The sequence below is a fragment of the Balaenoptera acutorostrata genome, chromosome 12 (genome assembly GCF_949987535.1).
Source record: "Balaenoptera acutorostrata chromosome 12, mBalAcu1.1, whole genome shotgun sequence".
In the NCBI taxonomy this organism is placed as follows: Eukaryota; Metazoa; Chordata; class Mammalia; order Artiodactyla; family Balaenopteridae; genus Balaenoptera; species Balaenoptera acutorostrata.
In genome coordinates this window covers 36577352-36721530 of record NC_080075.1, presented here as the reverse complement: position 1 = coordinate 36721530, position 144179 = coordinate 36577352, and positions in this window count along the sequence as shown.

The window sequence follows — 144179 nt, the reverse complement described above, 5'->3', positions numbered from 1 at the left end:
CTGCCCTCCCACCCAAAATATATGTGTATATATGAAGAGTTTTGGTATTTTTTATTATAAAGGGAACCACTAATGAGCAGTAAGAGCAATTTACCTTTTTATCACAAATATCAGACTTAATTTTTATCTCATTAAACCCAAAGATGCTGTCAAAAGGTTACCTTTCCTTCAAGAATCAACACACAGAAATCTCATGATGCGACTAAAATTGCAGAAGCAATAAATAAAGGACGACCTTATATAGTCTTGTACTTTATCTTCTTAAGCTTTGAGAAATCTACTAAAAATTTTCCTTGTCAGGGTAAGTCATCCATCAAGAATCATCGCAAGGTGAATGAGAACTTTTGGTACTTCTTGGTATTTGATCACCAAACAGTGCCAGCAGCCATACCTTGTGGCTTGGTGTCATGGGACTTTGCCCAATGACTGTCAAGGCCTGAACTTGCCTGTCACAGTTAATCAATTTCAGGATAAGGCAGAATCTGTTAATTCTATGCAAAGCAGTTAAAATATTCAAATACAAAGAACTTTTTCTGTTTTGCCTTAATTTTTGTTTACTTGTTTCTTTGTTTTGCCATTAGCTGATGTGGGAAACCCCATTGATCCAAGGAATTTAAAGGCAGAACTTAAGAACTAAAAACTCAAATACCAGATAGATAGAACTTTGAGAGTTCTAATATGATCTGCCTCGTGCCACTTTTTTGAGGAGTCCTTCTTTTTTATTTTAAGCACAGGTTAGCCAGGAAGGAGATGTATGACTCTAGCATGCCCCAAAACCAATGCTGATGGAAGTTAAGAATGTCTACAGTTTACCCTGCTCAGCAGCAAGGTATAAAAAGACAAAATATCTTTTCGTAAATTCTTGTGATATTCATATACATAATTATATAAATGACTTTAAAGTAATCTATTTGATTACTTGCTTGAAAATTATGGATTAAGACATTGAAAACTCACCTTTATCTCTCTACTACCAAATTGTAAACTAAAGAGGAAGGCAACAGACTCTTGTTTGTTAGCTCTTATAAATGAAGTACCATGCCTGGCATTTTTCATGTTTGATCATGGGAAGACCACAGAAGTGAAGGAGAGACGTATTTCTCCCCCTCCTCTTGGACTTGTTTCCTTACTCATGTAATTATTGGCCTAACAGGTGCTCAATAAATAGTTTGGGAAATGTCTCTTTTCTGCCTTAAAATCCAGTATTTTATTTTATTTTAACATCTTTATTGGAGTATAATTGCTTTACAATGCTGTGTTAGTTTCTGCTTTATAACAAAGTGAATCAGATATACATACACATATATCAACATATCTCCTCCCTCTTGCGTCTCCCTCCCACCCTCCCTATCCCACCCCTCTAGGTGGTCACAAAACACCAAGCTGATCTTCCTGTGCTATGCGGCTGCTTCCCCCTAGCTATCTGTTTTACATTTGGTAGTGTATATAAGTCCATGCCACTCTCTCACTTCATCCCAGCTTACCCTTCCCCTTCCCTGTCCATTCTCTACGTCTGCGTCTTTATTCCTGTCCTGCCTCTGGGTTCTTCAGAACCAATTTTTTTTCTTTTCTTCTTTTTTTTTTAGATTCCATATATATGTGTTAGCAAATGGTATTTGTTTTTCTCTTTCTGACTTACTTCACTCTGTATGACAGACTCTAGGTCGATCCACCTCACTACAAATAACTCAATTTCATTTCTTTTTATGGCTGAGTAATATTCCATTGTATATATTTGTCACACCTTCTTTATCCATTCATCTGTTGATGGACACTTAGGTTGCTTCTATGTCCTGGCTATTGTAAATAGAGCTGTAATGAATATTGTGGTACATGACTCTTTTTGAATTATGGTTTTCTCAGGGTATATGCCCAGTAGTGAGATTGCAGGGTCATATGGTAGTTCTATTTTTAGTTTTTTAAGGAACCTCCATACTGTTCTCCATAGTGGCTGTATCAATATGCATTCCCACCAACAGTGCAAAAGGGTTCCCTTTTCTCCACACCCTCTCCAGCATTTATTTTTTGTAGATTTTTTGATGATGGCAATTCTGACCAGTGTGAGGTGATACTCATTATAGTTTTGATTTGCATTTCTCTAATGATTAATGATGTTGAGCATCTTTTCATGTGTTGGTTGGCAATCTGTATATCTTCTTTGGAGAAATGTCTATTTAGGTCTTCTGCCCATTTTTGTATTGGGTTGTCTGTTTTTTTGATATTGAGTTGCATGAGCTGCTTGTAAATTTTGGAGGTTAATCCTTTGTCAGTTGCTTCATTTGCAAATATTTTCTCCCACTCTGAGGGTTGTCTTTTTGTCTTGTTTATGGGTTCCTTTACTGTGCAAAAGCTTTTAAGTTTCATTGGGTCCCATTTGTTTATTTTTGTTTTTATTTCCATTTCTCTAGGAGTTGGGTCAAAAAGGATCTTGCTGTGATTTATGTCATAGAGTGTTCTGCCTATGTTTTCCTGTAAGAGTTTGATAGTGTCTGGCTTTACATTTAGGTCTTTAATCCATTTTGGGTTTATTTTTGTTTATGGTGTTAAGGAGTGTTCTAATTTCATCCTTTTACATGTAGCCATCCAGTTTTCCCAGCACCAGTTATCGAAGAGGCAGTCTTTTCTCCATTGTATATTCTTGCCTCCTTTATCAAAAATAAGATGACCATATGTGCGTGGGTTTATCTCTGGGCTTTCTATCCTGTTCCATTGATCTATATTTCTGTTTTTGTGCCAGTACCATACTGTCTTGATTACTGTAGCTTTGTAGTATAGTCTGAAGTCTGGGAGCCTGATTCCTCCACCTCCGTTTTTCTTTCTCAAGAGTGCTTTGGCTATTCGGGGTCTTTTGTGTTTCCATACAAACTGTGAAATTTTTTGTTGTAGTTCTGTGAAAATTGCCATTGGTAGTTTGATAGGGATTACACTGAATCTGTAGATTGCTTTGGGTAATATAATCATTTTCACAGTGTTGATTCTTCCAATCCAATAACATGCTATATCTCTCCATTTGTTTTTATCACCTTTAATTTCTTTCATCAGTGTCTTATAGTTTTCTGCATACAGGTTTTTTTTGTCTCCGTAGGTAGGTTTATTCCTAGGTATTTTACTCTTTTTGTTGCAATGGTAAATGGGAGTGTTTCCTTAATTTCTCTTTCAGGTATTTCATCATTAGTGTATAGGAATGCAAGAGATTTCTGTGCATTAATTTTGTATCCTGCTACTTTACCAAATTCGTTGATTAGTTCTAGTAGTTTTCTTGTAGCATCTTCAGGATTCTCTATGTATAGTATCATGTCATTTGTAAACAGTGACAGCCTTACTTCTTTTCCAATTTGGATTCCTTTTATTTCCTTTTCTTCTCTGATTGCTGTGGCTAAGACTTCCAAAACTATGTTAAATAATAGTGGTGAGAGTGGACAACCTGGTCTTCTTCCTGATCTTAGAGTAAATGGTTTCAGTTTTTCACCATTGAGAATGGTGTTGGCTGTGGGTTTGTCATATATGGCCTTTATTATGTTGAGGTAAGTTCCCTCTATGCCTACTTTCTGGAGGGTTTTTATCATAAATGGGTGTTGAATTTTGTTGAAAGCTTTTCCTGCATCTATTGAGATGACCATATGGATTTTCTCCTTCTATTTGTTAATATGGTTTATCACATTGATGGATTTGAATATATTAAAGAATCCTTGCATTCCTGGGATAAACCCCACTTGATCATGGTGTATGATCCTTTTAATGTGTTGTTGGATTCTGTTTGCTAGTATTTTGTTGAGGATTTTTGCATCTTTGTTCATCAGTGATATTGGCCGTAGTTTTCTTTCTTTGTGAAAACTTTGTCTGGTTTTGGTATCAGGGTGATGGTGGCCTCATAGAATGAGTTTGGGAGGCTGCCTTGCCCTGCTATATTTTGGAGGAGTTTGAGGAGGATAGGTGTTAGCTCTTCTCTAAATGTTTCATAGAATTCGCCTGTGAAGCCATTTGGTCCTGGGCTTTTGTTTTATGGAAGATTTTTAATCACAACCTCAATTTCAGTGCTTGTGATTGGTCTGTTTATATTTTCTATTTCTTCCTGGTTCAGTCTTGGAAGGTTGTGCTTTTCTAAGAATTTGTCCATTTCTTCCAGGTTGTTCATTTTATGGGCATATAGTTGCTTGTAGTAATCTCTCATGATCCTTTGTATTTCTGCAGTGCCAGTTGTTACTTCTCCTTTTTCATTTCTAAAATTGTGGATTTGAATCTTCTCCCTTTTTTTCTTGATGAGTCTTGCTAGTGGTATATCAATTTTGTTTACCTTCTCAAAGAACCAGCTTTTAGTTTTATTGATCTTTACTATTGTTTCCTTAATTTCTTTTTCATTTATTTCTGATCTGATCTTTATGATTTCTTTCCTTCTGCTAACATTGGGATTTTTTTGTTCTTCTTTCTCTAATTGCTTTAAGTGTAAGGTTAGGCTGTTTATTTGAGATGTTTCTTGTTTCTTGAGGTATGATTGTATTGCTATAAACTTCCCTCTTTGAACTGCTTTTTCTGCATCCCATAGGTTTTGGGTCGTCGTGTTTTCATTGTCATTTGTTTCTAGGTATTTTTTGATTTCCTCTTTGATGTCTTCAGTGATCTCTTCGTTATTTAGTAGTGTATTGTTTAGCCTCCATGTGTTTGTACTTTTTACAGATTTTTTTTCCTGTAATTGATGTCTAGTCTCATAGCATTGTGGTAGGAAAAGATACTTGATATGATTTCAATTTTCTGAAACCTACAAAGGCTTGATTTGTGACCCAAGATATGATCTATCCTGGAGAATGTTCCATGAGCACGTGAGAAGAAAGCGTATTCTGTTGTTTTTGGATGGAATGACCTATAAATATGAATTAATTCCATCTTGTTTAATGTATCATTTAAAGCTTATGTTTCCTTACTTATTTTCAGTTTGGATGATCTTTCCATTGTTGAAAGTGGGGTGTTACAGTCCTGTACTATGATTGTGTTTCTGTCGATTTCCCCTTTTATGGCTGTTAACATTTGCCTTATGTATTGAGGTGCTCCTATGTTGGGTGCATAAATATTTACAATTGTCATATCTTCTTCTTGGATTGATCCCTTGATCATTATTTAGTGTCCTTCTTTGTCTCTTGTAATAGTCTTTATTTTAAAGTCTATTTTGTCTGATATGAGAATTGCTACTCCAGCTTTCTTTTGATTTCCATTTGCATGGAATATCTGTTTCCATTCCCTCACTTTCAGTCTGTATGTGTCCCTAGGTCTGCAGTGGGTCTCTTGTAGGCAACATATATACAGGTCTTGTTTTTGTATCCATTCAGCCAGTCTATGTCTTTTGGTTGGAGCATTTAATCCATTTACATTTAAGGTAATTATCGATATGTATGTTCCTATTACCATTTGTTTAATTGTTTTGGGTTTGTTATTGTAGGTCTTTTCCTTTTCTTGTGTTTCCTTCCTAGAGAAGTTCCTTTAGCATTTGTTGTAAAGCTGGTTTGGTGGTGGTGAATTCTTTTATGTTTGTTTGTCTGTAAAGTTTTTAATTTCTCCATTGAATCTGAATGAGATCCTTGCTGGGTGGAGTAATCTTAGTTGTAGTATTTCCCCTTTCATCTCTTTAAATATGTCCTGTGAATCTCTTGTGGCTTGCAGAGTTTCTGCTGAAAGATCAGCTGTTAACCTTATGGGGATTCCCTTGTATGTTATTTGTTGTTTTTCACTTGCTGCTTTTAATATTTTTTCTTTGTATTTAATTCTTGATAGTTTGATTAATATGTGTCTTGGCATGTTTCTCCTTGGATTTATCCTGTATGTGTCTCTCTGCACTTCCTGGACTTGGTTGAGTATTTCCTTTCCCATATTAGGGAAGTTTTCAACTATAATCTCTTCAAATATTTTCTCTATCCCTTTCTTTTTCTCTTCTTCTTCTGGGACCCCTATAATTTGAATGTTGGTGCATTTAATATTTTCCCAGAGGTCTCTAAGACTGTCCTCAGTTCTTTTCATTTTTTTTTCTTTATGTCACTCTGTGGTAGTTATTTCCACTATTTTATCCTCCAGGTCACTTATCCATTCTTCTGCCTCAGTTTTTCTGCTATTGATTCCTTCTAGAGAATTTTTAATTTCATTTATTGTGTTGTTCATCATTGTTTGTTTGATATTTAGTTCTTCTAGGTCCTTGTTAAACGTTTCTTGTTTTTTCTCCATTCTATTTCCAAGATTTTGGATCATCTTTACTCTCATTATTCTCAATTCTTTTTCAGGTAGACTGCCTATTTCCTCTTCATTTGTTTGGTCTGGTAGGTATTTACCTTGCTCCGTCACCTGCTGTGTGTATCTCTGTTTTCTCATTTCCTCATCAGCTCCCTCCCAGAGGTGCAGGTACCACTTCTATTATTTTGTCTCTGTTTTTTCTTTTTTCTTTTGCCCTACCCAGGTACATGGGGAGTTTCTTGCCTTTTGGGAAGTCTGAGGTCTTCTGCCAGCGTTCAGTAGGTGTTCTGTAGGAGTTGTTCCACATGTAGATGTATTTCTGATGTATTTGTGGGGAGGAAGGTTATCTCCACATCTTACTCCTCCACCATCTTGAAGTCTCCCCAAATCCAGTATTTCAGATACACAAAAATGAATGTTACTTTTTTGGGATTAAGGTCTTCCATCTTAGAAAATCTATTTCCTGTCATATTTTCTATAGCACATACTTACAAGCTTCAGGTGAAAAACAAGTAGTTAGCTTTTGGAAATCCTATAGGTAATATGCAACCTTCCTGACATATAAATTGTTTTTAAATGGGTTTGGTCAGACATGAATATACTCCTCCATATTCAAACCGAAAGTTAAAATTTTCTTTCCTGTTTCCTATTTTCCAGGGATTTCCAAGAATAGCCATTTCACAGTTCAGTTATGAAATAAAATCCTTTTATCACCATCCAGGGATGTGAAACCATAACTAAGGGGAGCTAGAAAATGCATTATTTGTTTTTGGCTTCCAGTATAATTTCATGAGATTTCTCTCTCTCTCTTTCTCTCTTTCTCTTTCTTTCTTTCTTCCTTTCTTTCTTCCTTCCTTTCTTTCTTTCTTTCTTTCTTTCATTCATTCTTCCTTCCTTCCTTTCTTTCTTTCTTTCTTTCTTTCTTTCTTTCTTTCTTTCTTTTTTTCTTCCTTCCTTCCTTCCTTCCTTCCTTTCTTTCCTTTTTTCTTTCTTTCTTTTCTAATATATTCACTTACTAATAAGCATTCTGGCAACATGATTAGAACATCAAAGATTCTGAAAATACAAATCAAAGACGAATGCTGGTTTTCAATAGGAATGTCTTCCCAGTCTCTTTTCTTCAATCTTCTAGTTTCATAAAAGAGGTGATGTCATAATTTATGATGTTAAGCTGACTGGTGAAATGTCATTACACAAGTGATGTTTTGATCGATGATGTTAGGCTGGTTAGCAGGAAAGTGTCAAATGTCACTTTTGTGACATAAACTGGCAGTTATGATTATATAATATCAATTATTCTTCAGAAAACTGCATTAGATCAGTTAGAGCTGAACCAATTTAGTTTGAGCAGGATCTTTTTTTTTTTTTTTCCCTAGCTGTTCATCCAGTTCTAATTATTAGGAGTAAAATACACTTTGGATGTAGTTTAGATTTTCATAATGTCCTCACTGGAAGTGTAATGTGTGTCATACATGCCCTTTCTGTTGCACAAAGAGGTGCAAGAAAAATCTGTACTGACCTTCCAGAAAGGAGAGTGTACCTTGAATCCTCTTGCTCCTTAATTGAAACGCTTGGAATTATTTTAATTGTTAGTTGAGGTTTAATTGTGAGGGAATATATTTTAAAGAGTCTTAGCTTATTTGATTTTCTATGAATGTCAGCTGCTAAGTTAGTTTAAATTTAACCCAAAACTTCTAAGAATACTTACCTCTCTTCTTTTCTTTATAAATTAAAATAAAGTTAGAATAAGAAACAAAAGAAGTGAAGAAACATTTTCTTATTGTCCTTTGCTATAGACACCATTTTGAAAATGTGATGGGTTCACTGGAAGGAAAATGGGGACTCAAACTCAAAAACCTAATGATAAAAACTTTAATAATAAATACCATGATAGCAATAGCTATCATTTATTGTAATTACCATGTGCAGGCACTAAGCTAATCCATTGCACACATTGTCTTACCTATTCCTCATAACAAATTTGTGAGCTAGATATGATTAGTATCATTTCACATACTAGAAAAGTGAGGTTTACAAAGACTGACATGCAGCAGAAAATAAACAGTTGGTAAATGTTAAATATTTCCAGAAATATTGGAGTAATTTGGTGTAAGGCATACGTGGGGGAAATGCATCAATGGAGTGAGTCACCCTTTGAAGCCTCTGCCATCATTACAACAAAGGAGAGACTCAGAAGCTGAGCCCCAGGGTGAGAGCTAAATGCTAACAGAATGAAGAGCAGGGGGCAGTTGTTGAAGTTGGGGCACAGTGAGTGTAGCTATTTGTGTGCACAAGCACGTGTGTGCACATATGTTCCTATGGCTCCTAGAAACAAGGATGGGAAGGAAGTGTAGAATGGCACAGTCAGGAGCAGTATTAGCCATCTTTAACACAGATAGAGGGCAGCCTGAGCAACTGGTGCAAGTTCAAAAGCAGATCTTTCCACTAAGGCATAGTCCAGGAGGTGCTATGCTGAGCCAGGCATTAACCACCCAATTGTTGGATTGTGGGGCTGTTCAACAGAGTGGACTTTTGGGAGAGTGGCCAGTGTGTCCAGGGCAGGAGGTGGACCCTCAGGTGGTAGCATGTTCTTACCAAGCAGAACAGCTATATTTCAATAATTGAGCAGCTGATATAATCCTACCATTCAAAGCTGAGCATCTCTGAGGACATGGACTCATGAGATTGCTGGCTGGCCCACATCTCCTATTCCCAATTCTATTCCCACTTACTCCAAAATGAACTACCTTCTTCCTACTGCTGTTCAAGAGATTCCCTCCAAGACATTGCGCTGATAGCTCTCTTCAAGCCCTTCAGTTCTACAGGCCTGCTTTCTGGAAAGAGATTGGGTTTACCGGAGCTGAGTGAATCCATGGGAACCAAAGAGGAATGTGAAGCCCTAAGCCAATACTGGACATTCTAGAACTTGGGTGGAAAGGTTCTCATGTTCTCTTTCAGGCTCCATCAAACCACATCAAAAAGAAATCAATCAATAAATGTGTCACGTGAGAAAGTATCACATTCTTGTTCTTGGCAACATTTTAAGTCTTCATGTTAAGTCTTCATGGCAAGTTATATTTGCTTCCATCCGAGTTTCTTTCCCTTTGTTCTCACCTCCATTTCTACGTTGGTTTCACCTTGACTTCTAACTTGCATTTCACCAAATGAAAAACCAAACTATTTCATTTGGAAGATAGGGAAAAGAGAGAAATGGTTTCTGGGACTTTGGAATTTTTCCTATGGCTCTAACTCAAAGGAGAGGATGGCACCTTGTAGGTAAGTACCCAAGGAGGCAGGACAAATAGCAACAAATATTTGCTCAGTGCTTTGCGAATTTGCAAATGCTTTTGTGTACAAACAATCGTTCTCCTAACTTTGCAAGATCATGATTTTACTCTTCCCTTTAACAGAAAGAAAACAAGACAAAACAAAACAGGAAAGCTCAAAGGAGTTTAGCCAAAGAGCTAGTAGGTTTTCTGAGTACTCATCCCACCATCTTTCCAGTGTAATGTGGGGATTTGTAACCTCTTCTCATTCTGGTTGTTAGGAAAAGTCCTGATTACTCATGCCACCACTCGAAAATCAATCAGGCTTGATCCTTCCTTGATTTAAATACTGGCCACCACTCTCTTCCTCTCTCCCTCTTCATCCTATTGTATTCATTCAACAAATGCTGATTGAGCATCTCTTATGTGCCAAACACTATCCCGTGGCTCGTGATAGGATTGTTGGCCAAATTGTGCCTTCCTGGAGCTTACATTCTCATAGGGTCAGGTCTAAAGAAATTTGTAAATAAAATAATTTTTACACTCAGTGTTCTATGACTTTTGTTTTGCATTAGAAGCAAATCACTAGGTCCAGCCCATAAACAAGGAGAGAAGATTACACAAGGGCATGAATACCACGAGGTGGGGGTTTGGGGAAGCTATTCTAAAGGTACCTTACCACAGAAACTGAGGTATATCAGGGGCCAAAATATTTCTCCACTCCAATGAGACCATATTATGACACCTAGTGAAACCTACAAGCTGAACTCTCCATTCGAAGATGGAAATTGTGTCTCATAGCTTCAGTACTATCTCTGAATTTCCACTAGGAAACTAGCTATTATGCACTTGAGGTGTTAGCCCTCTGAGGGTTGTTGGTGTCTCCACAGGAGTTTTCCATCTGAAAGTCTTTTTAATAGATAACGCTTAAGCACCATTTCTGATTTTCTAAGCCACCCCCCAAATCCTCGGTCAGCCACTATTGCAAACAATAGTTCTGTTTAGGCTCCAGCCAGTTTCCAGTAGGTACAGCCTTGCTTCAGGCCAGTGCTATACACCTCTTGCCTCTGGCAGACATGAAGCTTCTTTATTGGTACTACTGCATGGGATGCTTTAGGAACTCACTTTATGCCCAAGACCGTGCAACCTAGAAGTAGGAAGAATTAAATCCAGGATGGGAGAAAGGTTCACCAATGAGGAATGGAAGTCAATGAGAAAACGCTTCTTCCTTTGTCCCCTTTTCTACCCCAGGAACATTTGGAGGTGCATTTCATTCTGCTTCTCAGATGATCCCTCAGGAGTGAGCAACCCATCGCCATGGTGATGTCCTAGCTCAGCCTTTCTCTCCTCCCGTTTCAATCTGGTTCCCTGAGATCATGTTCCCAAATAAACTCCTCACGCATGACCATTTTCTTAGATTTTGCTTCTTGTGGAATCTGGGTTAAGACAACCTTCAAGCTTTAATGACTCAAAAAAGAACTAAATCAATAAATGACCGATGATAAAATTTCAGTGTTATACACAAAACACACAGACTTCAATAAGCCTGGTTAAGATTGCATTTCATGAAATATGTGACTTACCAGATGTTGTCGATTCTGAGCACTGAAACATTCATTCTCATAGTTAGTTTCCACACTGGAGACATGGAATTCTCTATTATGATTCTTAGCTGTTTCCAGACTCACTCTATAACAAAAATAATATGATATTTTCTAAAGGTATTGATACACATACACTTACTTGGGGCAAAGTTCTCAGGGGGACACTAGCAACATCGCTTGGTGCAGATGGACCTTAGGGGCAGAAGGGTCAGCAGACGTGGATGTCTTCAGTTCTCTGCTCATCCTGCAGGACAGTGTGCTTGGGCAGTACACCACGGGGTGTACTATGAGGCTGTTCCTCCCTTGAAGGAACCTCGGCCCTGCTAGTATTCATTTTTATAAGGCAATTGTGAGAGCAGACTTGAGGGGAAATAAGCACATTGGGCTTGCTTTGTTCAAAGAAGTCTTGGCTTAGAACCAAAATTGTTAAGGGTGTTCTGAAGAAATACAGATGCCCAGCATCTGGAAATCTTAGAATTTCTCTTCACTTGGGAAGTGATTCTGAGTAGTACCTCATGAACCCATGGGAAGTTGCAGCTTCATACCTTTCCCTAAAGAAGGAAGCCGTCAGTCCCAGTTAAGGCATTGTCAAACAAGCCAGAGAAAGCTCAAAGGTCATCCATCAGAAAATCCTACCTATCTCTTCACAAAATATAACAAACACACAGTGGTTGTTGGTGACAATCTTCCAGTTCCTCACCATTGAAGATTAGTGATAACTTTTTATCAGCGTGGCCAAAGGAATGTTCCTGATCTGCTCTATATTCTCCTTTATTCCCTAAACATGGCTGCTATCACACATCATTTGTGTTTCTTGCTTGGGCAAGGTCTGCTTCTGGTTTTAGTGGCTTTATTGTTAAATGTTATTCTTGCTTAGGCCCTTGACAAGAGTAGAGTCATCAGCTCAGAGTGTTCATCGAGTGATCTTCATCAAAGGTTTGCTTCCATCCACTATGTTCTGTGCAACACTGGTTGTGGCTGGCTCCAGGGTGCTGCAGCTCCCTAGCTCTCTCAGCTGTGCTGCTATGTCTGCCATCTCCATTGCTGGATTGAGCGTCTCCTCTGGACTTTTGGAAGAGGCTTTGTGTGTATTGGAGACATGAAGGAAAAGCACATTAACACCTATTTTTTCCAGAAAGAATATTTTTTTGCTTATATTTGGAGTTGAAAATAAGTTCATTTTTTGCACTATGCCATGCACGTCCTGTGAATAACATCACTAAATTTCCTGCCAGTCACCATGATGTAGGAGGAGATCCAAAGTGCTTCCATTTCATTTTGTTGGCTTGTAGGTTTCACTAGGTGCCATGATAAGTATGTCATAATAATAAGGGAAGGATATTCTGGATACCTGAGAAACCTCAGTTCTTTTGGTAGGAAGACTTGTAATATAGCTTCCAGTGATCCCTGCCTCCTGGTATTCACACACTTGTATGTTCCTGACCCCTTGCCTGTGGGCTGAGCCTAGTGACTCACTTCTAATGCAAATGATAGGATCCTTCCCCTGTTGAGCCTTGAGATGACCACAGTCTTGGCTGACCCCTTGATTGCAGCCTGTGAGAGACGCTAACGTCGAGGAACCCACTGAGCCAGCCCAGATTCCCAGCACACAGATAAACAGTTTCAAGATAAAGAAATAGTTTGGGAGTAATTCATAACACAGTAACAGATAACAAATACAGCCCCCTTCCAATTACAGGCAGTAGGAGGCTGTCTTTCTTTTTGGGAGCCATTGTAACAGCATCCTTTTGTTGCAATACCCAGGAAACGTCTGTAATCTATGATCTCCTTTGGATGCAGGCCGCCAGTTTCCACTCCTGGATCACTAAGCAACATTCAACCTGTCAGAAACTAGGGCATACAAATTCTATTATAGCCACTATATTTAACACAGGAGCCTGGCTAATAAGGTCAGAAATGTATTTTACAGCCTTAGCCTGGCATCACATCTTTTCTGGACTAAGGGCCCTTTCTATAAGTTCTGATTGAAAACAGCAGTTATTTTTTTCTTTCCCCTCATCAGTTATCTTTCCTGAAAATGTACAGTGCTGTTGCTCCTGACAAGGAGGACATGTATTAGACACCACGGGCTTGCACTTGAATACCCAAGTGATGCATTACATGAATATAATTTACATAATGAGCCAGAGAAAAAGTGCATCTTAAGAGTGTGCATGCTTGTCAACATTTAAAAATGTTGAAATCTTGACAGAGAGCTGCCTCTTAGGGTGAAGAAAAGAATGAGACTTACAGCCCCTCCCTCTTCAAGCTCTGAACTGGTGCTGTGCCCCAAATACTACTTATGAAGGGAGTTCACACCAAGAAATAAACGTGTTGTATGTTCGAATGTTAATAAAACTAGCACACTGGACTCACCTGGCTGCTTTGGAGCAGATTCCTTTTAGTTTTGCAATGAATATGAAAAGATTAAATTCAAGCAGCTAGTGGGTTCTATGGTTAAGTCTCTATTTATCAGTGGGCATTAATTAACATCAGATAAAAAATGTGATTCCCAAGGAATTACATATTTCCTTGTCATTAGTGGCAGGATTATAATTATAAACCCTGCTGGATTGAATAATTAAGAAATTGTAATGAATGGCTATACTATAGGAAAGCCCTTGCATAATGAAAACAGCGGTCTTTGACAGAAATTGTAGTAATTAACTCCTAGACCTGGGTCAAATGCATTCCCCATGGCGGCTTTCATAACCTCACAAAGACTGATGAATTAGTCTCTAACAGTTATACTTGAATTTAAGAATTATTTTAACTTTTTATTAGACTTGAGCTTCCTGAGCTCAGGTAAAATGAGCTCTAGAAATCCAGGCAGAATTTTTAGATTGTAACTAGTTTTGGATAAACTTGCTTATGGACCTGAATTGAACACATTGCCTATATCAACCATGAAGTTAAAGATTTTCTAGTTTGCTTTTGTCCATATTTTGAGATTTAAGACTGTACTTATATGATACCAAAATGTGTCTTCTTGGTAGAAGGAAAAAACCTACCAAAATAGCTCTTTGGCTCCTGAGAAACACCACCCAACCACATCCCCCCAAATTCACCTTGTTTTATTAATTCCACCTTTTAAAAAGATAATACATTTAATTATGCTTATTTGAAAATAGACAGGAGGGAGAAAATTTTAGAGGTTATGGTTAAGTTTATGGAGGTGTAGACGGTGACAGTTTCATGGGTGGATAATTATCTTCAAACTCATCATTCATTAAATATGTACAGCCTTTTTTGTATGTCAAAAATCAATAAAAGAAGGACAAGAACAAAAAAGTCAATAGAGTTTATAAAATAAATACAGCTTGTTTTGTACTTTTTTTCATTTCTGAGTAAATTAAGTGTTTGGAGGAAATTTTTGATGTTTTAAATAGCTGCTATTACCTTGATCCAGTTTCTAAGTATTACTAAGTGCCTATATGTGCAGCACTGGGCTAGGGGTTACACCATCCACTTCCCAGCCTGGCTCTAGTACCTGAAACAAGAAGGCCAGAGGAATGCAAAAAGAATAAGAAATTCTGACATATCATGGCATTTATTTGCCCTATAACCTACTGATCTTGGCAAATTTCCTGGGATGGGAAAGCATAAGTCACACACTGACCTGAATGGAATCTATCAATCCTGCTCAAATGTTAGCCAGCTAGTAATTGCCTGAAACACTAACGATTGAAATGCCAAAAGAATCAAAGGTCCTTTCCTTTTGGAATGAAAAGTGGTCACCTCACATTTCTAGAAGATGTGGCCATTACCGATCTCTGGTGCTAGAGTGCAGTTGGACAACAATGTCCTTGATAAATGGGGCTTGCTCCAGCCCAGCTGGATTCTCCATTTATTCAATACCTTCACTTCCAGCCTCTTCCTACCTCAGGTCCTTGCATTGGGAGTTTCCTTTGCTTAGAATGGTCTATCCCCAGATCTTCACATGGATGGCCTCCTTCATTTAAGGACTTGACCCACTGCCACCCTCTGTGATGGTTCATTCAAACTTTTCAATTACTTTTGGTTTTTGGGTGGATGTATTTCTTTGGTTTCAAATCACAGATCTACTACTTACTAGTGTATTTACTAATGTATTTAGCTGTGTATACTTGGGCAACTAACTTATTGAACCTCTCTGTATGTTTACAAGTATGGATAGATGGATTTGCGTTTACCCTTCATTATTCCAAAAAGGATTTAAGGCAACCAAGTCTATTTATATTATTCAGGTGTTTTCCATTTGTAATACCTTGATATTTCCCTTTTTGTCTACTCAGTTGTCCTAATTTAATTCTAGGGACAATCTAACTTCTACTTTTTTTTCTTTTTTCCCCAAACGTTTTATTATTAGGCCACAACCATTTTTCTCTCCTCTTGGTAAGATGATAGTGAGAATTTATACATTAGTCAGCAAAGGTTATCTCAATAGGCTAAATGAATTGAGACACTGAAACCAAAATTTAGACAATCTAGGCAAATAACTGTAACTAAAAGTAAAGGGAGGTGGGATATGAAAACATGGCCCGCATTTCCAAGACTAGATGGTCTGTGTTGCTGTATTATTTAAAGAATTGCTCAGCATTTCATTTTATCTCAGCAGTATGGTTATTTGGGAATTTATAAGAATTAGGAATATTTGATCAACTTCATTTGAAAATCCTATGTGTAACTGGAAATGAGTGACTTCTAAATTGTTTTTCAATGGAAAAAGATATGTTGATCATTGGTTGGTGACATTATTTGGTGTCATTGGTTGGTGATGTTGAGAACATTATATTTTTAGCTGTGACCTGATATGTGAACCAGACAAATTTGAAAAACTATGTTTTTCTCTATGAGTTGTTGCAACCCAACCATGCTGCTGAAAACTGTTACCATTGCCTCATGATATGACTGGTAAAACCAGTTGATATTGTTTATTTTGTCTTGTTTTCGCTGATTTTTGATGCAATTATGTAGCACTTTTTGGAACAAGTAGGGAAAGACGAGTTGTACTATGCCCCATCTTTATGTAGTTTGGTTGACTCCTAAGAGAAGAACTAACTAATAATTAAATATCTGCTATGTGAAAAAATAATTAGCTGATTAAATTTGTAATATAATACAGGGGGGTTGTGATAATGAATCACTTAATTGAAGACTCTTGAGATGTGTGATTTGGAAGAAAAAGTTTAGTGAGACATGAGATATAATGGTCTTAAGACAGGAAAAGGGTACTCACAAGTAGGGAGGAAGAGACTTGAAACACAGCCTCCACAGATCAGGTAACAAAGGATGCTCTTCCACCTGACTTGTTTGGGTAATTTAATTCTGCTTGGCCCATCAGCATGTTTTGCTTAGCAAGTGCAATTAAAGAGTAGTAGAATCAGCAGAGACATAGTTCCAAGAAATGGAGTCGGAAACGAGCACCTTTTTCTCTCTCTCTCTCTCTCTCATCTGTCTTCCTGTGGCCAAAAGTTATCGATTCCCAGACAGCTTGTGTCAATCATTGAAGTCTGCGGCTGATTTTTCTGTGAAGTAAGTGCTGGACCAATGGACATAAAGGTATTGCCTTTTTACATTGTTCAAATACTTCAGAACATCATCATCAACAAGTACTTTATCTTTTAAAGAATCCTACTAAAGTATCTTCACTAATTTGGGGAAGAGAGGAAGATAAAGACAAATCCTTTCAAATAGTGAAGTGTATGTCTGTGGTGGGGGGTTTGGGGGTGGTAGAGGAAACATAATGAAAATACTGAATGCTCAGTGGTTATAGTTAGTTTTTCTCTCCTGTTATTTAATCAGGGTGTTTATGGACAAATTTTATTCATGTGCCATTTTCATGAATTTTGCCATCCGTACTAGATATATCTTTCCTAAGTTGTTTTAAATAAAGTCAAATTTTCCTTAGTCCCACTCTCAGAAATGTTTTCCACTGAAGCACAGGTTTGAAGCGCTACTTATATTTCTTCAACTGAACATTCGAATAAAAACAAAAAAGCTAAAGATTTTAAGAATCTTTCATGTACCGCTAATTGCATATGTAAAATTTGGAAATACTGATAGAGTCATAGCCTCCATTCTCTCTTTGAACTCTGAAAATATTCATTTGCCTCAGATACTACACCCTTTTTTCAATGAAGCAGCCCAACAAATACACAAAATTCCAGGACAAAAAACAAACACAAACAATCAAACAGAGTCAAGATGTTTCTGAGTATTGAAAGAAATGTACAACTTATTTTAGGATTTGGCTTTTTTTTTTTTTTCCCAGAAGTGCCTTTTGGTTATAATGTTCAAACTCCTTGACTTGCAGAAGATGAGGTAGGTTATATTATTTAACATGTTTTTTTTAGGCAAAGAAAATAGTAGCAACAACTTAAGGCCTTTTATTATTTAGGTTTTAAAATCACGTGAAATGATGCGGTTTTACTTGATAGTTACTGCTGCCTACCTGGCCAGCTGCAATCATTTCTCTGTTCTCTGGGAGTAGATACGTTTTCCCCTTCACCTTTGTTCCATCCAAGAAATCCCCATCCATGAGAATGGTTCTATGATACCGTGACCTACTGAACCCAGGTATCCCACTGCAGGCCATCAACCTTTTTCCAGGACTGTCTTCATGTGGACTGCACATTAAAATCACCAGCAGGGAGCTTTTAAAAGATGCCCATACCTGATTCCTAAACACAGAAATCTTAATTTCATCGTTCCTTGGTGGAACCCAGCCTATGGAATTTTTTTTTTTTAATTAATTAATTAATTAATTAATTTATTTGTGGCTGTGTTGGGTCTTTGTTTCTGTGCGAGGGCTTTCTCTGGTTGTGGCAAGCGGGGGCCACTCTTCATCACGGTGCGCGGGCCTCTCACCATCGCGGCCTCTCTTGTTGCGGAGCACAGGCTCCAGACGCGCAGGCTCAGTAATTGTGGCTCACGGGCCCAGCTGCTCCGCGGCATGTGGGATCTTCCCAGACCAGGGCTCGAACCCGTGTCCCCTGCATTGGCAGGCAGACTCTCAACCACTGCGCCACCAGGGAAGCCCTAGCCTATGGAATTTTTAAGCACCTCACCAAGGGTTTCTTTCGTGGAGCCAGGTGGTTTGTTTGATTGATTGATTGACTTTTTTTTTTTTCTCTCTTTCCATCGTGGCAATTGTTGAGCACCTTTAAAGGACCGGGTAGCCACATCCACGTTCAAGTTCAGGTATAGGGCTTATGCAACAGGGAGACCACCTACAACCCCAAGTTCTTCCAGTGACGACCTCTCACTTGTCATGGACAGGAGAGCTGGAGACTGAAGAGTGTTTCCTTTTAACAGACTTGGCTTATCTGTGTTGGCAGGGTGCCCTGGGAGAACTGGCTTTCCGGCATGCACGCAACGGAATGCAATATGGACCTTGACATTAATCAGACTGGGTCTTCTCCTTGTCTCTGCAAAAGAACAGCCTTGCCATAAAGTGAAGAGACAGGGCTGTTTTATCCTGGCTAGATTCCTTTCCCTCTGTTGTTGGGGAACATGGGGCCCTGAACTTGGAACATTTATAATAATGTTTAGCAGCAAGTAAAGAACCCTGGTCAGATTTCTGGAGGGAAAAGCAGTAGGGGGTTGGAAGTCACCATTTTATTCTCATTTAGGAAATGAAGCTTTTTTCTTTTATTTTTTTCCCCCTAGCTCTGTTGTCTCTCCTGAGTTTTATGTCAGGAAATGTGAAGCTGCTGATAGCCTGTTGCTGAAATCAAGTTCAGGCTTTTTCCCCTCTCTTCTTCTTTCTGGTTTCCCTTCCTGAAACTTGGGTTCGTGACAGCTTGTTGTTGGACAGGGCATTAGCCTTTTGTAATTTATTGCTTTTAGATTAAATCTGGGGAAACTCAATATTGCAGTTGAATGATTAGAGCAATACCCCTTGGAGTAATAAATTTTCTTTGGTGCTATGCATCTCCAGATCATGTTTCCCTTCTAATTACATTTACATAAATGATATTCTGTAAAATTAAATTAATATTCAAACGGTTAGACTGGCAGAGAGAGACAAAAATTAGTCACCGAGTTGCATCTCCTAAAAAAAAAAAAAAATCTAGTTCTTTTCATAATATGAATCACAACCCTCTCTCAAGTGTCTGAGCAATCAACAAAACCTCAGTTCCAGAACTGCACAAGGATGTTTGTCACCAGCTAATGGAGATGTTTTGTTTCTTTCTTGGAGATTTAGACCGTAAAGCCTCATTAGACAGTGACTATGGTGACTTCTCAAACTTGCCACTAATGAATTGCTAATCTTACTTCAAGCTTCTCGCCTTGAAATTCTGCAGTGATCATGGGGAATGTCCAAACTGAATATGCACACAGGACATTGTTCCGGTCTCTGCCTTCCTCATCACCTGCCCCCACTCTTCTGTGAGCCTTGGTTTTCCAGTCTAGGAGTTAACAGAAGGCCAGCCACAGGTGACATCCAGAATCTCCCTACCTTTCTATGATCTCTTACATCACTTCGGTGGGTTTCCATTTTTAAGAGTTTGGGTCTCTTTAGAAGTTGCATTATTTGAAGGGCTTGAATCTGAATCATTAGAAAATCTACCACTTCCTTGTCTTAATTAAGAATGTTACCTCAGCTATCGTTACACCTATGACGTCATGACAACGTCATGGTCAACAACCATTGGTCAACAACCATTTCCCTTGTGAGCATGACGAGTGGATGTAAAATGTGATTTAATTTATGTAATAAAAAATGCATATATCCCTAGGGAGGAAGTTTAACCAAGATATTACCAGTAGTATCCCTGAGCAGTGTGATTTTTTCCTATGTATTATGGTCTCTATTGTTTGAATTTCATAGAGTCAACATTTATCATTTTTATATAAAGTAGCAAGCTTCTGCTAAAGAAGTGTCTTTTCTGGTTCTTGGGGCTCAGGTGAAGAAAGAGTTAAATGAATGTTAGCAGCTTATGCCTTGACTGCTTTTATTCTCCCTGTTAAGTACCAGGACCCATGACTCCTCACCACCTGAGTTTAGCGACACCCTGGACACAATCAGACCCATGGATCATAATTACATGTATTGAAATGTCTGATAAAACATCTCTGTCAGGAGTCCATTCTCAAAATAACCTCTCACGGTGAGGTGTCCTCCAGAACACTTTGTGTAAGACGCCCTGTCCAAAAAACCATTGTTGTCTCTGTTGCTGTCTCCAGGCTCTTTCTTCAGTCTTGAGGCTGGGCAACTACAAGGCTTGCAGGCCTGCAGGGTGCAGCCCACCAAGGAGGGAGCCTGGCATGTTTGATACCAAGGAGGGCCCACTGTGGTTGAATTATAAGAGGCTTGGGAGAAAGATAGGGGTAATGAGATTAGAGAGGCAGGTTAAATTAGATAAAGCAAGACCCTTGACATAAGCTACTTATTTTGGTTTTCTTCTCAGAGCAATGGGAAACAATGGAAATATCATCACCAGGGGGGTGACATAGTCATATTTCATTTTGCAAAGATGACTCTGAGAGCATGGTGAGAAATAGATTATAGAGTAGTCAGAATGGCTGTGGGGGACCAGCTAGGAGGCAACTACAGTAGTTCAGCCTTCCTAGACCAGAGGGGTGGCCACAGAGGTGTAAAAAATGGATGCAATCAAAATAATTCAGAGGTAAATTTACATCATTTGGTAATAGTTTGGCCATGGGGAAGGAGGAGAAGGCAGTGGCCAGAATGCCTCTTGGGTTTCTCACTATATAACTAGGTAAGTAGTGGATGATGGAACAATTAAAGAACACAAGAGAGCAGGTTTAGATGGATGGAGGGTGACACTGGTCTTGGGAATATTGAAATAGATATCCAGGGGGGAGGGTTGAGCAGGCATATATATAAACCTAGGTCTCAGAGGAAGTCAGGGTAGGCTATATAAAGATGGTAACTGAAGTCATGAGCATGTATGGGGTGATGCGAGTAAGCCCTAGAATGAACTTGACTGACCGTGTCCTAGGTTCTCTGAACCTCAGCACTGATGGTCCTCCCAAATGGTGGTCTGGTTCTTCAGTGTTCCTCCCATCTTCCTGCGTGACATTATAGAAAAATTCCACATACTCCTTTGACCCTGCCTGTGGTAATGACTCACTGGATTTTGACCTTGAAGTCTCAGCTCCCTCTTCCAGTGTCAGCTGCCACAATCTTGTTGTCTTGGATCTTGAGGAGAGCTATGAAGCCATTAAAGATGATGCTGAACTTGAAGCCTGGGTCTTAGTTCTGCCATCTCAGCTTCATCTGAAAAACAATCTTCCTCCTCCTAGTTGATCCATTCGTTATTTCTGTGTGAATCGAGAGCAGATTTATGGTATATCCAAATGCATGTACTAATGAACCATGTCATAATGGAGTTCTATTACACTGTGCAAATGTCTATAATTCATTTTACACCTCTTATGCAACACTTACATTATGCCATAAATTATGGTTATTTTCATACCTGTCTTGTCTTCCTTACAAGAATTCAAACTCCTTGAAGACAGGGTTATTGCTTTATGGAGTTTTAGACCTTGTACGGCATCCAAAAGAGTGCCTCTCACTTAAGGACACATCAACACGTGCTTACAACTCAGTGTTGAATGACCAGGGGCTCTGATCTAATGTAGAAAAGTAGTTGCAGTTCTACAGGTGTGAGGTAACCAGAAATTGGAATAGGAAACAAGGGAAGGGCAGTATCTGGTATAAAATAATGCCCAATACATATTTGTTGACTGATTGAATTTTAGGAAGAAATGATGGATGAAGAGGAAAAATATCAAAGTGGAGGATGGGAGGAAACACACAGTTAATCAAACATGTCATGTTCTTTCATGCCCACCTCCTATTTATGTTGTTCCTTCACCTGTAACGTTATTTCGTGCCCCTTCTCCAACCTGCAAGATTCAGCCTAACAGCCACTCCCTTGTGATGCCTTTTCCCCATTGGTCAGTCAGAGCTGGAGGCATCTTCCTTCATGGCCTCACTGATGGCCCAGACTATTCTAGCATGTAACACGTTTATTTATTTATTTATTATTTTATTTTATTTTTTCATGGTTTACATTAGAGTTTACTTTTGGTGTTGTACATTCTATTGGTTTTGACAGTGAACCCACTATTATAGTCTTGTATCCTACAGGGTTGTTTCACTTGCCTAAACATTCTCTGTGCTCCGCCTGTTCATCCCTTCCTTCCCTCTAATCCCTGGAAACCACGATTTTTTTTTTTTTTTTTACTGTCTCCGTAGTTTTGCCTTTTCCAGAATGTCATATACAATAGTTGGAAACATAGAGTATGTAGCTTTTTCACATTGGCTTCTTTCACTTAGTATTTGCATTTAAGTTTCCTCCATGTGTTTTTCATGGCTTGATAGCTCATTTCTATTTAGGTCTGAATAATATTCCATTGTTTGGATTTCTTTTTTTGTTTTTTGACTCTATAATGTTTATTTATCCATAAATATGTATCAGTCAATACTTTAATGCTTTATATATGTTAACTCATTTTATCCTTACTTTTTATAAATAAGGACACTGAAGAACAGAGAGGTGAGGTAATTTGCCCATATCTCACAGATAGTAAATGACAGAACTGGATTCAAACTCAGATAATCTAGCTGTAGATTCTGTACTCTTTTTTTTTTTCACACACACACACTGTATTTTATTTTTACAAGAGATAAACAAACTGACACCAAGCATTGTAAATGGATGACCACAACAAAAGCAACAATGATTGCAATTACCAAACACGAAACACACTCATACTATGTCATAATATTGACATTCAGTCCAGTAATCCTTCACTGTAACAGCTCCTTTACTTTGCAGTGATAATTGATTTGTATATTTTTTGCCTCTGAGTCCTTGTGGGATTTTTTTTTTTATTCAAACAGAAAGTCACAAAAATTATAATCATCCTCATCAGTTCACTCAGTCCCATGTAATTATTTTTTTTTTCATCTTGATCTTTTGTTAGCAGTTTTATGAATTCATCAGTTTTCCATTAGAGTTCTGAAAATGCTTATTCATTCAGTTCAGCAGTACAGTCAGTTACCAGAAACCTGTACTTGTCAAGAGTCTTTTCCATGAATTCCTTGAAGATGAAACCCTTTTATAGGAACATTGTTGCAAAAGCATCAGAGTTACACCCAGAACTGTCTGTAAATGACAAAAGACTTAAACATGACCACGGTTAAAGATTTGATGAAAGTTCATAATAATGCAATTGACAAGGAAATATAGTTATTTCTGGGATATACATTTTAAAGTAATAACTAGAATTATGACTTATTATACCAGAACATATAACATTTTTAGAAATTTCATGTAATGTGTGACACGTTTATTATGTTTATGTGTACACTTCCAGCTCTCTATCATTAACCAAGCTCCTTGTGGGATGGCACAAGTTCAGCTTCTAGAACAGAGAGGCACTTAATAGTATGGCTGAGTGTCAGGATAGAGGGTTAGATAAGGCTCTACACTCACCATTGAGCAACATTTCCAGAGCACTTCTAATACTACCCCAGTACCATCAATGTGACTGCTTACCTACCTGAATTCCTCTGTAAAGAAAAAGCAGCTGTCTTATTCTAGAATCAAAGTTCAGGTTAACTCTAGCTAAAACTGGACTATAAGTCAGGAAACATGAATTTTATCCTTCTTTTATATTTCAAATCTCTACGGCTTTTGACAAATCATTGAAACAACAGTTTCAGTGTTATTTTCTGTATAATAGGCAAATTAGGCAATGCACATGAAAGCAGGTTATCCACTGTGACTGTACAAACACAATGGGGTGTAACATCAGTGTTAGTTGCTGCTACTGATGTGAGAAAGGTCAGTGGTGGTGGCCTTCCATCTGTCATTTAGTCCATACTTGATTACGAGCACATAGAATGTGCTCAGGTTTGTGATTTAGAAGGGAGGGGAAGTTTTAGGACGCGTGGTTTGTGTTCTCAGATTGTTTGCAATATGGATCGGGAGACATGACTGAAGCAAATCAACTACAAGCAAGATGTGTGCAAATGCAGGGTCATAGGTGATCAGACCGTTTGTGTCATTGCAGACCATTTGTGTCAGAAGGAAAAGGGTTAATGAGTGTACACTGTGATGTTTATGTCGGGAGGGACCTCTCTTCCTTTGACCTTTATAGACACCTCTGGGTGTTCCGTGATCTAATCAGTTGGCACTTGCATCAGGATCTACTAATAAGTAGCTCCATTTTCTGCCATTCATCCCCTTTCTTCAGGGCAACTCAGCTCGGAGTTCCCCATGCAGCTGAAGCCCTTGGCTCAGTCCCTACAGTGGCTGCCAGCGGGCTGCAAAAGACCACAAGCTCCCCAGTCCTGGCTTTCTCAGGTGGAATGTTGGGTGCGGCTCTCAGAGCCTGATCAAGCCTGCCTGCCTCTTGCTGCCTCCATCTGGGTCTGCTGTCAGTGGATGGATGCCCACGGCACTAGCTCACCCACCTGAGGTGAACAAATGGGACCAGAGCTCCCAAGCTCCTCAGGGAAAGCTAAGAAGGCCGGTCACTGGAACCCATCATTGCCTGTGATTTGTCCACCAGGGAAAGGTTAGAGAAATTTATGAGTGGGCACCATATGCCAGCCCAACATCTGCTTCCTCGTAAGGGGCATGAATATAGGACAGTGTTAAGTGCATTAAAAGAGAGATTCAGGCATGAGAAAAGTACAATTTAACTGCTTAGGGGGTGAAGACTTCAAAGGACTGTTAGGAGTTTGCAACATTCATTTTTTTATTCACAGATTTTTTTTTTTCAGAGCAGTTTTAGGTTCACAGCAAAATTGAGGGGAAAATACAGGTATTTCTTGTATATATCCTACCCCTACACACACATAACCTTCTCCATTATCAACATCCCCAACAAGAGTGTTTCAGTTGATGAATCTACATTGTTACCTACAATGGTACATCATTATCACCCAAAGTCCATGGTTTAATTAGAGTTCACTCTGGGTGCTGTGTATTCCATGTGGTTGGACAGATAAGTAATGACATATATCCACCATCACGGTATCATACAGAGTAGTTTCACCGCCCTAAAATAATCTGTGCTCTGCCTAGTCATCCCTCCTTCCTCCCATATTCATTTTTCAAAGGAAACTTCTTTAGAGGTGCTGGGAGACCTAGAGTCCTTCCCTTAGTCCCCTCCCAGTGGTCGTTGAGCTACAGCCATCAGTGCTGGGGACCTAAAAGAAACAGTTTCAGAACGACTGTCCTAGTTGAATGAAAGAAGGGGAATTGATTTTCTTTTTCAGTATTTTCTGCACTTAACACCAGGGAAAGGCTTATCCCATTCTGACAAAAGAAGATGTTTGGACAAGTGTTCCTTACAGATCAGGATGTTATTGATCAGTGTCCTTAGTGAAGCTGATTATGAAATTTACTTGAAATAAACAATGCATTAGCCTTCTTTTAATATGCCGAATGCTTCTAGAAAGTAAGGGAGTACAGTCTAGGTAACTTGATGCTGTTCTTTAATCTTTCTGGATCTACTAGGCATCAAAGATCATGCTTATACTATGCTATTGCTCAGAGCCAGGCTGTGATATCCAAGTCTTGATTGATAGTGTCACATAGGCAGATGTGACAGTGGGAGGAGACATGGTGGAATTTCAGTGGTAGTGCCACCCTCAGATTTTGCAACTTCTGTTTCAAAAGTGGTGATTATGGATGACATCCTAGAGCCTTGAGTCATTTCCTCAGTACTGTACACACCAAGATTCTTCAGATACGTGTCTTCCTCACTGCTTGCAGTTCCAGGCAATGTTGTAGCCAGACACAGTGAATGACCACCATCAGCAGGGTCATCATTAGGTATGAAAGTGACAGTGGCACTTTAAAATATTTAAAAATTCTTGGTATTTTGAGGAAGATACATAAAACATATATAAGTGCTTTAGACAATCCTGCTCAAAAACAGAAGCTAAATCTATTGGATAATCATAATAAAATAAAATGAAGTATTGATAAATTCCATTTAACTCATTAAAGATGTGATCTGGAAGGAAAAATATGCCCCAAATTGATGTCTAATGGGAAAACCAAAAAGATACCCCCCAGAAGCAGTATGTATAGTAGATAGAGTATGGACTATTGAGTTGAAGGAAACACTCAAAGTTCAAATTCCCCCTAACTCTACTACTCATTGGATGTACAGTGAAGTTGAACAGGTACTTAATCTCTCTGGGCCTCAGTATCCTCAACAGTAAAAGAAAACTTTTAATTCCTTTTCATAGGTCTTGAGATATCCATGAATGGAAGGTCCTTTTTCACTCACTCGTCTTTGTCTTACCCAAAGCCACACATGCTAGTTATATGGAAGGTCAGTTTTATGGAAGGCAGCCTGATAACATGGAAGGGTGCTGGTTTCAGAGTCTGGAGACAGGCAAGTCTCTCAATCTCCATGAGTTCTCATTTCTCCAACATAAGGTGAATGGTTTGGCGTAATCATTAAAGCCTTAATCAATACTCAGATTTTTTGGTCTCCCTTTGAGTGGCTTTGGGGGAAAACAAGAGCAACCATTACACACGCCCAACAACTTCAGAAATAGCCACCTACTGGAGCTACCAAGTTTTGTTAGGTGCTCTACAGTGCTGCTCTGCTGCTACGGACAGCTTCTAGTGTTCTGACCTCCACTGTCCTCCCCTCCCTGGGATACAGATGTCTTTCATTGTGTTAAAACTCCAGTCAGTCCTGAGTGTAGAGGGCCATGAGAGTCTTTGTTGCCTTGTTTTCTCTGCTCAGCATACTTCTCTCTCCACTTTCTTCTCCCTCTGGGTTCCCAGGGACCAAGAGAAAGTTAACATCCTCTTGTGAAATATTTCCACACTTCTTAAATTCAAATTAAGGAATACTTGAATAGTTGATAAGAGAACCTTCAGCCCTCACCTTACCTCAGATATTTATATCAAGCTTTGAGGTTAATAGGGGAAAACTAAGGATAGAATTTTTGGCACTGATCCATGAGTAGAAGATTTTTTTTTTTTGGATATAAGATAATCCCAAATCCTTGACAGGAGTAGTTCAGAGGCAATACTCTTCCCACAAGAGAAAACCCTGCTTCCATTTTTTGCTTCAGAGGGACCCGGGATGGTGGTCTGTCTGAATATCTCTGGTGATACCAATATTTTACCTGTGCCTGCTTCAGCACCAGCATAGCTTCTCCTGTACAATGAGGAAGAGGTAAAGGGAGAAGGCTTTCAGGTCTTACTGTCACCTGATGGTATCATCTTGCTCTGGACTCCTAGTTCAATGGAAGAGGGCCAGAGCAGCGCACATGGCATTCCACCACAGTCTGGGCTTGCTCTGGCCTAGCTCAGCTTGGTCGCACTTGTTGTGATCATGTCCTTCTCAGCCTTTGCCAGCAAAGGAAGCCTCCCTCTGAACACAGCCTGCCTGAATTCTCCACTCTGAGTCCCCAGCTCCTGGCAGAGTTGCGGGCACGAAAAAGTCCCTATGAAATCCTTGCTGAATAAGTGGAGAATGAGATTATTCTGTCAGAAAGGAATAAAAGTAACTTGGCAGTATCTTAGCCAATGAAAATAGCTATTCTGACACCTTGTTTTTATTTAATTTTGACTTGGGTATAATTTGGAAATCTTCTTTTCTTTTTCTCAGAATGAAGCGATGAGGTAAGTAGTAAATATCCAGGCTCTGTCACTGGTCATGTGATATTTGCCAAGTTACTTAAGCTCCCCATGCCTAAATTTCTTCATCTCTACAAGAGGGAATAATACTATAACCTAATTTGACAGATGTGTTAATTAACTCGATGATGGGAATCCTTTCACAATGTATATCTATATCAAATCATCATGTACACTTTAAATATCTTATAATTCTATTTGTCAATTACACCTCAGTAAAGCTGATAAATAAACAAATAAATAATCGCTGCCATGGAAAAAGTAAAATAATAGAACCTAACTAATAGAGCTGTTGGGATAATGAAACTGAAACTTGTGAAGCACTTGGAAAAGTGCCTGGCACAGAAAAAATTTGTAGTTAGGCAATTTTTTTTTATCAAGTCACTATTTAGGCAGCATGACACAGTGAATTAAAATAAGAATCAGGCATGTGAGTTCTAATCCTAGTTCTACCACTAGGTGTGTCCATGAACTGCTTGGGAATTTGGTCCCGCGATCTGTAGAAAGGGGGTATTGGACCAGATGACTTTGAAGGTGATTCTAGTTCTAACAAATTTAAGGAGTTCTGAACTATTTGGGTAATGGACCCCTGAGAGGTTTGGCTTTGGAAATGATTGATAGTTGGCAGCCCTCTGACCTATGACGGTGTGTCAATTTCCTCTTTTTTTGACATCTTACTTCCTTTGTGTATTCCTGTTGCCTGTGCATTCCACCACGCTTGAAGGAAGATTAAAAACTAATTTGAGGGGCTTCCCTGGTGGTGCAGTGGTTGAGAATCTGCCTGCCAGTGCAGGGGACACGGGTTCGAGCCCTGTTCTGGGAAGATCCCACATGCCGCCGAGCAACTAGGCCCGTGAGCCACAACTACTGAGCCTGCGCGTCTGGAGCCTGTGCTCCGCAACAAGAGAGGCCGCGACAGTGAGAGGCCCGCACACTGCGATGAAGAGTGGCCCCCGCTTGCCGCAACTGGAGAAAGCCCTTGCACAGGAACTAAGACCCAACACAGCCAAAAATAAATAAATAATAAATAAATTTAAAAAAAAAAACTAATTTGATTTATACTTGAAAAATACTGAATTAAAAAAATGTTTTGCTTTTTTTTTGCTTTTCTGTTTCATAAAAAAATCAGTGACTTAAAGAGAGGAACAAACTAGAGAGAAATAGAGAAAATCTGTCATTTTCCAAGTTCTTCCTAAATTAAGATTTCTCAATATTATTTTATTGTTTCGTTTGAGGAAAATTTCTAGAATTTGAGACATCCTCATAATATAAGTGCTAGCTTTAAAATAGCCCCAAACAAAATATAACATGTTTAGTCAATTTGATAGTTTAGATTTCTTATGTGTTTCTCTTCCATTGATTTGGAAATTCCAAAAATGAATTTTGAGGCTCAACCGTTGGTGTGATGTTCCCATCTATTTAAAGCAATTAATATATTGGCTCCAATATTAGAACATCTATTTATATATTTAAAAAGTTCCATTCCACTTTCATTACTCTGCATATGCTTTATAAAAAACATGACATATTGTGTCCAGTTGTACATATAGTGTTGCATGCTCAAACATGTATGAGTTAGGAATCCAATCAAAAAAGTTTGGTGACCACTTCTTTGGACAAATATAGCATGTAACTTTGGGCTGAAAGTTTGGTCAAATATTTTGACATTCATAAATTTATTAATTGAGTATTGAGCACCTACTGTATGCTAGGTTCCATGTTAAGCACTAGCTGTTCATATGCTTTTGTTTATAAATTGTGTTTTTCACCCTGGAAATGGTAAATCCACATGACACATCGTTGGGAAAAACCAAACATATGGCCATATGTTAGAGTTATCTATGTCAGATCAGCCTCTCTTTACTTGAGTATCTTTGATCTTCTTACCTCTACTATTCATTGCAAACACATGTATATTTGGCAAACTGATAAATGTGAGATAATCAAATACAGAGTTATGTCTGAAAACAAATGACAAAGGACTCTCTCACAGGACCAATAGGAGAAATTTCATGCCTGGGAGAAGGAAGATTAGAGGAGACCAGTAAAGAAATGGCTAGAATCAGAAATAATGGACTAAATTTTGGAGGGAAGATCAGGGAGGCTCAGGGTTCCAGATATTTAGCTGCTCTCCAAAGATGGTGTAATTTGTTTTTGCTAAGGCTTAGAGGTCATCAGTGAAGGAGGTTAAGTTTAGGGTATCATAGGACCCCAAGTTAGTTGTATAATGCTTATATAAGGCAGAATGTGTGTGCCTTTACCCAAGACATCATCCGGGTTCTTGCACTTATGTACATAAATCTTTGATATACATCCATCTTTGGGAAGATTGTATCCCATTGGAAACATGGTGCTCAAAGACTGCTGATGAATATTAACAAGTGCAGTCTTGAATCTGGAATTTCAACCATCTTAAACATTCACAACAAGGTTGATGGAATTTGTAGGAAAGGTTAGGTAGAGGGAAAGAGGGAGGCTAATGAGAAGTAGCTTATTTGATGCCGAGATCAAGAATGAAAGTCATCACAGATATAATGACTAAGTTACCAATGTGATTTAGACCAGTATCAAATAAGAGATTTTAAAAAGTTCTTTTCAGGTAGTTCTTGGAAATAGCAGAGACAATTGGGTCTGGTTTATGGCACTGTTCAGAGTAAGATGCAAGGCCAATACTAGGCTTTAGTTTGGGGGTCTCAGTACTGGCACTTCTGTAGGGTGAATCATTCAAGTGCAGGAAAAAAGAGAAAGCAACTCTGGCAGAAGTTGTTTACTGCCTCCCTCTTTAATCAGTCAATAAAGTCAGATCCAGGCATCCCAGTCTGTCAGGGGACTTTGAAGTCTCAACCGTCAGTGAGCTATGAACCTGTGACTCTTGAACTTGCCACTTTGCAAGGTTGCCTGTTGAACCTGACTTTCTGTTGATTTTCAATAATTACAGAGATGAAAAGGGCCCACTAAGAACAAGCGATGGAACGACACAGATTGTCCACTAGGAAACCTGTAGGGTTTTGCCCCACAAAAATATGAGCTTTGGAAATGCAAAACAGAGCACTTCTGGCAGAGTAGAAACTGACTTAGATATATACATCCAAAAAAGGTGAGGGAGAGTCAGTACTGAACTTGAGATTGGAACTGGCCAGGAGGACATAGGACAGCAAGCCCAGTGGTCTGGCTGATGTACCACACCCCAACCCCCCCGAGTGTCCCTGAAGGGTCATGGAGAAATGCTTTGAATCCATGAGGCCTGGGCAGAAGGACATGTGAAGACAAGCAGCCTGGTCTTCAACCAGGGTGGTTCTGTGCAATGCAGTGGGGTTTCTCCCAATTTTCACCTTGTTGGTGCCTCTATAATCTCCAGGGAGTAGTAATTGCAGGTATTTTCCAACTCATCTGGTCGCCAAAGCTATCGAGACATAACTATCTGGCTAAGCTCACATTATTCCTAGGCAGGGTAAAGCCAGCCTATGTGTAGCTGGGTGATCAGAGAGAACACCTATCCCAGAGCTCAGGCCAGAACAGGATTTCATTCACTACATCCATTTAACAAATATTTACTGAGCATCTACAGAGTGTGGGGCACTGTCCTCAGGAGTTGGGATGTGTCAGTAAACAAAAAGATCAATGGATAGATCAATCAATCAATCCTTGCCCTTTTGGAGCTTACATTTAGTGAGGAGTCAAAGAAGCTGACAACATATTCACAGCATTTCAGGAGTCAGAATAAACATGAATCAGGCGAATTCCCTGGCAGTCCAGTGGCTGGGACTCTGTGCTTCCACTGCAGGGGGCCTGGGTTCAATCCCTGGTTGGGGAACTAAGATCCTGCAAGCTCATGGCGTGACCAAAAAAATTAAAAAAAAAAAAAAAAAGGGCTTCCCTGGTGGCACAGTTGTTAAGAATCCACCTGCCAATGTAGCGGACACAGGTTCAAGCCCTGGTCTGGGAAGATCTCACATACCGCAGAGCAACTCGGCCCATGAGCCACAACTACTGAGCCTGTGCGTCTGGAGCCTGTGCTCCACAGCAAGAGAGGCCACGTTAGTGAGAGGCCCACGCACCGCGATGAAGAGTGGCCCCCGCTCGCCGCAACTAGAGAAAACCCTCGCACAGAAACGAAGACCCAACACAGCCAAAAATAAAATAAATTAAAAAAAAAAAAAAAAGAGTAAGGGTCACTGACTTTTAAAAAAATAAATAAATAAATAAAATAAATTTTAAAAAGGCATTAAAAAAAACAAAAAAAACAAACCATGAATCATAGATGAGAGTCAGCAACAGAATCTGGGCCACTCCATCTACTCCTCATGGTATATCCGTGATGTGGCCATAACAATTTTATTCTGGACCACCTCTGATGAGAGGTAGAGCAGGTGTAGATGGAGAAATGGAATCAGGCAAATTGGATTTAAACTCTAGCTCTACCGGCTATTAGCTGTGTAACCTCTGTCAAAAGTTTAAACTCTCTTTGCTTTAGATTCTTTATCTGTAGAATGTGGATGAGAATACCCATCTCACCTGTTTGTGGTGCAGATTAAGTAAGAAAATATATACAAATTCCTCTACAAGGGCCTGACTTATAACAGAAATTCAATAATTTATATTTTTCTTCTTTTATTTTTGACGAAGTTGTGTATGGCAATTTTGTAACCTTTTCTCATACTTTTTGGGCAGACAGTATAGGCCATTATCTTTTTATATTTGAGGTAAACTGAGGTAGAGAGTTGGGTGAATTCTTCTATCATAGTTAATTCTGATCCTTGCTCATTAGCAGCCTTCTGGAATAACCTTGATTAATCTGGACTCTTCTTTCCATTTTGCTCACCCATTTGAGGTTTCTGCCATTGGCAAACTTTCTATACTTTTCTATTCATTTTGATGAAGGTGCTTCTCAGTGCAATGGTTGAAATAAAACAATGACAAAAGAAGTTTATACCCAGTTGTAAAATAGATAGCTAGTGGGAAGCGGCCACAGAGCACAGGGAGATCAGCTCAGTGCTTTGTGACCACCTAGAGGGGTGGGATAGGGAGGGTGGGAGGGAGCCGCAAGAGGGAGGAGATATGGAGATATATGTATATGTATAGCTGATTCACTTTGTTATAAAGCAGAAACTAACACACCATTGTAAAGCAATTATACTCCAATAAAGATGTTAAAAAAAAAAAAAAAGAAGTGTATGTTTGTAAGGCAGAAAAAGGCAGTGGATGTCTGAGGTTCTTAAATATGTCCTTGCATCTCTGTGGGCCAGGAGGGAGCTCTGGGGCAGGAGAACCTCTCTGGGTTAAAAGTTGAAGCTCAAGGTGAGTAAACAAGCAACTTCATGGAGCTGCCAGGACAATACAGGGAAGTAATATCTCCAGAGCCCTGAGCATTTTGCTTGGCACATAGCAGGTACTTGATTTTCCTTCCTCTATTCCTGGCAATACCATAAAACAAAGAGACAACTTTGAATATGCATTATTCTATATCAGGGTGGGCAAATCATGTCAGTTCAGAAGAAAACAAGGAATTTGGGGGACAGAAGAGCTAGTTCTGGAGTAACACTTGTATCCTTGCGGCCAGAAAGACATATTTTTCTAAAGTGGCTGGAGCTTGTCGCTTGGCTAGATACATCCTATTTATGGTGACTTTCTCTAAAGCCATGATTAATGTGGGCTTTTAAAAATTGTTTTTCTTTGTGTTATGTAAATAGGGTTTCTCTCCAGTATGGGGGAATGCTGGTTTTAATTAAATTTAGGAAGGAAGGGGAGGGGGTTTGGGTAGCCTGACCAAGTTGAAGAGCATCAGTGAAAAATCACTTTTATGTTTGGAACGTGGCATTTGGAAACAGAATAAATAATATGAAAGAGAGGACTTCTCCAAATAGGAAAATAATGAGTATGCTTAAACTCTCTTATATTGTTCTCATTTTGGCTTAAGACAGGATTCTTGCTTTGGAAAGGAGATTTTTCCTTTTTTAATTACTAACTCTTCATATTGTATACATCCCATGCCTTGAACCACCTTTCTTTTTGTTTTATTTTCCTCCAGAAAAAAGTCACTATTTTATGAAAATGAATTTTGCTGTTCAACGAATCATATGTTTATTTGTGTTATTTTGGCCATAACGTAACTGAAATTTTGATCAAGGCTAATCTGTACTGGACCAAAGTTAATTATGATGCAGAGAGGAAACTACATTACTTTTGGCTAAAATTTACCTTTATTCAGCATACTCTTTTCTTACAAGAAATATTTACAAATTAGTGGTACGAACATGTTACTTAGAAAAAAATTATCTTCGAGCACTTGAATAATCTACATTTATTTATAATAGTTATGCTAATTAGAAACTAGTCTTGTTTATTCCTGAGAGCAACCTTAAGAGCCTCTTAGTCAGCAGAAGGGTGAATGGATAAACTCGGAGACAACTTAAATTACGGTGGGTGGGAGTTGTAAAACAATATTTCTTCAAAAATATTTCCTTATCTAGATTTTTTTCATGGTTTTGGCCTGACCTTCCCCTCTGTTAGTTCAAATTAGTAAAAGTGGTCTGCATTCCTAAATCATTCTTGAAAGCTCTACCTCCTGACTTCCAATCAATGGTGTACCCCTGGCAGTTTATGTACTTGTAGGCGGTTCCTCACCTGGGGCAGTGAGCAAGCTCGCTAAGAGTCTGATCGACTCTATCTCTGAAATATGATTAGGGTGAAACACGTGCATTGTTTAATGGAAAGGGAAACTCTAAATTTAAGGCAGTCATGCTTCTTGTGGGGAGGTCAAAGAGTGAGTAAGTTATGGGTTGTGGGGGAGAAAGGAGGGAGGAGAAATGTTTATGTGTTCCGTGGTATTTGGAACCAACTTACAACTGGCCCCTAGAATTCAGAGATTTACATGTTGTGTCATAGGAGAAAATGGATTGGAAATTGTAGAGTAACCCTTAAAAGTGCCTCGCAGGAGCTTCCCTGGTCAATATACCCCCTGATTAATTTTAAAAAGAAGAGGAAAAAATTAATATTGAAAAAAAGTCTCTGCTTGAAAGAAAGAACCATTTGGACGGCAGCCATTGGGTAGTGCTTAAAGGCAGTAATTCAATGACTTACAAAGCTTTGTGAATTTGGGCAAGTTCCTTAACTTCTCTAAGCCTCATCATTACAAAGAGGGTATCATAGGAAGGAAGTATTTCGTACATACTCAATGGACAAGAATGCAGCATAATGCATTTGTTTGAAAAGTAAGGGCAGAGGAGGAAAATCATTTGAATCGCAAGAATGATCCCATCTGCTATTCTACTCAATGAATTTCCCCAGGTAAATGTGAAATGGAAGGAATGAACTTGTTCTTCCTTCATTTGGTCTTAATTCCTGAGGTCCGCATATGAAATGAGCATCTCAACAAACCTAGCGTTTACACTGTTTAAAGAAACAGTATGTTCTTTTGTACAATAATATCCTAATGTATACGTTGCCACTTCCTCTGGGACTCAGCTGAACATTGAAGGAGGTAAGACTGGCTGGGTCACACTTATTGAGAGATGGTATTCCCGTCACTACTACAATGCCTTTCTGCCTCAGGTATTTCCAGTGAGAATGCAGACTATGTTTTTTTGCCTTATGCGTTAACTTTAGAATTTCACCCTGCGGTAAGATGTAACTCCACTCTTATGGCTACTCTTAAAAGGTGGTTGGGTCCTAGAGACAGAAAGTAGAAGAGTGGTGACTAGGGGTTGGAGGGAAGGAGAAATGGGAGTTATTGTTTAATAGGTACAGAATTTCTGTTTGGGATGATGAAAAGTTTTGGAAATGAATTGTGGTGATGGTTGCACAACATTATAAATGTGCTTAATGCCACTACTTACAAATGATTAAAATGGTAAGTTTTATGTTATGCGTATTTTACTATAATGACAACAAAAAAGGTAGTTTGTCAGGTTCCATGAGAAAATATGCATGTCGAGCAGTTAGCACAAAGTCATGAATGGCTAATACAAGTAACTATAATGATTAGAGGGATTTTTTGGCTACTGTCCATATATCAGCCTACCTATCTGATTTGATGACTTTTGACTCAGTCTAATTAATGCACTGGCTGCGAGGGGATGTGATGGTTCTCCTGACCCATGGGTACATTTCAGGGCATAAATCACAGAGCTCCCCTCTGGATCCCATTAAATCCTTGTACCTTTCCTTCCTACTGCCTACGTCTCGTTTGTTCCTGTGTGTCCAGTCCAACCCAGGCATGGTTTTGGGGTGTTTGCTTCCATGTCTGTCTCTGTGATCACCATCTAGACTTGTCTGCATTTTCTGAGTTTCCTCCTTTATTCTCTTTTAAATCATTTTGTGTTCTTCTTCCTGTTCCCTATATGATGAGCCTCGGTCCACAGCTCCTGTTGGAAACCTACCCTCAGGCTCTATCTTCCTCTTTCAAGGGGATCAGACATAACCTGCATAACAGGGAACCAGGGGGCTCAGGATTTACCTCCTAAAGCCATTCAAAGCTGATGTTCTGATTGGGGCACTGCTCCTGTGTGTGGTTGGGAAAAGTAAAAGAACAGAAGTTGAGGGTTTGGTGTGGGCTGCCACCTGGAGAAGAAGACCAGGAGTTGGAGAAAATGGGAAAAGAGCCAAGGTCAGAAACAGAGAGTGGAATAAGTGTGGCAGAAGATATTGAGAACACAGAGAAATCAGGACCAGGGAAAGAAACAATATTCAGAATAGACAACTCTGATCTGAGACCCAGAGGCTAATTATTTCACTGGATGTAACCACCTGCTTAACGCTCCAGATCAGTTTTCTCCTCTGCTGGTCTTCCTCCCACTTGAAATGCCTGCAGCTGAGTCTGGAAGAGGACTTGACATTACAGTGTGACATGATCTTAGAGATAATGCAACTCATTTGTCTTATTTTCAGGTGAGGCATGGCACAAAGAAGGAAGATGCAGTACTCCAGCTCACCCGGCTATTCAGTGGTGAGGTCTGGACTTGAACTCACATTTCACCATTTTCAACAATCCCATTGTACTTTTTGACCTCCCATGGGTGACGACCATGATGGTGGAGTTTGTAGAACCATACTGAATATAGCACCATATGCATTGCAGCAGGTAATAAATGCTTCTTGATTGTAGTGGCGATGAAGATGATGATGATTATGGCCATAGAGAAAACTCCATTTAGATGAAATTAAATGATACCGCATGGGTGAGAGAGGAAAATGCCACGCTATTTAATGGCTGACATATAAGATGAATTTGGTAATGAAGCTCGGGGACTTATCAGGCCAGAAAACTGCATTCTCTCATTAGACAGCCCTTAATGACCGACTTATTACTAATATAAAGGAAAAGATATACATATAAACATGTTACTGAATGTTTGGCTGCAAGAAAAGATACCAGTACACCAGCTTGAGGGATTAGCAACAGACGCTGTTTCTGTTCGAATGATCAAATTTGCTGTTTTCCAGCTGGAAAGTGACAACTGAAGTTAAAGGGTAAAGGATGATTTGACTATACTTATAAAAAAGACAGGGCAGAGTAATGTAAAGGAAGCAGGTGGAGATTGCTAGCTCTAAGGATCCCTGCAGGGGACTAGAGGAGGGGATAGATTTATCTGGAAGTCTGACTTATGCCTTCTTTTGGGATGTGTATCACTAAAAGTATTCAACTCCTCACTCATTTGGCATTCATTTCTCTGGTAAACTCAATTATCTAAGATACAATTGACAGTCATCAGGGAAGCCAACATGGAGGTTGTATATATTCACAAAATCTTATGCAGTTCACCTGTAAGAGTTCTTCTTAAGTCCCCGCTCAGAATTTATTGGACACCCAGTCTTAGAGAGTTACCTGGTTGCTTAGCTTGTAGCAAATTATAAGCAGCACAACTCAAGGTGTGAAAGGGGTGTTTAATGAAAGGCACTTTTTTTATAACCAGGGAAAGTGATGCCTGACAACTTGAAAGTAAGGAAAAAGAAAGAAAACCATGAAACAAACAAACAAAAAAAGACACTTAGTATGAAATAGACCACAGTGATGTGTTATCATTTGGTGTAGGGAAGCTTCTACATATCACTATAGCCCTCGGCGTAATTGTTGATGTATATTATAACCAAAGGAGCTTTGTGTCAGTCATGTGATTTGAAAATTTAGACAGTCTAGATAATTTCCAAGGCTTCTCCACCAAAAAAGGAGGGAAAAAAGGAAAATTTTGTTGCTATCTTCATAGCAGAGACCATATTCAGAAGTGGTAGGAAAAAGTGGAGTTTTCTCCCCAAAATAAATTTGGCACTTGAAGCATTTATCTCAGTTATCTGGAAAACTATATTCCTGGGAACACCGTATTGCATGCTGCTGCCCCAGGGATATCTTAGTTGGGTGTCGCCAGGGTTGCCGTCCTGCCTCAACCATGTATTAGTCAATGGTTTTGGCCAAGGTACTGCCCATTGCTAACCACAGTTTCTTTATTTGTAAACTGGGGATTATAGTATCTACCACATAGGGATGTTCTAAGTACTAATGGATTGATTTGACGTGTGTCTAATGCTTAGCTCTATGCCTAGAATATAGAAAATTGCTGTCAATGATGTAAAAAAAATTTTTTTCCCTCCTGTTTTTGATTATGTATACAGACGTAAGGGATGAAGTTGTAGGTCAGGGGAAGCTATGACACTTGAAGGGGCCACTCAGTGGAAATAAAGGTGAAACAAAGAGTGAGTCTCATCCTCACGCCAAGACATTGCAGCACTGCTTACAATAGCCAAGACATGGAAGCAACCTATATGTCCATCGGCAGATGAACGGATAAAGAAGAAGTGGTGCATATATACAATGGAATATTACTCAGCCATTAAAAAGAATGAAATAATGTCATTTTCAGCAACATGGATGGACCTGGAGATTATCATACTAGGTGAAGTAAGTCTGACAGAGGAATACAAATATCATATGATATTGCTTATAAGCAGAATCTTAAAAATATGATCCAAAGGAACTTATTTACAAAACAGAAACAGACTCACAGACTTAGAGAACAAACTTATGGTTACCAGGAGGGAGAACAAACTTATGGTTACCAGGGGGGAAGGGTGGGGGGAAGGGATAGATTGGGAGTTTGGGATTGACATGTACACACAGTTATTTTAAAATAGATGACCAGCAAGGACCTACTGTATAGCACAGGGAAATCTGCTCGATATTCTGTAATAACCTAAATGGGAAAAGAATTTGAGTAAGAGTAGATACATTTATATGTATAACAAAAAAATTTTAACTGTGCTAAAATACACATAACATAAATTTTACCATCTTAACCGTTAAAAAAAAAAGACATTGCCACTAACATAGCTAGATTGTGTCCCCATCCCAATTCCTTACTGTCCTTCCCCCTCAAAGTGGTATATGTACTGGTTTATCCCTCTGCAATTTATATAATTTTGCAAATAGTACAGTATCTCATTTGGCCTTTACAATAAGCTTGTGAGAGTAGTGCTTATCTGCCCCAATTCACAGATGAGGAATGAGTTCCTTAGGATTCAATAACTTGCCCACATTTAACCAGATCTTAAAGAGAAATAAACTTGAACTTGAGTCTTATGCTCCAAGTCCAGTGGTTTCTCTCCTTGTTTATACGGCCCCCATAGACCTGATTCATGACTTACGATAGATTAATGATTTGGGAAAGGACTGGTTTGGGAATATGTGAGCTTGTTGTGCTTTTGAAAATACAGGAAATAGCATACAATTATATGGAATTGGATGCAAAATTTACAATAAGTCAGATAAAAACTGGATCAAAGCTTTATTCTGTCCAAAAAACTATTTATAAATCTTTATGGTACAAATAAAATATGAGAGAATGTTTTAAATCACTAAAGAGAAAAATCTGTATTCAAGCAGTCTTAAACCTGTTTGGAACATCATTTTTATATAAAAATCCAACTATCAATTACAAGTCAGCTTCATCTGGGTTTAAAGAAGTCTACAGAGATCTATCCTGGGAAAGGGTTTCAATGTGTAGAATACATTGACTTGACTGATATGGAGTTTGATGTAACAAAATGACATCTAAAATTTTTTTTATACAATTTTTAAAGGTTACTTTCCATTTACAGTTATTATTATAAAATATTGGCTATATTCCCTGTGTTGCACAATACATTCTTGAGCTTATCTTTCTAAAATGACATCTTTATTAAAAAGAATACATCTTTTTCTTTTTATATGTTTTCCAGTAAATCAAGTAACCCCTTCTCTCAATTAAAAAGGCAGGAAAGAGGAAAGGAAGAGGAGAAAATAATATTTATTGAGCATCTATACAGAAACGTTGACTTTACTAGGCACTTTTACACGTGATCTCATTTAATCCTAAAAATAGCTCTTTGCATTAGGTACACATTACAGTATTCTCATTCAGAAGAGTGAGTTTCCAGGAATTTCTACAATAGATGTTCTCGAAAGTATTTGTGATAGTATGTGAAGGGTTAGAATAAGGTCACAAACTTCCCAAAGATATGTTTTGCTTGGCCTGCAATATTGTTTTTAAAAAATTTGAGCCAATGTCCAGCTTAAAGAAAATCAGAAGCTCTGGCAACACTGGGCCTACACTTGGAATGGAAATAAGTGGCTAGCGGGAAAAGCTAGCCACAGACTTTTGACAGTCTGTGACATCAGTTTGCCATAGTCACTCTCTGGCCTGCTTTGCTTGGTAATATTGCCTCCTAGGTTCCTACTGGCATTTGAGCAGGGACTCCTAAAATGATGAGTATGGACCATTAGCTATGAGCTCGAGTATATTTATTTGTTGAGAAGGATACAGATATCACTTTTCAGATGAAAGCAGAATTGAATGGGGAGCAGTTATTTGGAGTAACTTGTATTGCCTAATGGAAATCAAGGAACCTCCTTGTTTCTGCTCTGCCCCCAGTGACACTGGAGTTGACACTGGTGGCCCTTCCGCACTCCTCCATTCCCCTCTGCCTGCTTGCAGCAAATAGTCATAAAGCAGTTGGTGTGTACTCAGCAGTGTGAGATACAGAGATGAATGATTAGTGCCTGCCCTCAAGAAACATATAACCTAGAGGAGCATAAAACATAGATGGATATAACTTCAGTATGAGAGAATGAAATAAGATTTCTGATGGAAGAACAAACATGTGTCTGGGTACACAGGAAGGACTGATTAATTCTGACTTCTGGGGTCTAGGTGGATTTTTATAGCCAAAGTATTATTCAAGTAAGCCAAAAGTTTCATAGATTTTTTCTATTGCAGTAAAATATACACAACATGAAAGTTAGCAAAGTAATCATCTTTAAGCATACAATTCAGTGGCATTAAGTACATTCACAATATTGTGCAATCATCACTCTTATCCACTAGGCATTTCTATGATATATGTGCTTTTACTTTCCCTGCTTTACAAAGTGAGGCACATATAACTAAGTAACTCTAATAAATAAAATGATTTTTTTGGCTCATCCTTACTTTTATGTTTCACTTAGACAACATCTTCCTAACAGAGGGCATGGTAGTAAGATGGAGGTGATGGTCTCTAGTCTTCCTTCCTCTGGAATGAGTTGTACTAAAACACAATACCCTGTGTCATTACATGGCATGACCTGTAAAACTAAAGAACTGTATGGGGTTAAAGGTGCTGGCTAGAAAACGAAATCTGAGGGCCAAAACAAAGGCCTTAGGTAACGGGTAGGAGGGATTAGATATTGGGAATGGGGTGGAGGGAGGGATCAAACTGACTCACTCATAAGCTTATTTGAAACCAGTCACCAAGACAGTGATAATAACAATATTCTAGAGCGAGAGTTGGCAAACTTTTTCTGTAAAGGGATAGATAAAAAATATGTTAGGTTTTATGGGCCACGTGGTCTCTTTCTGTGACAGCTACTCTGCTGCAGCATGGAAGCAGCCATGAACAGTCCATAGACGAATGCATGTAATCATGTTCCATAAAACCGTGGAGAACAAGTTGATACAGTCAAGGTTGTACTCACCTTCTTTTCTACCATTTCCTACAAGCCTCCATATTCCCTTTGGCTTCTTAAACCAGACTTACTGGGGTTTATAGTCCTCCAAGCCTTTTCAAATGTATATTGTACAATTCTCACATTACTCCAGTGAGTGGCTTTTTCCCAGGTTTTATTGATGAAGAAACTGGTACCCAAGAGCTTTAAGGGTCTTTCATAAGATCACTGAGTTTCCAAGGGGAAAACATCAGCATGAAGTCACATGTTCTGACTTCATAGCCGCTGCTTCTGTGATGCGGTTGTTTCCATCTGCATGGATATTGTAATGAGAAAAATTGTTAGTATTGTTTTGGATGACCTTTCTCACTGTGTCTATTTACTACCCACACACTGAATGTGCCGTTTACTCATTCATTCATTCATTTATTCATTCCTTTACCCATTATTTACTGAAATCTCTTTTATGCCAGAAATAGTGTTAGATCTTAGTGATATAAAGGATAACCAAAAACTTATACGAGCGCTTCCCTCAGAGAATTAATTCAAGGAGGCTAAAATCACTCAGATAAGAAAACAAATATTACATTATTATGATTGTAGTAAGGACTAGGAAGGAGAGGTATATCAAATATTCAAAATCTATGATAGGAATATTTGATCCCATCTGTGGAAGTCAGAGAAGACTTCCCCTAAATAAAGGAAAATTAATCAAAAAGTGGAAGGATAGGAGGCAAAAAGAATTGAAGGTGGAGTTAGCTTTCCAAGCTGAGTAGTCGGCTTGTGCAAAGGCCCTGTGGCAGGAGGGAACATCTCATCTAAGGAACTGAAAAAAAAAAGTGAGAGTAGTAAGACCATACAGCACAGGTTGGGGTGGAGAACCCAGACCAGAATGATGATAAAGTTGTGATCATCATTTTGGATGAACTCTTTCCGAGTGCTTATTTACTACTAAAACCAAAATGAAGCCATATAATACTTAAATAGAGGAGCAATACAATCTGATTTTCATTTTTAAAATATTGTCTTATTTCAGCAAGGAGGGTGGAGTGGATATAAATAAGAATGGATATGAGACATCAAATAGGAGCTATAGCAGTCATCACGGTGGAAAAGGAGATAAGCGAATACATGCAAGAGGTTGTTAGGAGGTGAAATCATAGTATCGGTGGTGGGCTGGGTAAAGGAGTTGAGCTGGTGGAAATAGGCAGGATGCCCCTGGTTTTCTAGAGATGGAGGCTGGCGGCTCACTCACTGAACTGGGATCTTCTGAGATCTTTTGGACAGAAGGATGCACCATGTGATTAGTCTTTTACATTTTGAGATTGACAAGCTTTTGCGCTCTCAAGGGAAGCAATCAAACAGCATTTACAAATCTTGCCTGTCGAAAGGAATACTCTACAATGAAAATTTGTGAAGATTGCCTGGTAGCTGGAATCAGGCAAATTGTATCTACCTTCTCATGATATATGTTCAGGTTTGTTATTAGTTAAGTGGAGATAAAATATTCCCTATAACTAAAAAAAAAAATAGTCAATAATTGATTAAGCCAAATCAATGGGGGAGGAAATCGAGGCTTTTTGTCATAGGAGACTTTGTAATGAATAAAGTGTAAAAACATATTTTTTGGTTTGGGAACAAAACTGTTTTCTTGGTTAAGTGACCCTAAATTTATCCTCATACACACTTGATATTCAGGAAGAAGCATTAACATTCACCCAACGTATGCTGCAAGTCCTTTCAGCTGTTGAGGCTGAGAGCTGGAGTGAAAGTTTTGAAAACTGCACTTTGTGGAAGGGGCTTGTTGCTTGTTTGTTTATTGTGCATCTTTCTCACTTTATGCCTCCTCTTTGCCTGAAGCTACCATCAGGAATAAGACGCTGCAGTTGCTATTTTCTGGTGAAGTATGTAAAAATAAATGTGAGCTAAATGCACATTTATGGGATGTTTAGAAGAGAGTCACTGCAACTCTGCATCTGATTTTACTTTATTTCTTCACTGCTTTCTCTCCCTGTGTTTTTGTCTACAGCCTCTGCTGCCACCATAGTTAACTCTGCTCTATATAATTGTAAAAGCTTGTGTTCACCAAGAGTCAATTAGATAACACACACACACACACACACACACACACACACACACACTGCTACCACTCGGAGGCACAGATAGTATTTTCAATTCTTCCACAAACTGTGATGTCTGAAAAAGTGGCTTGATCATTTAGTTTCATCATAAATTGCAAAAGGAAGTTGGTTTAGAAACAACATCTCAGGATGAGACATTTAGATCAATCACCCCATCAATGTCAATGTACTTGGCAGTGTAAGGTGCTGGGATGGGGTGACCCACACTCTTAGAAAAACTCATGACAGACAGCAGGTCCTCAGGAAATCTTGAATGAATGGATGAATGAGTATGGTCTCCTTTGAACCTCTCGTGGGTCAGGCAACTCATTTCCTTTTCCTTTTCTTTTGTCATTTCATTTTAAGTCTCCACTCTTATAATTTCTTCCCTTTATTAAGGCTTACTCATAGTACATGCCAATAAATGTTTGCTGAATTGCTTTTTAGAATAGATCTGAAATCTTCCAGAATTTCTACCAGTTAGTCTTATTCCATTCCTGGGACTGTCTAGAACAAGTTTGGTCTCCTCTTCTCGTCTCTGTCCTTTAAATATCGGAAGATGACTATCCCATATCTAGAGTGTCATCCTTTTCCTTCCTTTTGCTCAGCTAAACATTTCTAATGACTAAGGTAGCTATAAACTCTAAGGGCACACTCTGCCAAGGTATCCTAAAGATGAAATGTTCTTGGAGGAATTTTGAGTTTTAAAAAAGTGTGTAGAATCCTAAACAATAGGAGCAACCCAATTCTCACCATAGAACGTTTTGTCTTCTCTTTCTCCTGGATAACTTCTTATTACAGTCACGCCCCACTGTATCCCATGGTCTATAATTGGGAGCATCCATACAGAAAGTTGTTCCTCTTCACAAATATAAACACTCCCTTTAGCCAAGAAACTTGCTAAATTCTGCCCTGGGGAATCAGTGGCCCTTACTGGGGATTAGGAATACACGAATTAATTTAATAGCTGTTCTTGGTCCAGCAGGGGGATCAGATCCCCAAATAGTCACAGAGTGATGAAGGACACTAAGCTAGCGATGCTTACCAAATGCTATAGCTGCTAAGAGTAGAGAGGGACTGATTGCCTAGGGTTATGGGGAAGACATCTCAAAGGAGGTACACTTGAGCAGAGTAGGACGAAAGGAGATGCAGAAGCGCACCATAAGTAGAGGGGTGAAAATGACATGTCAGAGCATGTGTATTCTAGTAAAAGAGAAGCCCGGTGTTGTTGGGGTCTGGGCCTACCACTCGATGCCCAGGGTGGCATTTACAAACAGGCAGCGCCCATGTCTTCATGCTGAGCTCTCAATTTCCAATTTCCCACTCTGATGCCACCATCTGAACCTAGCTCTCCTGGCAAGACGCTTTAGGCCATCCTTCACCTTGGGCATTACAAGTGTTGTCACTTGTGTCTGTGCACGAGGGAAGGCTGAACTATACCCTTGTGCATGAGAAAAATAGGAATCATGTCTACCTGACCTTTGGATAAATGATATTCCTTGAGGGAAAAGCCTTTTTATTCATGGGTTTGGGGATTCTCAAGAAGTGGTAAACAGTTACAGATCAATAGAGAATTCTAAATGCCATTAGACTTTTGTCATGTTGATGCTTGTAGAAATTTATATCATTGAACTCATTTGAAATTAAATAGGAAAGAAGTTTCTTTTGAATTCTCCTTGTATGAATTGATTAGATTTGGGGGCAGAGAGGATATTGTCTTTTTTCATTAGTGGAGTTATATCTTGAAATGTAAAGGTAACGTTCCAAATTTGGTGACACTCATCTTTCTAATTGTATGCACCACTTTTTTTTTTTCAAACTGCTAGTCTTTAATTTTTATTGAACATTATGCAAAGCACTATGGCCATTCCACTTTCCCAGACCTTCTACTTTATGTTTTTTCTTTCCAGAAGAAAATACCAACTCTTTAGCACCTTGGCACCTCAGTGACACACCCAAACTTTCTGCTTAAACTTCAAAACGCTACAGAAGAACATAATTATCATGAGGATAGTTTTAATGCTGGACAAATGAGAGGATATAAGCTCACAAGCGTCTCATGCATACACTCTCTGTCTTGGTTCCCTTAGGTCCATAGACTTTACATGTCCCTCAATTTATGGATCTGGATTTAAACCAGCTTGGTCTTAAGCCAATTCTTCAGCTTTCTATAGGGAAGACTCCAACTTGGGTTGAATTGAGCTTTTTATCTTCCACGAGACTTGACCACTGTTCTGAGTCTCTAAGCCCATAGGAAAGGCTGAAGAGTTGGTGTTTTTCCCTCTGTACTCAATTTGATGACTTATTTATCACTTCCCCAACTGATGGACATTTAGATTTGTTTCTAGTTTTTCAGGGCTATAAATAAACATAATAAAGTCTATGTTCATCTGGAAATATGTGTTTATTTAATATGCACACCTAGAAGTGGAAATAATGGGGCAAATGTTTTATATAATTTAGGGATTTTAATATATACTGTAAAGTTAATCTCAATAAAACATTATACAAATTTATACACTCAGCAGAAGAGTATGAGATTTCTATTTCCTCATATATACATTTACACTGGTTTTATTTATGTAAATCTTGCAATCAATAGCATAAAGAAATAGGAACCTATTGTCTTTGTTTACATTTCATTGGTAAATATATTTCCTATTGACTTGAGTTAAAACCATGGGCTCTGGAGACAAGCAGTCTTGGTTTAAATACTGGCTTTACCAGTTACTACTTATGTAACATTGGACAAGTTACTTAATCTCTCTGTGCCTTAATTTACACATCTTAAATCAGAGATGATAATGATACCTAAGCCATAGGGTTCTCTGTGAGATGTAATTATACATAATTACCTGTCTATATATAATTGTTATATATTATACATATTACTATTATATAATTATATAATATATTACTTAGGAAATATATGGCAAATAGTCTGTACTATAAAACTATTTTCTGTTATTAATACTATTATCATTATTTAGTAAATTGCTTCTTGATATCCTTTGTCATTTTTCTGTTGGTATGGATATCTTTCCCTTAATAGTTTATAAAATATCACTTTTTAATTGTTTGTGTCTTATCACATGTTAATTATATATAATCTGGAAAATACCAAAAATTATAAATGAAATAGAACATTGGAATTATCTATTACTTGAAAGTTTGGAAGAATTCATTTATAAAACCAAATGGGTTACTTTTATTTCTTTTTCTTCTCTGATAGCTGTGGCTAAAACTCCAAAACTATGTTGAATAATAGTGGTGAGAGTGGGCAACCTTGTCTTGTTCCTGATCTTAGAGGAAATGGTTTCAGTTTTCCAACATTGACAACAATGTTGGCTGTGGGTTTGTCATATATGGCCTTTATTATGTTGAGATAAGTTCCCTCTATGCCTACTTTCTGGAGGGTTTTTATCATAAATGGGTGTTGAATTTTGTGAAAAGCTTTTTCAACGTCTATTGAGATGATCATATGGTTTTTCTCCTTTAATTTGTTACTATGGTTTATGACATTGATTGCTTTGCGTATATTGAAGAATCCTTGCATTCCTGGGATAAACCCCACTTGATCATGGTGTATGATCCTTTTAATGTGCAGTTGGATTCTGTTTGCTAGTATTTTGTTGAGGAACTTTTGCATCTTTGTTCATCAGTGATATTGGCCTCAAGTTTTCTTTCTTTGTGACATCTTTGTCTGGTTTAGTATCAGGGTGATGGTGGCCTCATAGAATGAGTTTGGGAGTGTTCCTCCCTCTGCTATATTTTGGAAGAGTTTGAGAAGGATAGGTGTTAGCTCTTCTCTAAATGTTTGATAGAATTCGCCTGTGATGCCATCTGGTTCTGGGCTTTTGTTTGTTGGAAGATTTTTAATCACAGTCTCAATTTCAGTGCTTGTGATTGGTCTGTTTATATTTTCTATTTCTTCCTGGTTCAGTGTCAGAAGGTTGTGCTTTTCTAAGAATTTGTCCATTTCTTCCAGGTTGTCTATTTTATTGGCATATACTTGCTTGTAGTAACCTCTCATGATCCTTTGTATTTCTGCAGTGTCAGTTGTTACTTCTCCTTTTTCATTTCTAATTCTATTGATCTGAGTCTTCTCCCTTTTTTTCTTGATGAGTCTGGCTAGTGGTTTATCAATTTTGTTTAACTTCTCAAAGAACCAGCTTTTAGTTTTATTGATCTTAGATATTGTTTCCTTCATTTCTTTTTCATTTATTTCTGATCTGATCTTTATGATTTCTTTGCTTCTACTAACTTTGGGCGATTTTTGTTCTTCTTTCTCTAATTGCTTTAGATGTAAGGTTAGGTTGTTTGTCTGAGATGTTTCTTGTTTCTTGAGGTAGGACTGTATTGCTATAAACTTCCCTCTTAGAACTGCTTTTGTTGCATCCCATAGGTTTTGGGTCATCACTTTTTCATTGTCATTTGTTTCTAGGTATTTTTGATTTCCTCTTTGATTTCTTCAGTGATCTCTTGGTTATTTAGTAGTGTATAGTTTAGCCTCTACGTGTTTTTATTTTTTACAGATTTTTTCCCGTAATTGATGTCTAGTCTCATAGTGTTGTGGTTGGAAAAGATACTTGATAAGATTTCAAATCTCTTAAATTTACCAAGGCTTGATTTGTGACCCAAGATATGATCTATCCTGGAGGATGCTCCATGAGCACTTGAGAAGAAAGTGTATTCTGTTGTTTTTGGATGGAATGTTCTATAAATATCAATTAAGTGCATCTTGTTTAATGTATCATTTAAAGCTTGTGTTTCCTTATTTATTTTCATTTTGGATGATCTTTCCAGTGATGAAAGTGGGGTGTTACATTCCCGTACTATGTGTTTCTGTTGATTTCCCCTCTTATGGCTGTTAGCATTTGCCTTATGTATTGAGATGCTCCTATGTTGGGTGCATAAATATTTACAATTGTCATATCTTCTTCTTGGATTGATCCCTTGATCATTATTTAGTGTCCTTCTTTGTCTCTTGTAATAGTCTTTATTTTAAAGTCTATTTTGTCTGATATGAGAATTGCTACTCCAGCTTTCTTTTGATTTCCACTTGTATGGAATATCTTTTTCCATCCCCTCACTTTCAGTCTGTATGTGTACCTAGGTCTGAAGTGGGTCTCTTGTAGACAGCATATATATGGGTCTTGTTTTTGTATCCATTCAGCCAGTCTGTGTCTTTTGGTTGGAGCATTTAATCCATTTACATTTAAGGTAGTTATCGATATGTGTGTTCCTATTACCATTTTCCTAACTGTTTTGGGTTTCTTATTGTAGGTGTTTTCCTTCTCTTGTGTTTCCTGCCTAAAGAAGTACCTTTAGCGTTTGTTGTAAAGATGGTTTGGTGGTGCTGAATTCTCTTAGCTTTTGTTTGTCTGTAAAGGTTTTAATTTCTCCATTAAATCTGAATGAGATCCTTGCTGGGTAGAGTAATCTTGGTTGTAGGTTTTTCCCTTTCATCACTTTAAATATGTCCTGCCACTCTCTTGTGGCTTGCAGAGTTTCTGCTGAAAGATCAGCTGTTAACCTTATGGGGATTCCCTTTTATGTTATTTGTTGCTTTTAATATTTTTTCTTTGTGTTTAATTTTTGATAGTTTGATTAATATGTGTCTTGACGTGTTTCTCCTTGGATTTATCCTGTATGGGACTCTCTGTGCTTCCTGGACTTGACTGATGATTTCCTTACCCATATTAGGGAAGTTTTCAACTATAATCTCTTCAAATATTATCTCAGTCCCGTTCTTTTTCTCTTCTTCTTCTGGGACCCCTATAATTCGAATGTTGGTGCATTTAATGTTGTCACAGACGTCTCTGAGATTGTCCTCAATTCTTTTCATTCTTTTATCTTTATTCTGCTCTGTGGTAGTTATTTCCACTATTTTATCTTCCAGGCTGCTTATCCGTTCTTCTGCCTCAGTTATTCTGCTACTGATTCCTTCTAGAGAATTTTTAATTTCATTTATTGTGGTGTTCATCACTGTTTGTTTGCTCTTTAGTTCTAGGTCCTTGTTAAACGTTTCTTGTATTTTCTCCATTCTATTTCCAAGATATTGGATCATCTTTACTATCATTACTCTGAATTCTTTTTTAGGTAGACTGCCTATTTCCTCTTCATTTGTTTGGTCTGGTGGGTGTTTACTTTGCTCCTTCATCTGCTGTGTATTTCTCTGTCTTCTCATTTTGCTTAACTTACTGTGTTTGGGGTCTCCGTTTTACAGGCTGCAGTTTTGTAGTTCCCATTGTTTTTGGTGTCTGCCCCCAGTGGGTAAGGTTGGTTCAGTGTGCTGTGTAGGCTTCCTGGTGGAGGGGACTGGTGCCTGTGTTCTGGTGGATGAGGCTGGATCTTTTCTTTCTGGTGGGCAGGACCGTGTCCGGTGGCGTGTTTTAGGGTGTCTGTGAAATTATTATGATTTTAGGCAGCCTCTCTGCTAATGTGTTCCTGTCTTGCTAGTTTTTTAGGGTGTCCAGCACTGTAGCTTGCTGGTCATTGAGTGGAACTGGGTCTTCCCATCGAGGTGGAGATTTCTGAGAGAGCTTTCACTGTTTGATGTTATGTGGGGCTGGGAGGTCTCTGGTGGACCAACGTCCTGAACTCGGCTCTCGCACCTCAGAGGCTCAGGCCTGACACCCGGCCAGAGCACCAAGACCCTGTCAGCCATGCAGCTCAGAAGAAAAGGGAGAAAAAAGAAAGAAAGAAAGAAAGAAAGAAAGAAAGAAAGAAAGAAAGAAAGGAAGAAAGAAAGATAAAATAAAATAAAATAAAATAAAGTTATTAAAATAAAAATAAATTATTTAAAATAAAAAAATTTAAAAAGTAATAAAAAGAAAGAAAGAAAGAAGAGAGCAACCAAACCCAAAAACAAATCCACCAATGATAACAAGCACTAAAAACTATATTAAAAAAAAAAAATCCACCAGCAGACAGACCTCTAGGACAAATGGTAAAAACAAAGCTGTACAGACAAAATCACACAAACAAACACATACACACTCACAAAAGGAGAAAAAGGGGAAAAAAAATATATATATATATAAACAAGAGCAACCAAATCAATAAACAAATCTACCAATGATAATAAACTCTAAATACTAAACTAATATAAACATAAAACCAGAAACAAATTCAATGCAGAAAGCAAACCCCAAGTCTACAGTTGCTGCCAAAGTCCACTGCCTCAATTTTGGGATGATTCGTTGTCTGTTCAGGTATTCCACAGATGCAGGGTACATCAATTTGATTGTGGAAATTTAATCCGCTGCTTCTGAGGCTGCTGGGAGAAATTTCCCTTTCTCTTCTTTGTTCGCACAGCTCCTGGGGTTCATCTTTGGATTTGGCCCCGCCTCTGCATGTAAGTTGACTGAGGGCGTCTGTTTTCTGCACAGACAGGATGGGGTTAAAGGAGTGGCTGATTAGGGGGCTCTGGCTCACTCAGGCCGGGTGGAGGGAGGGGTACGGAATGCGGGGCGAGCCTGTGGTGGCAGAGGCCTGCGTGACGTTGCAGCTGCCTGAGGCGCGCCGTGTGTTCTCCCAGGGAAGTTATCCCTGGATCACGGGACCCTGGCAGTGGTGGGCTGCACAGGCTCCCGGGAGGGGCGGTGTGGATAGTGACCTGTGCTCGCACACAGGCTTCTTGGTGGCGGCAGCAGCAGACTTAGCGTCTCATGCCTGTCTCTGGTGTCCACGCTTATAGCCACGGCTCATGCCTGTCTCTGGAGCTTGTTCACGCAGTGCTCTGAATCCCCTCTCCTCACGCACCCCGAAACAATCATTTCTTGCCTCTTAGGCAGTCCCAGACTTTGTCCCAGACTCCCTCCTGGCTAGCTGTGGCACACCAGCCCCCTTCAGGCTGTCTTCACACAGCCAACCCCAGTCCTCTCCCTGGGATCTGACCTCCGAAGCCCGAGCCTCAGCTCCCAGCCCCTGCCCGCCCCGGCGGCTGAGGAGACAAGCCTCTCGGGCTGGTGAGTGCCGGTCGGCACTGATCCTCTGTGCGGGAATCTCTCCGCTTTGCCCTCCGCACCCCTGTTGCTGTGCTCTTCTTCGTGGCTCTGAAGCTCACCCCCTCCGCCACCCACAGTCTCCACCCATGAAGGGGCTTCCTAGTGTGTGAAACTTTTCCTCCTTCACAGCTCCTTCCCAGTGGTGCAGGTCCCGTCCCTATTCTTTTGTCTCTGTTTTTTCTTTTTTCTTCTGCCCTACCCTGGTACGTGGGGAGTTTCTTGCCTTTTGGGAAGTCTGAGGTCTTCTGCCAGCATTCAGTAGGTGTTCTGTAGGAGCTCTTCCTCATGTAGATGTATTTTTGATGTATTTGTGGGGAGGAAGGTGATCTCCAAGTCTTATTCCTCCGCCATCTTGAAGCTATCTCTAGATGTTCATTTCTTCATTGTTTTTGACTGGTATATAGTGAGCCTTTTTTATCTGAACACTGGCCCTTTTCCAGTGTAGAAAAGTGTCCTATTACAGCTTGATTACTGCTCTCATGTATTTGCCTAGTTCCTTCCTAAGGAATAGCAACTGCCCCTTTTGCTCTGAATTTTGGGAGTGCATCCCTATTTACCATCCATACCATTGATCAGCTTTTCTGTGGCATGGATGTTGCTGATTGAGGAACCTCTTTTTCATGGAATTAATCACAGGGAATGAGAGTCTCCCAATGTCCAGGAAAGATTTCTGTCCTAGGAGGAAATGCATTGCCTTTCTGTGGCCACTAAGGGACACCAGACCTTTCTGAGCCTTGGTGGTCTCATTGCAAAATAGGGAGGATGATTGCCACTCCTACCTCACAAGATCAAGAGAAATAAGACATGTGAGTGTGCTGTAGAAATTGAAAAGTACCGTTTGAAAAATCAAGATTTTTAAAATTTATTTTTATTGCACGAACCAGGACGATGATCAACACATATAAGACATCATTGCTGAAAACAAACTAGGCTAAAACAAATAGTCTAGGATTGTCATTTTACAAAAGAGAAAACTAAGGTCCAAAGAACTTAAGTGACTTGCTTATAGTGTCCTCAGTTAGTAGTAGGTGTGAAGCTAAACCATGCAAGTCTCCAGCAAAGAGATTTGCATTATTTTTATTTGTGCTTTGGACACATTTTTCAGCCATTAACAGTGTGGTAAAGGCTCTTCAATACTTCGCAGCAACATTTTTCTTACACAGATATGTCAGGGAGTTAACCTGGGGTGGAGGCAGTGAACCAGCATGGCCAAATGCTACAGGGCTTTTCCTTGGTTACTGTTTGGTGATTTTAAAAATGGTTCTCCCACTAAGTAATAAGAACAGTTTCTCCAGGGAAAATGCAGTTTGCATAGCTAAACGGCTCTCCTAACTTTTTCCTGGGATACTGCCTTGTAAGCCAAACTTGAAAGAAACTCAAACAGCAAAAACCTACTTTATTAAAGAAATAATCAAGCAACAAAATTTCAGTAATATTCTAAGATGTCTCAAATATTAAACTAACACTATGTGAAGAGATTCATATCCAACATAAGTAAAGTAAACTTCTATAGTAAACTAGAGCAAACTCCCCATTTAAAAAAAAAAAACAACACCCTTTCTTCTTGTCAAAACCCCCAGATGTGCACCCAGTGATCGGTGTTTCCATTAAAAGTTCAAAAGATGGAATCCAGATGTTTCTCTCAGCTCTGTGCCCTTCGACCCCTGGTGCATTTACTTGCTCTTGGAGTTTTTGGTCACATGACTCTCTGAACTTTATGCTCTACCTAAATAGCTCTGAAATTTACTCTATGATAATGGAGCATAGAGTTGTTTGGGTTGGGGATCAATTTCATGTCTACGACGTGTTGCTGAAACTTTAAAGTTTTCTTTTTTCTTGTAGTTCTTTTTGAAAGAATGTCTGTGTTTAAGACATGTTATCACTATTCTATCTGGAATTTTAAGTGCTAAACATTTTAAGTGCCAAATGTTTGACCTACATTGGTAATAGAGGGCTGAAACGGATAAAGGTACTAATAGAATATAAATTATCTTGCTAAGTATGGCAAATAGAGCATTAATAGCCATCGCTGTGATGAGGTGGACAAAATGTTCTAAGAAACAAATTGCTTTAAAACATATTTCTTGGCTTTCACTAACCAATCAGAAAACCATCTACACTCACACAACGCTGCAACAAAAGTTTCTCTGAGAAAGATAAACAGCCCTCTATGCTGGACACAAATGTATTAGCTCTTAACCATAGGGTGGCAAGAAGATCTTTTGGGAATTTAAAACAAAAACGTGTGGAAAGATACACGTTTACAGTGGCAAGGCTTCAATGTGGAAAGTCGGTTGTAACATGTAATGATATCTAAAGAATGTTCATGTGAACTTTTTTTTCTCTAGCTCTGTGGGCAGTTCCCAAATTGATTAGGAGTAGTGTTTATAAATTTAAATTCCTGCTGTGGGAAATAATAGCAAAGCCACATTCATTTTTTAACATTTTCAAAGGTCTTTAAAAATGTCCTTTTTCACACCATAAATCTGAGGTAGTTGAATGCTGGGTTGCTTTCTCAAAGGAATGTTGAAAGTGGGGCTGCAGTCTGCTGTGATCAAGCTTGGTGGGAAGAAAGTGTTGTTGATGGTGACCCAAAAGGATTCTTACAGTTTTGGGCCAATGTTGTTTTTGACAAAACCATAATGGTACAACCGAGAAAGATCAAGAGAGAAAAACAATTCTCTGAGGCTAAAGTGATTTTTCAGGAATTATACTTGGCAGGTTTTCATTCTTCACTTTAATATTTTTGTTTCTGGAAAGGTCTATTCTGAAAAAGGAGATTCTGGTTTATCTATACAAAGGAGATCCCACCAGAGAAAGCAAAAGAGAGTATAAACACCAGTCCTCCTCTGAGAACACAAAATTACCCATTAGATCTTCTAATAACAATTATCTTGGATGGGCGGCAACTGGTTGCTTGGTTCCCATGCCCACTGGGAGGCTGGTTAGTCCAGAGAATGGGAAAACTGACTTCTTGTTTCCAGAGCTAGGAAGATGACTTTGTCACTTGTAAATGTGAATTGTTTCTCTGTGTTTCCTATCATTCCAGTGTTAGGTGAACAGAAATTAACAAAATTAAAAGTGTTTAGCCATAATTTTTACAGCCAAGTCACATTTTTCCTTTCTGTGTAATAATTAGCTAAGATATTCCTAGCAGATTTATTCAGACTTTATTTCATATGGCTCTGTGGCTTAAGTTTATTTCAGTAGGATTTACTAATAAAGATGGGGAGTAATATAACAAAATTGACAATTGGAAAATAAATCGATTTCAGAAAACATTTATATAGCTAGTGTTCTACTAACTAGGTAATAAAATGAGACAGTTATTTGGGTAGTTTGGGTAAAAGTAAGATTCTACTTGTTGGAGAATGGGAATCAAAATGGTATGCATAATTGACTGCCTATTATATTCATTTTTTAATTTAACAAATATTTATTAAATATCAAAGGATAAAGCCTGATTCTTCATCTTACAAAGCATATGAGGGAGTTAGGGTGACTAGGTACATATGTAAGATATCACCGCTAGGTGCTCATTATTACCTGAATCAGGCAGATTGACTACTGGGTCATCCCTAACTGGTACTGGTAGAACCACTAAACTGCTGTCATTCAGTTTATTTCGATTTTGGCAACACTTGAATGGAATTATATCATTGCCACTTCAGAAAGATGGAAATTATTTGAAAATGACTCAAATATTTAAGATAGACTTATCCATAAATTTACTAATAATTAGACATTTATAACTTCACATACGTTTCTTAGTATAGGAATCCTTTTGAAACCAAGTTTGCTCCCTGAAGGACTTGCACATTTTCTCAGAGCCATTTGTGGCTTGATCAGTGCTTTGGTTCTTCTTCTTATGTCTTCTTTCCCCTCCTCTGTCATACCCTAACTTAGCTTCTTAGACACTAACATCCTTATTGGGAACTACATCTTTGTTAATGGCACGGCTGTTGGTAGAATAACTGGCTTATTGAAGTGAAATGGCAGTTTCCATTCAATTTTATTTCACTTTCTCTGCCCTGGATAAAAATTCTGACCTTTAACGATTCTGGTTGCTCTCTGATAACAAAGACTTCTTGGGTCACTTCAAGTCATTAAGTCACAGAGTCAAGTCATAAGGTAATTCCAAGACACCATTCCATCCAAACACCAGAGCTTGATTCAGCTTAAAATTGCTTCTCAACTCTACCTTGTACCTGCTTAAGGCTGAAAGCCTGCAGTGGGAAAGGGGACATGGGGACAGTTTGTCCCTCTGCCTTCTGCTTTGTCACAGCCTACCTCCTTCCCTGTACTCTCCAGCTATAGTCTTTTTCTCCATCTCCAAGAGCTGAAGGTGGGGGGTGACAGAGAATGAGGAGAGGTAAGGGGAAAGGACAGATGTCATTTAGCTGAGAAGTATCATGCCCTCTGGACCTGGAAAATGGTTAAACTGATTCTTTCCCTTTGGGGGAATTTCTTGTCATGATGCTGGTCCTCTCCCCACCTCCACCTCCATGTCCCTTATGTCAGCAGTCCCCAGCCTTTTTGGCACCAGGGACCGGTTTTGTGGAAGACAATTTTTCCATGGACAGTGGTGAGGGGGATGGTTTCACGATGATTCAAGCACATTACATTTATTGTGCACTTTATTTCTACTATTATTACATTGTAATATATAATGAAATAATTATACAACTCACCATGCAGAATCAGTGGAAGTCCTGAGCTTGTTTTCCTGCAACTAAATGGTCCCATCTGGAGGTGATGGGAGACAGTGACACCCGAAGTGTGTTGCTTATGTCCAGTCTACTCCATGAGCTGCAGCTTAATTGTCACTTGCCACTCACTGATAGGGTTTTGATATGAGTCTGCCAGCAATTGATTTATTATGGTCTCTGTGCAGTCCACCCTCTCTGCTAATGATAATCTGTATTTGCAGCCACTCCCCAGTGCTAGTATCACTGCCTCAGCTCCACTTCAGATCATCAGGCATTGGATTCTCATAAGGAGAGCGCAACCTAGATTCTTCGCTTGTGCAGTTCAGAGTAAGGTTCACGTTCCTATGAGAATCCAAAGCCTCCGTTGATCTGACAGGAGGTGGAGCTCAGGTGGGAATGGGAGTGATGGGGAGCGGCTGTAAATACAGATGAAGCATCACTCTCCTGCTGCTCACCTCCTGCTGTGTGGCCCGGTTCCTAACAGGCCACAGACTGGCCCTGGTCTGTGGCCCAGGGGTTGGGGACCCCTGCCTTATGTGATCCATGGGAAACACTCTCACGTCTCGTTCTGCCAACTCAAGGAGTGCTGGCCACTGTCTTCTCTTTCACCACCAAAGCAGGCAGCCAGACTTCCCTGGTCCTCCGGATTCCTGGGGCTGGAGTCAGTTCACTGCCACAAGAATCAGGCACTGGTCAGGGGACACAGGCCAAGCTTTAAGGAGTTTCCTAACCTCCCCTCCCCACATTTGGTTTGTGTGAGGAGCACCCCATTCCCCCCTGCATGGAGAAGGAAGAAGAAATGACAACACAGGAAACTCTACCTCAAAAAAAAAAAAAGAAAAAGAATTCTCCCCAGCTTTTCCCCCCAAATTCTCTTTCATAGAATCCCTTTTATCTCTTGGATCTGACCAAGGCGTCAGAGTCCTGGAACAGTTCCTGCACAGGACATAGGGTCTATCTCCCACTTTTCTATCTAATATTATGTATTGAGCTCATCTAATACGTGTCTCAGTGAAGACTGAGGCAGGGAGAGTCCCAGTTTAGCTTCATTTTCAGTAGCATTGGGTGATGGGAAATTAGTGATTTAACTTAGCTGATATACAGGAGAGATTGTTCTTCTTGAATAAAGTCTATCTGCTATTAATGTTGTTCTGTTTTTTTAAAAAAAATCTTTATTGGAGTATAGTGGGCTTAAAATGTTATGTTAGTTGCAGGTGTATAAAAATGGAATCATTTATACATATATATATTCATTCTTTTTCATATTCTTTTCCCATATAGGTTATTACAGAATATTGAGTAGAGTTCCCTGTGCCATACAGTATGTCCTTGGATTGGTTATCTATTTTTTTTTTTTTTTTTTTTGGTTATCTATTTTATATATAGTAATGTGTATATGTTAATCCCAATCTACTAATTTATCACTTCCCCCATGTTAATGAACCCTCGATCAGTTTTAAGCTCTAACAACTTTGCAAGGTGATGTTAATTGTATCACTCTCTAAAATGTATTGATACGTCTCCGGTCAATAACGTTCAGGTAACAAAAGACATATTAATACATCTCTGGTCAATAAGTTGTTAATAATAGACACTGTAACAGGTGTGAGGTGATATCGCATTGTGCTTTTGCTGTATAATTCCGTGATGTTGAGCACCATTTCATGTACCTGTTGGCCATTTGTACGTCTTCTTTGGAAAAATGTCTCTTCTTAATGTTGTCCTTTATACATAGTGACCTTTGAAAGTCGTATTTCACCAAACATTTAATTCATCTATCTCAGGTAGGAAGAGACAATTTATTGAACTTTCGGAACAATGGAGCTTGAGGGGTATAACTTCTAAGCATGGTCCTTAAGCTCACTTCTGCCTTAGGAAATCCAAAGTGTCTCTCTCCAATACATTCTATGGCCTACCTCAGAAAGCCCCTTAGATTTGGCATATTAATTGCCAATGAATTGGAACACCCTTGGAAGAGAGAAAAAAATGAAGTCTGGGCTGAAGTGGTCATGGAAGGTTTTGCTCAGATGGGGCCATATTTTTTTTTTTATAAATTTATTTATATATTTTTTGGCTGCATTGGGTCTTCGTTGCTGCGTGCAGGCTTTCTCTAGTTCTACTCTTCATTGTGTTGCATGGGCTTCTCATTGAGGTGGCTTCTCTTGCTGTGAAGCATGGGCTCTAGGAGCATGGGCTTCAGTAGTTGTGGCATGCGGGCTCAGTAGTTGTGGCTCACCGGCTCTAGAGCACAGGCTCTGTAGTTGTGGCACACGGTCTTAGTTGCTCTGTGGTATGTGGGATTTTCCTGGACCAGGGACTGAACCCGTGTCCCTTGCATTGGCAGGAGGATTCTTAACCACTGTACCACCAGGGAAGCCCTGGGGGCATATTTTTTGAATCCTGCTTATAGCTCTAGGGAATGAGTCTCAACCAACTAACGAGTCTCCTAGAAGGTCTAAGCTAGTGCTTGACCATGAAACCAAGACATTAATGACTGACTCTAGAATCAATGAGAGTTTAAGGGCCCAAATAACCCCAATGCTTAAATTCTTATGTGGGAAAAAATTATGGTTTGGATATCAAATTTTATACTGTCCTTGGTGCCTAAAACACAGGGCCAAAAAGATTGATGAAGGCAATTCACAGATGTTTGTTCAGTGAGTTTGGGTGATTACAAAAGATCAAATCACTCGTTGATTTCATAAATTTATAAACTATTTTAACATCTCACAATTACTTTGGTTAAGATTAGCAGTGGACATACCAGGACTTGCTGCCTTTCCTACATGAAGCAGTGTAAATTAATTGGTCCCATCTTGCACTGCTGTTGTCGAATCTGGATACGTCTGTGAAACGCAAACTAATGGATCAAAACCTCTGGAGAATGACCTCTGTTTTCCCCCCAGTATGTGTGACTTTTTTCTGGAAATCCATATCTCCTGCCTCTTTAAATGTCTGTGGGTCATTGTGAGAAGACACTTCCCATCATTTTACCTAGGCCCATCTTATTCTTAATTTGCAGTCCTATAAACCATCTGAGTATTCCATACCCATGAAGTGATGTATTTAGTAGGCCATCCAAGGTTCTGCCCAGTTCTGTGTGCTCTGACTCTGGTTTTTCTATCTCTGCTTCCAGGTTCATTTGAAGTAGGGCAAGATTTGTGCTGTGTAGTAGGCTTACCATTCCTTACCATGGTTGGTCCATGCAAACACTACATCTTAGGAGGAGAAGCTAAGACAGGAAGCACAGCTCAGCCATATGTAATTTGACTTAATATTAATTATTAATATTAGATTAATTTTTATTGTGGTAAATATACAAAACATACTGTTTATTATTTTACCCATTCATAAGTGTACAATTCAGTGGCATTCAATACATTCATGGTGATGTAGAACCAGCACCACCGTCAAGACCCCAAATGTTTTCATCATCCCCAACAATAACTCTGTTCCATTAAACAATAACGTCTCCTTCCCTCAAATAAGATTAATATTAATAACAGTGAAAGATACCCAGATGGTGGAGGAAATGATTGAGTCACAGTCTTGCTTGGGAATTTCCATGATAGACAATTGGATGGGGAAGAAACAACAGACTAAAAGTCCAAAATGTTTTCTCCTTCAATAACTAGAGGGCCGGAGGGGTGCTTGTGCCTTTAGCTGATGGAAGCAATTTTCAATTTTGTTATGTTTCACTTAGTTTGTTTTTTGTTTTTTTCCTTTGTGTTTAGGCAAATTCAGTCTGAGTAAGGCTGGAGGGAACCGCACTATGACCCTGACACGGAGGGGGAGGTGGCTTTTCTCCACTAAGTAACTTAGGTCTTGTTTTCAAGAAAACCTGAGTAGTATTCCATTGTATATCTGTACCCCATCTTCTTTATCCATTCCTCTGTCGATGGACATTTAGGTTGCTTCCACGTCTTGGCTGTTGTGAATAGTGCTGCAAATAATGCCATTTGCAGCAAGATGGATGGACCTAGAGATTATCGTATTAAGTCAAGTAAGCCAGACAGAGAAAGATAAATATCACTATAATAAGTGATATCACTTATATGTGGAATCTAAAATAAATGATACAAATGAACTTATACACAAAACAGAAATAGACCCACAGACATAGAAAACGAACTTATGGTTACCAAAGGGGAAAGGTGAAGGGGAGGGATAAATTAGGAGTTTGGGATTAACATATACATACTACTATATATAAAATAGATAACCAACAGGGATCTACTGTATAGCACAGGGAACTATACTCAATATCTTGTAATAACCTATAAGGGAAAAGAGTCTGAAAAAGAATATATATATATATATGGATAACAGAATCACTTTGCCGTACAGCTGAAACTAACACAAGATTGTAAATCAACTATACTTCAATACAAAAAAAAAAAAAAGAAGAGCTACAAAATATGATACTTGGACAGATAGGCTATGCCAAAGATCCTGGCTCAGAACAGTGAGTCAGAGGCAGGATGACAAGTCAGTAGAGTCCAGAGCCGACCTCCGCCCCTCTCTCTGTCTCTCAGGAAAGACCCTCCCACTAGCACTGCTGTGCAAAAGGACAATTCATTTTGACAGACTGAGGAGCTCCAGGGGGACAGCAAAAGGAAATCAGCTCCATGTCCCACAGTAAATCGTCTCTAGCTGAATGATGTCTGGTTCCTTTCTGGAAAGAATGTTCTTCGCTGAGTTGCAGTTTGCCAGGGGTCAAATATGACAGAAATGAAGTGTTGCTAATAGTGATTGAAAGGATTCCTACTGTTTGTGGCCAGTGCTGGGGAGTAGAAAGGCCAAATTTGTGAGCCAGAGAACAGCAGGAGCCAGTAAACTTTCCCCAAGACTTACTAAACTTTGAGTCACCTCTGCTCCCCCAGCCATTCTGTCAGCCCTGTTTGGGGGAAACTGATATTATAATTACTAATCTCAGCAAGGGCCTAACGTGCAAGCTGAAGCTTTTTGGGCCTTTGGTGCAATTAGGGCGGGAGGGCAAGGCCGGCAGACACTGGCGCGCTCCATCCCCTGCTCCCAAATCGCCCTGCTTGGGTTTCATCCACACCCTCGCATCCTCTGTAGACAGGTAACTGAGCAGTGCCCGGCTCCGGGCCTCCAGTGAGGGGAAATTATTCCTGCCCAAACTGGCTGGGAGCTATTAAAGGTTTAAATGTCACCTCAAAAGAACTCTTGACTAACCTTTAAGTGGTGGCGTCTTGAGGGCTGTTTCAGGCAGGATTTGCCCCCCTTCCCGGGGAGTCTGGAGAGCTGAGAACATTTGTATGAGTTTCTCCACCCCTCCCTTTCTTTTGCTCCTTTCAGGGAATTATCATCACTGTACTTTCAAAGGGGGAATTTGTGGGACAACCTGGCACCTGCCGGACTGAGCTTCCCAGGGAAGGCTGTCTTGGCTGAGTGTATAATTTCATTTAATCCTTAATAGCCCCCTTTACCTATTTTCGACAAATTCCCTTTAATCCTAACCACCACTTAGGAGAATATTTACTATCAAAAGGAGACAAATCGCTGTTTAAATGTGGATTTACTCAAGTCTGAAACTATGATAACAGTGACATACGGTAAAATGATAATATGTAAATAAAAACTGTAGACAGATTTATCCCCCAAGAAAGCTGGGCAGAGAGTGGATTAAAGTCATATGTGATCTCATTTGAATGGCCTCAGTTCAGACCCAGAGTTCAGTTAGGACCAGCCACTGCTTACCTCAGTTCATTTGCCTCTAGTTCTCAATGACCCTGTTAACCAGCCATACTCCTCTGATAAGTAGGCCTCGATGTTTACGGCACTTTGGAGCAGAATAAATGCAAACCGCACATTACTTACGGGCGTGCGCTCTTAGCTGAAGGGGCATTTGTCAGGAGTGTGAATACAGGTAGAATAAGTAGATGTGCGTTAGTTCAGACAGCCTGGCTTCCAGAAGCTAACTAGAAAAAAAGAGCTAAATAAAATACCACCCCAAAGACAACAGCTTTCAATTATTTGCCCATGAGCCTGAATTCCTCCCAATGAGTTGAAAGGAAATCTATACCAGATGGCATTTTTTTGAATCAGTCAAGTACACCAGTCATCCCAGACTCTTAGTGGTGGGCAGCAATGCCAAAGGAGAGCTGGCTGTCCATTTCCTCCCTCAGCTCACTGGTCATCGGAAGCAACATTGCTTTCCAGGGGTGGGTTTCTTAATTGCATTGAAATGTAATTACAATAGTTTGAAATGGAGGTCCTTTTTTGTTTTTTTCCAAGGAAGCAGAATCAAGCAGATTGTGCCTTGTGTTCTTTGGCAACAGTGGTCTAATGGGCTTAAGCCAGAACTGGAAAAATGATGAACACACAGCATATCACCTATACGTATGGTGATAATCTTTTCAGTTGAGACTATCTCAGAACATAGTCTGAGAACATAGTCATGGAACTCCCAAATATATGGGATACAGGGCATTAAAATCATTGTATTGAAATGCAGCATTTGGATAGATTGTTTTGAGCCCACTAATATATTACAATGAAGAGCTGGCCCATGTTAATCATATTTTCCCTTAAATGATCTCATCCCAAGACACCAAGTCTGAGAATGAAGACAAATACATTCTTTTTAAAAAGCTAAGGATAGATTTGACATGTCTACCTTGGAAAGTACAATACCTGATGCATTTTTTTTTTTTTTTTGAGTAAATGGTTGGCTGTACAAAACCCAGGTTTGAATCCAGCATACTCTTTATTTATAACTGATTACTATGAGGTTAAGAGAAAGGCATTGTGCATAATACTTCTTTCTGCACAGGAAAATATATTCAGGAAGAAGAGCCAAATAGCCAGTGAATTTGTTCAACTAATTGCTCTTGGATATTTTCTTACCATATAGTGTAACTTTATTAAAGGATAAAGTATTTTACTATGATGGTGACTTTTTTGGTTAAGTTGATCCTATTTTAAGTTTATAAAGATCTGGGGACTCTTTTTGGTAATAAAGGGCAGAAAATTGTTTCCCAAAGATCAATCATTGATTTGGAGAAGAGGCAGGAAAAGAGGGATGAGGGGGAAGAGGGCAATAATAAAATGTGATTGATTATGAACGATAGATTACTTTTGCTAGAAAACTCCTCCTCAACATGTCATTTTAAGACAACATGTCCCAAATCACTTTGGTTAGAACAAATCTTTAGGTGATTCAAATGCACAGCTGTTTGTTTGTCTTACAAAAATAGAACAAAATACCAATTCAATCCAAGAAGAAACTTGACGGACAGACAAGGCCAAATGTCCATAGGTCATTAAAGATACTTGTGTTTAACAAAATATAGGTATCCAGAGGTTGGTGGCTGAGGTAGCCAGAGGCCTCCAGATGGTTACAATAAGACAATTTATCAACCCCAACTCAGGGCCTGAGTGTCTTAAAATAGAGCTTTGGAGTCCTAATCTTATGTGGTAACCTCTACAAGGCATAAACATCTTACTTTATTACTGGATGGCCTTTTTTCAATTGTGGTTTCAGTTGCTTTGTGATCATTTAATTCACTGTGAGCTTGAGAATGTATGCATCAGATAACCAAGGAGAGAGTCTTAGAAGGGTTTGTATGTATTTGCCGCTAATATCTGCATAACCAACCATACATGCCTCAACAACCTTCAAACTGGTTGGTACTTGAATAAAATGAATCTTGCATTAAAACTGATTAAGAAAAAGTTTTAAACCCCACACCGTCTGTGTTAGTGACGGAGTAGGACCCATCTTCATTTTAGGCTGAGTGTATTATCAATTTCAGTCAGGATATTTTGCATGCATTTTATGGACTCTGGGATCAGGGAACAGAATGGTATTAATGGCACCTTTAAGGTAAAATGAGCATATTGAAGTTCAAGCTTCACCCCTAATAAAGTAGCTGAGAGGATTCCTTCCCTTGGTTGCCACTGAGAATCAACAGCAAGTGATGGTCTTAAGTTAACAAGCTAATATTTCATCCATGGATACCAGAGCATTAATGGCTAAATATGCCAGTTGTGGGAAGAAGCACATGTGCAGTTATTTGCCCGACACAACTTCTGCTGTCATGGCCTATTAAAACCAGTTTACATGTGCATGTCGAATTTGATGAATATGTATGTGACCCTTTTCAGAGCCATCAGTCATTGGGCTACGGCCCCTATGGCAGGAAAAACAGCACCTCTCATTAAACACAGCATGAGTTACAGGCATGTTATGTTAATATTTCTTCAGAACTTTAGGGGGTTTTCTTCTTGTTCTAATAAATCCTGTGAAGAAAATAATTTAAAAGTATAATTGATTTAAAAAAAAAAAAAAGAAAAAGAAAACCTTTTTCTCATTTTCCCCTTAACTATTTTATTTGGTGTGGGAGTTTTGGAAGGCTTTTTCCTCAGGAAGTTGTAGGACAAGCTTATGAATCGTGCTTTGTATCACTCACTTGGGACTCCGGAGGCAAGCCCCCTCCTCAGCTGGAAGTTCAGCAAGGCTAAATGAGAGACCTCCCTGCGTGGAACTCGAAAACTCCTGAAGGACAGGGCTGTCTCTGAACTTTTGGAATATAATGAATCATCTGTTAACTCACAGTTCTTACCAATGGGTCTGACACATTGTCAGTGTTCAACCAATGATTGTTATTATTATTACTATTATATTTAAGTCATGGAGTTTAAACAATCTTTGTACTAGGGAGTATACGAGCCTTTTAAAACAATTTTACTGAAGTATAGTTGATTCACAATGTTGTGCTAATTTCCACTATACAGCAAAGTGATTCAGCTATACATATATATATACATTCTTTTTCATATTCTTTTCCATTACTGTTTATCACAGGATATTGAATATAGCTCCTTCTGCTATACAATAGGAGCCTATTGTTTGTCCATCCTATATATAATAGCTTGCATCTGCTAATAAGAGCCTCTCTGATGATTCTTTTCAAAATATGTAGAGTGAAAAATCATGAGAGTTCATATTAAGTAAATGCATATAAGCTATTAAAGCAGTAATTCCATAGGCTATGTTGAAATACCTAGAAAGCTAAACATAGATCCAATCTGCTTACACAGCCTCCCGACTCCCACTTGTGATAAGGCCTCCAATACTGCCCTTTCCCACCCTACCTCGTTCTCCTGGCCCTTCCATGGTGTCTGGCCAGCTAGGTTATAAGGTGTCTGAAAGCAGGGATTATGGTCAGTACTCTTCGGCAGCATCTAGCTTAGTGTCTCACATACAGACTTTAATAGGCTTCCTAAATTTATACCCTAATAACTGACCCAGTACTGTCCAGACGGTACTGATAGCAGAGTGCCCTGAAGGCACGTACAGGGGATTTCGATGAGGGAAAGAACATCAATTCACAGAGAAGCCAGCCCACTGTAAGGTGGTACAAGGTTCCACAAGGACTACTTTGTGAGCCACTAGATCACAGGAGCACTGAATTAGGAGTCTGGAGTTTGGGTTCCAATCTTGACTCTTCTTTTGCCTGTCTGGGACACTATGGGACGCAGTCATTTTGGACCTAAGTTTTCTCATTGGCAATTAATTGCCAAGGTCCTTAAGATCTAGAGTTTTTTCCACAGAGAATTTCACTCCACTTTCAAAGACTCGGTCTGGGTCTCAGCTACTGTTGAATACCTGAGGATCAGAAAAGATGATTACTTCCTTAACCTTCGATGATAGGTCAGCTCTATCTGTGAAGCTCTATCTGTGATAGCTCTATCTGTGCAATTCCTCAAAAAAGATTACAGAGCTACTCACATTTCTTTCCCCCTCTTCAGACCTGCCATCAAAGACCTTAGCATCTAGAGCTGAGTTCCTCAGTGTGCTGTCTCGTAGTCATGTCAAACCTTCAGACACTCCTCAGGATCCCTTTTGAAAATTTTCGTCGTGATCACAGGTCTTCAGGTTGACACGTACAGGCTGGAAAACAAACTGTACAGGAAGTGGGAAAGTGCATTTGCCAAAATAATAGTAGCCAACTTTCATTGAGGAGTTACCATTGGCCAGGCCCTGTTCTAAGTGCTTTACATTTTTGTATTTTATTAACTTATTCAATCTGCCCGACTATGTTATGAGGTCAGTGCTGTTATTATGCTTCCTTGACAAAGAGAGAGAACTGAGGTGCAAAGAGGATTTTAAAAAATTTCCCTCAGTCCTACAGAGCTGGTAAAGGAAGAAGGCTGGATTCAAATTCAGTCAGGCAGTCTGGCTCCCGAACTTGGTTTTTTTGCCATTATGTCTCAGCCTGTGTCAAACTTTCCCTCCCAGGTGGACACCCCCTCAGGATAATAGATTTGGAGGCAGATGGAACAACGTCCTCTAAAATAGAAAGCCACAGACTCAAATGAAAACATATAAAACAGACCTCGTTTCTCATCCAGCTCCAGCTCTGCTGTGGATGCCAGGTTTTATTAGCATGGTGGGCCACGGAGATGAGTGGCTAAAAATGTTAGGAATTCTCTGCCTCTGTACAAGAGGCCAGTCTCATTGGGACTTGCCGCTCCAGCCTGAGGTAGGATCCTGAAGATGCCATTGGGAGCACTTAGGTGGATGGCTCTGTCCCAGGATCTACGCCATCACTCTTCCACCACTTGAGAGGCCCCCAGCTGGCTAAACAGCAGGCTCTATAGCTGGAGCCATCTCCACTTCTCTGTATAAATCTAGGACTAGGGCTGCCAGCAGACAGTGTTGGATAAAGTCTATTCTGTTCCCTGCCAACCAAATGGCCCCACAGCATAAGGTTCCAGGTTTTCTCAATCTCATAAAACATGGCTGAATGAGGCAGTGGCGCCATGAAATCTGCATCTATCTTGTGCACCTGACACTTCCCGTCAGGATGATGGAGTGCTTCCCTCACGTCGGGAGCACTCTGGGCTCTTGGGGAGAATAGGGAAGCAGGGTGAAGGTTGGTGGTGGGGCAAGCTAATCAAAGCCAGGAAGAAGAGTAAATCTGTAGGCTTGAAGGATGGGAAACATGGTATGGGAGGAATGGAGAACTGGGGGCTGGGGGAGAACAGTGAATTAAGATAAAAGAGCATTCCAGGGCCCCTTGTGCATTCAGGCCATCAGTCATCTCTGCTTTTCTGGGGCAGCATTTCTGTTGACCTCCAGGCCCTGGCATGCAGCGTCCTTCTAACTGCCCCAGGGAAGCTGATCCCTTCCCTCATAGCCCACCATTGTGTGCATGCTTCGAGCAAGCCTGCAAGAAAATTAACCTATAGGGTCTACAGGTTGGAATGAAATAGTTTCATTGTATTTTGTGTGAAGGCTCTTTGAAAGAGGCAGGAGGTGGGGAAGATGTTAGAGTTTCTGCTGGAGGTGAGAAAAAAAGAAGACAAGGAGTTGCACTCAAGGAAAAGTTCCCTTATCTGCCTCTTTGTTCATCTTGCTTAAAAGTCCTCAACTTCATTCCAGAAAAAAATTTATAAAAGCTTAGTAACTAAAGAGTTTGGATTCTAGAGCAGAGGGTTGAGGTTCAAATCCCAGATCAACCATTTACTGGTGTCCAAGGTTCTGTCTTTCTTTGCCTCTGTTTCTTCATTTATAAAACAGGGATAATTAGAGGAAGTATTTCATATTGTTGTTTGCAGTTAAATGAGATGATATATAGTACATATTTGGTTCAGTGCCAAGTGGACAGTAAGCGCTCCACAGATGTTGGTTAATAACCTGACCTCAAGGCTTTGGAGGGATACTGACTGTTTTCAGAAGACAGACAGAAACCATGAATCTCAAGGCTCTCAGGCATTCAGTTGTAACTGTGCCATGAAAATCAGTGCCTGTAGTATCTACTTTTCAATGTCTAAGTAAGATTCTTTCTTTCTCTGAATAACTATGGGTTGGTAGAATGCCATCTTTTGAATTTTATATACTTTTTCTATAGCTCTCTTGTTGATTCATATCTGTTAGTCACAGTTTTCCCAATTAGATCTGAACCTTTGAGGATCAAATTCCATGACTGTCCTCATCTTTTGACTCTTTCTCAGAGATTAAATGTGAAGTGGGTATTTATGATATTCCTCTTGACTAAAAGTTCTGGCCTATATTCTCCTCATATGGCTTTATGGATGGTGGGCTTAAAGTTTACTATGTACTTGGTAATCTTGGGCCAGGCCATATTCCTGCAGTCAGTGAAAGTCTTATAACTATTCTTTGACTATCACCACCCTGATCCAATCCACCATTCCAAATGCTCCTGCATTGGGTTGTCTCTTCTACCTCTGGAATTTGAGAACTTCTCCTTGGATATTTTAGAATACATCACATCAAAGAGAGCATGACCAAATGGGAGTATTATCCATCACAGCTGACAAGCAGAAGTGGGGAGAGGGTAACATGCAGAAACCCTAAAGGCATTACTGGCAAAGCTCTTGTCTTCCCAGATTTTATTAGCAGAAGTAGAGAAAAGTACCTCCTTTTGGTGAGAAAGCCAAATTAAAATATTGAAAATGGGTTTTGAAAGTGAATCATTTTACTGAAGCCTTAATTCATTTACTCACTTTTCTGCCAAACATTTGTTGCCTTCCTATTTGTGTTACACATGGTTCTGTTTAATTTCTAAGCTTCTTATATCTTCCAGGAATATATATATACATATGTGTGTGTGTATATATATATATATATATATATATATATGTATAAAGTTATATTTTACAGCCTTTGAGCTGGTTCGGTGAATACCAATAAATAAACAAACAAGTAAGTAAATAAATAAATTAAATAAAGCTATCTTTGTTGGATAGCCATGCTCAGCTCCTAAGTTCCAAATTTTGTGTGTGATATAAAGCCAGAAGTGGCAGGCAAATCTGTTCTGAAGTATAAGTGCTAACAACTACTTTGCCTATTTCCTCATTGTTTAGAAAAGTCTTCTCTTTTCTTTGGGAAGAATACAAAGTGAATCTGACATTACTCAGAAAAAGAATAAACCAAATTTGTCATGAAGACTGCAGGGTTGAAAGACACAAATCAGCCATTTCTTTGAAAGTCAGGAAGTATCTAGTTTATACCATTAGCTGATGCAGAAATAAAAGACAATTGGTGATGAAATATACAGCCGAGGAAAGTCCTCATGTTTCAGTCTTCAAAGTTATTTCCAAAGCAGTCCCTGATCCATAAATATAATTTTGAAGTTATATTATATATCTATCAGCAAAAACTAAAGGAACATTAATTCAAAGATATTTTCATTCTAGAAATATATGTGTAGGTTTTGTATGTGTAGAAGCATACATGTATATATGTATACACATATGTATATTCATATGTACATAAATTAGATATAAACATTAATGCTAAAGTTAAATAATATTGAAATAGCATAGAACATTATTGTTTCAATGTCATCCATTTATAATTTTTAAACCTTTCTGATTTCAAATCCAGAGCATAAATTATAATTATATTAGAGGATAAATTTTATACCAGCATTAACAAACTATAATTTAAGATAGGGCTTTGTGGGCAAAGCTGGAAGAGTTAGAAGTTATTCAATCCTTTCTTGAGAATATACATTTATTGCCATTCTCATGAATTAGACTGATTTCAAACAGAAACCTGTTAGAAGATATAATGAAAGAAAATGTCCCATTTATAAGAGTAATGAATATGGTAAAATACCAAGGAATAAACATAACAATAAATGAGACAGTCCTATGTGAAGACACATTTTAAGTCTTATTAACAGCTTAAATAGAAGACTTGAACAAACAAAAAGGCACAGCATATTCTTGAGTAGAAAGGTTTGACGTCATAAAGATATAAATTTTCTCTAAGTTAATTTCTAAATTTAATTTGATCCCAGTAACAAAGAAAGAAAGTTTTCTTTTAACCTAACAAGCTGACTCTAAAGTTCATGTGAAAAAAAGAACAAGAATAACAATGAAAACTGTGAAAAAGAAGAGCCATGAGGGCAGACTAGTCCTATCAATAAATGTTAAAACAGATTCAAAAAAGTAAACAGACTCAAAAACCAAAATAGTGTGATGGTGGGGTATGATTAGATAGACAAAACAATGAGCCAAATAGAAAGTTCAGTAACAATTCCAAACATATATAGAACTTAATATATGATTCAAGATGGCATCTTAAATAGTGAGGAAAAGAAAGACTGTACAATAAATGATGTTAGAGCAATCGAAGAGTCAAATGAGAAAAGTAACTTGGACCTATACCTCACATTTTACATCAGGATGAATTCAAAATTGATTGAAGATTTAAATGATAATAATGAAGCCATAAAAGTTCTAGGAAGAAACATAATGAAATTTCTTTATAATCTTAAATTATGGGAGGCATTTCTAGCTATGACTCACAATCTAAAACCATAAAAGATATTGATAGTTTTGGTTACGTAATATACAAAAAATGTATTTAGGGCAAAAAAAAAGAAAAGAATAGACTACCTAGAAACAAATTTAACCAAGGAAGTGAAAAACTTGTACACTAAAAACAAGAATCATTGATGAAAAAATGAAAGAAGACCTAAACAAATGGGAAGACATCTTGTATTTATGGATTGAAAAACTTAATATTTTTGAGATGGCAATATTCCTCAAAATAGTCTACTGATTCAGTACAATCCCTACCAAAATTCTAATGGTTTTTTTTGCAGAAATGGAAAAGATGATCCTTAAATTGATATGGAATTACAATAGGCCCTGAATAGCCAAAACAATATTGAAAAAGAAGATCAAAGTTGGAGGACTCATACTTCTGAATTTCAAAACTTCCTGCAAAGCTACAGTAATCAGAACAGTGTGGTACTGGCATAAGGATACAGATATAGACCACTGAACGAGAATTGAGAGTCCAGAAATTAATCCAAGCTTCTGTGGCCAATAGATTTTTGACAAGAGTTGATCTTTCAGCAGGGAAAGAGTAGTCTCTTCAGCAAGTGGTGCTGGTTCAACTGGATATCTATATACAAATGAATGAAGTTGGATCTCTACCATGTCATATGTGAAATGGATTGATGACCAAAATATAAGAACTAAAACTATTAAACTCCTGGAAGAAAACATAGGGGAAAATCTTTGGTGCTTCAAGTTCTGGTCTTCTAAGGATACCATTAAGAAAGTGAAAAGACAACCTATAGAATGGGAGAAAATATTTGTAAATCATATATAATAAGGGTTTAGTGTCCAGAACACATTAAAAAAAAAATCCCACAACTCAACAACACAAATAAAAGAATCCCAAGTAAAAAGTGGGCAAAGACTTTAGTAGGCAATTTTCCAATTAAAAATATACTAATAATGGGAGTTCCCTGGCGGTCCAGTGGTTAGGACTCAACGCTTTCACTGCCATGGTCGGGGTTCAATCCTTAGTTGGGGAACTAAGATCCTGCAAGCCAAGCAGCACAGCCAATACATACTCATATATATATATATATATATATATATATATATATATATATATATATATATACACACTAATAATCAACAATCACATGAAAATGTGCTCAACATTATTGGTCATTAGGGAGATGCAAATCAAAACCACAATGAGATATCACTCCATACCCACTAAAATGGCTATAAAAATCAAAAAAACAAAACAAAACAAAACCAAAACAAACAAAAGAATAAAATAACAAGTGTTGGTGAGGATGTGGAGAAATTGAAACCCTCATACATTTCTGGTGAGAATGTAAAGTGGTGCAGCCACAGTGGGAAATAGCTTGGCAGTTTCTCAAAAATTTAAACATACAATTAGCATATGATCCAACCCAAATGTCAACAAGGAATACTGGATAACAAAATGTGGTTTATGCATATGATAGAATATTACTCAGCTGTTAAAAGGAATGAAATACAGATACATGCTACAGCATGGATGAATCCCCAAAATATTATGATAATTGAAAGAATCCAGACACCAAAGTCCCATTTTGTAGGATTCCATTTATATGAAATACCCAGAATAGGTAAATCCATAGAGGCGGAAAGCAGATTGCTGGTTGCCAGAGGCTGGGAGGACAGGGGAATGGTCAATGACTGCATAATGAGGATGAGATTGTGGCAGGTGTTTGATAAAAATGTACTGGAACTAAATAGAGGTGCACAACACGGTGAATTTATTAAATGATACTAAATTGTACACTTTAAAATGGTTAACTTTATGGTTATATGAATTTCACCTCAACAAAAAAACTTTGACAAAGGAAATTAGCATAAATTATGGACCCCAGTTAACAATATTGTATCAATATAGGTTGGTTAATTGTGACAAATGTGGCATAAGATGTTAGTAATCAGGGAAACTGGGTGTGAGGTGTATGGGAATTCTATCTTTGCGATTTTCTGTAAATCTAAAACGATTCTAAATTAAAAGGTTAATTTTTTAGCTGAAAAGAGAAAAAAAGTTAAAAGACAAGTGACAAACTCAGAAAAGATATATGCAACTCATTTGATCAACAAAGGATTATTTTTTCTACTTTTAAGGGCTCCTAAAAATTAAGAGAATGTTCACGTATCCACTAGGAAGAGGGGAAAAAGAAAGTTGACCAAAAGTTAAACACAATTGTCTCTTAAATATATAAAGAAATGTTAGCTTCTCTCATGAAAAGAAAATGCACATTAAAAACTACCCTGTAGTAACAACATTTTTAATCACTAGAATGAAAAAAATATAAAAGTTTGACAATGTACTCTTTGGTAAGGCTGTGTGGAAACAGGCACTTATGATGCTATGTATATAAACTGGTATAACTATGCAGGATAATTTATTGATATATCAAAATTACAAATGAATATCCCCACTGACCCAGAAATTTCACAATGGTAATCTATGTTACAAATATACTTATACATGTAAGAAATGACATATGCCAAGTTTACCCATTTCAGTGATATTTTTTAAATAGCAAATGACTTTAAAAAAACCCCAAACGGGGCCTCCCTGGTGGCGCAGTGGTTGAGAGTCTGCCTGCCAATGCAGGGGACACGGGTTTGAGCCCTGGTCTGGGAAGATCCCACATGCCGCGGAGCGACTGGGCCCGTGAGCCACAATTACTGAGCCTGCGCGTCTGGAGCCTGTGCTCCGCAACAAGAGAGGCCGCGATAGTGAGAGGCCCGCGCACCGCGATGAAGAGTGGCCCCCACTTGCCGCAACTGGAGAAAGCCCTCACACAGAAACGAAGACCCAACACAGCCATAAATAAATAAATAAATAAATAAAATATAAAAAAAGAAAAAAACCCAAACGTCCATAAATAGGTTCTGAGCAAATATTATTTATGGTACATCCATATAATGACATATTATGCACCTTTAAGAAAGAATAAAGCAATTCTCTATGTATGACATAGAAAGATTTCAAGAATTATTGATAAGTGAAAACAGTCGAACAGTATGTATCATTGCTAATTTTTCTTTACAAAAGGAAGGAGGCAGAAAACTACAAATATATTTGTATTTATTTGTATATGTGACAAGCAACTCTAAAAGATATACAATAACAGTGGAGGAGGGGCAGTGTTCTTTGGATGAATAGGAAAACAATGAGTCGATTGGGTGGAAGGAAAGCATTTGATTGAACACTTTCATATATATATATATATATATATATATATATATATATATATTTATATATATAATCATGTGAAAGTATTACCTACTTAAAATTTAAAAATATTTAAGTGATGAAGCCAAAAAGAACTTATAATGTACATATTGATGGAGACTTTCTTAGCTAAAGGAAAACATGCAACAAAGTCATTTCATCAAAGACCTCTAGTTTGACAAACTCCCCCCAGAATTTGTGTTTTATTTGGCCTTGGAAACCAAGACCATGGGTTTTTCAGGGAGTGTTGCTGGGCTAGTCCTGTCATTCAGATGTTGTGCCCTCCTCGGGCTCTGCCCTCTCTGTTATGTTCCCTGCTCCATCTCCAGTACCCAGAACTCAGTCTGACACCAACTAAGTGCTAATGAGCATTTACTGGATAATTGAATTCAGGAAATTTTACTACTGTGCACATGATTTTAATTGTAAGTACAGAGTCCAGGGAGAATGAGAAAGAATTTTTTTCAAAAAAACAAAATGTTCACTTTAACTTGACAACAGTTTTTAACCTAAAAACAGGCAGAAAATCTTTTTCATCCACTAGAAATCAAATGTCACTCCTTGGGTTGGTGATAGAAAACACTGTCTGACTATCCAGGACCTGCCAAAATCCCAAATTCTGATTTCTACTTGCAGGACAGAGGAGCTACTTGTATTTTTGGGGGGGGGGGGTTCCTTTAAATGTGTCTTGTGTCTGGGGCAGGAAAAAACTACAGTTGGAGGAAGATGTTGACTGTATCTTGGGGGAGGGGCAGGTGAAGAAGGATTGATTCTACTGGGTGGTTTTTTCTTTCCCTGCATGGAGGTATTTTGCTTTCTTAAAGAAACTAATATTTGAACAAGTTTGAATGTATTCTTCAAGCCCTTAGGAATTTGATCTGAGCATATCATAATATGAAATTAGAACTAAAACAGAAACAAAACAGCCGTAGGATTTCCAACATGAGAATAAAAAAAATAGAAAGAGGAGAAATGTATTTGCACTTGGTCTACAATTCCATTTCTAATAAAAGTCTATGACTGTAACTCATAAATCTCTCTCCCTGTCAAATGCCAAGAAAGTACCTTTGGATTTGACTTTTAAGTTGTCTTATGATTCACCACTGAGTCAAGAGATGACCATAAAAAATTTTTAAAAGAATTGGCTTTTATCAATTATTTTCTATAATTTCTTGGTGTTTTGTGGCTAAATGGTTTACAAAATATTCTACTTTGGGATGAAGAAATGTCTTAAGCTGCATAGCCAGCAATGGAAACAGACTTCTTTTCCTCTCACCATAGATTTCCTTGGTATGGTGAAGGAGTTTGTGTAGGGTTATCTGTATATGCAGGTATCACCCACATCTGTGAGGCAAAAATGTAATGAATTTAATTCTCTAGGGCAATTCAGCTCATTTCATGAGCACTGAACTCATTTGGGGAGTGGGGACAGGGAGAAATGACTATCAAATATATCTACGCCTGGTATCCAGTTGCATAGAAAAGTATGTCAGTTAAAATATGTTAAACCAATTTTTCAGGGAATGTTAAAAAAAAACAGCAACATTGACAAGTGGATAGAAATCACTCATTTGACAAGTGATTATGTAGATTAGGAAAGATGCATGAAGTGTTCTGTACTGCTGAGGAATGGGGAATGGGAATAAATTCACTATTGATATAAAGAATAACATGACAGGTGTGTTCTGTTCTTGGTCAACTCTTCAAAACTAGAGTTTAGGCCACACCTTGGTCCTATGCAAAAATGTGGGGGAAAGGTCATGAGAAATGCTCTGAGGGCCCAGGTATTTGGCTCCTCAGAGAAATTCCAAAATACATAAGATTTTCAGGCCTCTTGAAACCAATAGGATATGCTCTTGCATTTTTCTCTTAGGCCTTTTGTAACTCAGATCTCAGTAGGACCTTTATAATAATTTTTTAAACATCTTTATTGGAGTATAATTGCTTTACAATGGTGTGTTAGTTTCTGCTTTATAACAAAGTGAATCAGTTACACATATACATATGTTCCCATATCTCTTCCCTCTTGCGTCTCCCTCTCTCCCACCCTCCCTATCCCACTCCTCTAGGTGATCACAAAGCACAGAGCTGATCTCCCTGTGCTATGCAGTTGCTTCCCACTAGCTATCTATTTTACGTTTGGTAGTGTATATATGTCATGCCACTCTCTCACTTTGTCACATCTTACCCTTCCCTCTCCCCATATCCTCAAGTCCATTCTCTAGTAGGTCTGTGTCTTTACTCCCATCTTGCCACTAGGTTCTTCATGACATTTTTTTTTCTTTATAATAATTTAATTCTTGCCCCTAGTCACACTCTTATGTCTACATTGAAAGAAAGTTGGGGAATATAAAACATTTCTTTGCCACCTTGACTCTGAAGTTGATCAACTACTCCCACCTTCAACATGTCTTTTCTCTGCATTCTCTGTAGCTTTTATGGTCATGTGCTTTAATACTGCCACGTGGTATTTTCTGAGCATGGTCATTGTTTCTTTTCAAGGGTGTTGCCTCTGCCTGGCACTTCCAGGGTCCACTCAAGCTCTGACCCAGGACTGTGTAGACCATGAGCCCTCCAGGACTCCCATTATTTTGGATGATGGCTTACCATTAGCATCATCTTACTGGGGTCTGCCTTTAGGAGGGTATGATGAACAAGTTTTCAGTAGTAGGGCCAAATATCTCCTGTGAACCAGAAACTTCACATCTCACACTTGTCTTTTTAATGGGCTGTGTATTTGTGTTTAGAAATGTATGCTGTTTGTTGTCTCCTATCAAAGGAATAGATTTTGTATAATTTCTTACGCTGAACAATTTAAAAATGAATGTGAAGCAAAATAAACTATGAGTGAAATCATGATTTAATATTCTGCATACTTTTTTTTTTAATAGTGGAGAAAGGAAAAACTAGGAAAGCCATCTACCATCAACTTCTCCAGGAATGCGCCTAGCTCCAGATCCTGGCGGCCAACAGTATGGTTCATAAAATGCTGCTCATCGGGAGCCATTGTTCTTACTTTGAGCTCCATAAATGACCTTCAGGGGATCCCTGCACATCCTGGAAATGTTTGCAAAACTTTGTGTTTATATACACTTTACTAAGGAAGGGCAGGCACTTTTATATCATGTTCTCAAAGAGGTCAATGACCCTAAAATATTAAGAGCATCAATTTAGAATCTCACAAGCTACTTGCAAATAATTTTAGATGAATCTCATCGCTTAATTTTAGAAGAATGAAAATAAATATTACAAGTTATTTATTCATTCATTTAGTATATACTCATGGAGTATTTTCAAATGCCAAGTACAGTCCAAGGTGTTAGCGAGGCAAAGATGGGTACGCTCATAGGAAGGAAATGGTGGAAGCATTTCCTGAATAAAGAAAACCAAACAGAATTATGTTGAGGGTGACTCTCCTTTAAGTTTTCTGACACTAATTTGACACTAGGTTCTTTTGAAGGTTGGTTATCACTGCTAGTAGATGCTTTTAATTGAGTTACCATAATAACTATAACTCACTTCAATTAACATTAACTTCTATTGTGGCAGATATAATTAAGAATACATATGTGACTATTTCTGCCTTTTATAATGAGCTTTCATAGTAATCACTATTGGAACTACAGTATTAAACATAATTAGTAAGTATTCTACTAGAACATAGAATTACTTTATAATTATATGATATTTTCCTAAGCATAAAGCATGTAGTTACTTTGGAAGTAAAGCACAAGAGTGACATTCAGCAATCCATTACATAATTGATGAAATCCTGCTAATAAATGTGAGTTAACATCCATAAACTCTGCGCATTTTAAATTCCAAAATAAAGCCAGTCATCAGCCTCTTTTTGAAAAGGAAAACACCTTATTTAAAGACCCTAATTCCAAGGGGGGAAAAATGTCTGAACACACAAATCATTTTGTTCTGGAGTCCAGAAACAAAGTAGATGACATTAATTGTATCCATTGAAAAACAAGTGTATGTTTAATACACTAGAATGGGGTTTTGAAAAACAGTTGTATCTTAGTCCACAGCTAACATTTTGGTGGATAGAAGCTTTCTAATAGAAGCTTTGGGATGTGTTTTCCAATATATATTTTCTGCTATAAAAATGTGTTTTCCAGAAAATGCAAAACTTACATTAAAGAAGAAAGAAAGAAGAATTCTTGGGGGTAATAGAGTTTCCTCAAGGTCTGGGACTTAATACTTAACAGATAATTCCAAAATACTGTAGCAATCTATAAGGCAGGAAAAAATAAAGCAGCAGATAGCAATGGCCCATGTTCAGTGGCATAGAGAATTAGATAACCAAAATTATTTAATAAGGTATATTAATTTCCTAGGGCTGCCATAACAAATTCCACAAACTTGGTAGCTTTAAACAACAGAAATATATTCTTTCATAATTCTGGAGGCCAGAACTCAAAAATGAAGGTGTTGGCAAGGTTGGTTCCTTTTTGGAGGCTCTGAGGGAGAATCTGTCCCATGCCTCTGGCTTCTGGTGGCTGTGGGCAATCCTTAATGTTTATTGGCTTAATGATACCTCCCTCCAATCTCTGCTTCTGTCTACACATGGCCTTCTTCCCTGGGTCTGTCTGTGTCTCCTCCTTTTCTTACTCTTATCCAGACACCGTCATTGGATTTAGAGTTCACTCTGATCTAGGGTGATCTCATCTTGAGATCTTTAGTTTAATTACATCTTTAAAGACTCCTATTCCCAATAAGATCACATCTTCCACATATCTTTTGGGTTACACAGTCAACCCACGACATAATATATTAATGTAAATATAACATTTCAAAGGAATCAGAGAGGTGAGATGTCAAAATAAGGCTAAGGCCTTAGCAATGCAGATCTTAGACCTGAAAATGATCTCCCGAGGCAATGCAGGAATCCTCCAGCCATTCAACTTGTAGGAAATTATCAACACTTAACAGGAAAAAAACAACGAAAGTCAGGGAAGCAAAATAATTTGACAAGTATGATCACCCAGGAAGTGATAAAAAGAGCCAGAATGGAAGTACTTTTTTCACACCACCTTATTCAGTAGAGAAAGGGGAACTTAAAGGTGACCTTAGGGGTAGGTCAAAGAGGAAAGAGGGGAAGAAACCTGAGAATATGGTAGGAGAAGGAAAATGGGCTTGATTTGATAGCATTCCTTGCCTGGCCACTTTTTTTTTTTTTTTTTTTTAAAACTCCTCCTGACAGGAGTTTTTGTTTGTTTGTTTAATTTTATTTATTTATTTATTTATGGCTGTGTTGAGTCTTCGTTTCTGTGCGAGGGCTTTCTCTAGTTGCAGCAAGCGGGGGCCACTCTTCATCGCGGTGCGCGGGCCTCTCACTGTCGCGGCCTCTCTTGTTGCGGAGCACAGGCTCCAGACGCGCAGGCTCAGTAATTGTGGCTCACGGGCCCAGTTGCTCCGCGGCATGTGGGATCTTCCCAGACCAGGGCTCGAACCCGTGTTCCCCGCATTGGCAGGCAGATTCCCAACCACTGCGCCACCAGGGAAGCCCCTGGCCACTTTAATATCTCCATGATGTTATAACCACGACTTTATTTTATTCCTCCAATTACCGTTTTTGTCTGCGCTCATCTTATCACTGCCCATTTAACCCTAAGAATAGTGTTAAATAAATATTTTTGAGTCATCATGAACTAAATTGATTCAATTATAGGTGGGTGCCTTGGGACCCTGCCTAGGTTAGGTTGATGTATGGGTAATTCATGTGTCACGGGATTTGTTTTGAAAGTGTGTATCGCAGTTTCAGAGTTCAGCAACATTGATTAATTAATTAAACATTTAGAAACACACTTGCACACTTTCAAAAACAGATCAAGGACACGCACATAGGATCCAGTATAGTATTTCTAACAGTCTGTTGAATTTAACCATTACTTTTGGGCAGGGATAATATTGGAGACTTGGGCATCACATGATCTCTATGGCAACTACTGAACATTACTCTTGTAACCAGAAAGGAGCCATAGACAATATGTAAACCAATGGATGCAGCTGTGTTCTAATAAAACTTTATTTACAAAAATAAGTGGTGGGCCTAACCTGGTCCCTTAATTGTAGCTCAATGACTCCTGCATCTGAGCCAACATTTTAAAAACTGTACTTTACTGTGCCTCCCTAAATGGTATCTTCCAGGACAATTTTTAAATTTCAGTTAATGGTACCTTGAGTCCCATAGTCAGCAGTGCTTAAACCATTGGCATGATCTTTCCCTCCTTACTGTCCATAGCTAGACAATCTTTGTCTGTGATTGAGCACATTATTCCCACTCCTCTCACCTTGGTTCAGAGAAGTCCCTATTGCTAAGCTATTTCTCCAGACTCTTACTTGCTCTTTTGTTTTTAGTTCTTTCCTTCTTTGTTATCTTTTACAAACCATAGATGGAGTCATCCTTCTACAATATATCTCAGAAATATTCAAGAAGCGAGTATTCTGTGGAGTAATCTATGTTAAAGCTGTGAAGTGTTAGAGAAATAGGAGTAGTAGGATTCAGAATAGCAGAAAAAAACAGAGAATAGCATTTAGGCCATTTATCCTGTTATTCAAGACTTTCAAAAGTCTGGCCACATTTAAATCCAAATCAACTGAGCAAACATGCCTTGGCCAGGATAGTAAAGTATTTAAGAGGCTGTGTTGTTGAAGCAGACCATTTGCTTTCAAGTCTACGTTCCATAAATACTAGCTCTGTGACTTGTATGAGTTACTTAACTTTTCCTCATCTGAAAATGGGGATAGTTCTTACCTCAGAAGATTGCTATGAAGATTAAATTAACTTTTTCAGACATGTTCTGGCACTTAGTAAGTGCATCATACACTAGTTACAAGCCAGTCACATTGCTAGTGTTAAACATTTATTGAATTCCTTTTAGAAGTAGGCGCTGTTCTAGGTGCTGGGGATGTAACAGTGGAAAGGCAGTAAGCCTTTGTCATTATTACGCCTTATTAGTCACTGGTTTATTCAACAAATATTCACCCAACACCTTTGATGTGTCAGGCACTTCTAGGCATTGTGACAGCTGCTTATTAAGACTGACAAGTCTCTGTTCTCATAAACTTATATTTAGTCATTTAGGTGTGGTCTCTTCATCTCAACTATGTGTCCCTTGGGCTCAGTAACTGTATCTTAATCAGCCCAATATCTTAAGAGCCTACAAAGGGATTAACTCAGAGATTATTTCATAAATATGAAATTAGTGAATGGATAAATGAATGAGAGAATGAAACAAACACCTATATTCACTAGGCACAAATAGGTTAGCACCAGCTAATCTTGAGTGAAGTTGAAATCAACCACCCTTGTTAGAAACACACCACACACCATCCCATGAGATTCATGCTGGAGACCCTAACACCACCCTGTTTTCAAATCTGGAGGATCAGGGTTCATAGGCAATGTGCAAGGCAGAGAGGAAGGGTGGAAGGTCCCAAGAAATAAGATTCCAAAGGGGCGTATTAAATAAAACATGGAAACTGCAGGATTTGCAAAAAATAGAGGTCCTGGCTATATTACTTGTCAGTTTTGCTTTCTATTTTGGGTAAGAAGGAAACCATAAAAAGCACAAAAGATTTGGAATTATAAACAACCTATAGGCCATATCTAAAAATCCTTTTGAAGTCTTGGGTCAATTAATTAAGTTTCTCATTCTTCTTCGAGTAAGAATGACATTGAAAGAAACATTAAAAAAAATGGAATTAAAAAAAGATGATATGCAATTACACTTTGTGCGTATACAAGATCAAGAAGGACAAAAATTTTATAACAACTTTGTACAGTGTGGAATCTATAAAAAATATGGAATCACTATGTTGTACACCTGAAACTAATATAATATTGTAAGACAACTGTACATCAATTAAAAACAAAAAAGAGAAGAAGGACAATAAACATCTTTTGGGAGGGTTCCCATTATAGTTATGTGCAAGATCACAGAGTGTGTGCAGGATGAAGGCCATGTTCAGATATCAGGGAGAACAGGAGAAAGGGGAGACATTTGGAGTTTTTCTCGTGAATGGCTTGAGTAAAATGAGCCCTTTAGGTGCTTTATGAAAGCCTGGAGTGTATTGCTCAATCAGGAAGAGGTTTCCTGAAACAGTTTCAGAAATCCAGTGTGACCCATTTTCTTTAGCTATGCTTGTGGGAAGCCTTATCAGCAAAGGAATGGTTTTAGAGGGAAATGATTCTGAGACCTTTTGGCTGACCCCACATGCAAATCATCAGACAGTATGCAAATGGAGAGCAGTAATACACTCAGCAATTGCAGCATGAAACATTTCCATTCCTCCTCTTGAACAGAAAAGAAGGAGCTAAGTGTCCCAAATCCTAGAAACCTCACCAGTAAAGCAAGAATTATGTAGTCTTTGCTAAGACTCAGGGAAGCAGTTAACCACATTAGCCTCTATTGATAGAGTGCTTGGGGTAAAATTTGCCTTCTACAGTATTGGCCTAAATTTCTGAAGAGGAAAAAAACCCCTGGTTGTTATTTTTCCTTAGGTACTTGAGTTATGATCATGCAGGTAAGTGGAAAATGGGAAGCTTTAGCAATAGCCTGATTACATCTTTTGTTTGTGGTTTGGAAGATGCTTTAAGATTCAGCTCTACTCAATGTTTTGTAATAACCTATAAGAGAAAAGAATCTGAAAAAGAATATATATATATATATGTGTGTGTGTGTGTGTGTATAACTGAATCACTTTGCTGTACATATGAAGCTAGCGCAACATTGTAAATCACCTATACGTCAATAAAAAATTAATTAAGTAATTTTTAAAAAGGGGGGAAAAACTTAGATTATGTGTGCTCTAGCAAATTCTTTACATGGAGTCAGGATGGAAAGGTGAGAGATGTATTTCGGGAAGACAATATAGCTGATGTGTTCCCACGATAAGATGGCTCACAAGGAGCAAAGTTGTGAGTTTACTGGGCTCCATTTTAAACAGGGGACCACGCACATATTGTGCTTGCTGGTTGGTCAGAGAAAAAAAGAAATAAAAGAAATTGTCTAGAAGGAAATCTACCTCTTCCAAAGATAAAATTTGCATGAAATATGGTTATAACAAGATTATTTACATTCTGTAGTCATTAGGGATAAAGAGAATACTTGCCTATCTATCTTCCTAAACAACAAATTGAAAATCCTTTGTGATAAAATCTCTCCATGCTGTGATTTTCAGTTCTGTCAGATACTCTAGAATAATGGTGCCAAGTTACCATAGCTATCCACTCCGTGACTGATGCTTATTCTTTGGAATTTAGATACTGATGCTTTCTTTCAACTCCATGTAGCTGTTATATTTCCTACTCATTGTATTATGTGAATTTGTGTTTTGGAGAGACCAGAGTAAAGTCCAGAAAACCAGCTTGTTTGACGATAAGATTTTTAAAGTGATTTCTATAAAAAGGTTATTGCTATCATGGAATGAATTTGGTATTTGTTCCTGGTAGTTTCACACACACGCATACACACACACACACACACACACACACACACACACACGGCAGGAAAAGAATTGGTTTGATGATCACTGTTTAAAATGATCCACAGATTTAATTGACTCCCAACTGTCTTCTTTTCAAGCCACAGTGCCACTGATGTTCAGATATTTTAACTTTTTAAATGTGCAATATGGTTCATATAGAAAGATAAATGAAGGATAATGGTCTAGGAAGATTTATATAATTAAGAGATCATGTTGTGTGTGAGAAAAACCTAATGGTCCAGCTTCTTCAGCATGGAGGGAAGATGTTTCCTTTCCCTTTCTTAGCACAATAGGAAAGAAGACATTGTGATCATTGGTGGGTGCTCATTGCAAACTCTCCTTGTGAGAGAGATTCATGACATGTGGGAAAAATTCCAGTTAGACTTTGCTTCTACTGAAGAAAAAAACTCACACTTGATGTGTGAAACGGAAGTGGTTGTGTTATCTAAAAATTATGGACTAGGAAGTCAGTGACTTTGGAAGAAAGCTCAGATTTAGGAAAGGATAGGCATTAGCAAAGGCTGCCTGAACCATCACAACATTTAACAGTCAGGGCAGGGCCACTGCTGCCGACAGTGTGGCAGGTTTCCTACAACGATCTTTGGACAGAGTACAATGGTCAGAAAAGGATAATAAAGAGGCTAGAACATGCACCATCTGGTTTAACAGAAGGGAAGATGGAAAACATCAACAGAGAGTTGGGATTGTTATGGAAAGCCAGACGGTGAAGCACTGATTAAGATTATTTTGTTGATTAGGTGATATCCTATGATTTATGCTTAGGACAAAGAAAATCAAATACTTTTTTGGAGTGTGTGAAACCAGAGTATGCTATAGAGCTACAATTGTATCTGACCCTGGATTTGGAAAAATCTCCCTGTCAAGCAGAAGAAGAGGCCAGGTGAAGAAAGAGGACTTCCTGAGGATATGAAAACCCTATGCATTCTGTGGAAGAAGAGGCATGGTGATCCAACTGGTTCTCAAGTGTTGGCAGGGGACTAGGTACCAGTGGGAGCAGGATATCACATATTGGCATCTTTTTTTTTTTTTTTTAATTGCTGACTTGAGTGGCACTCTGAAAGACACACAAAGGGACTCTAGGTCAATCAGGCTAAGAAGATAGATCTGATGGAACCCACAAGACTAGAAGCCATTTGGTGTATTGCTTACTCTCCTTTATCCTCTGTCTCTGATTTTCAGTTCTTCTCAACAGAAGTCTTTTCTTCCCAATGGGTCAGGGTGATAATGATCACTTCAATCCCCAGAATGAAACAACACATCTCAGTGATTGGCAATCATCACAACCCCATCCCTGTAGAATGTTTTCTTGTTTGCTACTTCTCTCCCATCAGAGCTAGCCTTTGTTATATGCTTACCATGTGCCAGGGATTGGGCAAAGCATTTTATATACATTAATCTTTATTAGTTCATCTCAAAACAGCTCTATGAAGAAGGAACTATTATATTATTATGCCCATTTAAAAATATGTTTAGGAAACCAAAGGTTTCCTGAAGGTCACCTGCTAATATATGACAGAGTCCCAATTTAAACTCAGTCTAATTCCCAAGTCTTTCCTCTTGCCCACTGCTTGATGCTGTCTCAATGATTTGCCTGATACGTATTATCTCAATTTTGATGAAAAGAAAACTGAAGTTCAGAGAGAGTGGTGCTTTCCATAAGCCATGGAATTGAACTTGATCTCAGAACTTTGGGCTCCAAATCCAGTTCCCTTTCCCCTGTATCATCCCACTGCTGTATATTTGCCTGACAAAGAATAATATCCTTTGAGAGAGAATACCATGAATGCATCCCATCTCTCCCTTCAATATCTCATTTTTATGAGACGGAAGTTTCATGATCATCCAAACCTGTCACTTCTCTTTTTACAAAAGATTGTCACATGGAAATATTTATAAGGTGTTAACTAATCATTAGAAGGTACTGGAAACACCCATTTTCCTTCTTGATAACAGCAAATGTCAACTGCTTCTTAGACAATGTATGACATATTGTAAATTGAGAGCTGGAGTTTGAGTATGGGCAACCCTACCATTGCTTTGACTGGATGTTCAATCTGAACAAGAATAATAAAGGATACTCTTATCACAGGTGAAGCATATATTTCACCAGTGAGACGGCACATACAGGTACATCTGTTTGCTTCCCCATTCTACACCAAACAGTTGCAAGGGGATCGCATAGAGCATCAAAAGTATTACCTTCTGCAATACATAAAGTTGCACTGAATAGAATTATCACCTTGAAATTACAGGGTAAAACTCCCTATACAAAAACAGATTAAAGACAAATTAGACTGTGGGCCAGGTCACTCTGATTGTTAGTTAGTGATAATGGAAATACAATTAGCATAATGAGTTCCAATTACTGTATATGGAGAAATATGAACATACTGCTTTCATAAATCTTGTTTCCAGGAAAAATAAAATGCATCTGGTTTAACAAAGCATGCCCTTCTCTTCTGCAGAAAGCTTCCTGGTAAATATCTTTTTGTGAAGCTAAATCCTTCCTCTGATGGGCTGTGATTTGGAAAAAAAAAAAAGGGCTACAGAATGGATTTGCCCCGTCTGATAGCTGAGGAGTTTTGTATTAGCTCAACTTCTGTTTTAAGCTTCCTAGAAAATCTAACCATCTGTTTCTCCAATCGTGGGTTAAAAACACTGGGGAGAATCATAGACCATTGCATCAAATGTGCTTATTGTCTTTGAAATGTCAGCAAGCCCTCCCTTTCTGCCTATGATAAGCTGTGAAATTGGAAAGCCAATTATAGTCACATATTTACACAAATCCGAACAGCTTTTTTGAAAACTCCGTGTAAGAACGCATGCATGAGAAACAACAGCTTTACACAGAGAGAGAGTAGGATGCCTGTGAGTGTGTTAATGAAGTTATATTTAAAAGAGTTGCATTAAGGGTCTGGATATTTATTTTCACCTTGGTCTTACACTGTCTCAGCTTTTCATTGCAGGAACCAATCTCTCAAGTTTCTCAGAAGGTCCATCAGCTGATAGCACAATATGCCAATTTTGCTGTCTTTTCTCTTAGAATCTTCCTGGCTACTTTTCTTTCTATGAATGCTCAACTGTTAATGGATTACATTCCACGTCTGGTTAAAACCCAAGTCATTTGGCCAATGAATGGTAATGAGTGTGGACTGCTCAGCCCACACAGGTGACATCACACCTTGCATCGGGGGAATGTGCCAACTTCCTTGTTGTACCCTGTAAATCTGAGAGATGCCATTAAACTTTTCAGCAAATCCCCCTGGATCGCTACCATGGTGAATATCAGTAGTAATTGCAAAGGCAAAAATGCCCCAGCATGCCTATATTCCCTGTAAGGATCTGTGAAGCAGGCAAGTGGGCTACTCCAGTGCCTTTTCCCAACTGCTCTCTTGATTTACTTTCTGCTGTGAGTCTGCACCCAGGCCACAGTGCTTCGGAATCTTCCAAACACACACGAGTAGCAGATCTTACAGAGCACTTAGAGCAATTCAAGCCTCTCCTTTTTGCCTGGATGGGATTTAGCTATAAAGGAGAACGGTGATATATGAAGACCAGAGGATCTACTAAAACAGCTGAGTTCACTGGGGAGAAACCTTCTCGTCCCCACCTTTATCATTCATTGCACCCTTTCCATCAGGACTTTGATTGTGGTTGTCATACTTTTAACCTAGTCAAGTCCCCTCAGTCTGTCTGGAAGCATTTGTAAATTGGATTGTTCGATGAAAAAAATGCTTGTCAGGCATCATTCTCTTTCAGCAGTTTGAGATGCTTTCTCTAAAAATGGCTTTCACACTATGACTATCTCCTCTTGCTGCACGCACACACACACATACACAGGCACACACACAAGAATGGAATCACAATGATCATTGACTCTCTGTCAGCCTATATTTATGATGGGAGGTATGGTAGAACTTAAAAAGACAAGCGTCTCTCCCTAGTATTTTTGTTATTAAAGTATATATTAGATCTATACTTCTTTATAGATTTACGCAAGGAAAGGCAATGTGTCGAGAGGCACATAAGTGTCCTGGAAAGAAGACCGACCTCCTGGATACTGGAAAGTGTCTCATTGAAAACATAACTATGTGTACTTGATAAATGCTGATAATAATGGATACCTGATAAGTTACTCCTGGCAGGGTCTTGGGTAAATCACTGAAACTCTCTGGGCCTTGTCTGACTTATAATATGAGGGATTTTGCCTAGATGTTCTCGAAGATTTCTTTTAGCTCTAAAATTTATGATTCTAAAGGGCCAAACTCTCAAACCAGGAGACATGACATAAAGAAATGTTAAAGTCTTGTAAATCTACCTAAATAGATGCCTGTTTTTACCCATCTGTATCACTTAGAATTACATTAAGCTGTAGCTAACAGGAAAGCCCCACACAGAATAGAGATCTGTATCTGTGTCCAGGATTGGTAGTCCTCAGAGGGCTTCCAGCCTCAAAGGACATTGTTCAAGATGGCAGTTTGTCCTCCAGCCATCACATCTATGTTCTGCACAGAAAGAGAAATGGGGGTTGGAGATAAAATTGTGAACCACCTACAAAGTAAGTATTTTAAGGAGCTTTCCAGAAATCCCCACACAATGAATTCTGTTTCTATCTCACTGACATCAGTAGTTGCAAGAGAGACTGGGAAATAGAGTATTTTAGCTGCATGCATTGTGGCCAAGAATAAACCCAGGTTCTGTTAGTAAGAAAGAGAAGAAGAATGGATTTTGAATAGACAGCTGGTAGTATCTGCCATGTAATTATCTCTCTTTTATTTAAAATATTTTTGTGCCATGCCCCTTGGTTCTAGAAGAGAGCTCCTCCAACATACAGAAATAATTCATTTTCATTTTGTAATAATGGCTTTGATTGACAGCTGGCCAAGTCCTATCCAATTTGATACCTACTAATCTATCACAAAGCAAATTTAAAAGTTCATTTAAATTTTTAAAAATAATTCCCATTTTTAGATGATATTAAAAGTGAAAAGAAAAGCACTTCTGCTGTTTTTCTGAATACAATGTTAACAAGAGACTATATTTAATGGAAAATCACTAAGTTCAAAAAGTCTAGTCATTCTTTTAAAATCATCTGTATATTTGTAAAAACTGATCAGATGGATTTTTGTAAAATGAATTTCATTGAATTAAAATAACAGAGGGATCATTTTACTATCTGCCAATGTTCATTCGGATGAAAGCAGTTTGCTGATGAGCTTTTATTTTTTACATGTAAGGATTTCTATTGTCTATGCATGCAATAAAAAATGGAAAGTCATCTGTGGACTTCTATCACACCATGATGAGTCTTCTATTTTGTTCCCCCCAAATATAGCCAATGTCATATTCTCCTCAGGAGTCTTACTTTAAAATATGAGCAGGTCACTCAGATAACTGCTGGCCAGTCTATCTATTCCAAAGTAATTTTACTTCTTGGCAGTTGACTTTTTAAGAGTGCTTATTGATTTTCTCCATTTGTCATTTTTGGGTGTAGAGCAAAATGCAGAGAACAGTATATATAAATGGCCTTTCCCAGTGGAATTATTTTATGGAGGACAGACTTTTGGGAACTCAAGCTCCTGAGGTTTATATAATTTTAATAAAATGCGATAACATGGGAATAAATTTGAATGTGATCTTTTGTATTGGCCTACGGTGTCTCATAAATCCATTTTTTCTGGGCTTTAGAAAAAAAAGCACAAAAAGTTTGTTGCCGTGCAATGAAAAACTACATTTAGATTCCTCAAGTATTTTGGATGCTCCAGTACAGAACATCATTTCGGGATTTTGGTTGCAAACAACAGAATCCAAACCCAGATAATGTAACCAAAAGTGAATTTACTGGAAGACTATCAGGTAGTTGATAGAGCTTAAAGCAGGAATGGAGAACCAGACCCTAAACAGACGAATCTAAGGGAAGTGAAAAGATGATGGCAGCAGGAACCAGACAACAGTTTCATCTGCCACCGTCATTGAAGGCATGAGCTTCGGTGGTTTCTTGATGTTTGCTTCCCTCCATTCAAGGACAGAGAATCTGATTGGTCTTGCTAAGGAATGTGCCCACTTCTTGGCCTAACGAGGGCTAGGGTGTGCAGTTTGATTAACAGCAACCTCAGGACTATACAAATGGAGGTGAGGTGATTTCCCCAAAGTGTGCTGCTTTTGCCTCAAATAAGATGATTAGATGTATATTTTTTCTTTAAAAAGCAGACAGCCACTATTACAATGCTTCTTAGGCTTTAATGTGTACATGATTCTTCTGGGCTTCCTACTAACTTGCACATTCTGGCTCAGTAGATCTGGGCTGGGGCCTGACGTTCTGCACTCCTGCATCACCCACGTGTTGCTGCCGCCCCGTGGATCACCCTTTGAGTGGTAAGGCTTTATAACAGTGACTACCAGGAAGATAATCAGCCTCAGAGTTCTTAATCCACATATACTTTCTTTTTGTTTTAACTGCAGTATAATTACATATATTAAAATGAGTAGAAATTAGTCTAAAGTTTGTGTATACGCACCCGTGTAACTAACAGCCAACACCAAGCAACACTCTCTCCTTAGAGATTTTTCCACATGTCTTTCTTTTCTCCCTTTTCAAGGTGGAGTCACTATTCTGATTTCTTTTCCCGTTGACTAGTTTTGCTTGATCTTGCATTTCGTATAAATAGAATCATACAATACACACTCTTTCGTGTCCAGCTTATTTTGTTTAACATAACGTTAATAAGATTCATTCATGCACTTGTAAGAACCTCTGATTCATTCCTTTGTATTGGTGAGTAGTATTCCATTCTATGAATTTGACATAATATTTACCACTCCTCCTTTTGATGGAAATTTGGGTTGTTTCCAAAATCTTGCCATTATGAATAAAGCTTCTAAGAACATTCTTGTAAAAATCTTTCTATGAGCATATATTTTTAGTTTCTTCAAGGTAAACACCTAGAAATGAAATAGCTGGGTCATAAGGTATGTTTGTGTTTAACTAAGAAACTGACAAATAGTTTTCTGCAGTTGTTGTACCATTTTATATTCCCACTAGCAGGGTATAAGAGAATTCCAGTGGTCCTGCGTTCGGTGTGTCAGTCTTTTGCATTTTAGCCATTCTAGTGCAGAGATGAATCTTTGAGGTTTTAAGTTGCATTTCTTTAATGACAATCCATGTGGAGAATCTTTGCACAAACATATTTTCTTTTACTTTTTGCCTGATCTCATTTCCATCTTTAAAATATTGTCTCCCTTTGGATCTAGAAAACATTTTGTTTACAATCTTCACCACATGATAGAATTTCAGCCTGACTCGTATTTGCTCTTTTAGATTGTGCTTACCTTTCCACAGTCATTCCTAACTGAGAATTTTGGTTTCGAGTATCTTAGTACGGGCTGCTGGTTATGGTAACAATATTTTCTCATTAAAAATAATGCTCAGTTCTTTCTCTGGTGGTATTTAAATTTGCCATCCCAGGCTCTTGTGGTCAAATATATTGATAATGTCCCATGTGTGTTCTCTGACACTTGGGTGTAATTGTGGTGAACTTTGAATTTCCATCTTAAGGTCAGTTATTAACTATTGATGGATTCTCCTTTTCCCCACTTAATGCTAAAGTATTCATACTAACCAAGACGAATGAGAGCAGCTAAGGAGTTTTTCAATGCCATTGCTGTGTAAGCTGTCTTTTACTTCCCTCATGTGAGAAACCCAAAGCACTTTTGTAGAGAAGATCACTTATTCAAGGTAAAGAAAAAAAAAAAGAAAGACAGAAAGCTCCTATATCCATTCTCTAAACCCCAGTCTTCAAAGTTCCCTATACTTTTTCTGGAACGGAGGTTTCGTCATTAAAGATGAGAAAATGGCATCTTTGACAACAACCTTCGCTGACCCACTTTGGAACCAAATGGGATCTGGATGTAAGAAGGATGGCCAAGACCTCAACATCCTGGACAAGTCACCCTGACAAACAAGGGCACGGTTTTTTGGATTTCCCAGGGGGAGGAAGAGTGCCCTCTGAGATTTATAATCACATCCATAATAAATGCGAGGCAAAAGTTTAAACTGTCATGGAATCTCCTCTGCTGTGCTGCCGCCGAGGTCTCATGTGATTTAGAGAGGTGACATTTACTGTGTGCAGACCTATTATTCAGAGTGACTGTTTGTGTATAGACAATATTTTAAAATGGCTTGCTGTAGATGAAAAATTCTTATTAAGTCAGAAAAACAGTTTAAGTAGGTAACACTCTCTCAGTTTAGTCTGCTATAAGTCTTACTGTCTTGCCACATGGAAAGTGCTTGGGTTGGGAGGTAGTGACACCTCGCAGGTACTGGCTAAAATACTATCTTTGGAGCAAACAGGATCCTGGGCTTCAGCTGGGATCACAAAACTAATTGTATGCCTGCAGTTAAACTAGTAGGCATTTCTGCAGGTTTCATTCCTTCAATGCAGAGTTTTCCTTTAGTGCTGGTGCAGTACTATGGCCCGACCGATAGAGTATGGTAGGGAATGCCCCGGCAGTCCGGAAACTTGGGAAGGAGTTTCTTCCGCTAACTAGCAATGTCATCTCATAAATGTCCCTTAACCTCCCTGAGTTTGAGATTCCCTACTCTGCAGAATTTAGGAATTGGATGATGTGACTTCTAAAACTCCTGTAAGGCATGTCTATTTTGTGTTGCTTATTGTTAGGGAAGAGCGTCTATTAGCCCCCAGTGGTGTATAGCATTTTCTGGTTACTAAGAACGTTTCTATATCTCCACTTATTCTTCTTTAAATCCCATGATAGTCCTTAGTAGGAGGCAGAGCAGTAACTGTTGTGCCATTTCTTCAAATGAAAAAACTGAGGCTCAGAGAGGTTGGGTACCATGTCCCAAGATCCCGTGGCCAGAAGGAACATAAACATCACATTTTGCCCTTAGTCTAAGACTCTGTCTCATCACATTTCTTATATCTCTGCCTGCTCTAAGAGCTCTGAAAATGCTTACAGTTCACCAGAAGATAATTGCTGCAATATAGATATGAACAGAGGGTAGTAAGAAGTCAGACATAGTAGACTCTGTTCCAGAAGATAATTGCTGCAATATAGATATGAACAGAGGGTAGTAAGAAGTCAGACATAGTAGACTCTGTCCTCAGGAGGCCCAGAGTCTTCTAGAGGAGATAACACATCTCTGCCTAATCAAATGTTACCAATTTTTAAAGTCCAAATTTAAAAGTTTCTCCTTCTCCAGGAAGCCTGCCTTGCCTACCAGTATTGAACACCATTTTCAAGATGGGTGCAATAAACATGCTCTTTCCTCCTCCTTTTACTTTAGTATATGTGTATCTTATTTCTTCCAATTTGTTAGTAAGCTCGGTGTGAGCAAGACTTGTGAATTCTATTAGTAGTTATATATACTCATCCACAGGGAGAAATCAATTAGTAACGTGATTTGTCAATCAACTAAAACACCTACACCACCTTGGATAAGGGTAATACCGAGATAGACACTACATGGCTCTGCTTGCACCTGTAAACTAACAGGGGGTTTAACATCACAGACTTTTTCACCTAGTAGAGCTACAATCTTCTTGCCTTTGTCACTATCTCTTCACCTCCATTATTTTTCATCATAGTATTTAGTACAATAAGAACTTGAACATTTATTTGTTTTTCTGTCTCTCAATTAGAATGTAAACTCCATGAGGGCAGAGTTTTGTCTGACTTGTTTGTTGCTGTATCTTCATATCAAGAACAATGCACATTGGAGGTGCTCAATGAATATCCATAGAATGAATGAATGAATATATGCATTTCAGGCTTTGTGACATGTGACCTGCAATTTGTATCTCTCCTCATTCCATGTATTTTTCATATCAGTCAAGCACTTCTTATTCTGGAAATTTAAACACCAATAAGCTATGGCACTTGCCTCTTAGAGTTGTTTTTGTGTTAAATGACAAAAGAAAGAGTAATCCTTGGGGTGCCAATATGCATATCCATGATCATTGTTTTGGTGAAAAATAAAAATGATATATTTGGTTTTAGATAAATCCTTTGTTTCTCCCTTCACAATCTGCTCATGAAGTATTTCCTGAAGAGTTATTTCCTTCAAAGGAATGGGATTTTCTCTGCTAGTCATAGAATTGAACTCTGTAATGTCAAAATTAACATGTAAGCCTAACATTACCTGATTAATAATAAAAGCATACCATAGAATATGGGTGATAAAGCCCATGAATCTTTGCCAAGCATAAATCTTTGCTTCTGCTAAGTAGTTCTGTAACTTGGGGCAAGAGATTTTCTCTCTCCAAGCCTCAGTTTCTTCATATACAAAATATTATACGACAATAATAGTATCTATATTATGGGGCTATTGTGAAGATTAACTGAGAAAATCCTCTTATCTACTGACACAGACAAAAACTCGCTTAAGTGTTAGACTTTACTATTACTACACGGTGCTAGGAAAGTATAGTACACAATTTAAATGCAAATAGTAATTATACTATAGTGCTCTGCATTTTTATTTTATTCTTTTAGAATGCCTGATTGCTGGTGCTAATTTAACAGTAACGATGCTAAAAACATATGTTTGTTCTTCTAAGAATTAACAATAGATAGACAAGATTATTTGTTGACTTCGGTCTGTTTGGATCATTGTAATAAGCTGCCTCATATGTAGAAAGTACTATGAATTTCTATAGCAGATTAAAAATATAATTTTTGGAAGAGTCATGGTAAATCTCTTTTCCACAGACACCTTTTAATAAAAAACATAAATTATAAACCTACTGTTATGCAAACAATATTGGCCCAACAAGAAAATGATTAAGACGCAGACAGGGTAGGTCAAAAAGACTATAAAAGAATGAAGGCACATTGTTTGATGTATATTAAAACAACTGGTCAAAATTTAAGTAGCATTTTAATTTGTGGTGTCCACATACTTATGACCCATTCAAATCATATGAAAAGCAAACAGAATTTTGCTTTTCTGAAAGTAGGAGTTCAATAGAAACCACGAGAGCATGTTAAATCAGTCTACTGCTACTATTTTATAAGAAGTGTTTCAAAATAGAGAAGAGCAGATCTGCTTTTAATTTATGGACTAAAGTGACAGCTATTTTCTTCCATGTTTAGTTTGATGTTTCTCAGATGCAGAACACCTTTAGTGATACTTTGATTTCTCTCTCTGGCTACCCTATGCTACTTCTCATTTTTTGAGTCACTATGATCCTGTGAACAGAAATTTTCATTGCAAGGTTGAAAAATCATTAAAAGAGAATTTCACTGGCTCAAACTTCCTGAAAGCCTGTTTGGGTGTTTGGAACTGGCTATAAACTCAAGTGGAACACCCCGTATGGCAGCAACATGTTGAGGTCTTGTCTCCACTTGTTGGTGTGAAACAATACCCATATACCTTGTGTTTCCTGATGCCTCACTCAGCCATGAGAACAAATGGAATCATCTTAAATAGAGTCATGTAAAACAATAATAAACCACATTTCATCCCAGGTCTTGCCACCATTTGTATGAAAGCACATCTTCTGCAGTGTTCTCTGTCTCAAAATTTGGGGAAACCTTAGAGGGTGTCTCATATATGCTCCCACATAAACATGGTGAGTTATTACAGGTCATTACCTTCCCCTGTGTTCCACTCAATCTGTCACCAGGCACTGCTATGGCTTCTACCTTCTTTCTCAGTGACTCAAACATGAGTCTGTAGGACTAAATGGTGAGCATGTTTAAATACCATACTCTATTTTAGAATTGATCTTGGCCTCTGAGGATTAAAACTTAATGGGAGGGAGGGGGCCACCTTGCCTAAATTGACTTCCAGAAGCCTCCTCATTTCCTTTTTGCTCTTAAATTTTAGACTTGTCAATTTTCCCAAAATGTATAATCACTGTTGACTTCCCTTGCAAGCTAATGATGAGATCATTGCTATACTTGGAATTGTGCACTTTGTATCAAGTTCCATTAATACCTCAAGCCTAACTGTTACTATAATATAATTTAACATCTAGTAAGTGTACTGTATTGGTCAGCTAATTCCATACTGATTCTGTGCAACAAACCATCCCCAAACTCAGTAGATTAAAACAACAATCATTTATTCCCATTCATGCAGCTGCTGTTGGTCTGGCAAGAGGGTGGAGGTGGTTTGTTGACTGATCTAGCTTGCGCTCAGCTGGACCTGGCTCCAAATCATAGGTTGGGTTCAAATCTTCTCCATGTGTTTTGCATCTTTCTTGGACTAGTAAACTAGCCAAGACATTATTTTCTCATGGTGGTGACAGAAGCTCAAGAGAGAAAACTGAAATATGCAAGAACATGTCAAGCCTCAGCTCTTATGCTGTAGATGATTGTAAATGATGTTTGCTAATATCCCATAGGAAAGACATATGGTCAAATGGGTAGAGACGTGCACTCTGTCTCTAGAAGAGGAACTGTGCATTCATACGGCAGGCAGTGCAGATGTGGGAGTGGTGGAGAACTGGGAACCATAATTCAGTCTACTGTATGTGTTAATGACCTAAGCTATAACATTCATTTAATGATGCATTCTTTATTCTTAGAACTTCTATGGCACAGAGGTACCAAGTGCACTAGAGAAATAGTTTCATTTATTTTAATTCAGTAACCATTAATGGAGTACCTCCTCCATATAAGACACTGATCAAAAGGTATACATTGTGTATAGAGTACCTGGTGCCTGAAAGGATAATCATGGGAACTGGGTGAGACCCACTGTCATTGCTGAGTGAGTCAAGATTTGGTGTGATTGCCCACTATGCCCATGAGACCTGCACTAGCCAGGGGTCTTCTCATTTTCCTTTAACCTTTGTTGTTTCTTTTAAAACTTACAAAAGCAATGCCTACTCATTTTAGAAAATCAGAAAGTATATCTTACGCACACAAAAGAAAATAAAATACTTCGATCATCTATAAGTAACCATTATTTGCTCTAACAAAATAGATAAAAAGATAGGTAGATATCATGTCAATAACTAGATAGATACTAGACTGAATAAATGAACACAGAGAAGTGTTTTGCAATCTTTTATTTAATATATTCAATATATTTCAATGTCAGTAAATACTCATCTATGTACCTATAATTATTGCTGCCTACTATTCTGTCACATTAATATAGAATACTTTATTTTACTAATCTACTGATAAACAGCTAAATTTCACATTTTTGTTATTATAAACAAATGTTATTTTGTATAGGTTATACATCTCTGAACACTGAAGAAACATTTCCTTTGGATAATGCTAGAGATGAAATCACTTGGGCAAAGGGCCTGTGTGGTTTTCAGGTTTAATGCACATTGCCCACGTGGAAGTTTGCGCAATATATATGTACTCCCACCAGGAGCACATGAGGCTGTCTCTTACCCTCTCCCTCACTCACCTGGGAGGTCTTAGTTTCTTAAAAATCAATAAACAGAATCTTCAACTAAGGGCTGAGTTAACTTGAGGGAATTTCCTAGATACCAAAAAGCAGAGGGACAGAAAAAAGATTACCAGTAGTGTTCTTTAAAGGGAAGGGTTGTTATTTCAAGATTGTAAAGCAAAGATTCAAGGGCTATAATTAGGTTCCAAACTGGGAGAAATGGTCCAAAGAGAACAGAGATCTGATTATGTGCCAAACAAGGGAAACAAAGGGACTTTCCAATTAAATGTCCAAGATAAATCTCTAGAGGAGAGGGAGAACCATGAGATCCCAAATTCCAAACAGGACAGAAAATACACGAGCCAGGGAAAAAGACTCTCTAGGGACTGGTTAAGATATGTGAGGTGGGACAACCTGGGAGGCCAATTGCACCAGACAGAATGACTCTGCATAAAGCAGCATTCTTGTGCACCTAGTCTTGCCTTCTGGAAGCTTGAACTGGAAGGCCAACTTCAGATGTAGAAAGACATTCAGCCATCAAACTATGCAAAGGAGAGTGGGTTTACAAGTAAAAGGCGCAACTGGCAAGGCTTATAGGGCAAATCTACAGATGTGGCACTGAGGTAACTGGTTGATTCAATTAACAGGAGAACAAAGCCAAACTGGGTTATATCCATATTTTATAGCCTTACAACAAGTCCAAGTTAATAATCAGTTCCCAGTCCATCTGTACCAGCCTAACTTTCTAAGGTGATAGAAGGGTTAAGTCAGTTTCATATCACAGTTTTAAGAATCATGAGAGTGTGACTATTTGTAAGGCTGGTCCACCATGGACTGGATGAGGCTGGGAGAATACTCAAAAGCAAATTCTGGCAACTAAAGTGGAATCTTCCCTCCCAGAAAATCTACTCTCAAGAAGAATGCTTTGATTTGAATGCTAGAATAACAGCTTTAGTATCTCAGGGAAGTGCCCCAAATTAGGGTCCTCTCCTAAACTAAGAATGTATTAATTTGCATGGGATCAAAGATCAAGGAGCTCTTTTCTAAAATTTGACTTTAAAGCCCCAGAACTTAAATTTGCAGGGCTCTTGACTCTCAGAAGATGCTAGCATAATTAATTCTCTTTGTAGAGTATTTGTATTGATTTCTATACCCAGTGAAGTAGAGAAAGCAGGTGGTAAAACACCCACTATGGGGGCTTCCCTGGTGGCGCAGTGGTTAAGAATCCACCTGTCAATGCAGGGGGCACGGGTTCGAGCCCTGGCCCAGGAAGATCCCACATGCTGCCGAGCAACTAGGCCCATGAGCCACAACTACTGAGCCTGTGCTCTAGAGCCCCTGAGCCACAACAACTGAAGCCTGTGCGCCTAGAGCCCATGCTCTGTAACAAGAGAAGCCACCCAATGAGAAGCCCGCGCACCACAACGAACAGTAGCCCCCGCTCGCTGCAACTAGAGAAAAGCCTGTGCGCAGCAACAAAGAACTAATGCAACCAAAAATAAAAATAATAAATTAATTAAAAAACAAAAGAAAACAAAACACCCACTATGGTGGATCAATCAATTGATCATAGACAGGACATGGTCAAGGTCACTTAGAATACATGGGTGGTGACAAGCTAGAGCTGTCTTGTCCTGATTACTAGTGCAGGGCTTTTTTTCCTTCTATCCATAGATAAGCACACCTCAAATGCCTTGCTCAGAAAATTTGACACTCTGGATAATTCAAATCTTCATTTAAACTCCCAAGTCATATGCTTTTACTCCTTATCGTTGACAATCTTTTCTAAAGTGTCAGTTTCTAATGTATCTGTTTTCTTGTTTTAGACGTCAAGTCCAAAGAATGTACTAGAAAATTTAATGATCAAGCTGATGGAACTCATGATCAGTTCTCAACCTCCTGAGTTGTGATTGTAGATGACGTAGATAACTGAGGTGAACAAACGTGATTGAACCCAGTAGCGTAGATTCTAAGATTCTTAGGTTCTATGTTCCATGAGAAAAGGGCTGGATTTGTTTTGCTCACTCTTTTATCCCGGGTGCCTACTAGTTCAGCATGAAGCAAGCACTCAATGAATGTTGGTTGAATGAAAAAATGAATACTGTATGCATGATCTTCAGAGTGTGTTTTCTTGTTATCGAGGTCTTTCTCCAGAAAGTCAAAACAAGGTAAAATAAAGGAAAAAAGAAAGAGAGGAAGGAAGGAAGGAAGAGAAAGGAGGCAAGGGGGAGGGGAATGAGGGAGGAAAAAAGGAGGGAAGGAACGAGAATGGAAAGAAGGAAGAAGGAAGGAAGGAAAAGGTAAGAAGGAAGAGGAAAGCAAGGAAGGCTTTTAAAAAAAAATTCTGGGGTTTCAAGTATTGGTTTGACTTAAAAGAGGCTCTAGTATATTGAATCGATATTTGTATTCATTGAGGTTTAAAACTGTATTAGTTCACTTTCTTGTCCCTGTTTCTATCTCCATCTCCTTCGAAAACAGTATGAGAGTTTCCTATTCTGCGCCTACTGGTGCAAACCTTCAGGCCTTGGTGGCGCACGAGTCACGTGACTCCCAAAGCCGCTGGAATCTTCTGGAAGGAGACTCACCAGTCTCCCTGTGGGCTCCGTGGGAATTTATGGCTGTGGATAGACCTCCAGGATGAGTTCTTTCTTTGTGCTGTCTTTCCTACCCATCTAAGTGGTTTCTGACTAGTTTGGCATGTTGCTAGTTAAAATTCATTCTTTTAAAGCCGAGTATCCACTTAGCTCCTCTCCTCTGAAATTTCGTCATTCATTATTAACAATGAAAGCCAAAGTGCATGAAACAAGTTCAGCCCTATCTGTTTCTGGCATGAAAGCGATGTCTTGGCATATTAGTGGGACACGGCTCTATCTCACATAAAATGATGCCTGCGCCCACAACAAAGGCGCCGTCTCTCAGCGCCTAATAGGATCACCTACTTCAAATGTGAAACTTCCTTCTTTGAAATATTTGTTGAGATTTCATAAACCTATGAAGATTCTCAAACTCAAACAAAACCTTCTAGGCTTCGGCGCAAGTCCCGACTCTAAAGAGCTTTCTGTTCTATAAACCGGTTATTGGATCTGGGTCCGGAGCTTGGGCAGACGGGGGAAGTGGGGGGCATCAGGGGACGAAGAGCTGGCTTTCCATTTTCTCTTTTTGATACAAAAATAAAAGTCATCTGGTTTTGACTGCAGAAAATGAATCATATTAAGCATTTTAAAAGCACTATTCTTTTTTGCGAGACCCAATTTCAGAGCGATTAACACTTTAATATGAAACAGAAGCACATCATTTCATTAGGAGGCAAAATAAGACCTCTCAGCTACCATATGTTGTCTCTTCTTTTGAAAAAAAGAAAAATCTTTTGAAACCTTTGATTGTAGATTGAGCTGTAAGAGGGAAGGTAAATTTGGAGCCCTCACCCACCCCAGGTGAGCAGATTCTGCATTGAAGGGCCACGAGATCATAGATTTCTTTTGGGGCAATGCTCATATTCATTCTATTCAGTGATAGAGGACCTGGCCATTGCCCTAGAAAGCTGACAGGGAAATATTCTTTTATGAATATAGAAATCAAAAGGATCTTTCAGTATGTTCTTCTTAAGAATGTCTATGCTGACACAGAGCAAAGAGACACTTTGTACCACTGATCTCACAGATTACTTATTTATTAAATAGATGAAACAAAATTATAGCTGTCCCTTTTCAATATTTAAATTTTTTTAATGATAATGCCTTTAAAATGCACAGAACATGAATGCAGGAGCTGGTGTGATAGGAGAAAGCCTTATTGCACATAATTAACAGACACATAATGTCTGGTAACTAGTAATTTCCTTCTAGCTGAGTAAGGAAATAATTTAATCATGTTGATCAAATGAATCCCAGGAGCCCAGTGTAACATTATGCCTAAAAAAAAAAAAGAAAAAGAAAAAAACATCTACATTAACTGATAAAAAACTACTTGGTTTAAAAAAAACAAACATGGTTTCCAACCTTGTTTAGGTATCCTTAATAGTATTTAAAATGCAAGCCTGATTTTAGTAATTGGCTTCATCTGACATTTCAGGAACATTATTTTCCAGCACTGGCAAAGGCTACAGATATTGGTATGGTACACTTTTCTAGAAGTGACAGAAACATAAGTGTGGCAAGATGTAGATTTCCTTCACCAATGAAAACGACTCCCTCACCTTTGCTTAGACGACTGTGTAGGAGCTACAGGATGGGGTGCATGGCTGGGAAGTGGTTAGACCACACATCCATTTTCTTTTTTTGTAAAGAATCTCTTTCCTAGAATAGCAACCTATATTCAACGACTGAATATAAACCCCCATTGCTGTTCTGTAAATTTCAGCTTAATATTGAAAACAGTCCAAGAAGAGGTTTTTACTCCAAATCATTCCCCCAAACAAATTTCTCTTCAGTAGTATATATACTAGTCTTGATAGCCTGGTGTTGCCTTTTGAAATCTTTTGTGGTCACCCCCATTGTTCTCCTGAACTACTTAGCCAAGGCAACGAGCCACTTTCCTGCTAACTGAAGTCAGCTCTTCATAATGAGGTGATATAATTTAACACTTACCGTAATACATTTTATCCATCTATTGTTTGCTAAATAATTCCTGCAATAACACTTTTATTCTTTCCATAATTCTTCAGGGCAATGCTGGAGGAATAATATTTTTACTGCAGTGATTGATGACAGGTCCTGGTGCTATATAGCCGCCATGAACGGAGGTTATTGATAAGCATCAGGAAGATTGAAGGGAGTAGAGGAGGCAGGGAAGCATCCAGAGGTCTGTGCTGCATGGAAAGAATGCCAGGGAACAGAGGGTTAATATCATTTTATGAGGTTGTAAAAATCTACCCCAAGATTCTCGTGTTAGCAATATTCTTTGTGTAAGATGTATGTTATTAAAACAAGTAGCAGCATCTGAATTAAAGTGACAGTATGATGGATGACGAGTGAACGGGAATCGGAGCTGTTTGCAGCATTTTGGGCTAGATGTGGGAATTCTGCCTCAGAGGCAAGGAGCTTGGCAGACACATTGATTCCAGGCTGACGCACGTTCATAAATATGCCCCCAGAGAGGTGTGGCCTAGCAGGATTTACAAAATTATGTTCATGAATTATTTAACATTTATTTATGGATGCTATATTCAAACAGTATTTGCCAAGGCGAATGGACCATAGCTTACAGAGTGATCTTTAGAAATGCAAATTCTGCACAAGGCCGAGGTGTCAGGTGGCTTGCCCAGTGGTACTCAGCCTATCAACACTATATTAGCGGAGAGGAGTCCACTGAAAATGAAGCAGCCCTCCTGAGGCTCGAGGGGTTTCCTTGAGCTACCTGAGGTCCAGAAAGACCTTGAGCAAGAGACAAGGTCGAGGAGGATTTTTCCTCTTTGGGAATGCAGTTACATCAATGGACATGATTGCGTTAGTTCAAATTTTAACACAATAGTGAGTTTTTCCATTTACAGCAATACTTTTAAGGATGGAGAACACCACACTACTAGTTTGAGATTGAAAAGAAGGAAACGAATTAGAAATTGCTGTAACCTAGACACCTCTCTAATCCTGTTTAGGGCCACATTCAAACGTATGAAGTGAAAGCTATGGCTCGTGAATTTATAATTGCAGCCTTCTATGATTTGGGATGGAGGACATGGCAGGGATCCTATTGTTCACCAGCCATCCTGTTTGTGCCCACCATTCCATTTTCCATCCTCTTTGATCTTACGTAGGACCTTATAGTTAATTCTTGCCAAAGAAATGGAAATGGAATTTGCATGTGTCACATCTGTAGTCAAGACCTTACAGGTTTTCTGCTGTCTCTCCTGTCATGGTAAATGAAGAGACCATATATTTCAGAAAGTTCAGCTACAAGATAGTAGAGTCTCCAATAGCCCGTCCCTACTAGTCTGTTTGGGGCTGAGCCCCATCAACCTGCTTGGGATGGTAGCATGATTGAGAAATTGCGGTTGGGTTAGGTTAAGCCATCGAGATATGGGGGTTGATTGTTACTGCCGTGTAACAAAGACAATCTTGACTAATGTGCTAAGTTGGTGCTACTCGGTAAGCCACCATAATTGATGAAATAAGATGCTTGTGTCAGAATATAAATCAGAACGCTACTCACTTCCAGAAAGTCTTACCATGAAAAAAGGTCAACTAAACCAAACAGCATGCTTGGTGACATAGTTGATTTGTTTTCTGACCCAAGTTCCTTAACTAACCACACCTGTTAAGGAATAGTTCCCAGACATACTCTGAGCAGTGCTGTGTGGACAGTGGTACGTAACCTCAAGTAGTTCCATTTCGTATTTTATTGTTTTACTTGGATGATTGACATGTTTTAATGCTACTTTTGCCTCTCATTAGGCCCAAGCCTTTCCATGAAGGCTGAGGGAGACTCACAGAGGGAAAGAAAAGTGCAATCTGAAATGGACAAGATAATTTTTTTCGGGAGACTGCCTTCATGATTTTGCCTTCCTGTGGATTTGAAACCCACATCTTACCCCAAAAGAAACAGAGCTAGTCTTTTTCATTCCCATTCCTCCTCTAGAATCAAAGGTATTTTCCTCCTCTAGCACAATAACTGTAAATGTAATAATAACCTGATCTGTGGCAATATCAGAGTATCCCGGGCTACACAAAGCCAGGGAGCTAGCAATACAAACAAAAGATAAAGCAAAGAATCTGATTTTATTAGTTCCACAAAAGACTCAGTGACGATCAAGAGAGGCAAGGCAAGGGGACTGAGTTAAAGAGGGGAAAGAGAAAAATACTCTAAATATATGTGTATAGACAAAAGACCCTGCACAAGTTCAAACTCATCAGCCAATACGAAGGCTAGAAATTAAACACATAACTTACTGTCATGTGCTTTAACTACCATTTAAGTGATCGAATGTTTTTCCCTTTTTAGTTGACGAGGTTGGTGTTGTAATGGTAGAACTACAACTGCAGTATCACTGGTACCTGCTTTTGCCACTTTTAAGCAAATATAAAAGCTAAGGTTGTGAACAACAATTTGATTTTACATGGTCCATATGTAGATTTTGAATTGATGTCTTCTTTTTAGTTTTTGTCTGATTATAAATTCCCTAGGATTGGTATATGAGTAAGCATGTGCATGCATGTGTGTGCACACACACCTCTATCTCAATACTTAGGGTAGTTCTCGTGCATGCTAAGAATTTAACAAATTATTGGTGAATGAGTGAATAAATCTGTGAATCTGTTTGTATTCCCCGAAAAGTAACTACAAAAAGCACTAACAAAACGAATAACAGAGGGTTAACTATGGTCCTTCTCAAGAATGGTATTAGCATTTTCAGTTGTGAACTCTGTATCTTTAACCAGTGTTTTGAATCAAGGGGTGCATGAACACTCCAGACGACTCTGCGGCTTGGTCCAAAGTGTTGAATTTTAATAAACAATCTTTGCAAAACGTTTCAGGATTTCCAGAGGGTGTGCTAAGAAGTATCAGAGAATGAAAGATACAAGAGTATACAGATATCTAGGAAAACACATTGCTCTTCCCTTCCTCCAGAAAGCAGAGCCTGAGGCAACTATTAAAGTGCTTGCCCTTTATATCTGAGAGGCAGAAGCCCACAGTGGAGGAGAGGAAAGAGAGAAACAAGGCAAGGGCAGAGGCAAAGCAATGCAACGCTATGGGTAGTGGAGTTGATATCTGCTTCCCAGTGAACTGAAATGAGACACAGCAGTTTCCTTGGCATGTCTGGCAGGCCCTCAGAAGAAACTGCAGCTCAGAATAGCCCATGGAAGGACAATATGAAAGGGAACTGAATTGCTTCACTCCCCTCAGCTCCTTTTTCTCATTGGTCAATGTTTCCCCCATGGAGAGCTAATTCTGATGGGGCTTGGCGTGAGGGGTGAAAGGTCACACTATCCTGGGCATTCAGCTCAGACTACAGCCGGCTCAGGGAGCCCAGCAAAGTCATGGAGACTATGGCGGGCCGGGAGGCAAGTCACACCTTTGTAGAGAAGCAGGCAGTTGAGTCTGAGAAAGCACACGCAATTTGTGTTCAGCGCCATTCTCCAAGGCTTTTTTTAAATTGAAGCATCATTCATTTACAATGTTGTGTTAGTTTTAAGTATACAGCAAAGTGATTCAGTTATACATATATATGTTCTTTTTCAGATTCTTTTTCATTATAGGTTATTACAAAACATTGAGTATAGTTCCCTGGGCTAAACAGTAGGTCCTTGTTGTTTACCTATTTTATATATAGTAGTGTATATATGTTTATCCCAAACTCCTAATTTATCTCTCCTTGCCCTTGCCCCCCTGCTATCCCCTTTGGTAACCATAAGTTTGTTTTCTATGTCTGTGAGTCTATTTCTGTTTTGTAAATAATTTCATTTGTACCATTTTTAAATTTATTTTTATATTTATTTTTGGCTGTGTTGGCTTTCTCTAGTTGCGGCAAGCGGGGGCCACTCTTCATCGCGGTGCGCGGGCCTCTCACTGTCGCGGCCTCTCTTGTTGCGGAGCACAGGCTCCAGACGCGCAGGCTCAGTAGTTGTGGCTCACGGGCCTAGTTGCTCCGCAGCATGTGGGATCTTCCCAGACCAGGGCTCGAACCCGCGTCCCCTGCATTGGCAGGCAGACTCTCAACCACTGTGCCACCAGGGAAGCCCTGTACCTTTTTTTTTTAGCTTGCACAAATAAGTGTTATCATATGATATTTGTCTTTCCCTGTCTGACTTACTTCACTTAAATATATATCTAAGGATTCCAAGGCAGAGATGTTTGGTGGTGGTATTTTGCACAATGACCTCCAGCTTTTCTCCTCGTCTTTTCCCTTACCTTGCCCACTCCCCCCAGGTTCAGCGTTTACTCCCACCATATTTACTGCTACATCCTGCTCTTTGTGGGGTCTGATGCTCAGAGCTGAGCATGCTCTGTAGTCAGTGCATGGTTCTTGGAGGAATACTGGTGAGAATAATGTTGGGAATAAGGGCCATGTTTTTCTAAAGCCCTCCTTCCGTCTTATCCAATTAGACGCCCCTCCCTTCACTCTACTCACTATACTCCTTATACTTTTGCTCAGACATTTGTCACTATCACATAGGCCCATAATTATTTGTGTGTATTTATCTACTGTATTAATTTGTTAGCTCCCTGAAAACCCAAACTCTGAAGGACAGTGAAATCTAGCGGAAGAAGTTTGAATTTTGGTGTCTGACAAAACTGAGTTCTCTAGGCCTCCCTTGCTTCTGGCTCTTATGGTTCATCTTATGGTTCACCTTTCTGAGTTTTATCTCCTCTTATGCAAAATTGCTGTAGTTACACCATATTTGGTTCTAGAGAAAACTGGCAGAGACAATATAAATATTGTTGCATAATGAGGCGCCCGGAATATAGTACGTGCAAAATAAAGGTCAATTTTCCATCCTATTCATTTTTTGTACCCCTCCCTCTCCCACCAATGCAATGTGTGGCTAGTGGAAGAAGTGTTTTCTAATTTGTGTACTATTGGTGAATGCATGTAGAACTTACTATATGCCAGGCAGTATTCTTAGCACTCAAGAGTTTATTTATCTAATTCTATACGGTAGGTATAATTTTTACTTAACAAACATATAACACTTGCTATACGCCAGACAGAGCTCCAAATGCTAAACATATATTCATCATTTTAATCCACATAACAGAGCTCCGTGGTTGGTACTATCATTCTCATTCCCTGTTTCCAGATGAGAAAACTGAGACACAGAGAGTTTCCGTAAATATCTTGCCCAAGACTATATATCTAGTAACATCTGGGATTTAAACACCATCAGTTGTGTTCCAGTCTGGTTCTACAGAATGTGGTATAATAGATTATAAAATAGCTTATAAGTAAATAACTCTCTTATATCTTTAAGAATTTTCATTACCTTTAGATAAGTAATACTCTTCTAGAAATTGCTCAGTCCAGGACTGAGACTTCTTCCTATTGACCACTTGGCTCAATAGATTGGTTTTAAGCTATTGCAACCTAGCTCTGCAGTCAATTAGACAAAACTAGAATTAATCACTATCCAAGAATGATAGGACGTTTGCACAAAGACAAGGGGAAAAGAGGGTTAACACTTGAAAATATTTTTATTACTGTATCATACTGTTGTTCACATCCATATACTGTAGAATATTTCTTCCCAAAGATTTTTGCTTTCATATTCTTTGGATATCCCACAAACCCTACCAGAGTTGACCTGTGTGTGTGTGTGTGTGTGCACGTGTGCACATGGGGAGGGGAAGGTACAATTAAATTTTCTACTGCATAAAAAGTATAGCCATGAGAATAATAAAAATAAGAGGACATTTTCACAATAAAGTGCAATGCGAGTCTTCCAAATGAATTGACATTGGGACCAATCCTAGGTCACCAAGATTTCATGAAACACCAAAGAATGTTCCTCTAGTGTTGCTCACACTCCAATATCCAGAGGACAAAAGTAAGCACATATTGAAAATCTGAAGAATTGAATTTTTAGTTAAAGTCTCAGTGGAATCAGATAAATTTCCCATGTCATCTTCCTCTTTTCTTTCTTCCCCTCAGGCAAGAGCGTGAGACACTAACATAAACCTAACCCTGTCATCTTCTTAAAGGGTATACTGTTCTTCCTCTTAGACCATATTTCATACACTTTCTAGATGTGAGCAAAAATGGTTCACATTCCAGAGAAATGTATTTTGGACTTATCAGTGTCCATCAGAAAAGTTGTTTAGCTCAGGTAGGATCAGGAGAATTAGGAGAGCCCTTCCTTAACACTACTCCTTTTGGGTTAAGGCAGATATTAATCATGTCTGACTTCTTACAAATGAAAAGGAAATAATCCCCTATGACATGTTATGCATTTTTTCTACCCTGAGGTCTTTCCCCTTAGTTTTGGTATTTATGCATCTGAAAGAGATGCTAGCATGGTTGATATTAGTTTGAAGAGGTCACATTTCTTCCCTAAACCAAATTCTAGTGAAAAAACCACAGCAGTCTGATAAAGATCCTGCCTTTCATTCCCCCTCACCAAGGTCTAATTATCCTTGAATGACAAGCCTCAGGTACATGCCCATGTGATGAACTCATCCTTTTTCATCTTTTTTTCCACTGTGGGTTTCAGCCTTTCTCTCCAGGTAAGCTGTGCCTTTGGCAAAATTGTGGGGCAGACAGGGAACAGGGGGTCAGACCCAACTATCTCAGGCTCTGCCTTCAGCAAGTGAAACAAAAAACTCATTCTGCAATTGAGGTGCTCCTGGTCAGCTCTTGAGCCACACCTATTTCCAGCCATCACCCATTTAAGCTTTCTCTTCCCATCATTGTGCTGATAAAAATCTCATTACCTTCCTAAGACTAACATAGTTTGGCCTCCTGTGTACATATCGCTTCCAATGGTTCGCCCTCAGAATTGTTCCATTGAAACAGGCTCAAGTCTTCCCTTCCATTGAACTCAATATTAACCCATCTTGCAGGTTACCTCCAATCCTCAGTTAAAACCTCATGAAACGATGATCTACTGGCATGGTTTAAACCACTCCAAAACTTAAGAAAGCAATGTGTTCATTTCTTTCATGGTTCTGTGGGTTGACGAGGCCCATGAGCAGTTCCTGCTTGGTGTCTTTCATGTGGTTGCCCTCAAAAGGTGACAAAGCTGTTATCACAGAGGGCTCAGCTGGGCTGAACTATATGTCCAAGATGACTCACCCCCATGGCTGGCAGTTGATACTGGCTGTCAGCTGGGAGTTCAGTTGGGCCTGTCAACCAGACTGCCAACACGTGGCTTCTCCATGTGGTTTGGGCTTCTCACAGCGTGGGGGCTTTGTTCTAAGACTGAGTATTCCAAGAGACAGGAGACCAACCAGTGAAATGGCTGCCAGGCCAGTTAAGGTCTCTTGTGTGGAAATGGCACGATGTCACTTCCACCAGATTCAATAGTTAAAGCAATCACATTGCAGAAGAACATGGGCAACAGGGCCACGTTTAGAAAACAGTTTTTCCAAGTGATATTAGACCTTAAAAACAATAGCCTATTAACTTTTCCTTGGGAAAAATCCCAGATAACCAGAATACAAATTCCTGTTTGTCTTTCTGGGGAAGCTAAGGGGAAAAGAGCTCAACTTCTCCCGCAATAAATCTGTAGTCCAGGAAAGAAGCCTCAGTTATTTTCTCAAAGGACTTAATCTGCCTGATGTCACGATCTTGCCATGCCTACACATTGCAGCAGGTAATATGGTAATAGGAGATAGAACTGTAAATCATCCAGCCCAGTGGTTGTAGCATTAGTAGATTAATGATTCAGTTGGTTGTGTGCAATGTACAGTGGCAGAGGAAAGGAAGAAGGCTGGATGGAGGGCTTCAACTGTGAAGAAACTAGCAAGAGGTCCACACCTAAAATCTGCAGGGCCTGGGAAGGACTACAAATGGAGAACCATATACTTTATGACTAAATAGTTAAAGGATCTGAATCAAGTTAGCAGACTGTTAAAAAAGATATATTTCTTCTAAACCTCTCCATCTTTGACTATATTCATTTATGACACAAAACAGAAAGACGTAAATCTAAAGTTTTTATATTATTGAAAGTTGGCAAAATAGAAAAGACAAGTGTATTCAATTATTGTTTAATGTCTAGCTCTTCTATTGATGCAACAGTGATATTGGATGAGCAATGATACTAAGACATAATTCATAAATTATTATATATTTTTCATAAAATATGTTTTTAACCTTCATTTCAGCAAAATCACTGATTATGTCCCTATAATCAAGAATTTTGCATAAGTTATGTACTAATGCCAAATTTGACAACCTTTTGTGATTCATTGTAGCTTTATTGATTTCAGTTGATTTCAGTTTATTAATTTCAGTGTTTTATTCATTTCAGTTTTAGAAATTTTGCTCTCCTGTGGCAATAGCATCTTAAGTTGCCAATAAAATTCTTACATCAACACTTAGATTTATAAATAAAATAAGAATTTTGTATATCATGTTTGAACATTTAAATGGATTGCTTATGATAAATTATTATTATCAAAAGTTATTATAAATTATCTTAGCTTCTTCACACAGATTATTAACACATATTGCAATTTTCATCACTTTTTAAGACATTACCTAGATTTACACACTAATAAAAGGAATTGGTATTATATCTCATGCGTGGTACATGTAGGAACATACACACACATACACATATTTAAGAAAATTGTGAATTATTTAATGCTGAAAAGTGTTCTTTCAGCCATCACGTGCAAAAGTTTCCAAATGCTGCACTCTTTTTCTAAAACTGTTAAGTTGAAAGAATTGGAAATTGGAAAATGAAGAAAAATAAGAAAATGGATGCTTGAAAATGATACATTGTTATGTGAGAATATATGCCATTCATCCTGTCTTAGAAGAAGGATTTGACAAATTAATTAACTTATCTTCTCTTCACTAAATGCTTTAGTTGCTCAAATAGTCCTGCCCCTGATGCAGTATCTCCTCTGAGGTCAGCAACAGTATTGCCCACAAACTTTCCTGGCATTCAGATGCAAGCTGCTTTTTGTTTTGAAGACATAGGAATAGATGTGGAGAAGTGTTCCCCGCCCCGGGGCTTCAGCAATGGTAGTTGCAAAAGTGGAAGTTTAGGGTCATGCTGGGCCAGTACTGGACATCAGATCCTGAGCAGCAGAATGCCCATTAGTCCCTCAACATATTTGATATGTGTGTGTTTGTGATATGCTGGTCCTTCTTAAGTGTGGAGCTCAGGGTAAGGCCCTCTTTCCAGGGTCCAAGCATACTAGCTAGGAAGGTTTGGCCATCCTCACATCTCATTACTCAGCTGCCTTACCATTCCTTCTCCAAATTTTGGCTACGTATGAAATAAATAGCTCTATTCCTTTGCTTCATCTATTTATACCCTATTTATGTTACATATCTATGTCACAGATAAATTTCTCACTCTGTGCTTTGTTTTTTTCTTTGTTTATAATGTCTATTTACTTAGAGAGATTTTTACTTTGTACATGGTCAAACTTGTCAGTTTTATTTTTTATGGCTTATGATCATCCATTTTTTCTTAAGAAAGACATAATCTACCACAATAATAGAAAATATTCTCCTTTTTTCTAGTAAGTTTATTATTTTGTACTATGTTGATTAGAAATTTAATCCATCCAGAATGTATTTTAGAGATTAAACCTTATCATATTCCGTATATATGTAATTGTGCCAACACTTTTTTATTAAATCCTATGCCTCCTGATCCTCGATGCGGAAGATGGCGGAAGAGTAAGACGCGGAGATCACATTCCTTCCCACAGATACAGTAGAAATACATCTACACGTGGAACTGCTCCTACAGAACACCCACTGAACGCTGGCAGAAAACGTCCGACCTCCAAAAAGGCAAGAAACTCCCCCCGTACTTGGGTAGGGCAAAAGAAAAAAGAAATAACAGAGACAAAAGAATAGGGACGGCACCTGCACCAGTGGGAGGGAGCCGTGAAGGAGGAAAGGTTTCCACGCACTAGGAAGCCCCTTCGCGGGCAGAGACTGCGGGTGGCGGAGGGGGGAAGCTTCAGAGCCACGGAGGAGAGCGCAACCACAGGGGTGCGGAGGGCAAAGCGGAGAGATTCCCGCACAGAGGCTCGGCGCCGAGCAGCACTCACCAGCCCGAGAGGCTTGTCTGCTTAGCCGCAGGGGCGGGCGGGGCTGGGAGCTGAGGCTCGGCTTCAGTCGGATCGCAGGGAGAGGACTGGGGCTGGCGGCGTGAACACAGCCTGAAGGGGTTAGCGCACCACAGCTAGCCGGGAGGGAGTCCGGGGAAAAAGTCTGCAGCTGCCGAAGAGGCAAGAGACTTTTTCTTGCCTCTTTGTTTCGCGGCGGGCAAGGAGAGGGGATTCAGAGCGCCGCCTAAACGAACTCCAGAGAAGGGCGCGAGCCGCGGCTATCAGCGCGGATCCCACAGCAACAGGGGCGCAGAGGGAAAATCGGAGAGACTCCCGCACAGAGGCTCGGCGCCGAGCGGCGCTCACCAGCCCGAGAGGCTTGTCTGCTCCCCCGCCGGGGCGGGCGGGGCTGGGAGCTGAGGCTCGGGCTGCGGTCGGATCGCAGGGAGAGGACTGGGGCTGGCGGCGTGAACACAGCCTGAAGGGGTTGGCGCACCACAGCTAGCCGGGAGGGAGACCGGGAAAAGGTCTGCAGCTGCCGAAGAGGCAAGAGACTTTTTCTTGCCTCTTTGTTTCGCTGCGCGCAAGGAGAGGGGATTCAGAGCGCCGCCTAAACGAACTCCAGAGAAGGGCGCAAGCCACGGCGATCAGCGCGGACCCCAGAGACGGGCGTGAGACGCTGGGGCTGCTGCCGCCGCCTCCAAAAAGCCTGTGTGTGAGCACAGGTCACTCTCCACACCTCCCCTCCTGGGAGCCTGTGCAGCCCGCCACTGCCAGGGTCCCGGGATCCGGGGACAACATCCCCGGGAGAACGCACTGCGCGCCTCGAGCTGGTGCAACGTCACGCTGGCCTCGGCCGCCGCAGGCTCGCCCCACCTCCTCCGTACCGCTCCCTCCCCGCGGCCTGGGTGAGCCAGAGCCCCCGAAGCAGCTGCTCCTTTAACCCCGTCCTGTCTGGGCGGGGAACAGACGCCCTCAGGCGACCTACATGCAGAGGCGGGTCCAAATCCAAAGCTGAACCCCAGGAGCTGTGCGAACAGGGAAGAGAAGGGGAAATCTCTCCCAGCAGCCTCAGAAGCAGCGGATTAAAGCTCCACAAACAACTTGATGTGCCTGCATCTGTTCAATACCTGAATAGACAACGAATCATCCCAAATTCAGGAGGGGGACTCTGGGAGCAGGAGATATTAATTTTTCCCCTTTTCCTTTTTTTTGTGAGTGTATATGTATATGCTTCTGGGTGAGATTTTGTCTGTATAGCTTTGCTTTACAATAGCTTTATTTTACTTCACTATATTATAGCCTCTTTCTTTCTTTCTTTCTATTTTTTCTCCCTTTTACTCTGAGCCGTGTGGACAAAAGGCTCTTGGTGCTCCAGCCAGGCATCAGGGCCGTGCCTCTGAGGTGGGAGAGCCAACTTCAGAACACTGGTCCACAAGAGACCTCCCAGCTCCACGTAATACCAAACGGCAAAAATCTCCCAGAGATCTCCATCTCAACATCAAGACCCAGCTTCACTCAACGACCAGCAAGCTACAGTGCTGGACATCCTATGCCAAACAACTAGCTAGACAGGAACACAACCCCATCCATTGGCAGAGAGGCTGCCTAAAATCATAATAAGGCCACAGACACCACAAAATACACCACCAGACGTGGACGTGCCCACCAGAAAGACAAGATCTAGCCTCATCCACCAGAACTCAGGCACTAGTTCCCTCCACCAGGAAGCCTACACAACCCACTGAACCAACCTTAGCCGCTGGGGACAGATACCAAAAACAACGGGAACTACGAACCTGCAGCCTGTGAAAAGGAGACCCCAAACACAGTAAGATAGGCAAAATGAGACGACAGAAAAACACACAGCAGATGAAGGAGCAGGCTCAAAACACACTGGACTTAACAAATGAAGAGGAAATAGGTAGTCTACCTGAAAAAGAATTCAGAATAATGATAGTAAGGATGATCCAAAATCTTGGAAATAGAATAGACAAAATGCAAGAAACATTTAACAAGGATGTAGAAGAACTAAAGAGGAACCAAGCAATGATGAAAAACACAATAAATGAAATTAAAAATACTCTAGATGGGATCAATAGTAGAATAACTGAGGCAGAAGAAAGGATAAGTGACCTGGAAGATAAAATGGTGGATATAACTACTACAGAGCAGGATAAAGAAAAAAGAATGAAAAGAACTGAGGACAGTCTCAGGGACCTCTGGGACAACATTAAACGTGCCAACATTCGAATTATAGGGGTACCAGAAGAAGAAGAGAAAAAGAAAGGGACTGAGAAAATTTTTGAAGAGATTATAGTTGAAAACTTCCCTAATATGGGAAAGGAAATAGTTAATCAAGTCCTGGAAGCACAGAGAGTCCCATACAGGATAAACCCAAGGAGGAACACGCCAAGACACATATTAATCAAACTGTCAAAAATTAAATATAAGGAAAACATATTAAAGGCAGCAAGGGAAAAAAAACAAATAACACACAAGGGAATCCCCATAAGGTTAACATCTGATCTCTCAGCAGAAACTCTGCAAGCCAGAAGGGAGTGGCAGGATATACTTAAAGTCATGAAGGAGAAAAACCTACAACCAAGATTACTCTACCCAGCAAGGATCTCATTCAGATTCGATGGAGAAATTAAAACCTTTACAGACAAGCAAAAGCTGAGAGAGTTCAGCACCACCAAACCAGCTTTACAACAAATGCTAAAGGAAATTCTCTAGGCAAGAAACACAAGAGAAGGAAAACACCTACAATAACAAACCCAATACATTTAAGAAAATGGGAATAGGAACATACATATCGATAATTACCTTGAATGTAAATGGATTAAATGCTCCCACCAAAAGACACAGGCTGGCTGAATGGATACAAAAACAAGACCCATACATATGCTGTCTACAAGAGACCCACTTCAGACCTAGGGACACATACAGACTGAAAGTGAGGGGATGGAAAAAGATATTCCATGCAAATGGAAATCAAAAGAAAGCTGGGGTAGCAATTCTCATATCAGACAAAATAGACTTTAAAATAAAGACTATTACAAGAGACAAAGAAGGACACTATATAATGATCAAGGGATCGATCCAAGAGGAAGGTATAACAATTGTAAATATTTATGCACCCAACATAGGAGCACCTCAATACATAAGGCAAATACTAACAGCCATGAAAGGGGAAATTGACAGCAACACAATCATAGTAGGGGACTTTAACACCCCACTTTCACCAATGGACAGATCATCCAAAATGAAAATAAATAAGGAAACACAAGCTTTAAATGATACATTAAACAATATGGACTTAATTGATATTTATAGGACATTCCACCCAAAAACAACAGAATACACATTTTTCTCAAGTGCTCATGGAACATTCTCCAGGATAGATCATATCTTGGGTCACAAATCAAGCCTTGGTAAATTTAAGAAAATTGAAATCGTATCAAGTATCTTTTCCGACCACAATGCTATGAGACTAGATATCAATTACAGGAAAAGATCTGTAAAAAATACAAACACATGGAGGCTACACAATACATTACTTAATAACGAAGTGATTACTGAAGAAATCAAAGGGGAAATCAAAAAATACCTAGAAACAAATGACAATGGAGACACGACGACCCAAAACCTATGGGACACAGCAAAAGCAGTGCTAAGAGGGAAGTTTATAGCAATACAAGCCTACCTCAAGAAACAGGCAACATCTCGAATAAACAACCTAACCTTGCACCTAAAGCAATTAGAGAAAGAAGAACAAAAAAACCCCAAAGCCAGCAGAAGGAAAGAAATTATAAAGATCAGGTCAGAAATAAATGAAAAAGAAATGAAGGAAACAATAGCAAAAATCAATGAAACTAAAAGCTGGTTCTTTGAGAAGATAAACAAAATTGATAAACCATTAGCCAGACTCATCAAGAGAAAAAGGGAGAAGACTCAGATCAATAGAATTAGAAATGAAAAAGGAGAAGTAACCACTGACACTGCAGAAATACAAAAGATCATGAGAGATTACTACAAGCAACTCTATGCCAATAAAATGGACAACCTGGAAGAAATGGACAGATTCTTAGAAATGCACAAACTGCCGAGACTGAACCAGGAAGAAATAGAAAATATGAACAGACCAATCACAAGCACTGAAATTGAAACTGTGATTAAAAACCTTCCAACAAACAAAAGCCCAGGACCAGATGGCTTCACAGGCGAATTCTATCAAACATTTAGAGAAGAGCTAACACCTATCCTTCTCAAACTCTTCCAAAATATTGCAGAGGGAGGAACACTCCCAAACTCATTCTACGAGGCCACCATCACCCTGATACCAAAACCAGACAAAGATGTCACAAAGAAAGAAAACTACAGGCCAATATCACTGATGAACATAGATGCAAAAATCCTCAACAAAATACTAGCAAACAGAATCCAACAGCACATTAAAAGGATCATACACCATGATCAAGTGGGGTTTATCCCAGGAATGCAAGGATTCTTCAATATACGCAAATCAATCAATGTGATACACCATATTAACAAATTGAAGGAGAAAAACCATATGATCATCTCAATAGATGCAGAGAAAGCTTTTGACAAAATTCAACACCCATTTATGATAAAAGCCCTGCAGAAAGTAGGCATAGAGGGAACTTTCCTCAACATAATAAAGGCCATATATGACAAACCCACAGCCAACATTGTCCTCAATGGTGAAAAACTGAAACCATTTCCACTAAGATCAGGAACAAGACAAGGTTGCCCACTCTCACCACTATTATTCAACATAGTTCTGGAAGTCCTAGCCACAGCAATCAGAGAAGACAAAGAAATAAAAGGAATCCAAATCGGAAAAGAAGAAGTAAAGCTGTCACTATTTGCAGATGACATGATACTATACATAGAGAATCCTAAAGATGCTACCAGAAAACTCCTAGAGCTAATCAATGAATTTGGTAAAGTAGCAGGATACAAAATTAATGCACAGAAATCTCTTGCATTTCTATACACTAATGACGAAAAATCTGAAAGTGAAATTAAGAAAACACTCCCATTTACCATTGCAACAAAAAGAATAAAATATCTAGGAATAAACCTACCTAAGGAGACAAAAGACCTGTATGCAGAAAATTATAAGACACTGATGAAAGAAATTAAAGATGATACAAATAGATGGAGAGATATACCATGTTCCTGGATTGGAAGAATCAACATTGTGAAAATGTGTCTACTACCCAAAGCAATCTACAGATTCAATGCAATCCCTATCAAACTACCACTGGCATTTTTCACAGAACTAGAACAAAAAATTTCACAATTTGTATGGAAACACAAAAGACCCCGAATAGCCAAAGCAATCTTGAGAACGAAAAATGGAGCTGGGGGAATCAGGCTCCCTGACTTCAGACTATATTACAAAGCTTCAGTAATCAAGACAGTTTGGTATTGGCACAAAAACAGAAATATAGATCAATGGAACAGGATAGAAAGCCCAGAGATAAACCCACACACATATGGTCAACTTATCTTTGATAAAGGAGGCAAGCATATACAGTGGAGAAAAGACAGCCTCTTCAATAAGTGGTGCTGGGAAAATTGGACAGGAACATGTAAAAGTATGAAATTAGAACACTCCCTGACACCATGCACAAAAATAAACTCAAAATGGATTAAAGACCTAAGTGTAAGGGCAGACACTATCAAACTCTTAGAGGAAAACATAGGCAGAACACTCTATGACATACATCACAGCAAGATTCTTTTTGACCCAGCTCCCAGAGAAATGGAAATAAGTACACAAATAAACAAATGGGACCTAATGAAACTGAAAAGCTTTTGCACAGCAAAGGAAACCATAAACAAGACCAAAAGACAACCCTCAGAATGGGAGAAAATATTTGCAAATGAAGCAACTGACAAAGGATTAATCTCCAAGATTTACAAGCAGCTCATGCAGCTCAATAACAAAAAAACGAACAACCCAATCCAAAAATGGGCAGAAGATCTAAATAGACATTTCTCCCAAGAAGATATACAGATGGACTACAGACACATGAAAGAATGCTCAACATCATTAATCATTAGAGAAATGCAAATCAAAACTACAATGAGATATCATCTCACACCGGTCAGAATGGCCATCATCAAAAAATCTAGAAACAATAAATGCTGGAGAGGGTGTGGAGGAAAGGGAACACTCTTGCACTGTTGGTGGGAATGTAAATTGATACAGCCACTATGGAGAACAGTATGGAGGTTCCTTAAAAAACTACAAATAGAACTACCATACGACCCAGCAATCCCACTACTGGGCATATACCCTGAGAAAACCATAGGTCAAAAAGAGTCATGTACCAAAATGTTCATTGCAGCTCTATTTACAATAGCCAGGACATGGAAGCAACCTAAATGTCCATCGACAGATGAATGGATAAAGAAGATGTGGCACATATATACAATGGAATATTACTCAGCCATAAAAAGAAATGAAATGGAGGTATTTGTAATGAGGTGGATGGAGTTAGAGTCTGTCATACAGAGTGAAGTAAGTCAGAAAGAGAAAAACAAATACAGTATGCTAACACATATATATGGAATCTAAGGGAAAAAAAAAAAAAAGTCCATGAAGAACCTAGTGGCAAGACGGGAATAAAGACACAGACCTACTAGAGAATGGACTTGAGGATATGGGGAGGGGGTGGGGTGAGATGTGACAGGGTAAGAGAGTGTCATGGACATATATACACTACCAAATGTAAAATAGATAGCTAGTGGGAAGCAGCCGCATAGCACAGGGAGATCAGCTCGGTGCTTTGTGACCACCTAGAGGGGTGGGATGGGGAGGGTGGGAGGGAGGGAGATGCAAGAGGGAAGAGAAATGGGAACATATTGTATATGTATAACTGATTCACTTTGTTATAAAGCAGATGCTAACACACTATTGTAAGGCAATTATACTTCAATAAAGATGTTTAAAAAAAAAATCCTATGCCTCCTGATTTAAATGACATCTTTATGACATATTAAATTGTCATATTTATAAGAGTCTGGGCTGCCTATTTTGTCCTATTGATCTATTTGTTTAATCAACGTTGTTTTAATTACTAAAATGTTATGATTTACTTTAACATCCAAAAGTGTTCTCCCTCTCATTTTAATTTTTATTCCAAATTTTGACTATTCCTACCCATTTGCTTTTCAAATATATTTAGGAATCAATTTTTCATATTAATGAGTGTTTCCACTAGATTTTTTCATTGAAATTGCATTGAATTTATAGTAGTCTGGGTAACATTTATATTCTATCATAAATATCTCTCATTTTACAATGAGATGTATGAGATGTCAGGTCAGGTTTTTTTGGTTTTTTTTTTAAACACTTTTATTATTTATTTATTTATTGGCTGTGTTGGGTCTTCGCTTCTGTGCGAGGGCTTTCTCTAGCTGTGGCAAGCGGGGGCCACTCTTCATCGCGGTGCACGGGCCTCTCACTATCGCAGCCCCTCTTGCTGTGGAGCACAGGCTCCAGTCGCGCAGGCTCAGTAGTTGTGGCTCACGGGCCCAGTTGCTCCGCGGCATGTGGGATCTTCCCAGACCAGGGCTCGAACCCGTGTCCCCTGCATTGGCAGGCAGATTCTCAACCACTGCGCCACCATCGAAGCCCCCAGGTCAGGTTTTATACAGTTCAATAAAGTATTATAATTTTCTTCATATTGTTCTCACACATTGTCAAATGTATTCCTATGTATATTATAGCTTTTGTTACTATTGGGAATAGTGTTAATTTTCCATTTAGTTTTTATAAAGGAAAGCTTTTGTTTGTTTATTTATGTTTTATCCAGCCACATTTTGAACTATCTTATCAGATCCAATCATTTTTAGTTGATTTATCTTTAACTTTTTTAAGAAAATAATTTTTCAAGGTTTAATTATAACATTTTCAAGCATATAGCAGAGGTGAATTTTAGAGTTAACATCTATATACACACCGTCTAGATTTTACCATTAACACTGTACTATACTTGCTTTATCACATATTTTTTCACCTATACATTTTTTCCACTTATCAATGTACATTGAATTTTGAAATATTTCTAAAGGATGTGCAGATATCAGTACATTTTCTCCTATAGACTTCATCATTTATGGCTTTAACTAGAGTTTTATATTTGTTTACCTTTTTCTTTTGAAATTAAATTTACATACAATGAAATACACAAATCTTCAATGAGTTTTGACAAATGCACAAACATGGTGACAGAAGCTCATCACCCCCAAAGTTCTCTCGTTCACCTTTCTAGGCACTCTCCGTTCTCATCTTCCCAGAGGTAACCATTATTCTGATGGTGACAGAGGGAGTGGAGTGGAGTTGACTACTTTAGAAAGTAACATTCATAATAAGATCTAAAGGAAAAGGCACAGCCATTCAAAGAGGCAAAGGAAAGGTGTAAGTGCACAGGCCCTGAAACAGGAATAAGTTTGCTGTGCTGAAGGAAAAGCTTGGTATAGTAGAATAAATGGTATAGGACATTGTATGAGTTAAGGGAGGAGAGTTAGACAGCAGCTAGATCATGAAAAGCTCTATAGGCCACAGTGAACTTTGGATTTTACTCTGTGATCAGAGGCACGGTAGGATTTTAAACAGAAGGGTAACATTATTTGAGTTACATTAAAACAGATCATTTTGGATGCTACGTGCAGAATAAGATTAAAAACAAGGCCATTACAGGATCAGAAAAGACATGATGGTGGTTTGCATTAGGATCATGGTGAGCCAAGTCATTGAGGACAATATGATAAGAATTGAATATGACTCCTAAGGCTTTTGTTTGAACTACTGAATGGATGGTACACTTTTGATTGAGGTAGGAGAAGACTGAGGACAGAAGCACATTTGGAGAAGTAAGGTGTGAGTGTGTATGTTAAAAGGTGAATAGGAGGGAAAGAATAGACATGTTTGGAAAAAGTCAAAGATGAGATCCCTATTAACATACAACTGGAGAGGTTAAGGAGCAGTTGGATATATGAACCTGAAACTCAAGGAAGTGATCAGGGCTAACGTTGAATGAATAGCATATAGATTAAGTCACAGAGTGAGGTGAATTTGCATAGGGAGTTAGTATAGATAAAGAGGAGTTCAGGCCAAGATTGATCCTGGGGCAATGAACACATAGAAGAGGGCAGAGGAGGATGAGCTTGAATTGGAACAACTTGATAAATTAAATGGAAGCCAGGAGAAAGTAGGGTCAGATAAGACAAAAGGACACATGTTTCCAGAAGGAAGAAATGATCAGATGTATTGACTACCTCTGAGATGTTGACTAGGATGAGAACTTGAAGGCTACCACTGTCTTTGGCCGCATGGATGAAGTTGATAACCTTGACAGGGGGAAATTCAATTCAGGGGGGTTGAAAATAAACTCAAAGGATTTGTCCAGTGAATAGGAAATAAAGAAGTAGAAAAAGCAAGTGGTTTTGATTTATTTCAATGAAATACACAGAAACAACCCTCTGAGTTAGGCAATTTTTCATGATATGTACTTAAGTAACAAAGAGAAAAGTCATTTCTTCAGTTAACTTCTCAGACCCTGCACCATTTCCTTCCTTGGACATTCCCAGGTTGATGGAGTAGACTAAGGATTTAAAGCAGCAAACAAATACAAACCTTGACCACTTTGAGCTGGTGTGAAGGATATTCCCATGTCTCTCTGGGTCTATCAAAAGTATATTGTTTCTTTTATGAAATATTGCACTGTTCATTAATTATCCCATTTGGGAAGTTGCTCATTACTGCTGAAATTTCCCACCAGAAATCTTGGACATGATACAGGTCTTCACTTTGGTTCCATTAAGATTTTATTTTAATACATCTAACCTTCTGTCTGACAAAGGTGATCCCCCCACCCTTGTTCTACTTTCATCTTTACTGCAGTGCCAAAAATGAGGTTTCTCATGCACAGTCTTATTACTGGTAGCAATGGTACCCTATCAAGTGACTCTTCTGGCAGTCAGCAGAAAGATTAAAAAAACAAAAAAAAAAACTTTCTTTTCACTTAGAACATCCTGAGAGGCTTGTTCTAATGTTTTCTCTCTTTTTTTTTTATGAATGATTTCAGGAAAATGGAATAGAAATACATGATCACTTTACAGCACTCTTCTTTCTTTATGAAATAAAGACATGTTGAAAATAGTGTCTTCTACCTACTATCTCAATGATCCTAGTGTGTGACTGATACTCATGGAGAGAATCTTGCACTAATCTTCTTAGACATATTAATTCATGTTTCTCTCCAAAGTCTTGATTCTGTTGAATAGAACTAAAATGGTAGGGGAAGAATAGTATTCATGTTTTCAAAGGCTAGAGTAACTTTGGAAGTCTTTCTAGGAAAGAGACCTCTTGCAAACTAGGCAAAATGGACAAAGCCACATTTTTAAAGGAAATTTTGATAGACTTTGTGAAAAAAAAGACCCCAAATAGACATTTGACCACGTCACAGTTTTGGGGAGGGCAGTTATCACTAAGGCCTTTCCTGCATTATCTATAAAATAGTGTTTGCCCAAGAGGAACAAGGAGATCTGGCTTTTCAGAGAGGAATTTGATGGGTTTGTAGAGAAGAGCAACCGTAATAAGAAAGTATTCCTAGAAGCTAGATGGAAAATGCTATTTGTCAAAAACTACTAATGTCATAGCACTGTCATGCTATAAATTTAAAAAAGCATGAATTCCTCTTAGATTTCAGTAGCAGTTATATCTACAGAAGAATTTATGCTCTGGAGAGTGACTGGCATTCATGGTCATTGGGGCAAAATTTTAAGAATTCTAAGTCTAAAACTGACTTGAACCCAGAAATGCTTGTAAAAAACCAGAACTCTGCCAGTACCACATTGGAAAGAACTTGCCGGACTGAAAGTCAATGTAAATAGATCAAGATTTGTGTGTCCACAAGTTTACTTGTGTATAACTGAGTTAGCAATCACCTTAAATGAATCAGAAGAACACATTCTAGAATGTAATTCTGGAGTGTAGAACTTGATGAACCATTGCGCCATGAACCAGTCTTGTCTGTTAGATACGTGGTAAAGTGAACCATAAGGAACTGTGTCTGAAAAAGCTTTCTGATATGAATAAAGTGGTCAGAAATGTAACTGTGAAAACATTTCCTTCTAACTACGGGTCAACCCTAATATGTTATCAGGGTTGATGTCGCCCTTATCTAGGAAATAATAAAGGAGTGGTTGTATCCACATCCCAGAGGAAGTCCAAAGGGAACTTTGAATTGTTTATAATGATTGCTTTCCATTGGCCTGAACGAATTAACAATCTCCTCGGGGATTGATGTTCAGTCTGTGCCAAAAAGATAGAGAATTTTAAGCTTGGAGATGGAGAATGCACCACGAATTAAAGAGAGGATGCCAGCAGATACCAAGATCTGCTGGAGGAGAAATGCTGAGTCTATGATTATTTAGGAGCTGTTTACCTAAGCTCTTTGTTTATCTTCTAGTTATTTTTTTGTTTCATGTAATAGGATATTTTATTAAAGTTCTACTCTATGCCAGACTCTGTGCTGATGCTTAATAAGCATTTTACTCACTGGAATAAGTACAATGGATACTCTATACTACAAATTAAAAATTGAGACAAAAAGATATTAAGAATCCTGTTGTAATTGGCCCAGATAGCAAGTGGCAAAGCTTAGGATTTAGAACTTAGGCATTGTAACTCTAACTCGTGTATTTTTTAAAACTTTTTCCTATTTATTTGTTTATATTTATTGATTTATTTTTATTGAAATATAGTTGCAGTACCATAGTATATAAATTACAGGTGTACAATATAGTGATTCACAATTCTTAAAGGTTATGTTTCATTTACAGTTACTATAAAATATTGGCTATATTACCTGTGCTGTACAATATATCCTTGTAGCTTATTTATTTTATACATAATAGTTTGTACCTCTTAATCTTTTACCCCTATACTGCTCCTCCCCACTCCCCTCTCCCCACTGGTAACCACTAGTTTGTTCTCTATATCTGTGAGTCTGCTTCTTTTTTGTTATATTCACTCTTAACCACTAAGCTATGCCATCACGTCTAACCTCAGGAGTGGCCTGTGTCTCAAAAGAGGAGACAAAGCTTAAATCAATGAAGAGAATGAACAAATTGTTTCCACTGAAGACTAGCTTTGCATTTCCAATGAGACACATTTTTTCCTGCCCTCCATTATCAAAATGAACAGAATTAGATGTGCTCAGTTTTTTTCTTGAAAAATTTGGAAAGCACCTTGTTGTTAATTAGGGCAGTCTACTGCAAAATATGTTACGATTGCTCCTGGTGTCTAGAAATTGCCATAGCATTTATGAAAACTTGGATCAATCGATGCTCAATAGTTACTATCTTTTTACTGTAAATTTGACAATTAGAAAAAGGCGTTAGAGATGAAGGCTTCTCACATAATTTTATGCATGAGTAATTCCCGGAATAGATTCCAAGAAAGATAAAAGAGGATAATAGGATAGAAGGATATGAGAAACTTGAAAACCCCAGTATGTAAAAATTGATGAGATAGTGAAATGCCAGAACATTTTATTCACACTTTAAGCTTCTGGGAAAAAAATAATCAGTGGGGATCAACTTATCCAAGGTTATCCAATTGTTGTTCCTGGCTGAGCAATTCAGTATTTGAGATTTCATTGTGTTTATCAAAACCCTAACACTGTACTTAGAATATTCTCAATCAGCTTTACTTCATTCTTTGGAATTGGGGAGCAATTCTACATTGTAGGATAAGTTACTCACAGACAATTCTTTCCTTTTATCAAACAGTCATTTATGTGGAATTTAGTTTTGATTAAGTAGAGGGTATTAAACATTTTTCCAGTAAGAACTGTTATGACTGACACTAAAACTCTGCTGAATGACACACAAATCCTCTACCCATTTATTTTTTCACTTTAGTGTTTGAAAAGCTGATAATACCCTGCTCAGTCTTTGGTTTGCTGTCAAAAATATGTTTCTTCTGGCCAAAGATAGTAATAACTGTCATTTTACCAAAAGGCCATGATGCATTCTTATTTCCTTTTTTTGCTTTGGGAATAGAAACTTAAGCATCAAGATTGGGCCACTTACTTGACAGAGAAAGAATCAGAGGAAGCATAATAATACAAGAAGAATTTTGGAAGGCAGTTATGCTCACCACTATACCACCAACACTGTACAAAATGAGTTTTGTAATATCTTCAAAATCTATAAGGAGTGACCATCATCACCTAGAAACTTGCATGTGACTTAATATCTCAAATTCCAAGTCACCTAGAAACTTTTACCTCAGATGGTTTTTAAAGTTGTCCTATCTTGTTTCTTGATGTTTGCAATAATAATGGACATAATTTCCTTTATCCAACTTGCCCTAGGAGTAAGATGACTTTTCATTTATTGTCCAAACTGGGACTGTAATTTGAGTGAAAGGTGCACTATGAATGATTACACTGCAGGTGCAGGTAAATGCTGTCACCTAACATTGGAGCATTTGCGTTAGACATGAAGCAATTCATGATTATAGAAACTGAGAAGTCTTAAAATTCAAAATATTTTGAAAAGCAGTATGGCTTTCTTCTCTGGAGGACTTTAAGAGTATATTAAATAGCCGTGGGATTTTATTTCAGGAGTTTTCTCTAGATGCCCAGGCTTCAAATTCTAAGCTTGCAAAGACAGTTGTATTATTTAATTCAGCATATCAGAACATGCTGGTTCTAAAAACCCCACTGTTTCTTGATTTCATGTACTCTCCCTCTTCAGTTAAGGACTCCATCACTTCTTTCCTGGATTATTGCCTCTCTGTAGGAATGGATATGTCTGCAATACAACAACTATCTGTAAGCAAGATTACTAGTTGGTATATTCCCAGGCCATGCTCTCTCTCTTCTCTATAATAAATGCCCCTCTACCCACAACAATGGGGACTTAGGTCACACTCATATGTGACACAGCCTAGATTGCTCAAGGATGATTTTCACCAAGAGGAGCCCTGACCCAAACTGGACCAATCAGATTCTAAATATTTTTTAGGAGTAGGGACCCAGGGAGGGTGATTGGTCTTCACTGATTGCTTGTACTGAATCAATGTGAAAAGAGAGATAAGATGGTCATTTTTGGTCATATGGATGGGGAAGTCAATATGGTGTGAGAACAAGAAGAATAAAACAGATCTTCCAAGACAAACAGAAGTGGGGGGCTCATGCTGGAAAGATGGAGAAAAATAACTGAATCTCCTGCTCTTCTGGCCAAAGCATCTTCCCAATGACTCTCTTCCATGTGTCCCAATTTTATCGTCTCCATAACACTTATCAGTGTTTGAAATGATCTTTTTAACTTATTTTGTCATGTGTATATTTTTTACTCCCGCTTGTAGAAGGTATTTTGTGATGGCAAGGACTTTAGTATGGTCCATGCTGTCTCTCGGGCACCTGAAATAATGTGTGTACCGTAGCCACGGCTACATTTAATATTTGCTCACTGAATGAACCCATGAATAAGTATTTAAATTAATTTCTGTTTCTTGGTAGTTCAAGAAGTGAGGGCCATAGAGTGTGTGATAAGGTCAGAAGGAAAATCAGAACATGGGGCATGACTCGAACAGTGGAGACATTGTGGGGATTTCTTCACCAGGCTGAGGTCCCACTGTGATGTTTGAAAGAAGATGAGGGGGGATGTGATAGGGAAGAAGAAGCTCCCAAGGAGATATCGGGGAATTCAGAGGAGAAGCCCTCCATCTGGCAGTTTTGCTGGGTGCTGCCCTGTGTGTCAACCCAGCCAGCTGCCAGGGGAGCCTGAGAAAACAGAAGCTGGAGATAACAGAAGACTCGGGGCCTTTTCCAGCAAATGCAAACTTTCACACCTGTCAGCAATCAATCAAGAGGTTTATGGGCCTGCAATATTTACACTCTAATTAAAAAATCATAAAGCAAGCACCCTTTCAGGTTGCAGAAAAACAAACTCCAGAACTTCGATAGCCACGCTGTTAATCAGTTACTTCTAATGATCTCGCCCAGCACTGATGAGGCATTTCCTCAGCTCCAAAGAGCCGGTGGGAGAAAGTGGGATTGGCACCAGAGAACAGTCTTCACAGGTGGCCAGAAAGTTTCCAGTTTAGGGCACAGTCTCCATCTGGCGCTTGGGAAAATATTTTTGACACACCTAGTTGGCAGCCTGTGTTTTTCTCCTGTTTCCATGTGGAACTGAAGGCCATTTACCATAACGTAGATATGGAGGTGGCATTAGGCACCTTGAGTGGGGTTAGTGGTGGACAGAGGATTCAGAGTAGGGGAATAAACTACCAATGGCGGCGTCAGTCTCACCGTGAGCACCTGGAATTGCACACCTGGGAACTAGGGCAAAGTTGAAGTTCACCTTCATCCTTTTGGTGTCTCCTGCCCTTCTGGTGGCTCCCTTCTCCACCCAGAGGCCAGACCCACCTGTTGCTGCTGGCTTTACCAAGTAGCCCAGGATGGTTCTTGGTGTTCCTGCCTCCTTTGCATCCCTGCCACCCTCTCTCTCACTGTTCCCTCACCTCTTTCCAATTCCAGGGGCCTTGGTCCAGCTCCTGGAAAGGACAGAGCTCTCTCCCTTCCAGGGCTCTATTCAAGGTCTTTCTTCTCACTCTTCACATAGAGCGTCCCTTCTCATTGGTCAGGTCACTCATCACTTTAGAGTGGCCTGCTCAAATTGGAGAAGCCACCTCTGCATTTTGTTTGTAAAACACCCTATCTTTATCACTCTCAGCACTTTTCACAACCGGTAATTAGATGCTTAGGCCCTTGTCTCCTTCTTTAATGTCTGTCCCTTTCGCCATGTTTTTAGTCCCACAAGAGCAAGTACCATCTCTCTTTTATTCACCACTGAACACACAGTAGCTAGTACAGTGTTTGGCAAATATAAATTTAATTTACACTTTTTGAACGAATGAGTGCATGAACAAATGAATGAATGCCAATAAATCACACTTTCCGTGACGGTAATGTGGCTTTCCAAGATGACAACCAGGATGAAAGACCCAGAAAAAATTGGTCCCTATTTTGTTTCCCTGTCACTACCTAACCTGGGTTATACAATATAGAGTTTGTTTCCTTCCCTCTTTAACCCCGAAGGGATGCCAATGGTGGGAACTTCAACAGCTGTAGATAAGAGGACGAAGGCCACGTTTTGGCAGGTATTAATTTACACCATTTGTAAAATACTGCTGGGGCTGGTGGAAAAAGTCCCGGTCCTGTGTTCAGTAGCCCTGATTTCGAATGCTGCCTCTGATATGCATTAGAGGAAGTTATTTTACCTTTATGAGCTTCAGTTTTCTCACTGATTCAGTAAGGATGAACTGAGCTACTGTATGTAAAAGTCCTTTGCAAATGACCGAGAAGGCATGATTATATCGTGATTTTCATGACACCCACTGTAAAGCTGCCTGCCTTAAGGGTGACATGGGATGCCCTGTTTTCAATCTGGGTCACTAGGTTCACACATTCTCCTACCTGCTTTCACCCCCTGGCTAGAGTCTTCTCTACTTTTGCCCTCTCTGGTGGTTCTCCCCTGTTTTTGTACTCCGACCCCATGGTTGCCTTGGATTCTGGCCATTTGGTCACTTATAGGAGGATGATTCGGAGGCCTCTGGGAATATCACTGAAAGCACTAAACCTACCACCCTCCACCGTTCTTGTTTCTTGAGTTGTATTAGTTTTATTAGCAAAATAACACAGGCCCAGTGAAATGTTATGGACTTCTACCTCCAAAGATAATAAGAGCCCCATTCACTTGCCGATTCAACATAAATGTGACCACAAAAAGAAACCAGTTTTTATGGGCACATGCTCCCAGCACGCATCTCACTGGTGTGGTGCTGCTCTGACACTTGTGAAAAAATAAACCCTGGGGAATCACTGGGTTGCAGTAGGTTTCCCGTCAAACACAGGAAAGAAACAGCTGATGTCCGGATTTGCTAAATTCTGCTGATTCAGTGAGAGGGTGATGTGCGCAGCTAACAAGGGAAACGTTCAGGTATGTGAATTAAGGCTTGGAAACAAACTGTGGGTTGTAATCAGTGCATCTTATATTAGGTTCGAATCATTATTTAGTGAGTGCTTCCCAAAGAAATTAGAAAAGAATCCTAAGCCTACCCGGGCTTTCTGATTCCCCCTTCTCATTGATGTAATGTACCAAAATACCCATCCCTTGTCTCTTTTTCAATTCTGGAATTTCTAAGTAATGCTCAAGTGACCTTGATCTCATGTGAGGCGGAAATAAAGCTGATATTATTATCTCATCTACATTAATGTGAAACCCTGCATAACAGAGAGGTTGTGTGATTTATCAAAGATCACACAGTGAGTCACTCGTGTAATCATAGTGCAAATGTTCACATTCTCATCTCCCTGGCAGCAGATATTTTGTTCTCTGGGCTGGACTAGCTCTTCAAATTCTCATCATATGCCTTCCCTTGCTGGTCTATTTCTGAGGAAAATACACGCATATACACACACCCCCACACCCACTCACCCATATACACAGAGGCACACAGCCCTTGACCGTTGAAAAATTGTCCCAAAGAGTTCTATCACTATACCTACCCATCTCATCCACCCCATCCATCCACCTACCCACCCTCCAGCCACAATCCATCCATCTAGGGTTGCCAGATTTAACAAAAATACAGGACATCTAGTGAAATTTGAATTTCAGATAAACAACAAATAATTTTGTAGTGTAAGTCCCATGTAATATTTAGGACATGGTTTAACAGAAACTCAAATTTCACTGGGTGTCCTGTACCTTGTGTTTGCTATCATTGTATAGATAAGAACACAAGGCCCAGAGAGTTGAGTAATTTTCTCCCATTTACTTAGTGACCATGCTGCTAAGTTTTAAAGAGAAACTTTCTGCGACTCTGCTTCAAGTATCAAATTCAGTGTTTAAATTCAATATTTTAGACTTAGGACATTTGAAGACCAATATGGTAGGCACTCTTAGTCTCTTACCCAGTTGCCATTCCCATTGCCTTATTTCTTCCTGGCTGGAAGACCCCAGTTTTAGGGGTGCCCCTGCCTAGCCACACGTGTGTGCAGGGAAATGGTCTCCTGCAATGAATTGTTATCATGTGATTGGTTTAGGCATCAATATATGTCCCCTTCCCGGCCAATGGGATTTGAAGGGAAGTATGCAGAGAAGTTGCTGGAAAAGATTTTTCTTGCTAATAACACTGTGTACGTGGGGAAAATGTTTTTCTCCTCTGCATGCGTTAAGTGTCTAAACACCACTCTTGGGACGCCTGCAGGCACTTGTGCAGGAAGGGAGTTCTCCCCAGTGACTTCTTTTTCCCCAGAGGCTTGGTTTTTCTTTTTTTATTTTATTTTATTTTATTTTATTTTATTTTATTTTATTTTTTTAGCATCTTTATTGGAGTATAATTGCTTTACAATGGTGTGTTAGTTTCTGCTTTATAACAAAGTGAATCAGTTATACATATACATATATCCCCATATCTCCTCCCTCTTGCGTCTCCCTCCCACCCTCTCTATCCCACCCCTCTAGGTGGTCACAAAGCACCGAGCTGATCTCCCTGTGCTATGCGGCTGCTTCCCACTAGCTATCTATTTTACATTTGGTATATATGTCCATGCCACTCTCTCACTTTGTCACATCTTACCCTTCCCCCTCCCCAGAGTGAAGGAAGTCAGAAAGAGAAAAACAAATACAGTATGCTAACACATATATATGGAATCTAAGGAAAAAAAAAAAAAGGTCATGAGGCTTGGTTTTATTGTATTCTTTTTCCTTAATGAGATGTGATAAGCTGGGGTGGCACTACACAGTCATGGGAAAGGGCAGAGCTGCTGGATGGGAGCTGGGTGTTGGGAAAAGCCATCTCTTAAGGCATATCTCGCTCCTGCATCTCACCCCCTGGCCTGCCTCACTTCCCCCAGAGGTCCCTGGGAAGGTGAGCTTATGGGGCAGCGGGGTCTAAAGGCTCAGACACTGATGGGGTGGGGGAAGGGAAGAGCCTTCCAGAGAAACACTTGGGTCAAACTCTCTGTGGCTCTGGGGCTCTACCTGGCTTGACTTAAGAGTTCCAGAAGCTCTTAGGAGATTGGGATAGCCTGGGAGGAGGCTTGTCTCTCTCTGCTACCCTCCCACTGGTCAAGCCAGTGAGAGGCTCCCATCTGTATCTTCCTCAGGTGGGGAGGGATGATGAACTCTCTCTTCCACCTGCCTCTCCAATCCATCAGCACTGCGTCTGGGGCAGAATAACATGGAGTGGACAGGGAGAAAACACTTGCATCCTTGGGGATTGTTGAGCTACTGAATTTCCTGTAACTGTCCTCACTCTACATTTCTTATTTTGTGAAATAATAAGTCCTTTTTCTATGTAAAAACTCTTGGTCTACTGCCTGCAACTAAAAGCGTCCTCAGAGAGACAAAACACCAGACTCCACGGAAGAGATGGATTGAATGGTGTTCAGTGTTCTTTGGTCCCTACAAAACTACACACACACACCCTCAACATATTTTGGGTAGAATTTCAGGGAAGAGGACTCCTGTCACCTCAAACTCTTGATTTCTTAAACTGTGAGTCTTAAATTTGTTTTTTGGGCAAGGGCTCCTTAGGTAGCCCTCCCTAACAAGACTTTCTGAAAAGGTATTTTCTCCTGGAAAACTGCAAAGGAAAACCGCGTCTTGCCCATTCATGCTACTTTTCAGAGGCATATGGAGATCTAGGGTCCTTGGACACCTGCATGAACTTACTATACTGGCTCTCAAGTTAACATCTTTCCAGTGTGTTTTTTCCACATTACACGTACATGTGTATACACACTTTTTATTTTTAATATACAAATGTTTGTTGAATTTGTGCTCAGCTATCTGGTAGGTCTTTTTGTTTTCAATTTCTATTACTGTTTCTTTTATTTCCTTTTTTTAATTTATTTTTTATTGAAGTATAGTTTGATTTACAATGTTTCAGGTGTACCCCGAAGTGATTCAGGTGTCTCTTCTTTTTCAGATTCTTTTCCCACTTAGGTTATTACAGAATTTTTTTTTTTTTTTTTTTTTTTTTTTTTTTATGGCTGTGTTGGGTCTTCGTTTCCGTGCGAGGGCTTTCTCTAGTTGTGGCAAGTGGGGGCCACTCTTCATCGCGATGCGCGGGCCTCTCACTATCGCGGCCTCTCTTGTTGCGGAGCACAGGCTCCAGACGCGCAGGCTCAGTAATTGTGGCTCACGGGCCCAGCCGCTCCGCGGCATGTGGGATCTTCCCAGACCAGGACTCGAACCCGTGTGCCCTGCATTGGCAGGCAGACTCTCAACCACTGCGCCACCAGGGAAGCCCGGTTATTACAGAATATTGAATAGAGTTCCCTGAGCTGTACAGTAGATCCTTGTTGTTTATTTTATATACAGTAATGTGTGTATCTCTTAATCCCAAATTCCTAATTTAGCCCCACCCCCATATCTGGTAGGTCTTGTAGGCAACAACAATATGTAGAGAAACTGACCTCAAGGTGATCGTCTTCTTTTTGGGAAAATATAATAATAATAACAAGTTCATCGATTTAGAATTTTTAAATGTTTTCAAAGACTGTATCTTATACTGAGCAGCACTTTAAAAAGTTCTCAATTTGACAAGCTAATATAATACATGGAATAACAATATAAAACTAATATATTTGAGCTAACATTTAAGGCATATATCAGTAACTCTCAAATTTTGCAGAACATCAGAATCACTTAGGAGAACTTGCTAAAAATTCAGATTCCTAGGCTCCATCCCTCACTAGGAGTTTGATTCAGTAGGTCTGGAGTGGGGAACAGAAATTTGTTTGTTTTTTTAAAGATGTGCATGTGATTCTGATGGTCCACAGACTATATCCTGAGGAACATTTAACCCATAAGAATCACAATTATTAGCCAGAAAGTGGTGAGCCCAATGTTGACTTAAAGCAGAAGAGACCTGCTGCTGAACTTGAGGGTTTCTTGAAGCCGGGAGAGGGCCTGTGCGAGGCAGCTGCTCTTCAGAACTCTTCTGCTGTTCAGCAGAGATCTCTGACATTTAGGAGATGTCTTGGTGGTATTCAGGCCTCCTCAAGGCCTGGGAAAGGGGTCTGGGAGGCAGCTACTCCTTACAATGGCTCCCCTCCTCAGGAACACTCTCTAAACCTGAGGACACTTCTTGCTTGCCTTTAGGGCTCCCCAAGGACTGGAAGGGCACCTTCTAGCTTCTGAGTAATCTCCTCTTTAATATCAGCGCTCTCTGAGCCTGAGACGATTCGGTGCTTGACTTTAGGCCCTGACAAAGATCTGGAATCATGATTTGGAGGCAGAACCCACAGAAGCGTAGCCCTCAAGGTCAGAGCTTTCTGAGCCTGAGGCTTGCTGTACTGTAAACCTCGTGATAGACTGGAGGGACCCATGGAAGCCAGCGTCTCCATAGCAACGCACCCCGTGACAACAGCACTCTCTGGACCTGAGAGGATGTACTGGACTTTATTTCTCACTAAGGAGGAAGCAGGACATCTGGGAGGCCGTGGCACCACAGAAACACACCCCATGAGAGCAACACTCTCTTCAGACACCTTCAGTCTTTGGGCCTTTATTCTTCAGAGAACCTTAGGCCTCACCCCTGGCTGGGAAGAGCGTCTGGGAGACAGAAGCTCCACACAAATGTCTCCCGAAGTATTAGCACTCTCTGAACCTGAGGAGGTTTGCAGGACTTTAGACTTCGGAAAGGATATTGGAAGAACATCAGCTCCACAGAAGTGCCCCTTTCAGTAGGAATGCCCACTGCTTGACATTAGGGCTCATCAGGGGCTGGAATGAAGTCTGAGAGGCAACAGATCCATAGAAATGCTCCATCAACATCAGCACCTTCTGGGCCTCAGGAGACCTACTGCTCCACCATTGGTCTTATCGGGGACCTCAGCCCCGCTGTCCGGGAGGCCATGTTCTTTTTACACACTGCCCTTGCAGGAGTATTCTAGCTTTGCTTTATGTCACACTGTGGACACTTACAGCTCAGTCAAGGATAGAAAAGTGGTTAAGGAGCCTGTGTTTGTCCAGCCATGAAATAGGCCAGTTAAGCTGAGGCCTAGAGAGAGAGGCACTCTCTCTTCCCGGTCAAGCACCCAGAGGACAGAACAGATAGCTTACAGCCCTGCTGCTGCAGCTGCTGCTTCCATCAGCACTGGTTTCTCAGATCAACTCTAGTCTGGAGGGAGCCTTGGAATTCAGCTCAATATCCCCAGCTCTGCCCATGGTAGGCCTGTCACAGACAGAGCAGTCTTTTGCTCCTAGAGCAACGTCCTGACATTATTGTATGCATGACAAACAATGTCTTTAGAGTGCAAATTATTTAAGTTTGTTAACAAATTGTATATGTATCTATTACAGTTAATTGACTCACCTAGAAGTAGACTATGTAATGTCTAATGAAAGGAAACTTATAATAATAATAGAAGACTTACTATGATACTGTGATATTGGTCCTCTTTTAAGAGCTTCTACATGGAGTACTGTATTTTTTTAAAATTTATTTTATTCAAGTATAGTTGATTTACAATGTTGTGCTAATTTCTGCTGTACAGCAAAGTGATTCAGAGATATATTATATATTTATATATATGCACACACGTACACATTCTTTTTCATATTCTTTTCCATTATGGTTTATCACAAGATATTGAATATAGTTCCCTGTGCTATACAGTAGGACCTTGTTGTCCATCCATTCTATATATAATACTTTGCAACTGCTTATCCCAAACTCCCGATCCATCCCTTCCCCTTGGCAACCACAAGTCTGTTCCCTATGTCTGTGAGTTATTTTCACAGATAAGTTCATTTGTGTCATATTTTAGATTCCGCATATAAGTGATATCATATGGTATTTGTTTTTCTCTGTCTGACTTACTTCATTTAGTGTGATCATCTCTAGGTCCATCCATGTTGCTGCAAATGGCATTATTTTATTCTTTTTTATGGCTGAGTAATATTCCATTGTGTATATGTACGACATCTTCTTTATCCATTCATCTGTCAATGGACATTTTAGGTCGTTTCCATGTCTTGGCTAATGTGACTAGTGCTGCTATGAACATAGGGGTGCCTGTATCTTTTCGAATTAGAGTTTTGTCTGGATATGTGCCCAGGAGTCAGATCGCTGGATCATATGGAAATTCTACTTTTAGTTTTTTGAGGAACCTCCATACTGTTTTCCATAGAGGCTGCACCAATTTACACTCCCACCAACAATATAGGAAGGTTCCCTTTTCTCCACACCCTCTACATGGAGTATTGTATTGAATTTTCAAAATAACGCAGGGGCAGACTTTTTCAGCTTTAGCACTATTGACTGCTTTTGTCCTAATAGTCTTTTGTTGTGAGGTTGTCCTGTGCACTGTAGGATGTTTACCAGCATTGCTGGTCTCTACCCCCAAGATTCCAGTAACATCTCCCAACTCCCACCCCATCTGTGACAACCAAAATTGTCTCCAGACCTTGCCTAATGTCCCTTGGAGGACAAAATGGCCTCAGTTGAGAACCACTGCCTTAGGAGGGAGGCACACTTGCTAACCTTTTTTTGTATATGAGGAAACTGAGGCTTAAAGGGACTGAGGATTTGCCCAAGTTCAGACAGCTATCAAGGATAAAACTTGGGGTTTAAATCTTGTCTGTAGAGTCTGAGCTCTCAACCACCCCTCTGTATGTCACAGAGAGATCATCTCTTTTAACATCTGTAGTCCTACCAAGTTGCCCAAGATACTTCTGGCATTTTCGTAGTCTTTGGCTGCCCATTGGCTGGTAGAAGATTTTGCATTTCTGGAGCCAAGATCAATGGAAGACTTAACATCAGTTCACACGCATCAATGTCTCCTTCAGAGAGGCTAGGGATTGTGAAAAACTCTTTAAATTTGTTTCTACCTGGGATTTGGGGGAAGCTTAACTTTGTCACACGCAGAGAACATTTTTAACCACCTATTTGCAGGCCCTGTTTAATGCTTGATGGCTCACTTCCTAAGGTCTCAAGTGCTTTTTTATGCTACAGGTGTTGTAAGGATCAAGGAACTGACATTTGCCAAATGCCTGGAGATCCAGAACACACGATTCTTCCACAGGGCTTTTCTTTCATTTGTCGACCAGAAAGTACATACAACTAGTAGCTGAAACTCACTAATCACAACCAGTAAAAAGGCAAGGAGTTCTGGCTTTAGAAAGTGTATCAAGTACCATCTTGACCTCTCAACTGTGTGGAGTTCTAGGTAAAGAGGAAAAGTACACCCAGGTACTGAGTCCATAATGACAGCAGTCACCTACAGGCTCTTTGCTCAGGACTTGGTGAATTTGGTTAGATGGATTTCTGGCTCTCCAGTATTCTGTGCCTCTCAAAACAGACTTTCATTTAGCTTTATTTTTCTGGTTAATCTCATCAGTGGTATTACATTTTTGCTCCAAAAACATGCTCTATCTAATTCTCATAATCCCAGCTCAGTGAGTGGTTTGTACTTGTTATTTCAAACCCATTTTCCTGCCAGCCTACCATTGCCAATGTTTTTTTCATTATAGGCTCATTCATTAAATGTGTGCGTTACCTCATGAAGTTTGTCTTTACCATAAACTGGTGAGATATGTCATTGTCACTGATAAACTGTCAAGGGGAGGCTTACTGAAACCCTCCAGATCCCATATCCATGCCCGGCATTTGTTTTTAAAATTCTTCTTATCCAGGGTATAAAGAGATAGCCTCAATGGAAAGGCTAAAGAATTTTGTTGAAATACCCGCAATCAACTAACCCTGACCAGTGACTTTTGTTTGAAACATATTTATGCTTATTTAATACACATTGTATTAACTCTTTCAGGTTAAGAATTTGGTTTCAATTTTCTGGTTGTATTTTTAACCAGTTTGATGAATGTGTGGTGATTAATGGAGACGGGATGTGGGGAAAGAAACAAGGAAAACAGAGACCATGTTTGTTTTGGCCTTGGCAGCCCTATTGTTCGACCGTGCAGACATTCATCTCTTGACTTCAGGATGGTGTTTGGGGCCTCCCTGCAACCTACCTTGGGTCCACATGTCCCTGTATTTCACAAAAGCATGAGGTAGGCTGAACAAATGCAGAACTGTACTCTGATGACCAGTGTCCTGGTGACACATGGCAGGGTCCAGCCTCCCACCATTGGAGTGGGGTCTCCACTCTCATCTGGTCCAGCCAGGACTGTCCCTCCTGTTCGTGATTTACCAATCGTGGGAAAACTCCAGTGCTATCCCTTCAGTGTAATTCTTCAAGGAGACGTCTCTGACCGTGAAATATATGTTGCCTTTTATGAATAAACAATCAGAAGAGACCAGTCCCAGGTCCTCCAGGATGTCAGCAAAGGCCCTTGGTGGAAAGGATTTATAATAAACTGGCCAGAAATGCATGGGGCTGTTAGTTTGAGTCCTGGCCCTGGATATTCTTCTCAGTTCCTATTCCAAGTAGGTAGCAGGTCTTTCTGCTCCACTGACAGGGGCCAGGGAGAGGGGGGTGGGATTTGTGTTGGTGGCAGAGAGCAGAAGTTGCTTTAAGCAAACTCCCTTCCCATCTTTGGTTTTTTAACCAAGGCTGAACTGCTTGTAGCTATTACGCAGGGGAAATGGGGAGCCATTTGTATCAGGAGTACAAGATGGAGAAGATCCTGCCCCCATCTTGTCCAGGTTGAGAAGCAGATGCTGTCTATGTGAAGTGAGACCTGTGTCTTATCCTCCAGCAGTGCCGCCTGAAGACACTGAAGGCACTCTGTTCTTCTTTGGGAGGAAGTGAAGTGTACTGATGTAAGAAAGGAAGTGCTGTGATGAACGGCCCAGACTCTGAGACCAGTACATCTTGGTTAAAATCCCAGCTCACCATTGTGGATCCAGTGGGCCTTGTTCTACCCAGTTTTCTGTACCTCAGTTTACTGATCTGTAAAATAGAAATAATAATGAAACAATCTCACAGAGTGCATGTGAGGATTAAATGAGTGCATTTATGTAAGATACTTAGAACAATGCCTAGTGCATAGTGAGCCCTCCATAAATATCAATTACTATTATTCATGTTGAAAACCAATCGATAGTCCATGGACAAGTTTAACATGAGATCAGCAGAAGCTTTTGCCTTAAAGTCCCGCCTGCTCTTGGACAGAGAGGATTATCTGGCTGAAAACAAAGCAGTCCTTCCCTCATTTTCTGGGCTTTATATTAGCTTCCAAGATTCGGAAGAAGCAGAGTCCCCCCATCCCACATAATTCTGAGTTTGAATTTGCCAGCAGTCCTTGCAAGGTGGAACAGTAATTCAGATCTTCAGTAATTTAAAGGAAAGAAAAAGAAATGTGACATGTCTTGCACAAGTTTTATTGCAAATTTCTCACCCATCCACTAATAATGGGTCACCTGCCTATTCTCTTTTCATACAAAGAAAATTCAAGGTATCCTTGAAGGAATTTATTTAATTCTAGAGAATTAATTATCTAATTATAGAGAAGGCTGACAATTCAGACAAATGCAATCTAGGAGACAGGCTTCAGTGGAAGAGAGAAAGAAATTTTTTCTAGGCAGGAGAAGGCCGAGTGGTGTGAGATAGGGAATAAGGGTCATTCACAGTCACGTTAACATGAAAGGACAATCCTTTCAGCAAACGGTGTTGGGAAAACTACATATTTACACAGAAAAGAATAAAGTTGGATCCCTACCTTACACCATACACAACATATTAACTCAGAATGGATTAAAGACCTAAATGTAAGACCCAGGACTATAAAACTCCTAGAAGAAAACATAGGAGAAAAGCTTCATGGCATTGGATGTGACAATAACTTTGAAAGCGCAAGCAACAAAGGCAAAATTAGACAAAGAGACTAAATCAAACTTAAAAAAAACCTTATGTGTATCAATGTATACCATCAACAAAGTGAAAAGACAACCTATGGAGTGGGAGGAAATAGTTGCAAATCATATGTCTGATAAAGGTTAATATCTAGAACATATAAAGAATTCCTACTACTACTCGACAACAAAATAACAAATAATCTGATTAAAACTGAGCAAAGGCTTAGAATAGACGTTCTCCAAAGAAGATGTATAGATAGATAGATAGATGATAGAGATAGAGATATATAGATAGCCAACAAGCATACGAAAAGATGCTCAACATCACTAATTATTATAGAAATGCAAATTGCAACTACAACAAGATACCACCTTACACTTACCAGGATGGCTACTATTAAAAACAACAAACAAACAAACGAACCAAAAAAACAGAAAATAACAAGAGTTGATGAGGATGTGGGGAAATTAGAACCCTTGTGCACTGTTGATGGAATTGTACAATAGTGTAACTGCAATGGAAGACAGTATGGCTGTTCCTTAAACCCTAAACAAAGAACAACCATGTGATCCAGTAATCCCACCTCTGGGTATATATACAAAAGACTTGGAAGCAGGGTCTGGAAGAGATATTTGCATAGCCATGTTCAGAGCAGCATTATCTACAATAGCCAAGACGTAGAAACAGCCTAAATGTTCATTGATTGATGAATGTATAATCAAAATGTGGTATATACACAAAATAGAATATTATTCAGCCCTAAAAAGGAAGGAATACTGTCTCATGCTATGGCATAACGCACTTTGAGGACATTATGCTAAGTGAAATAAGTCAGCTACATAAAGATACATACTGTATGATTCCACTTATATGAGGTACTTAGCATAGTCCAATTTACAGAGACAGAAAGTATAATGGTGGTTGCCAGGGGCTGGGGAAAGGAGGGGATGAAGAGTTGTTCCTTGGAAGTGGACTCTGTGATAATGAAGATGGTACAGGAAGTTTAGTGCAGGTCAGGATGAACTTGGGATCCAGAGCCTGCCTTTTATTGTACTGCCTGCCCCATTCCTCCATAGCCATTGAATGAGGGCTCCCCTGGGAAGGGATGTGCCTCGACCCATTGGCTCCCACATTCAACAGAGGCAGTGTTGGAAGAGAGTGGCCGGTGGAGAGCAGTCAGTGGATGACCTTCCCCAACAGTAGGGGAAATAACTCCTTCAATGATGCACCACCCAGAAATCATGGTGGGAACAATAGCCACTGCTCAGACCAAGTGTTTCGTGATTATAGCTGAGACCAAGGGAGAGGAGTTGTAGGAGTTGTAGGTACAAAGGGTGCTCTTACAACAGTGGAGGAAGAGGCACCACAGGACTAATATAAAGGCCAGTTGGGAATGCCACGTATCAGCATCATCCTTCCTTCCTCCCTCCCTCTCTCTCTCCCTTCCTTGTCCCTCCTTCCCTCCTTCCTCCCTCTTTCTTACCCTCTATCCCTCCCTTCCTTCCCTTCTTTGTTTTTGTTTGTTATTTTCCTTTATCACTTCCTTCTTGTCCTTTCTCCCTCCTTTGATCTTCCCTTTCTTCTATAATCTTTGTTTAGAAACTAAATGACATGCATCTCCCAACAGATCTTCCTACCTATACACTACCATGGTGGACATAGACTTGTGCCAGGAATTAAATGTCGTATTAAATGAGGTCTAAACATGTAGCTTTCCTCACATGGACCGTCAGTCCCTTTGGCCCAGAGTGGTGGCTTGATAATTGTTTGTTAACTACTCAGTGGAGTCACATGAACAATATGACTAAATTGAGAGATCACTAACGCCTGTTACTCGCTAAATTTAGGTAAATATCCCCTCTAATAACTGGTTCGTCAATAAGTTTACTTAGAATGTATATATTACCTGAGCCTTCCCCCATCTTTCCCCCAAGATAACCCCATTTCTTGATGATATGAATTCAAACAAGCCCATGTTTACTTTTTCTTCAGAAGTAAGTTTTGCTCAAGAACTTAAAGGGAGATTTCAGAGGTTTATTCAAACCTTATGTTTGAAGCCATAAAATTAATAAGATATAATATTATGGGTTGCAAGTCAAATAATTGAAAGGACTAGACATCATTTATAATTTCTCATTTATTAACTAATGTAACGAAATCAAATGTGGACATTAGCAAATATCCAAGTAAATTATAATTTTCAGCTCTCTAATAGCACTTCATGCCCCTCGGCATATTATAGGCTCTGACATTTGGGGTTATGGGTATTGATATTTTTCTTTAATTTACAAGAAAAAGAAGAAAGATAATTCTAGAACTGCCAATATGTGACTCTCTGTTTTTCATTTTTAAGAATAAACCAGAGCAAAATCCTCTTTACTGAATCTCTCAATAAAAATATTCTCAAAATTACCTCCAAATTGTCTTTTTGGTATTCTTCAGTTTAGGGCATTCTATTATTGAGTTAGGTGAGTTAGTCAGTTGCTTCTAGTTGATTTTAAATATTCCATTTATGATTAGTTGCAAAATCTAACAGAGTTGGGTGTGAATCTTGACTCCACCACTGTGAGATATGTGATCTTGGGCAAGCTATCTGATCTCTGTCTCCTTCTATGAAATGGGAATATTGTTCACTTCATAAAGATGTGGTGAGGATGTAAGTGGCTTAGTGCAATGCCTGGAACAGAGTAAGCTTTAGATTAATATTAATTATCAGTAATAACAGTGGCATTCTTATTATTATTAAACAAAGGAATGAGAGTAGGTATTCCCGTAGGTCCCTTTTAGTGTTAAAATGCTATGGATTTATGTTCCAGACTAACCTGACTTAAGATTTGAGAAAATTTAAATAAGATCGTTTTTTGAGGGGAATTAGCCCACTCCAAGTAGATTGAACTTAAAAAAATTCTCTGACATTGACTTTTGGATGTGCATAAAGCAAATTTCAAGCCACTGTTCAAAACCAATTTCAAAGATTACCATTGAATGCCACATCACAAACACGTATCTCATGAAAATAAAATATAGAACACATTAAAAATTGCCCTTAAGCAAATAGTCATACTTTAAAAAATTAATCCTATTTCGAAAGTCATGCCTTTACCTTTGGGTTTTAGTTTGACTTAATGACATAGACATAATCCTGTATACTCTTTACTAATGTGTCTCTTTAACCATTGACTTGTCTCTGGTATCCATGAGAGCCCAGTTGGGAAAATCAACTTGGAAGATTCTAGGGAAAGGGAAAATATGAAAGGAAAAATATACACACACTCACAGGCACACACAATTTTTGGAAGCTGGACTCATACACAGGGAAGGCCTTTGAGCTTCCTTGAACCCCAGACCAGGGCTCACAGTGTCTTGTGCAATGTTGCTGAGCTTCTTACGACTTGCTTTAAGACTCTAACAAAAGTCTAGGCAACTTGCTGTTGGAGTTTCTCAAAGCCACAGCCGTTCTTTCTTGCTTTTAATGAAATTCCTTTCTATTTCTCCAGGTATGACTCCCCTCGGACCAGCAGGGCATATTTTCTCCTTGAGTTAGGACAGCTTATGACAAATAATGATGAGGAATCAATAGACAGCAGGGAAATATTGGGTGAGAGGCTGAATGAATCTCTAAGATAAATTATTGACCATAGGCATGGCTAGTTCTCCTTTCACTTATATGTTCCTATTCCATCTCACTAACAACCTGAAAGAAAATCAAATATTTTGTTTGGGGGCTTCACTAATATCAGCAACTTTTACTATCTTAATGGCATTTTTATTGATCTCAGCTTTAATGGGAGCTGTATATATTTGATGTTGGTCATTTAAAGTAGAGGTGAGTAATAGACTTCCCCACTGAGGATCATAAAGCAGCTCCTTGTCTGGCAAGTACGGGAAGCAAATAGAAGACAGCATTTAATCTACTGTTCTACCGCAGTTATCAGGGACTGAGATGAAAAAAAAATTAAAATGTAAAGGTTGGAGCTTCCCCACCCCCATGGTTGCCCCCCTTCCTGTTGCCTACCCCCCTTCACCCTTTCCCATGCTGACTCCTAGGCACACTGGTCATCAGCAGGCGAACAACAAAAGGCCATTGGCGCAATGACCTTGGCTGTGGCATCACGCACTGGAGGAAAGAAATGAAGCCATTAGACTGAGGCAGGAGAACAGGTTATAAATCAAGCCATTTCCAATAAGCTGCCGTAATCGCCATCCATCATTGCCAGCTCGGCACACAGCAGACCATGGAGACACTGGAGCTGCTAAAGCTGAGACATAAACAATAATAATCCGGGCTTGATATTTCAGCCCTTCAGGAAATTTAGGGACATTTGCTTTTCTTTTGTTTGTCAGAGGTGATATTTAAAGCATAAGATGTAATAAATAGAGGAGCGGTGACACGATGGGACAGTTTACAAGCATTGCATTCTGGGTGTGATTAAAGGGAGAATCAAAAGTTGAATTCCAAAAACAGCCACTGCTTCTGGAATAAAAGAGCAGACCCGAAACAAATAAGCAAAACATCACACCCTTCATGGAATGACAGCTAGATGTTTTTGGAATAGGTTGATAGGTCTCATTGCTTTAAGAATTGTGGCATTTTCTGTTACTGGGGTAAAACACAGTAATCCTGGATCATGATTTTGCTTGCAGAAGAAAGAGAGAAAACTGGACAAGTGACTCAAATTTGTATTTGTAACCAGGTTAGAAGTGGTTAATTGGAATTAGGCATGTAGAAGTTGTGCTTTTTAATAACATCATATTGTGCACTTCCAGTGGACAATTCACTATGGCATACGACCTTATGGCAAATATTTCAAAACAATGTTGTCAACATTTTAAGTGCACTCAAGATTGTTTACTGTGGCTTTGGGGAAAAAATGCCAAGCAAAGAACTAGCTGTTCTAGTATGTCTGGGTTTTTCTGAAAGTCTTTAAAATGATTTCCTTATGTTATTAGGATTTTATTTCAAAGCTGTGCCCATCAGATATGGCCATGCAGCATGTTTTTCCAGATTTCTCATTTCTACTCTACAGTGCTTGCCCATCTCGATCTTGATTTGATTATGCAAAATATCCAGTCCATATTTTTTATGTTATATGATATTCTCCACTACAAATGATAATGCCAGTTTTCAAAAATATATTTCCAGTCGTTAAAAGTAGATAAAGGTGTTGGATGGTCTTAAAATTCACAAGATGACCTTTATGAATTATGATGCTATTTCAAACCACTTGGTAGTGTATTGGAGTAAACCTGTCTCATACCAAAATCCAAGAGCAACTGAAGTAAGCATAACTGAGAGGCATGTTGTGACAATAGCACAATGTTCCAAAGAGCAATTTTTGGAAATAACATGGAGAAACTGCAACTTTCCTATCAAATCGGTCATTGTACTTTTAAATCTCCCAAAGTATGCAAGTCTTATAGGGTGTTTGCACAATAGCTATAATGCAAATACAAGAAGAAAGTTAAAGTCCAATCAAACAGTGTAGTAACTGAGGCAGAAATATGTGCTATATGGAAATGACAATGCATTTCAACAGAAATAAATCAGTTACAGCCAACTAAGGAGGTTCGGTCTCATTTACTCTCTTTTCAGCCTAAACTTAAGAGCCATACAAAAGCAAAATGTACACCTAG